Genomic DNA, 113,087 nt, shown 5'->3' with positions numbered 1-113,087 from the left:
AATTTAGCACCATACTACCGCCATGAATTGCTTTGCCCCCTGATGCTCCATCGAGATCTCGATGTGAGAACCTGGAGCTCCTCTTCACTCCCAGGTTGAGGCTCCTCTCTATGGGGGATCGGGCTGTGGCCGACGTAGCCCCTCGACTCTGGAACGCTTTGCCAAAAGACATCAGGGGATTTGGCCTCAATTGAGATTTTTATGACTCCACTTAAACGTTACTATTAAAGAAGGCTTTCATCTAATTTTATTTTCATGCTCTTTCCCTCCTTTTATTATTTTTAGAAACTGTATTTGCGAGGTGTTTATGCTTATTCCATGTGAAGTGTTTGTCCCACACGATCCCTGGGACGAGAGTAATCAAGAAGGGTGGAGCAAAGACTGCACGCTCTGATTGGTTAGGGCATGGGGAGCCAAGGCGATTGGCCGGAACGTTCAAAAGGGAAAAGAGCTGGCAGGTTGGATGAGCATCAGTTGGCATGGTTAGGCCAGGTTCGGGTAAGATTGGTGGAGGAGTGCGACGAGGGGCATAGCCAGGAAGAGGTTAAAAGAGGGAGCAGAAGGCGGAGTTTGGGGGGTTGCGGGAGAGAGTGAGAACAAAGGTGTGGACCCGTGAAAGGGCCAGTCTTCTTTCACATGCAAGAAGAGCACTAAATAAGTAAAATGTATTATTCTATTATTTGAAACATTCAAAGCATTGATGCACCTTGTTCCTTTCTTCTTTTATTGCTCATTATTTTTTTCATACCCCCACCTTCACCCGCCCCCATTCCCTGACTTGATTAGAGAATGGACCGTTTGTACCCGAACATTAACTGTGTGTACCCAAACAAGTTCCAGTTAGGGAATGAAGCCAAACCAGAGGGGCGCAATTTCCAAACCTGCCAACCGTACTGGCATATAGCGTGCCCTTCGTTGTGACTGTTCAAACGTGTTTAATAAAATATATATTGATTGACTGCAGAGCTGGAACAAATAAACGTCTATATTTAATGAATTCCAAGGGTTAAATCTGATCACAGTCTGGAGGGATTATTGCCTCATCTTTTGGCACCAAAGGATTTTGGAGAACGACTCCAAAGAGGTCCCTCAACACGATGGGGATCTCTTCATCGGAAAGCTCACGGACGGCTTTACTCTTCCTGCGGACTCGATGGTCCCGCGCCGGAGTGACGGTGGTGCTGGTGAGATGTCGGCCCATGTAGGTGACCCAACCTTGAGGTGTGTGAAGGGCGCACAGAGATTTACATACAAACACAGAGCACAGAGAGGTCTGGTGGTACTGGCACATGTCTGAGAAATCCAGAAATTCCCGTGGCTTTGCTTCGAACTTGTAAAGCACTCTCCAGCCCTGATGGTCCTCCATATCAGATGGCTGATTATCCACCTGTGGTCGACATGAAAATGGAATAAAACTCGTTATTAATTTAAAACGGGACAAGTTATGTAAACCAATGAACTATTATAAATGAAAAATTTCAAGCAGTTTTTTGCATCTATAAAGTACTGAATTGTCATCTCCCAAAAATAAAAACACTTGAGTTGCCCAATAACTTGCATTCAGAGATAGCTGTGTAAAATGAGGTACTCACTCTTGGTGATGGGGAAATATGGGTGGAACAAATTGCGTTCATATATGGTAAATTTATTGCGCACCATATGTAGCCAACCGTGCTAATCGGAGGTGAAGTTAAGAACCTTTAATCCAGAAAACGTGACGGAGTTTCAATATTACTGTTCAATAATTTATTTTGGTAATCCATTTCTGGCCAGTTTAAGTATGGAGGCGTTGGGGTCATGGGGAGGTTCTGTGGCTCCAGAGTACGAGAGTCCGATTTAAAATGCAGTCAGCCCTGTGCTGCTCTCCATTGCAAAATGAGTGGGAAGATTGATTGATTGCTTTACAAAGGATATCTGGCAAAAAGGAGTAAGTATTCAGTTGTAAAAACACAATTCTCCAAAATGAACGTAAAATTTTACTTAATCTGCAAATAGGTTTATCTCTATATTCTTTGGGTCTTTTGGTAAAGTCACGTAGATAGAAAAAAAATATAAAAAAGTGAAAATAAAGTGAATAAAAAATAATAAAAATATAACGACGTTTCAATCGCAACACAAGCAATCGTCATCAGGAGAAAAAAGAGGGGGAAAGCTGCTGAGGCAGGCTGTTTTAAAGATTTTAAATGGGTGTAGCCCAAGGGTCATAAACGAAGTGGGCGGGGCTAGTGATGTTAAAGTGAGACATTTGTATGCCAATGTAAGATAGGAGAGCAACCTCCACGACGACGAAGCTGCGGAGGTGGCCATTGTATTGTCAGAGATTAGCATGATGTATGATCGCAGAGCCGCCGCCAAATCGAGGCCACGAGCAACGGCGCCTGTGTTAGTGTGAACCTGTTAATGTAAAATCAGAGAGTCGAAAATAACTGCTAACATCGGAAGGTAGGATGGAAACATTACAGACAGTTATGACTTAAAGTGGTTCATAACGTCCTTCAAATGATTGCTCAGTTTGTACCCATCCTCTCGGTTGAAATTGTCTGTGTCTATATATCTGGATGGCTTCGGCAACAAATCTTTGTTGACAGCCAGTGGGTTTGCAGAGTGCCTTCATCTTGGAGAAATAAATTTCGCGTGAGCCCACCGCATTAAAACAATGATCAGCCATGGCTGAGGTATTGGTCCTACCGTGTTTCAGATCTGCCTTATGTTAATTAAGACCACGAACAAGATCATTAATAGCAGTGTATACTTGTGACACGTTATCCGCGTTTTTTTCCCTATTTTTGAAATCTACTTTGTATTCTGGGTTCTTTCATGACAGTAAAACATATATATAAACAGCATTGGATACCACTTGTGATGCCTTCAACCAGTCGTAGATAAAATATGGCTCATGATATCAACAACATGCAGTGGACAAAGCAGTACAGAGTACAGTACAGAGTACTCTATTGTGAATACTGTTACACAAGCACGTGACGTTTTAACGTTGTATTTGACGAGACAAGATGCACACAACTTCACACGCCTGTGGCGATATGTTCATGCTCTCGTGTTCGAATTTGTCACAAGGCCTGTTCTCGTGAACGCCCGGATAGAGGGGACTTTCGTTCACATCTGCCAGTGGTTCGTTGTATCGACGTGATGCTGTAATTTCAGTGCATTAAAAGCCATTTTTTTTATAAATGAAAATGAAGAAAAACATAAAAATAATTATAAAATGGTTAAAGATTTTTAACATTAATAATATCAGGCATAAGGTGTGGGGGAGCTATGTACATTCTGCTGAGGAAACAGCAGATGTCGGAGTGATTTTTCAGCAATGAAGGCATACACATGTGTCTATTAACGGTGTTAACAATTCATCTTGTATCACTGACATTGAAACTTATTTACTGGGCACGGGTTGTACATCTGTTTGGAGTTGATATTGATAAAGGTGACAATTCAATGTGGAGCTGGCACTGGTGTTTAGGGCTGCGCTGGCGTACGAGTCGGTCCATCCCGTCACTGCCGGCCTCCTCCATTGTGGCCTCCTCCAGGTTCCACCAGCCGGCAGGGTGGTCGCTGCGCAGCCGGTACGTCCCCGACTCCTGCTCGCTCTCCCGCCCACTCTCCATCTCCAGAGGCTCCCGCATGCCGTTCCCAAAGCCAACATCCACCACGAACCTCTCGAGCTGTCGCTCCCCCGACGGAAGAGCCGATGGACGCTTCTCCTGGCCATCCGTTGCACCCAGTGTCACGAGGATAATTAGGTGATCAAACGGTGGGCCATACCTGTTCACATTGCACAATAGTAGATCAGTATAGAAATTGCCAAAGGTATTCAGAATTAAAACACGATTACAGTTACGTAGGAATTAATTCAAATTGTAGGCAATCACGAGAAGAATTAACAAAAACAATGCCTCACCAAACGAAGTTTAATGACATCAGCTTTGTCGCTGTTCTACAATTGAACCTTATGGCGGGACCCCGGGGTTCCGAATAAACGGAAGTCAAAATCGTAATTCATTTATTTATTTTGGCAACTCCATCCCACCACGCACATAAATGCCACGACCCACCTGGCACGGACCATTCTGTTGTCATGTCGTCCAAGCGCAGTGAGGACGAATGGGCAGAAAAGCTGAACAAGCGAATGCACTCCATGCTCGGGAATGGGCAGGGTCATAACCCTTATCCAAAGCTGCTCAAACTGCCTAAACGGTATGCATAATACAGTGAATCTGCTCTCTTATTTTCATTATTATTTGTGACCTACCAATGTCTGCAGCCAGGAGTAATCGATGACAATCCTATTACCTGCAGATATTTAACAGATGAGATGCGTTGCACTGGTAATTCCTCCTGTTTGATAATACTTCGCTTGTCCGTATGCATCTGTGCAGATAGGTTTTTTTGTGGTTAAGCCATAGTCCCCACATACCGCTCGTATCAATGCGGATAAGAGGAGTGGCGACCCACTACTCTGTAGAGTAACATTTGTATAAACGCTTGGTACAATATGAACAGCGCATTGAAAACGCGTACTATTTGATGTACTGTTTACAAAGTGTGTTCACAAATACACACTGAGAAACACGATGATTGACAGAGGGGTGTACAATTTTTTAATATAGTGTATTTAAATAGAGGTACTGCAGGTAAGTAGTTTTCAGTTTTAAAGGAATAGTTTAACAAGACAACACTTGCCACCATCCTCCAAACCGATTGGTGAAAAAGAGCAAAGTAAATGTTTACATATAATATGTTTACATTATATATAATATATATGTTTACATTATGGGACCCCGGGGTCTGGCCATAAGGTTCAATTACCAATAAAGTGGTAACTGTTTTCAAGATTAATTACCGATTCCGCAAGTCATGAATTGTTAATCGATACCCGAGGAATCATCAAACTGCACGCCTTGAGCGACTGGTTGGTCGGCGGCAGCCCGAGTCACCGCGTGAGTCATTTGCCCTCGAGCCTCAGTTAACAGGTAAGAGGTGTGCCCTGCAGTGTCCTGCTCACGCCGCGACTACTTGGAAGGGTCTCCACGAGAGGGCGCTACAGAGGCTATATGAACATTTGTACGGATTGACGGCACACGGATGCGCGGTAAAAAAAGACTAAAACAACATTTTCGCAATAATTATTTATTTTACGCGATTTGCAACCCTGGTCAGAAAATCTTGCGAGGTACGTGAAAGTCAGTTCTCGTCGAATGTCAGCTCAAATTTTGATATGACACCGTTTTATGTCACGCTGCACCGGTGTACCGACTATACGTTGATTTCATCATTTTGCTACCCGAGGCATTTTAAATGTGTTGCTCAGCATTCATAAATATATAGTTACCTCACGAACTAGATTTTTTGTTACACAAATTTTAGCAAGAAACGGGAGCATAAAATCATAAAAAAGGTTGATTAGAAATGAGGCTCTTGGGGAGAGAGATTACCATGACAGGTATGACAGATAGCATCTCAAAGTTAGTGGAGAGCGTTAATGCAGATCTAAAATACCCAGGAATTTAACATGAACAGGAAATTCCAGACGTTACACCTGAAGAAGAAAACACTGCCCTTCAGAGTATAAACAAAAGGGAAAGGTCCTGAACGAGGTGGTATAACTGGGAACATCATCAAAGAAATGAGACCAATTATTAGAATAAAATTAGTGAGCAAATGTTTACTCACAGGTGACGTACCTCAATCATGGAATTATGATGTAATCATTGCTCGATAGACACAAGAGTGATATTACTTAAATAATTACAGATCCATTATTATATCTACACACATTGTTTGCTGGGAACAGAATAATGGACAGTGTCCACTGGCAATTTATCGTGGCTAGGAGGCAGGCCCCTATTGTTCCCATGACATTCCCTAGCAGTGAGATAGAAAGAGAGCCTAGTGGCAGGGTCCTCACCTGTGAGTGAAGGGGCTCAGCACACGAGCTGAACACAGGGTCACCTGGAATCCCAACTGCCGCAGCAGCCAGGAGAAGAGGCCGTTGTTCTCGTAGCAGAAGCCTCCTCGTCGTTTCTTCACAAGCTGTCGGGCAAGCAACGGCCTTGTCACACTACCCGTGTACTTCCACATCTTTATTGACATTTACCTATATCAACGTTTTAACACCTGAAATGGAAAGCAACTTATAAAGAGGGATCCATGGAATACATATCAAGATATGACTGCAATGTGCCGCATATGAATTTTGCAGAACCACGTTAACACGGAATTTTTTGTGTAAAATTCAACGGCCGAGACAAATGAGAAACGCATTTGTCCCGGAGTTTTTTTTGTAACGTATGGCGGAGTTTTCACCTTAGCCACTGTCCTCATGTTGGAAACCACACAAGGCGGCAGGAAGGGAGCTCGGGGCTACGGGTCAGGTCACGATCTCCCCGATTGCCGTTCGTGATGCGGTTAACGTCCAGCGCACGCGACGTGCCGTCGTCACCTTGCGGTAGATCTTCTCCAGGTCCAAGGTTATGGGCTCCCCACAGTGGATGCTGAGGCTCTCGAACGGCACGGACAGCACGTGGGCACGGTGGAGGGCGCGGAGCGAGGCCGCGCTGGGGGCTGTGCTGCCCACGAAGCGGATCCGCTCCAGGTAAGCGCCAACATCCATGACCGCCCGGAGCAACGCGACCGCTCACATATAGAACTGAAACGTTCGACAACACTACTGTATTATCACCACCAGACCATGTGTTTAAATTGTAGCAGCCCATGGATTACAAATCCCTAATATTCAGTGTAATGTGGACCTGGATAGGCCCGGACTGGCCTCAGAGCAGTCCGTAGGACAAAGTGCTTGGTGGGCCGGTCCATTCCGACGGCCGGTGGGCTGAGCTGTGTGGGAAAATTTCAAATGTGATGTGAAATATTTTTTATCTCCAATGTGTACGCATGCTTAATTGTTTATTTACGCTCTCCGTTGGCATTAAGTCCCCATATTTGGGAGCCCCAAAGATTCTTCCTCACCCCCCCCCCCCCCATTTGTTTTTTGGACCCAGCCCAAATAGGCCAATGAGGATCGCACGGCAAAATCACGTTAACGCTGCACCTCACATGGTAGATCTAGCTACTTGTATACAGTTCGTCACACAACCCATTAAAAAAATGAAATGAAAAAGTAATTGCCCATTTCTCGAATTTGGGCCGGTATGTTTATAAAATAATGTCTGTGCCGATGTTTAGTCCCAGTCTGCCACTGGACCTGGATATCGATATTACAAGTTTCATTTAAAACAAGAGACAAATTGTCAAAGCAAGTATTTAAAAAAAAGAGCAAAACAATGACAGCACACAGCGTGTAACGCGGAAGAGGGGGCGATTTGCGTGTTTAGCGTGGGGCGTTTGCGCCGAGTCAGGCAGCGGATTCATCATTTGCAGAATGTGGCGATGCCGCTCGGTCGCTTGGCTTGCTTAGTGGACACAATCTTCAGTGACATGCGTCGCCGTCCATCTGACACCGTGGCTACAGTATCTGGTCATCGCATAAGCCCCACCGGTGCAGGCTCCGCTGCACAGAGGAGGCCTTGGCTGGTGAGCTGGGCCCAATCAGGCGCCTAAGATCAAACCCAGGCGGGCGGATCGTCGGCTCATCCACAAGGAATCGGTTCGTGGACGTGCCGATGATGAGAGCCGCTCGTCCAGGCGTGGCGCGTGGAGCCACGGAGGTGGCGGGTCCCGTGGTGGCAGGCGGGCAGCAGGCCCGGCTAAAGAGAGCGACGCACAGCGGTGGATTTGGGTGGGCACGGCTCTTCTCTGGTGGGGTGCCAGTCCCAGCCTCCCACCGGGTGTGTGGAGGGGCGACGTTTCTCGGAACTGGCAGCCAATGGAGGGGGAGTCGGTCCAAGCGCTCATGAATTGATGATGATGACAATGCGCATTGTCGAACCTAGCCGCGCGTCAACAAGCTCGGTGCGCGTCGTACGGACAGGCGCGCGGGCGTCCGCCACCGGTGGTGGGGGAGTACGAGATCGCAGGTGCTGCCGCCCGCACATGGGCGGTGGGAACAACCTCGGTACCGTCGGCCTGTGTTGTACCACAGATTCACAGCAGCGGATCGAATCCGGAACGTTGGGCATCCAAGCAAAAGCTCGAGACGCGTCCCGAGGTTGGAGGAGGGTGAGAGCCTCCACTTCCCTCGTCACACACAGGGGCACCGCCACCTCGGGTTCTTCCCCAGGCGAAATTGTTCACCACACACACTTTCCACCACCCACTACGTAAGAAACACTTTACATTGTATAGTCGTGGCAGGACAAGGAGTCACGAGGTTCAGTGAGGCTTTCCTGGGCAAACAAGTGTAATAACAATAATCATCAATAAGCAACCTCAAACACAGGGCTCGGGTGTAACGGTTGGAGCCATTTTCTGTTATCGCGGGCACGAGAGTCGGCAACACGTTTGCAGAAATGACCTTTACCACCCAACGGCTATGGGTTGGCCTGTTTGACGGTGCCAAACAGTAAGTCATAGAGACACGCGAGCTGTTAGTAAGCCATAGACACACACGAGCTGTTAGTAAGCCATAGAAACACACGAGCTGTTAGTAAGCCATAGAAACACACGAGCTGTTAGTAAGCCATAAAAACACACGAGCTGTTAGTAAGCCATAGAAACACGCGAGCTGTTAGTAAGCCATAGAAACACGCGAGCTGTTAGTAAGCCATAGAAACACACGAGTTGTTAGTAAGCCATAGAGACACACGAGCCGTTAGTAAGCCATAGAGAGACGCGTGCTGTTAGTAAGCCACAGAGACACACGAGCTGTTAGTAAGCCATAGAGACACACGAGCTGTCAGTAAGCTATAGATAAACGAGCTGTTAGTAAGCCATAGAGACACACGAGCTGTTAGTAAGCCATAGATACACACGAGCTGTTAGTAAGCCATAGAGACACACGGGCTGTCAGTAAGCTATAGAGGCACACTCGCTGTTAGTAAGCCATAGAAACACACGGGCTGTTAGTAAGCCACAGACACACCGGCTGTTAGTAAGCCGTAGAAACACACGAGCTGTTAGTAAGCCATAGAGACACACGAGCTGTTAGTAAGCCATAGAGACACACGAGCTATTACTAAGCCATAGACACACCGGCTGTTAGTAAGCCATAGAGACGCACGAGCTGTTAGTAAGCCAAATAAACACACGAGCTGTTACTAAGCCATATACACACCGGCTGTTAGTAAGGCATAGACACACGAGCTGTTAGTAAGCCATAGAAACACACGAGCTGTTAGTAAGCCATAGAGACACACGAGCTGTTAGTCAGCCATAGAGACACACGAGCTGTTAGTAAGCCATAGAGACACACGGGCTGTTAGTAAGCCATAGAGACACACGAGCTGTTAGTAAAGCCATAGAGACGCACGAGCTGTTAGTAAGCCATAGAGACACACGAGCTGTTAGTAAGCCATAGAAACAGCCCTTCTAAGGTCATCAAAATTGTCACAATTGACTTCGTATTGCAGTAAGCAAACGCATCGAGGGATTGATTGCTGAACACTCTCTCAGCAGGATGCTGAGTGTCCAGTCTCACCGATGTCCCTGCGGCCACTCGCTCACCTCCCTGTCACGCCACTGCCGTGGTTTCTGTTCCCGTGAACTTCACCCAGGCTAAGGGCTCAATCTAGAAAAGGTGTCGTCCCATTCATAGTTGCACAACCACACTTCAAGTCACAAGGACACTCACCCACCCACTCGGTCACTCAGTCATTCACCCACTCAGCGACTGAGATGACTGACAGATGCATCACCTATGAACCCTACTCTGCCAACTCGCCTCCGTTTTAGCCGCTCGGCGCTCCGCTCGTTGTTGTGAGCGTCGCTCCTCTGGCCTCCACTGTTGCTGGAGGGCGACTGCCTCCAACTGTCCAGTAGCAGCAGCGTCCTTCACGAGCCTAAACCATCAAAGATAAAGATCTCCCGTGTAGCCTTAACAGACTGTAGGGGCAAGTGCTGTTAGCGAGCACCTACGAAGACCGGAACGGCACACGAGGGGGTGGGTGTCCAGCACCACGCCCGGCCGCCTTTGTCTCCCTAGAGGCGATGTTTACACACCGCACCAGGTACTCATTTGAGGCTCAATCGACCCAGGGAAGATCCAGGACCGGTTCAGATATTCGTCACTGGTGTTGATCTTGAGCAGCAATCGAACACCGCTCCCCCGTTCACCCACCCACACACTCACTCCCTCACTGCTCGATCCGCTTCTTCCCTCGCACTGTTTGTTGCTGGCCGCGAGCGCGTGAGCCCGTGGCCGTGCTGAAGGTGCAGGCGACCTTCACCTGCGGCTGAACCTGCGGCGCCTGGGACCCCTCCCACGATCGCCGCATCGATGGCGGCGGTCACTGCCAGAGCGCCGACGCGGCCACCCCCCTCACCCCCACCCCCCTCACCCCCACCCCCCTCCCCACCCCCCTCCTCAGTGGCACTCGCCAGGTTCGCCACTGGAGGCGCTCGCGGGCAACGCCCCCCGCGTCCCCGTCCCGGGCCCGTCCCCGGCCCGTCCCGGGCCCGTCCCCGTCCCGGGCCCGTCCCTGTCCCGGGCTCGGGATGGCTACACCAGTGGTGAGCGGGTGGGTGAGTGAGTTGATGGCTACACCAGTGGTGAGCGGATGGGTGGGTGAGTTGATGGCTACACCAGTGGTGAGCGGGTGGGTGAGTGAGTTGATGGCTACACCAGTGGTGAGCGGGTGGTTGGGTGAGTTGATGCCTACACCAGTGGTGAGCGGGTGGGTGAGTGAGTTGATGGCTACACCAGTGGTGAGCGGGTGGGTGAGTGAGTTGATGGCTACACCAGTGGTGAGCGGGTAGGTGAGTGAGTTGATGGCTACACCAGTGGTGAGCGAGTGGGTGGGTGAGTTGATGCCTACACCAGTGGTGAGCGGGTGGGTGGGTGAGTTGATGCTTACACCTGTGGTGAGCGGGTGGGTGAGTGAGTTGATGGCTACACCAGTGGTGAGCGGTGGGTGAGTGAGTTGTTGGCTACACCAGTGGTGAGCGGGTAGGTGAGTGAGTTGATGGCTACACCTGTGGTGAGCGGGTGGGTGAGTGAGATGATGGCTACACCAGTGGTGTCTTTGGAGTGGAAAGTCAAAGCCTGGAGGTTTGCAATGTTTTGGGTCTCGAATGAGGAGGCGTTCATTATTTTGAAGGTCCGTGTTGTTCCACGCTGACCAAACACATTTGAAGACGAACTCACCCTTTACCCCACCGCACGCGACCTGCCGATCGACCTTGGTGAACCCGTTCATGATGCTGGGTGGTCTGGAATCCAACCGGCGACTTGTGGATCGCAGGCTGCCTTCGTTTCTCAGTTAACTGGACGGATGTATTTCATGCACTGGATAGTGCTTTAATTACGGGAAACCGGTAAGCGGGCTGTCCCGGTCTGTTGAAGCGGTCACCGGTACAGTTCAGTAATACAATAAGACCAACCACCTGATATCTCCCCCAGCAGCCCTGGCCTCTCTCAACCCCGTGCCAGGCGCAGTGCCTCTGAGCGCTGTCGCGTTCACGCCGCATCTTCGGGGTCCATGAGACACAATGGTAATGATGACGTTGGCTCGGGTGTCATCTGTATAGAGTAATACCTCGATATACGAAGGAGATGCGTTCCTGGAGCTTCGTTTGTATATGGAAACTTCATTCGTTCGTTTCTCAATGTGTATGTCCTGGTGAGGATCGCAGAGGCAGCGTGTTGAGTAGGGCGGTCCAGAACTCCCTTTCCCTGGCGACGGACTCTAGCACTACTACACTATACACTACTATACTCTTTGGTTTTATTCGGTAAAGTCACGTAGGTAAAAAATAAAACAACAAAAATCACGACGTTTCGGCCACAACACAAGTGGCCTTCATCAGGTGAAGGGACCGGACTGTCCAGAGGACAGCGTTGGAGTGAACACAGCCAAGCCCAGATCGCGTCTTTTAAGCTGTGTGGGAGGAAACAAAGCGCCTTGACAAAGGAATTAGCATAAAAATGAGGGGGGACATGTTGGATCGGCGAGGGGGGGGGGGAGTTTACATAATGTTGGTGTGAAGGGAAAATAAGCAGCTATGAAAGTTTGGGATACCACTACTTGAAAAAATATACTGTACCATTGAAAATTAGTTTAATGTTTGGTTTGATTTAGAACATCTTTCCAGTGGTTGCTTAATTTGAAACCATCGTCTCGGTTGAAATTGTGTCTGTGTTTGATAAATCTGAATTGCCTCGTGGACAAATCTCTGATAAAAACCGGTGGGTTTTCAGAGAACCTTGGTATCGGAGAAAACTATATCGTGATCACCCACAGTGTTGTAACAGTGATCAGCTACGGCAGAAGAATTCGTTCTGCCATGTTTCAAATCCGATTTGTGCTCGCGAATTCGGTCAGAGATACGTCGTTTCATCTCCCCGATATAGCAGTCACCACAGGTGCAGCTCAATTTGTAAACCCCGGGGTACTGTAAGTCAGGAATGACATCTTTTACGGATGGGATCAGGTCACGGATTTTGTGTACTGTATTGAACCGGACCAGGATCTTGTTTTTGTTTAGAATTTTGGAGATCTTTTTAGTAACGCCTGCTATATATGGTAGTGTGATGGTTTTGATCGGAGTATCAAGTGGTTGTTTCTGTATGGAGGGAGAAACAGCTTGGCGGATGGTATGGTCAGAGTATCCGTTCCTCTTGAGCGCCAGATGCACATGTTTTAATTCACTGGCTAGGTGGTGTTGGTCCAAAATGCAATGAGCCCTGTGGTATAACGTTTTGATGAGAGAATTCTTTTGAGTTGGGTGGTGGTGGGAATTAGGTTTCAAGTAGGAATCCGTGTGGGTGGGTTTCCTGTAGACAGAATGTCCCAATGAGCCATCAGGTCTCCTCTCAAACAGAACATCCAAGAATGGCAGCTTGCCATCTTTCTCCACTTCTCCACTTGTTATATGTAGAACTAGACGTTAACAAAATCGTCATTAATCAGAGTAGCATCCCGATTTCGGACAATCTGAAAACAGTACTGGCTAGAGGGCTAAATTTTGCTGTCACCCCAAAACATATACCAGTAGATGATATCATCTCTCAGGTCGATGTAGCCCTCAAAGGCGTAGGACACATCCAAGCAGACGTTGCGAGAGCTGAAATGCCACTATTCTTAAGAATGCTAAGAAACCCATTAGCAATATCAGAAAAAATGAACGCTCTGAACTTGCGAATTTAAAAAAACAGAAATGATAGTCATCCTCTCAGCCGACAATGGCAACGCTACTGTAATTATGGATAAAGATTCATACAACAACAAAATCCAGAACCTGCTCAACGATGAAAGTTACTCAAAAAAAATGACCCTACTAATAGCCTAACGATAAAACCAACAAGATCATCACAAGTTCGACCTCCCTAATCGAACCAACTAAACGTCCCTCCCTAAAACCTTCTGCTGCAAGACCCCCTAGATTATATGGTCTTCCCAAGATTCATGAAGGCACCCCACTACGACCCATCGTATCCACAATCAACTCCCCTACCTACAGGCTAGCCCGTTTTCTGTCAAATACCTTGCTGCCTTTCACTGGCAAGACCACCTCAGCAGTGCTTAACTCAGCCCAATTGGTCTCTATGGTCAAAGACGTTGTACTGTCCCCTGACGATATCCTTGTCAGCTTCGATGTGGTCTCTCTGTTCACCAAGGTCCCAGTACCTGATACCATTGAAATAATTGAAAATTTGGTCCAACATGGACTAGACCCCGATACACCTGTGCTGGTTAGGCACTGCCTCACCAATACCTACTTTACTTGGAATGGCACCTTCTACAAACAAAATGAGGGTACCCCCTTGTCACCAGTGATAGCTAATGTTTTCATGGAGAAATTTGAATCAGACGCCATCCAGACTTCCACCCTCAGACCTTCCCTGTGGAAGAGATATGTAGACGACACTTTCGTCATTTGGCCACATGGCCTCCCAGCTTTGAACCTTTTCCTAGACCACATCAATTCCAGACACCCCGCCATCAAATTCACCATGGAAGTGGAGAAAGATGGCAAGCTGCCATTCTTGGATGTTCTGTTTGAGAGGAGACCTGATGGCTCATTGGGACATTCTGTCTACAGGAAACCCACCCACACGGATTCCTACTTGAAACCTGATTCCCACCACCACCCAACTCAAAAGAATTATCTCATCAAAACGCTATACCACAGGGCTCATTGCATTTCGGACCAACACCACCTGGCCAGTGAATTAAAACATGTACATCTGGCCCTCAAGAGGAACGGATACTCTGACCGTACCATCCGCAAAGCTGTTTCTCCCTCCATGCAGAAACAACCACTTGATACTCCGATCAAAACCATCACACTACCATATATAGCAGGCGTTACTAAAAAGATCTCCAAAATTCTAAACAAACACAAGATCCTGGTCCGGTTCAATACAGTACACAAAATCCGTGACCTGATCCCATCCATAAAGGATGTCATTCCTGACTTACAGTACCCCGGGGTTAACAAATTGAGCTGCACCTGTGGTGACTGCTATATCGGGGAGACGAAACAACATCTCTCTGACTGAATTCGCGAGCACAAATCGGATTTGAAACACGGCAGAACGAATTCTGCCATAGCTGATCACTGTTACAACGCTGTGGGTGATCACGACATAGTTTTCTCCGATACCAAGGTTCTCTGCAAACCTACCGGTTTTTATCAGATATTTGTCCACGAGGCAATTCAGATTTACAAACACAGACACAATTTTAACCGAGAGGATGGTTTCAAATTAAGCAATCACTGGAAAGATGTTCTAAATCAAACCAAACATTAAACTAATTTTCAATGGTACAGTATATTTTTTCAAGTAGTGGTATCCCAAGCTTTCATAGCTGCGTATTTTCCCTTCACACCAACATTATGTAAACACCTCCCCCCTCGCCGGTCCAACATGTCCCCCCTACGTACATCATGCTCATTTTTATGCTAATTCCTTTGTCAAGGCGCTGTTTCCTCCCACACAGCTGAAAGGACGCGACCTGGGCTTGGCTGTGTCCACTCCAACGCTGTCCTCTGGACAGTCCGGTTCCTTCACCTGATGAAGGCCACTTGTGTTGTGGCCGAAACGTTTTATTTTTTACCTCCGTGACTTTACCGAATAAAACCAAAGAGTATGGATCCTTGCAGTCACGAAAGCTTCAAATCTAGAATTATACACTACTACACTATACACAGACTCTAGCTCTTCCAGGGGAATTCCCGGGCATTCCCAGGCCAGCCGAGCGACATCGTCCCACCGCCCCCCCCCCCCCCCCGGGGTCTTCGCCCGGAGGGACGCGGCGCTGCCGTGGCCGCTGCCGCTGCCGTGGCCGCTGCCCGGTCGAGTTCCAGGGGGAGTCTACCGGGGGGCATCCTCACCAGGTGCCCGAACCACCTCAACTTCCTAACTTACAATTAAAATAGTAAACAAAGACAATCTATATTGAAAACAATATATGTTATACGGTATAGAATAAAGAAACCCGACCAATCTAATAAACAGTGTATATTACTGTGAGATACTCCACACTCGCAAGTGTTGTCTCCGATGCAGTCGTCAGGTTGCATTGCCAACCAAACGGCATGGCTCCGTCGCGTCGTGCGTTGTTGTGTCCTCATTGCCCGAGACGAAAGTAAACAAGAAACCAAATAAAATATAATAGGTTTTACGTTTTCTGGCAAAAAAAACAAGTGTTAAGATTTTGATTTAAAGCTTTCGTGACTGCAGGGATTCATATTCTTGGTTCTTCCGAAAGAACCAAGAATATGTGTTATGATGTTAAAATACCAAACAGAAACCTTTTGCAAGGAATCATGTCTGCATTGACCACACGTGGTGGTGAACATGCACACAGTACTTGTGGTTAGCATGCAAACACATGCCGTGGTCACCTGCGATGCATCGTCTTTGAAACGGATCGGTCCACACCAGACAGCTTTCTTGTCTTAAAAGGCGTCCTCTGGACTCATACTTTATTATTTAGATCGTACTGTAGACGGGCAGTTTTATTGATTAATTTCAGTGTATTTGTTAATTTAATTATCATTGTTTTTACAATTAATATGATGGTAATGAATGCTTCGTTAAACTGAAACTCTGTATATTGAGGTATATCGCTGTCCATCTGAAACAATCAGCACCCACGGTGGGAGCATGGTGCCATCACGGCACCACGCTCCCACTGCACGAGTACCTTTGTAGTGTTGTATAATGACGAATAAACTTCGTATGAGGCACACTGTTTATTGTCTTTCTCCTCTGACATGGTCCCTAACACACAAATGGGTATATGGTCCCCTCACCCGACACCCTAAGAAGGTACAGCCTCCGGACTTAGCGGGACCTACACACAGGTCTCTTTGCTAACCGAAGGAGGTACAGCCTCCTGTCTTGGCCGGACTTACTCTGGAGTCTACCGCTATCCTAGAGTCCTCTGGCTGGGACCTAGGGGAGGCTATCTGACCCACCGCTGGCCCGGTGGGTCTTGACCACTGGATACGCCGAGCCTTAGCCCTCAGAAGGGCTGGAAGGCTGGGTCCAGGGTCCTGGCTATCTTCAGCCCAGGCTTCGGTCTTCGTGTGGGGAGAGAACTCCACGCGATCTCCGCGCTCACCCTTCTTATACCCGTTTGTGGCCAGGTCTAACCAATCCCACACTCCCACGTGGAACTGTCTGATTGGTTCTTACCAAACTGTGACTACGGTCCACTTCACCTCGTCTAACCCCAACCGTTATTCACACAGAGAGGTAACGCTGCACTGCCCCTTTGATACCTAGTGACAATGCAGGTTACTGAACAGTGAGTAGCTATCACCTCTACACCTTGAACATCGCTGCCTTTGTTTTATCACCAACTCTGGTCAGAAAACGACCTCTTCAACGTACAAATAAGCAATAATATTCAACTGTTTGGGCAAAATGTATATGCTTACAGTGGACCTTATCATCATCAGCCAGGGTCAATCTACTGCTGGATGAAGGCCTCCCCAAGCAACAGCCACCTCATTGTGCTAATTTAATCGCTTCATGTGCTTGGACTTCCCCTCTCGGACGGATTCGCTCTCCTCCCGAAGCAAACCTCCATTCGTGCGAGCTAGGAGTGTACACAACGTGGCGCTTCTCGTCCAAGGGGTCAGCAAACCACACTAACAAGGCATATATATTTTTAGACTTCGATAGCAAGCGCAACATTTCAAGAACCACAATGCTCGTGGTGAATACGAGACGGTGGTGGTCCTCCTTCAGACACGACGTCACCAAGCAGTTCCTTAAAGAGCCGCACGCGGCTCCAGAGACACAGAATGACGACCGCTCCTGGTCCAGTCCATAGCGCTGCTCCATTTCACGACGCCTTGCGCTGGAACTGGCAGCACATGCATCGTGAGCATTCAGGATTGCGAGGTTGCAATGGTTAAAAGGCTCTTGCTGAGAGAGCTGCAGCTGGGCGAGGTTGAAGTGATCTTTATTTTAAGTAGAATTGCAGCAAAGCACGACAGCGGTACAGAACAGCCCGAGCTACGCGAGGAAGGGAGCTCCGGCCGGGCGAGTGTTGAACTTCGTCTTCATTCCGTCTTCCACACCGCAGCGTGTCACACAACAGGGAATCGCTCCGTCCAGGTGCAACAAACCCCCTTCTGTCCCCCCATGCATCATCTTCCCCATCCTTTGCCTAATTCTCCAGGAATCTCCACCAATCCCAGTAATTTCCCCCTGTAACGTTCTTCCAACCGACCCCCTCATTTCCAGACAGTTTTCCCTGACGACCAATCCGATTGTGAATGTTCCCCACCTTCAAATCCGATTTGTTCCCCCTATGTCAGCTTCTGTCCCTCTGTGATAGATCCTCGTCACTGAGAGCCGAGCACGCTATTCGAACCAACGATGAGTCGGTGAGTGATGATTTATTTCCGAAGAGGGGTTGCCTCTCGGGAAGCCGATGTTGTCACTGAACCACTGTCATTGCATCGACAAATCACTGCCCGTGACTGGAGCAAATTCATCAGCCTACCGTAGATCTGACAGCCACGTGTGCATGAGTGTTGCGTGTTCGCCAAATTAGGAAGACGAATGACGGAATCACTCCACGTTGGTTCCTCCCCGCGTGAATCCCACTGTGGATCCCCATGCTGACAGTACCACTGCCTGTTGTGTTAACAGCAGATGGGGTGGTGACGAGCTGAGTGAACCCCCTCGCTGGTGCTGGAGACTGAACGGTGGGCCCCACCGTCTCCCGGCGTTCTCACCGCTTGCACCTAAACTCCACGTGCGCTGCAGCCGGCCCCGCAGCCCACCCCGTGCCCCTAGCACACGCCGTGCTATTTTTACAATTTTAAATATAAATTGTCTTTTTTTACAATATGCACTGTAGTTTAATAAGTGTTTATAGTATGAGATGGTAATTTACGAAGGTTGGGAACGTATCCTCATAGGACTTATATTATAAGTTAAACTAAACTTTTACCAGGTAAGGCCCACTCAGCTATATAGCTCTTTTCAGAAGCGATCTGGCCACAACCGATAGCTCAATTAAATGGCTTATGTGTGGAAATTTATACCAGCAAATGACTCTAAATGCATCTTTAAAACCGGAGGATCCTGAGAAAAATCCACGTGACCACGGGGAGAACATGCAAACTTCAAATACACAGCAGGCATCAGGGTGGGGATCGAACCGACCACCTCCTGCATACCAGGCGAGATAGTTAACATCGCGCTACCGTGGCACCCCAACAACCAGCCCCACCACTCCGTATATAGACCATGCTGGTCTCGCCATGCTCCATAGAACGTGTGCTTATGGATGCCTTGGTGGGTGCTCACTTATAGTGTCTTTGTGTGTTTGCGCGCGTGCGCGCGTGCATGCATGAATGATGCACAGTAACACCAGGTGCACGTTGGCCTTCCCGTGTTACAATTCTAAAACATTAAAACTGATCGCACTCTTCAGGTACAATGGCACGATCTTTTGGCACCAATGTATTTTTGAGAACGACTCCAAAGACGTCCCTCAACACGATGGGGATCTCTTCATCGGAAAGCTCACGGACGGCTTTGCTCTTCCTGCAGACTCGATGGTCCCGCGCCGGCTTGACGGTGGTGCTGGTGAGACGTTGGCCCATGTAGGTGACCCGACCTTGAGGCGTGTGAAGGGTGCACAGAGATTTAGACGCAGGCATGGAGCTCGGTGACGTCTGGTTGTACTGGCACATATCTGAGAATTCCAGAAATCCACGTGCGGTTGTTGTGAACTTGTAAAGCACCGTCCAACGTTCGTCTTCCTCCACACGAGGTGGCTGTAGTTCTACCTGCAATTAACAAACACAACGAGGGTTATCTTTAAACAAGAGAAACCATGTAAGCATCTACACTCTGAACATTGATCGACTGCGCCGTCTTGAAATTCTGCCTTTGTCGTGCGTGTCAGCTGCATGTTGCCCTCTGCGGCTGGATCCACGTCGAGTCGGCGATTGCACAGCCGGTCGCTCACCCGGAGATGGATTTCTGCCTCATGGCATTGGTGCCATCAGCGAGTTAAGAGCCGAGTTCCGATCGCATGCACAGGTTTGCGAATTCTGCTTGGTTACGATCCCGAACACACCATTTCATTATCATTGTAAAGAGGTGGTCGGTACAAAAATACAACTCAGCTGTTAAATTAAATTGGGGAGAGGAGGCCAATCATGCATTTGGAAGAGTTATTGAAAAAGAGAAATGTGATATATCAATGACAAAACAGTAAAAAAAACCCATTACACATGATAAAACTAAAATGGCCAGCTGTTGAAAAAATAAATCTTTTTTGACTACCAGCACCACAATTACCAGAAAATACGACACACACTTACAAATCCAGGAACCGTGTTGTACAATAACTCGCTGAGATGTATGTACGTTGAACTTCTTTCACACCGTACGTAGCTAACCGTGCTAATCGGAGGTGCGGGATATGGACAAAGCAGAGCGATACGTCACTACCCGAATGCTAACTCCTGAATGGGACACGCCGCTACAGGGAACAATACCTGGGGTATTACGCTGGCGACGGAATGGCAACCGAAGGAGGGGGAGCGCGATGAGATCAGTTCGTGTGCTGGAGTACGGTAGCTGTGGCAGCACAGCACCTTGAGGGATTGCGATGGTCAGTGGAGTCATTGTATAGATGTGCTGGGAATATTGCAGGCGCGAGTCACTGTGTTGATGTGCAGCGAGCGTACATCTTTCAATTGGATCCCATCACCGCCGGCCTCCTCCACCGAGGCCTCCTCCAGGCTCCACCAGCCGGCAGGGCAGTCGTTGCGCAGCCGGTACGTCCCAGACTCCTGCACGCTCTCCCGTCCACTCTCCATCTCCAAAGGCTCCCGCATGCCGTTCCCAAAGCCAACATCCACCACGAACCTCTCGAGCTGTCGCTCCCCTGAAGGAAGCGCCGATGGACATTTCTGGCCGTCCGTTGCACCCAGTGTCACGAGGATCATGAGATGTTGAAAAGGAGGCCCGTACCTGCACGTGAGGCCACATTCAGGATCTGGACACTGTCGTGGCCACGGCCGTGAATACTTCCACCGCTACTGCCCCTTCACCTTGCTACTGACGCGACGTTCCGCCCCCCGCCAGGGCTCTCGCAGTCTCCCACCATCAGGACTTGATGTTAACATTACACTATCATTAATAACATCAACTTAATTTGATTTTAATTCATTTTGCTCTGATTAACCATCGTACACTAATTTCTTTATAACTGCTTTTTGTTTTAAAACTAAAGCTAAACTATTTTTTATTTTACCAGATAAAGCCCATTCAGCTATTTAGCTCTTATTCAGAAGCGACCTGGCCACTAACAAAGTGGCTTATCACGTGGAAATTTATAGTCGCAGTCCAATCCACTAAACGCATGTTTCTAAATGTAGAGAGAAAAACTGGAGGACCCGGAGAAAAATCCACGCAATCAAGGCGAGAGAGTAAGAGATGCAGACTCCAAATATACAGGCGTCAGGATTAGGATCGAACCCACGATCTCCTGTGTACCAGGCGAGGGGTTTGTTGTACTTCCCCCACACCTAGGATTAGCACGGTTGGCTACGTATGGTACATTAAACAGTTTAGCGCAATAGGCGAGGCATTTCATTCAAACAAAAGGAAATGACTGCGTCTGTTGGCACAAAGGACATCATGCTTGGACTGCTCTGAGATTCTCAGAGTTGTAAGAGAGGCGTTATCCCAGAGCAAAGCTACAGCATAACAACCACAACGTGTAGCCCTTTGTCAATCCACTGCTGGATGAAGATCTCCACGCCGAGCATACGTCCCCACGCTGGTCAGTGCAGGATTTTTTCAAGTGAGGCACCCAGGATCAGTTGAGTATCACTCGCCACTGATGTTAACCATGGCCAGGAGTTGAACTCGGGTGGCAGGGTTCATAGTGCGCTCACCCCTGCACCACTGCTCCCTCTGCACGTCACGTCGATGTTTAGAACGGGAGGCGTGCAGGGCAACAATGAGCAATGTGGGGCCCAAACCGCCGATTGACTTAATAACGTCACGAGGCTTGCCACCTCAAATTATAACCCAAGCAGTGAGGTAACATGTAGCAAAGTCGCCACCCATGTCGTGGTTCATAATTTATTTTTGGGTTGGATCACCGCAGAAGTAAAATGTGTGTCGTAAACCCTCCTCCACCCGGCATAGCCATACATGAAGTTGTCACCTGCACAACGTGCCATCGAATTACTGCCTCAGCAGCAGCAGTACCACCACCAGAGTTGGAGAGCGATCTCACGTTTAAGATTCGGCTACAGACGACTCGCTGGTAGTCACAACCAGCATTACACAACCAGCATCACACCAGCATCACACAACCAGTATCACACCAGCATCACACAACCAGCATCACACAACCAGCATCACACAACCAGCATCATATAACCAGCATCACACAACCAGCATCACACAACTAGCATCACACAACCAGCATCACACAACCAGCATCACACAACCAGCATCACACAACCAGCATCACACAGCCAGCATCACACAACCAGCATCACACAGCCAGCATCACACAACCAGCATCACACAACCAGCATCACACCAGTATTATACAACCAGTATTATACAACCAGCATCACACAACCACATCACACAACCAGCATCACACAACCAGCATCACACAACCAGCATCACACCAGTATTACACAACCAGTATTATACAACCAGCATCACACAACCAGCATCACACCAGCATCACACAACCAGCATCACACAACCAGCATTACACCAGTATTATACAACCAGCATCACACAACCAGCATCACACCAGTTTTATACAACCAGCATCACACAACCAGCATCACACCAGTATTATACAACCAGTATTATACAACCAGCATCACACAACCAGCATCACACAACCAGCATCACACAACCAGCATCACACAACCAGCATCACACAACCAGCATCACACAACCAGCATCACACAACCAGCATCACACAACCAGCATCACACAACCAGTATCACACAACCAGCATCACACAACCAGCATCATACAACCAGCATTACACAACCAGCATCATAAAACCAGCATCACACAACCAGCATCACACAACCAGCATAACACCAGTATTATACAACCAGCATCACATAATCAGAATGATACATCCAGTATTACACAAACAGTATCATACAACCAATATGAGGCAAACTGTAGTTGTAGTGAGCGTGCAACGTACACTTGGTCCCAATCTGACGAAGAACACTGAACGATCGTAACTTCCAGTGAAGCAGCCTCCCTGATCGAACGAGCAGTCGGTAGTGCTTGTACGTCCATTGCTGGCCCTATGTCCAATTGTGGAAATTACGCATTCCCTTGGCAGAGGGTCAGTGTTTGCAGAATCAATCATGTTGTGTATGGCATGGAGAGAGGGAGAGAGACCCGCGTCAAGGTAGCCATCAAGGTAGGCGTTACCTGTGAGTGAAGGGGCTCAGCACACGAGCTGAACACAGGGTCACCTGGAATCCCAACTGCCGCAGCAGCCAGGAGAAGAGGCCGTTGTTCTCGTAGCAGAAGCCTCCTCGTCGTTCCTTCACAATCTGTGGGGCAAGCAACGGCCTTGTCACGCGGCCCGTGAGCCAGTGGTCAGTTGCAACAACAACAAAAGATCCGCCTAAGGTTTATAACGCCTTAGATGACAAATAAGATCAATGTGATATTTGTCAATATTTACCAACGTGTCCAGTGTAATTTGTATACAGAATAGAGATAAACTAGTTGTGCGGATGAAATGCATGCAAGTGTCGGTGTAGATAAACAGTAGATTTCGAGTTGCCCCACTACTGTGAGATTAATGAATAGGTTTTGATTTACTGTGTATTCTTGAACTCAAAAAGGCTGTAAAGTGGGCAGAAGTAGTCACGGTCAGGAACATTCTTGGGATTTTATGACAGTCTAAGGGAACACTGCAATATTCGTGGGGTTTTATATACGGCACGACATTATTATGGGCAAGGAACTGTCGTGCTCGAGTAATATCATAGCAACAATACCCATGTTATCTGAATAACCACCGATTCCTGACAAATAATTTTCCGCTCGAACATTTTTTACATTTTGCTTGAATCCAAATCATTAAGTCCTCAAATTAGCACATTACTGCAAACACATTTCTTTAAATTGAAAACAAAATTTTTTAAACCACTTTTTCTGTTTAGTTTGTTTTCCTTCCCCCACACCTCCGATTAACGTGGTCGGCTGCATATACAGTATGGTGCGAAATAAGTTCAACATACATACGTACATTCCTGAAAACACACTGAGAGCCATACAGATGCTGCAGTGTAAATCCATCGGATTGCTAACTTTTGCGTGAAACCCACATCACCGGAAACTCTCGCGCTGTGTCGGTCTCAGTGCCGTCGTCACCTTGTGGTAGATCTTCTCCAGGTCCAAGGTTATGGACTCCCCACAGTGGATGCTGAGTGTCTCGAACGGCACGGACAGCACGTGGGCACGGTGGAGGGCGCGGAGCGAGGCCGCGCTAGGGACTGTGCTGCCCACGAAGCAGATCCGCTCCAGGTAAGCGCCCACATCCATGATCGGTCTGCAGTAGGGCGGCTGCACGTCTGCCGGCGTACAAGAAATGAATGCGCATGCAAAGAAATCATCGTCGCCCGCGACCTTTGGAGAAGTTACTTCCGATTCACGCAGCAGCTTCTCCGCTCACCATGTGGCTCGCAGCTTCCCGAGGCTGTGTGGGAGGATGTGAATCTTGGGGAATTCAACCCCTGTGGAATGCCAGTGTTCTCAAAATCTCCCAAAGATCAGAGACACTCGGAGGCTATTCACCACGCAACCGCTGCCATCAAAATGTCATCTCAACATCTGAGCAGGTCCAATGTAAGGCCGATGTCACTGTCACGGCTTCCGTCTGAGCGCCACCGTGAGTTCGTGAGACGACTCCACGTGGCCTACATCGACATCAAGGTCTCCCTCGACTCCATCGACCACAACGCCACGTGGACATTTATAAGTAGCCAAATACTCTAAACGCGTGATGTCGATCCGAAATGTAGAGGGAAAAACCGGTGGACCCGGAGAAAAATCCACGTGACCACGTGGAGATCATGCAAACTTCAAATATACAGCAGGCGTCAGGGTCGGGATCGAATCCTCGACCTCCTGCATACCAGGTGAGGGAGTTGACATCTCGCCACCGCTGCGCCCTGGACCGCATCTTAAGAGACAAGTGAAAAACCCCGTGCCCGTGCTGCTGTAGGGGAGCGAGTCGTGGACGCCGCAGTCTCGGGGTCTGGTTGTACGACTTTGTCACGAAGTAATCTCACGGCACAAGTACTCACAAAGACATCCGCGACACCATGGCAGGTAGACTCCACTCTGTCTTTGGGGAATGTGTCCGGAGACCGGCAAGCGACGCGCTCGCCAAGCAGCCCTCATGCTGAGCGTCGCCGCACGAGCCGGCGTCAAACCCCGCCCTGGGCTGCTGGGAGCGCCCTCGGCTGGAGGAGCTGGAGCACGAAGCCGTCCAGACAACTCTGGCGGCCGGTGCCAACTAACTAGACTATTTATTTCGATTTAAAGCTTTCGTGACTGCAAGGATTCATCTTCTTTGGTTCTTTCGGTAAAGTCACGTAGAATGAGAATAAAATAATAAATTGATAAAATAAAATAACACAATAAAATTCTCACGACGTTTCGGCCACAACACAAGCGGCCTTCATCAGGTGAAGGGACGAGACTGTCTGGAGCTCCAGCGCTGTCCTCCAGACAGTCTCGTCCCTTCACCTGATGAAGGCCACTTGTGTTGTGGCCGAAACGTCGTGAGAATTTTATTGTGTTATTTTATTTTATCAATTTATTACTTTATTCTCATTCTACGTGACTTTACCGAAAGAACCAAAGAAGATAGACTATTTTACCAAGTAAGGTCCACTGAGCTATACATATTTTGTTCAGAAGGGACCTGGGCCACAAATGATAGCTCTGAAAGTGGCCCCGAAGCTTGCCATAACGTAAGGGAACTTGGTGAATTACAGCCAACGTCAGTTGACCGTGGACAATAAGACCCAAGCGGAAACATAAGATATAAAAAAGATTGCTTAAAATAAACTTTTAATTTGTAATGATAGAATATAGCAGTCATCAGTATGACATAAGTATACCAAGTTTGCTGTCGATACGGCATTGGGAAGTGGCTTAAAATTGAGTTAAAAGATTTGAGGATTCAACAGACAGCGAATTAAATAATAAAAGCGTGTAAAAAAAAGTTTAGTGTAGATTAACAGGATGAGCGAGGTAGTGGGGAATGCTGACATCACGATCTACGTGTTGACAAGCGTTGTGAGAGTTAACGAAGGAAAATGCAGCGAGCGCCGTACCTGGTTCCTCGGCGACTGTCGCAGCGCTGATCCCACAGTGGCTCCCAGCTCACACTCAGCCGTGAGACGGCGCTGATCCAACAGTGGCTCCCAGCTCACACTCAGCTGTGAGACGGCCCTCAGTGGAGCTCGTCAAGTGGGACAGGAGACGAGCCAAGGGAGGAGCATCAACAGCCAATGACGCGCATTGTTATCGCCCCCAACCATGCACCGCGAAGTGCCACGGGTAGCGGCCCCAATGGGTGGCCCGGCACGGCAGGGCGGCGGCACCGCATGCGAAGAGCGTCGCCTCGTACACCGCGACACACGTGGCTGCACGGGCCGGCCCCTTGAGCCACCGACCACATTACGTATCATGCTGTCAATGAAGTTTCGTCGTTAAAAAAATATATACGCATCCAGCATACGCTAAAGGCTGCCCTCATGACAAGACACGGCGTGGTTTTTGTCTGTGTGCCAGTGCTGCTCGTTTTGTGCCGAGGAGCAGCATGGTAGTCTTTCATCAGCCGACTGTTCCGTACCGAGCACAGGCGAAACCAGTTGGGCTGGATTCACGTCAGCTGCTTCATGTCCTTTGAAGATAATTATACGTGCATGCTCATTTTATCCATTAAGACTTTTTCACATTACATTTAATTTGCATCTACTATGAAAACAAACCATGCTGTAGAGAGCGTCGTGGTTGCTCTTTCAAACGCTGTTCCACCATCACAGGGATGCTGGGTAAATTTTTACGACTGAAACATCCAAATACCCAACGTTTAAGAAACCCAAATTCTTCTGATACCAGAACCAGGCTGCCACTAGGGGCAAATGCGTTTTCGGGTGAAATTACATTTCATAAGATGCATTAATGTACACAGTACATATGGACAATAAGAATACTATACTCTTTGGTTCTTTCGGTAAAATCACGTAGGTATAAAATAAAATCACGACGTTTCGGGCGCAACACAAGCGTCCGTCATCAGGTGGGAAAGCCATGGTCTGTTGCTGAGGCAGACTGTTGTAAAAGGTTTGAAATGGGTGTAGCCAAAGGGTCATAAAGAAGTGGCCGGGGCTAGTGATGTTAATGTGAAACACGGTAGGACCAATACCTCTGCCATTGCCGATCATTGTTTTAACGCTGTGGGCTCACACGAAATAGTTTTTTTCCAAGACGGAGGTACTCTGCAAACCTACCGGGCTACCTTCAGAGATTTGTTCATGAAGCCATCCAGATATATAAACACAGACACAACTTCAACCGAGAAAATGGGTACAAACTGAGCAATCATTGGAAGGACGTGATTAACCAGGTAAAGTCTTAACTGACTGTGATGTTTCCATCCTACCTGCCTATGTCAGCTGTTATTTCCAACTCTGTCTCTCTCTCTATGCCTCTCTCTTAGATCTGTCATGCCCACTTGTCGTTTGCATTGCACTCTCATGCTCACATGTCCTTTGGATTGCACTCTCATACTCACAGGCCCTTTGGATTGCACCCGTTGGGTTGCACTCCCTCGCCGCGGAGGCCGCTCCTCCTCCTTTTCTACAGTTACATGCTAGTTTCTCACATTAACATCATGCTAATTTCTCACATTAACATAGCCACTTCCGTGCCCTCGTTGAGGAGGACGCTCTCCTATCTTACAGTTACATGCTAATTTCTCACATTAACATCACTAGCCCCGGCCACTTCTTTATGACCCTTGGGCTACACCCATTTCAAACCTTTTAAAAGTCTGCCTCAGCAGCAGACCATGCTTTCCCATCTGGTGACGGACGCTTGTGTTGCGCCCAAAACGTTGCAAGTTATTTCATTTTATACCTACGTGACTTTACCGAAAGAACCAAAGAGTATGGATTCCTGCAGTCACGAAAGCTTCAAATTAATAAGAATACTATCTATATATATAAAAGGGAAATTTGTAAATATATGTCTGTTCGAAATGTTTGGCATACTTCCCAACATGCAACAAACTTGAAACTGGGCATGTGGGTAGCTTCCAGACTATACAATGCAAAATGTATAAAAATAAGACTTTTGTATTTTTTTCGGGGGGGGGGGGGGGGGCGCAATAATGGATATATTTTGCACACAAGTGAGCGATTACATCACGTCTCTGTCATGTCACCCACATGCGGAACCGGTACGAAGTGTGCCTGCTGACATCACGCATCTCCCCCACCAACCCTCCAGGTAGGCCGTGTATCTCGCACAAATGCGAGGCTGCGGGGGGGGGGGGGGGGGGATAATGGATATAATATACTAGGCTATAAACTTTCAATTTGCCATGTGGCCAACACAACACCAACCGGTGAGAACACCACGCCAACACAACACCAACCAGTGAGAACACCACACCAACACAACCAGTAAGAACACCACGCCAACACAACACCAACCGGTGAGAACACCACACCAACACAACCAGTAAGAACACCACGCCAACACAACACCAACCGGTGAGAACATCACGCCAACACAACACCAACCGGTGAGAACACCACACCAACACAACACCAACCAGTAAGAACACCACGCTTAACAACACCAACTAGTGAGAACACCACAACAACACAACACCACACCAACACAACACCAAGCAGTGAGAACACCACGCCAACACAACACCAACCGGTGAGAACACCACGCCAACACAACACCAACCGGTGAGAACACCACGCCAACACAACACCAACCGGTGAGAACACCACGCCAACACAACACCAACCAGTAAGAACACCACGTCAACACAACACCAACCAGTAAGAACACCACGTTAACACAACACCACGCCAACACAACACGAAACAGTGAGAACACCACGCCAACACAACACCAACCGGTGAGAACACCACACCAACACAACCAGTAAGAACACCACGCCAACACAACACCAACCAGTGAGAACACCATGCCAACACAACACGAAACAGTGAGAACACCACGCCAACACAACACCAACCGGTGAGAACACCACGACAACACAACACCAACCGGTAAGAACACCACGCCAACACAACCGGTGAGAACACCACGCCAACACAACAGCAAGCAGTAAGAACACCACGCCAACACAACACCAACCGGTGAGAACACCACGCCAACACAACCGGTGAGAACACCACGCCAACACAACAGCAAGCAGTAAGAACACCACGCCAACACAACACCAACCGGTGAGAACACCAGGACAACACAACACCAACCGGTGAGAACACCACGACAACACAACACCAACCGGTAAGAACACCACGCCAACACAACCGGTGAGAACACCACGCCAACACAACAGCAAGCAGTAAGAACACCACGCCAACACAACACCAACCAGTGAGAACACCACGCCAACACAACACCAACCGGTGAGAACACCACGCCAACACAACACCAACCAGTTATAACACCACGCCAACACAACACCAACCGGTGAGAACACCACGCCAACACAACACCAACCGGTGAGAACACCACGCCAACACAACACCAACCGGTAAGAACACCACGCCAACACAACACCAACCAGTAAGAACACCACGCTAATGCAACATCAACCAGTAAGAACACCACGCCAACACAACACCAACCGGTAAGAACACCACGCCAACACAACACCAACCGGTAAGAACACCACGCCAACACAACACCAACCGGTAAGAACACCAAGCCAACACAGCACCAACCAGTGAGAACACCACGCCAACACAGCACCAACCGGTAAGAACACCATATTAACACAATAAGAACCAGTGAGAACACCACGCCAACCAGTAAGAACACCACGCCAACACAACCGGTAAAAACACCACACCAACACAATACCAACCAGTGAGAACACCAAGACAACACAACACCAACCGGTGAGAACACCACGCCAACCAGTAAGAACACCACGCCAACACAACCGGTAAAAACACCACACCAACACAATACCAACCAGTGAGAACACCATGCCAACACAACACAACCAGTAAGAACACCACGCCAACACAACACCAACCGGTAAGAACACCACGCCAACACATCAACCGGTAAGAACACCACGCCAACACACACCAATCAGAACACCAGAGAGAAATTAACGTGTAGTAGACCTTCACAACCAATGATTCATAATGTTTGGGTCTGATCGTGCAAGCTCTTCAATTTGCACTGGATGTATCATAGAGGACACATCATTGTGACATCTGCTTAAAATTCAATCTCACATCAACTGATGCGAGAATAAATCGACATTGGGCTCTGTTCATCCATAAAATCCTTATTGGCAAATGTGCGCTATACTTAGCTAATTAATTTACCCCATTGTCAAACCCAAGAAACCTAAGACGTCCGTCTAATTGCCTTTAGCTATCCCTAGAATAAGAATTGGAAGAGGCGACAAAGCCTTTGCTCTTGCAGCACCAACGTTTTGGAACAACCTTGTTTCCTATTCTCTGGGTCTTTCGGTAAAGTCACGTAGATAGATTCAAAGAAAATAACAAAAAACTACGACGTTTCGATCGCAACACAAGCGTGCGTCATCAGGGAAAAAAAACGACCGCTTGTGTTGCGATCGAAACGTCGTAGTTTTTTGTTATTTTCATTGAACCTATCTACATGAAATCCTGCAGTCACGAAAGCTTTAAGTCAAGATTTAACCTTGTTTCCTCACTTAACATCATAAATATTCCTTCAAAAATATCCTGAGTTGTAACTTTGATCCTTACCCATGTATCGATAGGTAAGGATTTAATGTGCATTTAAATTGAGGGTGTGTTGTCCAAGTGTGCCTTGGGGCTGTTGTTTTACTGCCCTGCCCAAACTTGGATGTAGTGTTGAAAAATCGTCAGGAATGTACAGAATGTACTTGTATAATATGTACTTATACAGTATCTAATTAAATATTTTACTTATTTTTAGTGACCGGCTCGCCTTTTCTTTACTTTTCTCTATCACGTTTGTGTATTGTGTTTGTTGTAGTAACTTGCAGACCTGCCCCTACTGGACATCTGTGAAAGAGCTTCATAGCTCACCGGATTCTGATTATGAAGTGAAATGTGTCGTACAGCCTCCTCCACCCGACCACAGCAGGTGAATAACGTCGTCATGCACACAAACGTGCCAATTTCTGACTGCCTCCGCAGCACCACAAGTAAAACTGGACATCGGTGAAAAAGAGCTAAATATGATTCCGACAGCTCATCGGATTTCCTTCAACCTAAACAAGATTCTGAATGTTGGAGAACAATCCACAAGTATGGCAACTACCCGATTATGCTGGTTGTAACTACTAGCAAAATGCCCGCACTCAATTGTTCAGCGTTGTGTGGATCGCCCTCCAACAACTACGCCGGTGGTGCTGCTGCAGTAAGAAATTGGCAAGTTTGTTCACGTGACTTTATTAACTACCTGTACTGGGTGGAGGAGGGTTTACGCCAAACATTTTACTCACGAGAGCTGACTCAAATATAAATGTAGAACCTGAGACAGAATGAATTAGACCAAGGGTCCATACTCTTTGGTTCTTTTGGTAATGCCACGTAGGTAGAAAAAATAATAGATCACGACGTTTCAATCGCAACACAAGCAATCGTCTTCAGGTGAAAAAGAGGGGGAAATCTGCTGAGGCAGGCTGTTTATAAAGGTTTAGAGATGGGCGGGGCAGCTCATGTTAAATGTAAGCTCGGCGAGGGCCGAGCTCAGCTAGGGCTTGGAAATTTGAGAGTCGGCTAATAATATTGTCAGGTAGGAAGGGAACATCAAAGCAGTTAAAACTTTACCTAGTTGATCACGTCCTTCCAATGATTGCTTAATTTGTATCCATCTTCTCGGTTGAAGTTATGTCTGTGTTTATAAATCTGGATGGCTTCATGGACAAATCTTTGATGGTAGCCCGAAGGTTTGCAGAGTACCTTGGTCTCGGAAAAGACAATATCGTGCGAGCCCACCGCGTTCAAACAGTGATCAGCCACGGCAAGTCACGGGAGAGGTATTGGTTCTGCCGTGTTTCAAATCTGCCTTGTGTTCGCGAACACGGTCCGAGACATGTCGTTTCGTTTCCCCAACGTAACTGCTGCTGCAGACACAACTTAGTTTGTAGACACCAGGATATTGCATGTCAGGAATCACATATTTCACAGATGGGATCAAATCACGGATTTTGTGTACTGTGTTGAATCGAACCTGGATGTTGTGTTTGTTAAAAATTTTGGAAATCTTTTTGGCAACCCCTGCTATGTATGGCAAGGTGATGGTTTGATTGGGTCCTCAGATGGTTTTCTCCAGCAGAGGTTCCCCTCCTAGGAGGCAGCAAACAACAACAAAAAAGCATGGCTCCTGCCAGCCCGGCACAGCAGGCAGATCAAGCCAGCTGCTGCTGAGGAAAAAAAACGGGTTATTGTTGTGAGCATTAAATAAATTATAACAATTAAATTCTCGACTGTTGGAAGACAGGAAGGAGTTTGGCAAACGCTGCCATGGTTACCATGGGGGATGATGTGTGATGCTGCGCAGTGGGAAGCTTTGTGCAGACAATGACATCGAAGCCCACTGACCCACACACACACACAAACACTTTCCAAGTATATCATGTATTCACTATCACACACCCATGACAGTGATTGAATTCGATGTTTTATTATAATGCCATATTTACACTTTTACCAAAGACTGAAGAGAGGGGTTCAGAAATGCAATACCTTAAGGTCAAGACATTTAAACGAATGTAAAAAGCAACCTACAGATAAAATAAGTTCAAAACACTTTTTATTATGATGCGAGATGCATGCATTAGTAATACAGAGTAAAACAATGTGTCAACGGTGGCACGCCCTACTTCACCAACACATCCACCCACAGGGCTCGCAGCCCGGCTTAAGGCAAAGATGCCAGTGGAGATTCACAAAAAGCTAAATATTACCGCAGACATTTTCCACAAAAAAAAATCAACGCTAAACTAAATGAAATACCAACTAACATGTATTAATTCAATCTACGACAATTAATCTTGTATAAAAGCTAGTTACAAAACGTAAACGGCAACCAGCTATTGTTACTTTACCTTGGCTAGTGCATGTGCCATTTAAAACGGCATTGTTAATGTCTGTGTAGACATCTTCATGCGAATCAGTCTTATTAGATACGAATAAATCAAAACAAATTTTGTACAAATATTCAAACCCATAACACGGAAAATCATTTGAAAGAATCAAAGATCTTTAAACCATGCAGTGCTTGGAGCGAGAAGTGAAAGTGTGGATGCTGCTGTGCTTTCCAGGGGACAGCAAGAGAGAGAGGGGGGGCAACGTGTGGGCTGGGAGCGGCACAACAATAGGAACACGCAACGAACCGGCACTACGGACGGAGTGAGGCATTCAAAAGCGTATCCTTCTGTTCTTTTGGTGTGACAAATTGTGTACGTGTTGAAACTTTAGAAGTTGTTCTTTGCGCGATCATGAGGCATGACCATATTATTCGACAATACAAATTAAATTTCACGTGAAAAAAAGAAAAGATCTCAAGTCAACCGGTAACTCAGCTTTTCCCCATCTTGGAGATGAGTTCATCACAGATCTTGGTCAATTCTTCAATCTCCTTGGTCTGCAAAAAAAACACAAGTTAGACAAAATTATACTTAATCACCTTCCTTTCAGATGCATAAACAAAAGCAAACATCTGATTGTTACAACAGTTGTCGAGGCACGCACATGTGCAAGACAAGATCAGCAAACTCACAATATGTTTAAACGAAAGAAAATGACAAATGCAGATGCGAGAGAGAAACCAAAACAACGCAATTTAAACAGACAGAAGAAGCACGCAGACAAATGCACGCACATAGAAAACACAGAGGCATGGAGACTTGATAAGCACACATGTGAAGAGATGGAGGCAAATGGAAAGTGATACGGGGTCGTATGGTAATTACAACGGCTGGCTTGATACCTTCTGCTCCAGAGAGCGCTCCAAGGAGTCCACCTTCATCTGCTCCTTGCGCAGAGAGGCCTGCAGCGCCGCGGTCTCCGCCTTGGCTTTGTTCCGCACCTGACTGATCTCCTCATTAGCCCTGTTACCACCACACGCACAGGACAATGTCTCACCCTACTATCGACCAACACAAGGGGGCATACATTTAACCCGTGAAATCTATTTAAAACTAAACTATGTTTTATTTTACCAATTAAGGCTCGCAGAGCTGTATAGCTCTTTTTCAGAAGCGACCTGGCCACAACGTAGTGGTTTATCACGTGGTAATAAATAGCAGCCAAATAATCAAAACGTATGTTTCTAAAAACTGGCGGACCCGGAGAAAAATCCATGCCACCACGGGGAGAGAAACACGCAAACTCTGAATATAAAGCAGGCATCAGGGTTGGGGTATAACCCACAAATTCCTGTATACCAGGTGAGGAAGTTAACATCTCCCAACCTTTAGCAAACTAGTAAAAAATGTTTTTATCAATCATTAGAGATGATGATGATGATGGTTACGTCTCCACAAGCAATGTATAGATTTGAGTTATAAGCAGAGAATGATCCGGAGTGGTTCGCGTTAGAGTTCAGGTCACAAATAATCACTGGATTTGCAATCATTTGACTAAAATATGGGGAACAAAATTATTAAAAGGGCATTGCATATTTTTTTAATAAACGAGAATGAGAATAAGGTGTATTGTGTAAGTGAAGTAATTGCTCCGATGTCTGATTGTAAATGCAGCAACGAGAGGCATGCGAGAATGAGAATGGATCAATGTGGACTGCAGAAGTTACAGGAGGCAGCTTTGTTGACGGAAGACACCGCACTTAGAGTATATGGCAAGGAACACGTTCAGTGATTTTCCTTTTCACGAAACATTCGTTTTTGCTGACCGATTTGATCTGTACAATTGTCGTGAGCAGGCACGAGTTTTGGTTGTGTGATCATTCTGCCTAGCTTGGAATGCTGAGCACTTGAGAGAAAGCATTGCAGCAACTCCAATGGTGGCATATGGCCGAGCTAGGTGTGTCATCAAAACAAACTATCACACATTTCCGTACATACTGCAGACACATTTACATACAGATACATGCACATACAACAACTGCCATTTGCCACCCAGTGGCGGTAATGTAACCACAACGCTTGTGCCAGGCTAGAAGAGCCACGCCCTGTTGTATACACATATATACATACTAGCGGAAAGTACCCGGCATTGCCCGGGCGAAAAAGACACACACCCACATCGACTTACACACACACACATATCGATGTACACACACACAGCGACTTACACACACACAAACACGTAATTTTCTATCTACGTGAGTTTAGCGAAAGAAGAAAATAGTATTATATATATTCTTAGTTTTTTCGGTAAAGTCACGTTGAAGAGAAACAACAAAATAACAAAATATATATAAAACAATAAAAAATTCTCACGACGTTTCGACCATAACTCAAACGGTCATCATCAGGTGTGTCGGTTTGCATAAATTTATTTTGAAAACGGCATATTTATTTATATATATAAAAAAATAACGTTTGCGTCACGCGCAACGATTGGCAGTTTGCCCAGGACTAGTCCATCTATTTTTTGAAAAGAGGAGGGGGGAGACGAAATTTGTTTTTATGTATGCTGTCTGAAAGCCACTGTAAGCGTGAACAATCAATCAAGAACTGAAATGATTTATCAAATCTTTCCAATGATTGCTAAGATAGAATCCATCTTCTCGGTTGAAATTGTCTCTGTGCTTGTATATGTGGATAGCCTCATGAACGAATCTCTCATGGAAGCCAGATGGCTTACAAAGAACCTCCGTCTTGGAAAAGTCAATGGCATGTGAGCCTACTGAATTAGAACAATGATCTGCTACGGCCGAGGTGTTGGTCCTACCGTGTTTAAGGTCTGCTTTATGTTCACGAATGCGGTCCGAGATATGGCGTTTGGTTTCTCCAATGTAACTACTACCACAGAGGCAACTTAGTTTGTAGACACCAGGGTATTGTATGTCCGGAATCACATCTTTTTACAGACGGAACCAGATCACGGATTTTATGTAATGTGTTGAAACGGACCTGGATCTTGTGTTTATTCAAGATTTTGGAGATCTTTTTTGTGATCCCAGCAATGTAGGGTAAAGTGATGGTTTTGAAAGGCTCCTCAAGAGGGTTCTTCTTCATGGTTTGAGTGATAGCTTTGCGGATTGTATAGTCGGAGTAACCATTAGCCCTAAGAGCTTGGTGTACGTGCTTGAGTTCACTGCTTATGTCTTCCTGGTCGGATATGCATTGGGCTCTATGATACAGAGTCTTGATGAGAGAATTCTTCTGTGATGGATGGTGGTGGGAATCCGGTTTCAGATAAGCATCCGCATGGGTAGCTTTCCTGTAGACAGAGTGGCTCATTGAACCATCAGGTCTCTTTTTAATTAGAACATCCAAAAAAGGTATCTTGCCATCTATTTCGACTTCCATGGTAAATCTGATGGCTGGGTGTATGGAATTGATGTGGTCGAAGAATTGGTCTAGAGCAGGCCGGCCATGTGGCCCAGATGACAAAAGTGTCATCCACGTACCTCTTCCATAAGGTTGGGCGCAGAGTGGCAGTCTGGATGGCGTCAGTCTCAAATTTCTCCATGAAAATGTTAGCTATAACTGGAGAAAGGGGGGAGCCCATTGGGGTGCCCTCAGTTTGTTTGTAGAAAGTTCCATTCCAAGTGAAGTATGTATTGGTTAAACAGTGTCTCACCAGGGGGGGTACCTCAGTGTTTAGTCCTTGATGAACCAAGTCTTCAATGATTGCAATGGTGTCAGGTACAGGAACCTTGGTGAATAAGGAAACTACATCAAAACTGACAAGCAGGTCGTCTGGGGACAGGGAAATACCCTTGATTGTTGATACCAGGTGAGTAGAATTTTGTACCGCAGAGGTGGTTTTTCCAGTGAAAGGACGCAGGATTTCAGACAAAAAACGAGCTAGTTTGTAGGTGGGGGAGCTGATAGTAGAGACTATGGGACGAAGAGGTGTATCAACTTTATGTATTTTTGGTAAGCCGTATAATCTTGGTGGCCTGGCAGCAGAAGGTTTCAACGAAAACTGTTTAGATTGATCAATTAATGCGGTTGAATCAGAAATTATTTTGTTGGTTTGTGTGACGAGGCTGTTGGTGGGATCTCTTTTTATTTTTGTATAACTACCATCGTCGAGTAATTCTTTAATTTTGTTGTTGTATTCTATTTTATCCATGATGACAGTAGCATTGCCTTTGACAGCTGAGAGAACTACAATATCATTCCTCTTTTTTAATTTATATAATTCAAAACGCTCATCTTTGCTGAGGTTGCTAGCTGGCATCTTAGCGTTTTTGAGGGTTGCAGCGATTTCAGATCTTGCTACGTCTGCAGCGATGTGACCCAGGCCCCTGAGAGCAACGTCTACTTGGGCAATTATATCATTAACTGGTATGTGTTTAGGTGTGACTGCAAAGTTTAGACCTTTAGCTAAAACGGATTTCAGACCATCGGAAATAGAACTGTTACTGCGATTAATTACGACTTTATTAACGTCTAACTTTTTGGTGTGTGGGTCCGGTCTTTTGTTGAAGAGGAGGTTAAATTTGGAAATCAGGTTTTCCTTACATTTGGTCGACATAGTAGCAGCTGAAGAGGCAGTCATATTGTCTACATGTTCCCAATCCGATGTGGACATAATTGCCGTCAATGATAAGTGTGATTTGTAGAGTGTCTTGTCTAACTGATCTAGTTCTGTGCGTATAAGTCTGATTTTTTCTGAGATAAGAGCTAAGCTAGTTTTGAAAAGAATTCGTTTCGCATTAGAAGAAGTTACAGTAGCAGAGGTGAGTGTAAATGCGATTGGTATTACCCCAGAGTCGCGGCATCTCTTCAGGAAGGTGAGAGACTCGATCAGCTGAGCTTTCTTATCCCGGAGTTTGTTGAAGGATCTTAAAGTTATGTGAAAACCCTCCCCGTAGAGGCGATTAAATTTTGATTTAAAGCTTTCGTGACTGCAGTAATTCATATTCTTAGTTTTTTTCGGTAAAGTCACGTTGAAGAGAAACAACAAAATAACAAAATATATATAAAACAATAAAAAATTCTCACGACGTTTCGACCATAACTCAAACGGTCATCATCAGGTGTGTCGGTTTGCATAAATTTATTTTGAAAACGGCATATTTATTTATATATATATAAAAAAATAACGTTTGCGTCACGCGCAACGATTGGCAGTTTGCCCAGGACTAGTCCATCTATTTTTTGAAAAGAGGAGGGGGGAGACGAAATTTGTTTTTATGTATGCTGTCTGAAAGCCACTGTAAGCGTGAACAATCAATCAAGAACTGAAATGATTTATCAAATCTTTCCAATGATTGCTAAGATAGAATCCATCTTCTCGGTTGAAATTGTCTCTGTGCTTGTATATGTGGATAGCCTCATGAACGAATCTCTCATGGAAGCCAGATGGCTTACAAAGAACCTCCGTCTTGGAAAAGTCAATGGCATGTAAGCCATCTGGCTTCCATGAGAGATTCGTTCATGAGGCTATCCACATATACAAGCACAGAGACAATTTCAACCGAGAAGATGGATTCTATCTTAGCAATCATTGGAAAGATTTGATAAATCATTTCAGTTCTTGATTGATTGTTCACGCTTACAGTGGCTTTCAGACAGCATACATAAAAACAAATTTCGTCTCCCCCCTCCTCTTTTCAAAAAATAGATGGACTAGTCCTGGGCAAACTGCCAATCGTTGCGCGTGACGCAAACGTTATTTTTTTATATATATATAAATAAATATGCCGTTTTCAAAATAAATTTATGCAAACCGACACACCTGATGATGACCGTTTGAGTTATGGTCGAAACGTCGTGAGAATTTTTTATTGTTTTATATATATTTTGTTATTTTGTTGTTTCTCTTCAACGTGACTTTACCGAAAAAACTAAGAATATGAATTACTGCAGTCACGAAAGCTTTAAATCAAAATTTAATCGCCTCTACGGGGAGGGTTTTCACATAACTTTAAGATCCTTCAACAAACTCCGGGATAAGAAAGCTCAGCTGATCGAGTCTCTCACCTTCCTGAAGAGATGCCGCGACTCTGGGGTAATACCAATCGCATTTACACTCACCTCTGCTACTGTAACTTCTTCTAATGCGAAACGAATTCTTTTCAAAACTAGCTTAGCTCTTATCTCAGAAAAAATCAGACTTATACGCACAGAACTAGATCAGTTAGACAAGACACTCTACAAATCACACTTATCATTGACGGCAATTATGTCCACATCGGATTGGGAACATGTAGACAATATGACTGCCTCTTCAGCTGCTACTATGTCGACCAAATGTAAGGAAAACCTGATTTCCAAATTTAACCTCCTCTTCAACAAAAGACCGGACCCACACACCAAAAAGTTAGACGTTAATAAAGTCGTAATTAATCGCAGTAACAGTTCTATTTCCGATGGTCTGAAATCCGTTTTAGCTAAAGGTCTAAACTTTGCAGTCACACCTAAACACATACCAGTTAATGATATAATTGCCCAAGTAGACGTTGCTCTCAGGGGCCTGGGTCACATCGCTGCAGACGTAGCAAGATCTGAAATCGCTGCAACCCTCAAAAACGCTAAGATGCCAGCTAGCAACCTCAGCAAAGATGAGCGTTTTGAATTATATAAATTAAAAAAGAGGAATGATATTGTAGTTCTCTCAGCTGACAAAGGCAATGCTACTGTCATCATGGATAAAATAGAATACAACAACAAAATTAAAGAATTACTCGACGATGGTAGTTATACAAAAATAAAAAGAGATCCCACCAACAGCCTCGTCACACAAACCAACAAAATAATTTCTGATTCAACCGCATTAATTGATCAATCTAAACAGTTTTCGTTGAAACCTTCTGCTGCCAGGCCACCAAGATTATACGGCTTACCAAAAATACATAAAGTTGATACACCTCTTCGTCCCATAGTCTCTACTATCAGCTCCCCCACCTACAAACTAGCTCGTTTTTTGTCTGAAATCCTGCGTCCTTTCACTGGAAAAACCACCTCTGCGGTACAAAATTCTACTCACCTGGTATCAACAATCAAGGGTATTTCCCTGTCCCCAGACGACCTGCTTGTCAGTTTTGATGTAGTTTCCTTATTCACCAAGGTTCCTGTACCTGACACCATTGCAATCATTGAAGACTTGGTTCATCAAGGACTAAACACTGAGGTACCCCCCCTGGTGAGACACTGTTTAACCAATACATACTTCACTTGGAATGGAACTTTCTACAAACAAACTGAGGGCACCCCAATGGGCTCCCCCCTTTCTCCAGTTATAGCTAACATTTTCATGGAGAAATTTGAGACTGACGCCATCCAGACTGCCACTCTGCGCCCAACCTTATGGAAGAGGTACGTGGATGACACTTTTGTCATCTGGCCACATGGCCGGCCTGCTCTAGACCAATTCTTCGACCACATCAATTCCATACACCCAGCCATCAGATTTACCATGGAAGTCGAAATAGATGGCAAGATACCTTTTTTGGATGTCCTAATTAAAAAGAGACCTGATGGTTCAATGAGCCACTCTGTCTACAGGAAAGCTACCCATACGGATGCTTATCTGAAACCGGATTCCCACCACCATCCATCACAGAAGAATTCTCTCATCAAGACTCTGTATCATAGAGCCCAATGCATATCCGACCAGGAACACATAAGCAGTGAACTCAAGCACGTACACCAAGCTCTTAGGGCTAATGGTTACTCCGACTATACAATCCGCAAAGCTATCACTCAAACCATGAAGAAGAACCCTCTTGAGGAGCCTTTCAAAACCATCACTTTACCCTACATTGCTGGGATCACAAAAAAGATCTCCAAAATCTTGAATAAACACAAGATCCAGGTCCGTTTCAACACATTACATAAAATCCGTGATCTGGTTCCGTCTGTAAAAAGATGTGATTCCGGACATACAATACCCTGGTGTCTACAAACTAAGTTGCCTCTGTGGTAGTAGTTACATTGGAGAAACCAAACGCCATATCTCGGACCGCATTCGTGAACATAAAGCAGACCTTAAACACGGTAGGACCAACACCTCGGCCGTAGCAGATCATTGTTCTAATTCAGTAGGCTCACATGCCATTGACTTTTCCAAGACGGAGGTTCTTTGTAAGCCATCTGGCTTCCATGAGAGATTCGTTCATGAGGCTATCCACATATACAAGCACAGAGACAATTTCAACCGAGAAGATGGATTCTATCTTAGCAATCATTGGAAAGATTTGATAAATCATTTCAGTTCTTGATTGATTGTTCACGCTTACAGTGGCTTTCAGACAGCATACATAAAAACAAATTTCGTCTCCCCCCTCCTCTTTTCAAAAAATAGATGGACTAGTCCTGGGCAAACTGCCAATCATTGCGCGTGACGCAAACGTGATTTTTTTTATATATATAAATAAATATGCCGTTTTCAAAATAAATTTATGCAAACCGACACACCTGATGATGACCGTTTGAGTTATGGTCGAAACGTCGTGAGAATTTTTTATTGTTTTATATATATTTTGTTGTTTCTCTTCAACGTGACTTTACCGAAAAAACTAAGAATATGAATTACTGCAGTCACGAAAGCTTTAAATCAAAGAAAATAGTACTTGCTTAACAGTGCCGTGGTGAGGCCTAGTCCCGTGCACAGCCCCCGGCCTCACCTAGATTGCCCAGCTGGCCGAGGTGGCACCTTGGTAGGCTGGGGCTGGGCCGCCACCCCCCTCCCCCCCCAACCATCCCCCCGCCCGCTCTACAGTAACAGTACGTAAGCTCTATAATATTAGTATCTACCAACCCTATAATAGTACTCTTTGGTTCTTTCGGTAAAGTCACGTAGAAAGATAAAATAATAAATTAAATAATAGCATATGACGTTTCAATTGCAATACAAGTAATCATCATCAGGTACAAATGAAAGAGAAAACAAACCTAGTAAACTTATAAATATAATGCAATATAACAGATAGTCGGCTAACATAACAGTCAACACCCTACCTGGTTGATTACGTTCTTCCAAAGATTGCTAAATTTAAGAGAGAGATAAAACACAGAACCGAAGACACATAGACAGACACATAAGCAGAGAGAAATAACACAGACACACACAGAGAGAGACACACACATAGGCACACAGAGAAACAACGCCTCTGTGTCGAGGCCTTAAATAGAGAGGGGGGCAGAGAGGGGGGGGGTAGAGAAACTAGCATGTCAATGAGCGACCTGGCAAAACTGCAGGAAGCAAGAACAACAAAATGAGGAGAGACAGAGAGAGAGAAAACACACTAAATCAAACAAACTTAGTAAAATTTGGAAATGTAATGCAATGCTACACAGAGAGTCGGTCAACACACAACGCATGGCCTGCTTGATTATGTTCTTCCAAAGATTGCTAAATTATAAGTTAAGTGTGAAATTTGAGAGAGACGACACAGACACGGAGACACAAAGACAGACGATAGCCAGTACATACTGCGTGTCTTTGTTTTGTCTCTCTCTCAAATTGAGCAATCTTTGGAAGAATGTAATCAACCAGGTAGTGTTGACTGTTATGTTAGCCGACTATCTGTGTTGTATTGCATTATATTTCTAAGTTTACTAGGTTTGTTTTCTCTTTCATTTGTACCTGACGATGATTGCTTGTGTTGCAATCGAAACTTCGTATGCTATTATTTAATTTATTTTCTTTCTACGTGACTTTACCGAAAGAACCAAAAAGTTAACCCCACAGTTCGCGAGCCAAATCCCTCGCAAGTGTCAGCCACACGCAGACACGGTCGGACAAACAAAAAATGCCTTTTATAGGTGAGACTAGTGGGAAGTACCCGGCGTTGCCCGGGGGACAAATATATTTCAAAACTTCTCTTAAAAACATAACATATACATACACAAGTACTAAGCTATTGTGAAAGCCCAGCATTCCGTTTGTCTGTCCATTTGTCCATCAACAAAATTATGAGAGGCTTTAAGTCCTGAATCCAAAAGTAATAGAAAGTGGCGGGTAAATAGTTGATCTAAAAGGTTTCCGAAAATTGTCGACCTATCTCTGCCCCCCCCAAAAAATATTTTTACCCCCCCCGTAGGCATATATACCTACACACCCTACATATAATAGAGTGAGTAGTATCTAGTGACTCTATAGTAGTATCTGGCTCTACAGTAGTGTCTATTGACTATAGTAGTATCTACTGAATTTGTAGTCGTATCTATTGACTCTATAGTAGTGTAGTGACTGTGAATGTCACTGTGTGGTGCCGGCCTTGCGAGGCCACGGCGGATAATGCGTTGTCATTATGTGCATTCCAGTTACTGGGCGTAGCCTAGCGGGGCTTGGGTGAGCGCTGGTTAGCGCAGAGGCTCCACGTACAGCGTGTGGTGCAGGCTCCCGGTGAGGGAGCGAGAGGGAGTGTCAGCCAGACAGGGTGTTACGTTCGGGCATGATACGCTGGTTGACCTGCCGACACGTGACCGGATGATATTGGAAGGGGGCCACCGGTGGATGGGGGCCACCGGTGGACGCTGGGTGGTCACGTGGTATAGAGGAACTCTCAAAGCCTTCGGGAAAAAGCTCGAGAGAAGGTGGGCGGGGCGAGAGGCGGAGACAGCCCCAGTCCGGGCCGATATAACGGGGGCCCCGTGTGGGGCTCGGGGTTCTTGATTGTTGGTGAGTGAAGATTCACGTCGGGTTGAAGAAGCCTCTAGTCACGCGGTCCGGGACCCAGCTCGTGGTCCGGACCGGGATAGCGGGACCATATCGAGTTCTGCCATAGTGTGGTTAGATGGGCGTTCAACACCCGAGTGTAGGTTACGTTATGTTGTGTTGAGTTGATGTAATAAATAGTGTTTCTCCAAAGACAACGTCTGCAACTCAATTGGACTCACTACAGTAGTATCCACTCAATATAGTAGAATCTTTCATAATAAAGGTTTTTGGGTGAGATTGCATTGTTTATAAATGTGTCGTCACCCTCCACCACCCGACACGGCCAAACAATAAAAAAATGTGTCACGTTTACAAAGCACAAATAGTTCACTACTTTAGCCCACCGGTGTGTTAAAGAGTGAATCAACACCATTTAAAATTTGAGTACGACGTTTCGCTGGCAATTACATCCAGCATCATCGGGCAATTCGCCAGAATGGTAAAGCTCTCATTTTCTCCCGGTCTTAAATAGAGCAGCAGGGTGACGTCTACTGACTGTACTATTATCTACCGACTCTACGATACTATCTACCGACTCTACGATACTATCTACCGACTCTACGGTACCATCTACTATAGTCGGTGTATACTACGATAGTCGGTAGTACCATCTACCGACTCTACGGTACCATCTACCGACTACGGTACCATCTACCGACTCTACGATACCATCTACCGACTCTACGGTACTATCTACCGACTCTCCGGTAGTAACTACCGACTATCGTAGTATACACCGACTATAGTAGTAACTACTAACTCTACAGTAGTATCTACTGACTGTAGTAGTATCTACTGACAGTAGTAGTATCTACTAACTATACAGTATCTACTGACTCTATAATAGTATATATCGACTCTATAGCAGTAGCTACTAACTCTACAGTAGTATATATTGACTATAGTAAAATCTACTAACTCGAAAGTAGTATCTACCAAATCGATAGTAGTATCTACTATCACTACATTAGTATGTACAGTGAGGGAAAAAAGTATTTGATCCCCTGCTGATTTTATACGTTTGCCCACTGACAAAGAAATTATCAGTCTATAATTTTAATGGTAGGTTTATTTGAACAGTGAGAGACAGAATCACAACAAAAAAATCCAGAAAAAAGCATGTCAAAAATGTTATAAATTGATTTGCAAAACATGACTTAGTACTTGGTGGCAAAACCCTTGTTGGCAATCAGAGGTCAGACGTTTCTTGCAGTTGGCCACCAGGTTTGCACACATCTCAGGAGGGATTTTGTCCCACTCCTCTTTGCAGATCTTCTCCAAGTCATTAAGGTTTCGAGGCTGACGTTTGGCAACTCGAACCTTCAGCTCCCTCCACAGATTTTATATGAGATTAAGGTCTGGAGACTGGCTAGGCAACTCCAGGACCTTAATGTGCTTCTTCTTGAGCCACTCCTTTGTTGCCTTGGCCGTGTGTTTTGGGTCATTGTCATGCTGGAATACCAATCCACGACCCATTTTCAATGCCCTGGCTGAGGGAAGGAGGTTCTCACCCAAGATTTGACGGTACATGGCCCCGTCCATCGTCCCTTTGATGCGGTGAAGTTGTTCTGTCCCCTTAGCAGAAAAACACCACAATAGCATGTTTCCACCTCCATGTTTGAAGGTGGGGATGGTGTTCTTGGGGTCATAGGCAGCATTCCTCCTCCTCCAAACACGGCAAGTTGAGTTGATGCCAAAGAGCTCCATTTTGGCCTCATCTGACCACAACACTTTCACCCAGTTGTCCTCTGAATCATTCAGATGTTCATTGGCAAACTTCAGACGGGCATGTATATGTGCTTTCTTGAGCAGGGGGACCTTGCGGGCGCTGCAGGATTTCAGTCCTTCACGGCGTAGTGTGTTACCAATTGTTTTCTTGGTGACTATGGTCCCAGCTGCCTTGAGATCATTGACAAGATCCTCCCGTGTAGTTTCTGGGCTAATTCCTCACCGTTCTCATGATCATTGCAACTCCACGAGGTGAGATCTTGCATGGAGCCCCAGGCCGAGGGAGATTGACAGTTCTTTTGTGTTTCTTCCATTTGTGACTAATCGCACCAACTGTTGTCACCTTCTCACCAAGCTGCTTGGCAATGGTCTTATAGCCCATTCCAGCATTGTGTAGGTCTACAATCTTGTCCCTGACATCCTTGGAGAGCTCTTTGGTCTTGGTCATGGTGAAGAGTTTGGAATCTGATTGATCGATTGCTTGTGGACAGGTGTCTTTTATACAGGTAACAAGCTGATATTAGGACCACTCCCTTTAAGAGTGTGCTCCTAATCTCAGCTCGTTACCTGTATAAAAGAAACCTGGGAGCCAGAAATCTTTCTGATTGAGAGGGGGTCAAATACGTATTTCCCTCATTAAAATGCAAACCAATTCATAATATTTTTGACATGCGTTTTTCTGGATTTTTGTGTTGTTATTCTGATCATTTCTTTGTCAGTGGGCAAACGTACAAAATCAGCAGGGGATCAAATACTTTTTTCCCCTCACTGTACTGGCTGTAGTAGTAGCTATACTAACTCTATAGCAATATGCACTGGCTGTAGTAGTAGCTATACTAACTGTATAGCAGTATGCACTGGCTGTAGTAGTAACTATACAACTCTATAGCAGTGTGTACTGGCTGTAGTAGTAGCTATACTAACGCTATAGCAGTATGCACTGACTGCAGTAGTAGCTATACAACTCTATAGCAGTGTGTACTGGGTGTAGTAGTAGCTATACAAACTCTATAGCAGTGTTTACTGGCTGTAGTAGAAGCTATATTAACTCTATTATAGTAATATTTGGTTCTTTCGGTAAAGTGACATAGATAGAAAAATAATAAAAATAAAGTAAAAAAACATTAATGTAGACTGTAGCCTGGTTTTTAATCGGAGTGTACTGGCAGTCTATAATGTAGACTCTAACCTGATTATTAAGTTTTGTGAGTGTACTGGCAGTCTATAATGTAGACTGTATCAATGGTTATTAAGAACCGAGAACAAGTCTACATTATAGACTGCCAGTACTTACCGAGGTTAAGAACCATTGCCCCACGGTTCGCGAGCCAAATCCTTCGCAAGTTTCGTCCACAGACAGACAAAAAAATAACATTTATAGGAAAGATAACATACACACATGTCCATATACCAAAATACACAAATATATACCTATATATTAAAACATGTAGTATATACCTAAAAAACACCCATATCTATTATATAATACACACTATCACTCAAATGGCGATCAAGAAACATCCATGGTATTCATTTTTTCCTTGTCTCCATCGAACATCCATTGCTTCCCGGCCCACTGTCATCTGGTGAGGAAATGTAAGTTTATGATACTGGACACGAGAGAGACGTTGTGCTAGAAATCGCTCACTTGTCCAGTTTCTCCTCTGCATGGGCTTTGAGGGCTTGGTAGCGCTGGTCTTCCTTTTTCACGCGCGTCAGGGCATCCTGCGCACACTTCTTCAGTACCTCCTCATTCTAGCAAACGACGCCAGGCGCACACGGACGCCACATGGGAAGTCACGGTATAACAATGAAACATTATACGGTAAGTCCTCGCTCAACGCATTTTTGCAGCAAGGCGGTTCTTTAATTAGGGAGCACTTTTCGCACAACGCCGAACAAGCAACGTTGTCGTGTGGTTTCTGAGCGGTGGACGACATACTACTTTCTCGAGTTGCGCGGCTGAGTGAAATGATAAATTATGCGGAATATAGTACACGGCGTCGTACCCTAATCTCAGTCATGTCCCGCCATGAGATGACTGCGGGCCGATTTACATTGCACGTGTGATCAGTAGAGTAATTCCTCGCTTAACGTGGCACTTTCAGGAACGGATCTACCATGCTAAACGATGGATTAATGTACATGATCTGCGAAACCAGGCACTATTCTATACTTGCATATGGCAATATGTTCAGGAGCTCAATGCCGATGTCGAGGTCTGATGCTGGCCATGACGAGAGGGCTTGAGTAGAGTTTTTTGTCGTTTTGCTGTTCCACCTCCTTTGAAGGAGGGCAGGCGACAATCATTTACTGTATGTTCCATAGTTTGGGTTGCATGGTCACGATGGTGGCTCGTGTCTTTAATTATCCATTCAAGAAGTAATGTGCACATCGGCCTGTTAATGTTCCGATGTGTTTGATGGATACGCCACCAGTGTATATGAGGAATGTCAAAGCCAGGAGGAACTAGGCACTGCGGTGTACTTTGTGGTTTTAAAAACGGTCACTTATTTTGTTTCAAACAAGCTGCTGCCCGTGTTTACCTTTGGTGCGGTGAGGACCCGGATCACATTCACGCTGCAATAGGTTACTCGCTAAACAATAGACTGCGTCACAAAAGTGTCCTATAAAATCTCCGACATGAAACGACACAACTAACGACAAGCTGTTCACTTGTGCACAGGCACCACCGTCCCTTGATGACACAATATATCCGCCATCTAGCGACAAGGCAGGAGCTTTTACAACATGAGTGACGTCTCCAGCCCCAATCCCTTACTGGAGGAGACTCTGCAAAAACGGGTCTAAAGATTCAGTGAAACTCTCCTGAGTAACATGTAAATGATCACTAGCAAATGAGTAAACAAATACTTAATTGCAGTTGTGGATTTGTTGCGTTTCTGCTGCAAAACACAACGCACGACCATGTGTGCAGCATCCTTGGGAAATAATGCAGCTAAAGTTTCATCTTAAAAGTGCTGATTGATGCTGGGAGTGACACCCCAAGTAACGTGAACACGTGTTCCATGCGTGAGCCACGTGCAGGAATACACCACACGTTTAGTTGAGCGTTTAAACACGCGGATTATAAAGCCTTTACCTTCTGATAACCCTCCAACACCTCCTTCATCTTTTCGTATCGGCGGAAGAGTTCTGAAAAGGACTTCTCCATGGAGCTGGAGTCGGCCAAATACTGTTCCTTCTCAGCCATCTCCTGCTGAATTTTCCTCTCCATCATGGCCTTTTCCATCTGGCTTTCCTCTACGCAGCAGCCACAAACGGATATGGAATTGCTTTGACAGTTTTAAAACAGTTATGACATTGATCGAAAGTAATTAGTCATACATCCAAGCTGCAGGACAGCTTGGAAACTTGGCTATTATCGTTACAAATTTTCCCCATCTCTGCTGTCCAGTGATTTGGGGCATAGTGGACACATCAGTGCAGTAAGGAAATGTACTGCACTAATATACCCATCTTCCTCATTGGCTGCACATGAAGGGGAACACTGTGATAGTAACCCCATTGTAATCCACACACAGCCACCACTGTACACTGTCACACACAGACAAGTCCTGTAACAGCAGTTTCAAGGGGAATTCTTCCTCATCACTATGGCTTGGAATTCACCGCCCTCCTTGCAATACTCCTAACAGTTGCTATCACCGCTTGTGGGACTACATAGACCATTTAGCAACAGATTAAAGACTGAAAATTGCATTGGTTCAGCTGCAGAAACCAAGTTGCTAGAGTGGAAAGGAACCCCAGTGAATGTGTACAGGCGACGGTGGGGCTGACAAACGAGGGCAACACTGGACTGCAAGTGGGTGCTGTCTTCTCACAGAGCTCGTAAAGTGACAAGAAAGACGTGTCAACCACACACAGAGATCAGTGGCCAGGACCACCTAAACCACTCTCTCTATTAAAAATAGTGGCCCAATAAAAGTAGTTAAAAAATTATTGAAATAGTTTAATAATTATTAAACTATTTTTATTTTACGAGGTCAGCCCCACTTAGCTACATAACCCTTTTTCATAAGCGACCTGGCCACAAATGAGAGCTCAACGAAGTGGCTTATCACGTGTAAATTTATAGCAGCTAAATACTCTAAATGCATGTTTCTAAATGTGGAGGTAAAAACCAGTTGACCAAACAAAAATCCACGTCACCATGGGAAGAGACATGCAAACTCCAAATATCAGGGTCTGGATCGAACCCACGACCTCCTGTATACCAGGCGAGGTAGTTCACATCTCGTCACCGCGAGATGCGTGTCAGAAAATAACAAGTTAATTACTCAAACTTATTATTATGTCACCATTGCATCTACGACCCGTCTCCTAGCGATCGAGAGCTTAGTTTAAGGGAGACGACCGTCACTTTGTGGGTGCGTCGCCCCGTCTCGATGCGCAAACTCCTGCAATAAAATTGCGCACTTCACAGTTGAAGGTCAACGTTCCAAGCGGACTGCGACTCTCTAAGGAATGGCGCCATACCCGTGATCCATGGATCAAACATATCTCTCAAGACACTGGTATGGCAGCTAAAGCAGGTTACGCGAATGCTATCACAGGAGGTCACACGTTTGGCACAATGGTCCTTCGCTGACTATGCACGATGCATGAAATTACCCAAAAGAACCTATAGGACTGGGCAGTTATGTTTGGGGTCTGTGACCAGGTTAAGGAGATCACTAGGTGAGGTGCACAAAGAGCTTACCAATCATTTGGGCAATGGTCTTCTCGTATTCTGCCACAATTTTCCTGCACAAAAAACAAGTTGGTTACAAGTTGAGGAAAAAATAATAAAAGAACACGATGTTTCGGTCGCGACACAAGCATCCGTCATCAGGTGAGAAAGAATTACCTGCTGTTGTGTTTTTATATAGGCACGGGAGAGGGGGAAGGGGGGGGTTGTAAAGTCGTGGCTGCACGAGTTCACGGGGGGGAGAGAGGTGATGGGTTTGTGGTCGCCCTTGCAAAAGAGGCAATGCCGTTACTTTCCGCTGCACACGCATACGTGGTGTCACGTGTTGAACCAATGTCACATCACCATCTCATCATTGTTCGTACAGCAAAAGCTGTCATCCGGCATTCATGGGGAATGGAGGGTGCCGGTTAATCAAATCATATATTTCCGGTTATCTGAGAGTTATACTTATGGTTCACCAAATTTTTTAAACACATTCAACTTTTTGAGAAGGAAATTAACCCTACATTTTAAATGATATAAAACTATATTTTCTTTTACAGAGATACTCACCAGTCAGTTGTAGCGCATTCTACCTTGATTGCAGAGAAGCAGTGGGGCCGTTTAAGAGTACAGTATACAATACTGTATGTACAGACTGCCGCTAGCGCCACCACTCGGTAGCGTTCTGAAACTTCCGTAAACAATAGATCTATGAGAAGAGCACGGCAAGATGTCGGATGGCTGTCGGAATCTTTCTGGATATGTGAAGAAAGATTAGTAATGCCGTCTATGACAGATGCCGGTTAATAGAGCATTCCGGGTGGTAAAATGCTGGATGGCAGAGCTTTTGCTGGACTATTACACGGGCTTTGCCGACACATTAATTTACACCCTACCTCATTTCTGTGACCTCCCGTTTGTCGTCATCGCACGTCCTCTTCCATTCTGCGATCTCACAGTCTTTCGTCAAAATCTGCATTGAGGAGAGTCCAGCTGTAAGTACCGTATTTTCCCGCATATAACCCGCAGACGCATATACCCCGCAAAAATAGCGTTTTGTGTAAAACAAATTTCAGATAGCCCGCACCTCCATATACACCGCATGCATTCATATCTTTAACGTCGTTACCGCAGCTTAATTCCATCATATTAATACGACGTTTACATTTGTAATACATTCCACTATCAATTGTTAACATTAAAATCATAACGTGCACAAAGAAAACAAACTAACCGGAAACGAGTGAACCTAAAACAGTAAATAAGTAACAAAAGTAAATATCCAATAAATAAGTAACACATAACTGGTAGATAAGTACAGTTTTAGCACTGGTAGATTGCGCACTGCGCAGACAATCGCGGTACTACGGTAACGCCGTTGCCCCGCCCCCCAACCTCTCTCTCCCCCAGCTCTCCCGTCGCCACCGCAGACCTTGCTCTGCAACCACCCCCCAACCCCCCACCTCTCTCTCTCCCAGCTCTCCTGTCGCCAGTAAACAAAGTGCGCCCATTGTCGTTTGATTGTACAAACAATTCGAATAATTTAAAACGTGATAACATGTGCAATTTTAGTGTGAGTGGTTTATTCAGCAGTGCTTTAGTCAAAGGTAAGTGTTGCATAGTAAATAATCCTACCATGAAAAAATTAAACGAGTTATGACATGTCACACGTGTAAAATACTTTGGGATAGCCCGCACCTCCATATACCCCGCAGGGTCTTGTTTTGTTTGTAAAAAGTGGTATACCCCACGGGTTATATGCAGGAAAATACGGCAAGTGCGCTCGTGACGTATACAGGGGAGATGGAGTGTTAAGAGCTGTAGTGGGAATGAATCTAATGGGGCAGTCTAGCCATAGCGAGGAAAAAAAAATACCTTGTCTTCCATGAGAAGTAATGGACTGTGACATTTCTTTAAAAAAGTATGAAAGAAGGGATGAACTGTGGTATGAGTTTAGTAGAAATATATTTCATATAAAGTGCATAATCTAATGAACTATAATAAAACGTGACTGGATAATGACAACCAATGAACAGACAATGCGTGTATGATCAATAAAGGCACGCTTCTGGTATAGTGTGCACCGTGTCACCCAGCGTTCCGAGGGTGCTCACCTCTTCGCGGGCCCGCTGCAAAGCGCCGTCCAGGTCCGTCTGCGTGTACCGCAGCAGGCTCACGATAGCATTCTGATCGAGCATGCTCACCGGTGGGGTGTACACCGGGCCCTTGTGGGCAGGGACTTCAGGGACTGGCGGAATGTCCACCTGCAACCAGAACAGGGGCAGTGTATGATGACCTCAAGTTTCGCGTCTACAAATCCGGCGAAAACGGCCATGGCTGACGCCGAGTTTGATGCCCTTTGGAAGCAAGTGACAAACACGCAAGCGAAGAGAACACGCAGGAAAACGTTTTGCAAACTCTCATAGAGCGACACTTGTACCACTCACCATACCAATAAGCACACCGAGTGTTAGTGTTAGTTCAGTTGCACGTGAATTTTCAAACAGCAAAAACAAGTGCTGCACTGCATGGAGGGCAGCCGCCATACCAATTGGGTAGCAAAAAGACTTCATCTTTCACATGCATTGCGCAGATATGTTAACGTGTCAGTAAAGTAACATCTAAATCTCGACTGAATATCATGAAGTGCACACAAAAACGTAAATGTCCATTCTGGCAACAACAGAATGAAGCAAGACATGTGTGTTCTTCTGTAAATGCGTTAACTGCTAGGTCAGCCTTTAAAAAGAAAGCCTACAATCATCACCCACTCCTAGGGACTCCCTAGTACAGCGACGCGTGACCAGATACTTTTTTACCAGGCTAAAACCCGACACCTGAAATTGCACGAAATTCGTCTCGTTCCAGACAAGCAGTGACCTTCAAACTTTACCAGGTAACAGCTGCCATTTGCACAAATTAAGAGCCGAATGGAAGCCGCATTTAAAAGGATATGTGGAATGTTGAGATGGGAAAGATAATTTTTACGTAATTTTTTGCAGAGAAATTGTCTGTTTAGAGTTTTTTTTCAGGATGGCACATGATTCTTTAGAAGCTGTGGGCAATGATGAGTCATTGACTCGGGTAAAGCCAAGTAAACATGGAACATTAATGTTGCTATGTTACAATGAGACAAAGATCTGATAACATATTTTATTCCTCCTTTAATCATCTTTTCCGAACACTGTGTCTTGAAAGTTATAGTCTCCAATAATGTGCAAGATCAACCTCATGAGAAGTAAATACAACATTCACATCAGCGCCAGTGCTAAGAGCATGAGTAAAACGTGTTCTTTCACAAGGAAATCCTGTAATTATACTTATTGTTGCATGTAAAAAAGTGGCAATATCGTGTATACCACACATTCATTGTGATAATGCCATGCTCTCCTACAAATTCCTCCCAATCAACTCCACCCTTTCCTTAATTGTCTGGGAGCTGAATATATTTGAGTGAATTAATTGATCAACCTTTGCCCATCACAGATACTGCCGCACATTTTCACCAAGAGATAACGGATCCTGCACGTGTCTTGTGTAAAGTGAGCGAGTGAATTACGAGTGCCACTTAAAATGCCATCGGAGTTATTTCAATTCAAGCAGGGATTCACGTCCGAGTTAAAACGCTCATTATTTCGACTATTAAAGTCAGACTTGCCTGCAGGCACAATCTGCGGCTGGCAAACTGTACCTGCCACTCTAGGGGGATGTTTGGGGAGAGGGTCCGTTGATGGCTGTCTAAATGAAAGGCCTCCAGCTGCACCGCAGCCAGCTGTAACTTCTCCTGCACTCCCCAGTCCACCCAATAAATAGCAACAGCGTAGTGGACCAAGCCATCGACAGAGTGGGATGGGGCACGAGAGCAGGGCAACAGAGTATGAGCCAAAAGCGCATAACGGAAGAGCAAAGAGGCAGAAAGGGAGAAAGGATCATGGACTGGTAATCAGAATCAAGCATCAGGGCCCAAAGACACACGAAGAGCAAACGAAATGAGTTGGGTGAGCTACTCAGCATCTCTTTACTGAGTAGCTCATTTGCTTTGAGAAGAACATTTATCATGTGACAAATGCAAAACCGAACATAAAACAACAGAACAGTGACCTCTACCAATAAATCAGGTTCGAATGCTGTTGTACATTCACATGTTGCAGAAGAGAAACACTTCAATCCCATCCCTGGATGTCAAAAAACACATTCAAGATAATTGGTGAAAGATGGAAACGATACAAAGTGCCATGTTAGGTCGTTGTGACTCAATGGGAGTCCTTAAAAACATTCACAAAGGCAAACATCACTGTTATTTGCGGTTGGGAGAAGTTGTAAAAAAATTCACACGAGTGATTCAATAACACATCTACCAGTGGTGGGTTTTATAGACCACAACACGTTTCCCAGTCAAAGAACCCTCAAATGATTCCGGTTTGCTTGCTGAAGAAATGTACAGCTGAGACACACGGGAGGCGATCCCAAAACGGAGGGCGGTCCCCGTCAAGGCTGGCCCTCTAGTTCCAGGATTTATGGAAACCATGCTCCCCGGGCATGGCGAGGCATGTAGAATAAAGCACTGCCAAGTCCTATAGAGAGCAGAACATCTTGCCACGGTGGCAAGAAGTTAACTACCTCGTTTCGTATGTAGGAGGTCGTGGCTATGATCCCGACCCTGATGCCTGTATATTTGAAGTTTGCATGTCTCTCTCTCTCTCCCCGTGGATTTTTATCTGGGTCCTCCGGTTTTTCCCTCCAAATTTAAAAAGATGCAATTAAGAGTATGTGGTTGCTATACATTTCCATGTGAAAAGCCACTTCGTTGAGCTATCATTTGTGGGCAGGTCGTTTCTGAAAAAAAGCTACTTAGCTCAGTGGGCCTTACCTGATAAGATCACAAGCACTGCTGGTTCTGATCCATCTGTTTTCAGCTGAACAGGATATGGTCTTTTTCAGCGCAAGTGTTGAGAATATCACTCATGTATGTTTGCTATGACAGTCATTTGTTACTGGTGAACATTTTAATTAAAATGTCACATGCTAAATCAGAAGATATGATAAGCCAAGATGATTATTATTACTACTACTACTAAAATTATTTAACCAGGAAAGCATCAAGTACTTAGTTGGCAGGAGGCGGTGATGGTCCTGTTTATGTCACCGTGGTTTCACTGTTTGCTTGTACAGAATCATACCTGAAGCCTCAGTGCAAAGGCGGCTGGGTTTTTCTCTGCAATTTCTGGAAGCAACTCCTCCGTAGTTGCACTTTCCCAGGTAGATATGTTCTGCACGCGCACGTACGCAAAAAACACGATTATTTTTTGATAGACATAAAAAAAGACCATTACGTTAAAAACGTTAAAGTATTCTGACCGATGTTGCGAGAGAAGCGAGCGTGCGAGCGTGCCCCACCACCAGCGTGTCCGTCTTGAGCGGGGAGACGGCGAGGAGCTCCGCCACGCCCTTGCGCTTGGCCAGCTCGGCCTCCAGGGCGGCCGCCACCCCCCCCGCGTGCTGGGCCAGCGCCGCCGACGGTTCCCTGTGAACGCGGCCAACGGGAACCCCGACACACCGGTGAGGAGCGGGCGGCGGGGGGAAGCCACTACGACCGGATTGCGAGCTCGGAAAGCAACGTGACGAGGACATTGTGTGGAATGGTGGGGAACGGGGAGAACGACGCCGACACCTCCTCCTCCTGTGGGTAACGTTAGTCTGGGTGCGCGAACGTGCGGCGCGCTCCATCACACGCGGGACTTCAGGCGCCAGAGAACACATGCAGGGGACTTCACAGCGCTAAAATAAAATCTCTCCGTGGTTTTGCTAGACGATGACATTTTTAAATTTGCTAATCTCATTATCATCATTTTCTTGGGGATCTGCATGTAACACGGAAAACAGTGGATCTTGTGGGCCCTCACATTGTTGTAATTTGAAGATACCAGGACAAATAGGTGTTCCAATGCATACTGAGAAGATACATAAGAATATGAATAGAAAAACATGTTCTTCAAACACAATTATTAGAACCCCAATAACGTGCACTTGGCTGCATGCACAGCGCAACACCACGGAGCGTTTGACAAAGACTCACAAAGCTTCCGGTCGCTGGCAGATGCTCTTCACTGGGCTGTCTCGGAGCAAGGGGTCGAACTTCAGGTAGAGAGATTGCTTCCTTAGAGCAGATTCCTGAAACTGAAACAATGTATACAAAACACTGCTCAGTTATGCTTGCAATGACATGTGAGAGCAATGTATCGATATTAATTGATCATTCAGCAAATTCTAAAATGGAGATAAAACAAGCATGGTAGAATTAAAAGGTATCAAAAAAGTTCCAGTGTGCTGCGTGGAATGCACATACAAGAGCAGTACCAGTGACAAACATTAGATGTATATTCTTGGTTCTTCGGTAAAGTCACATTGAAGGGAAACAATAAAATAATAAAATATATATAAAACAATAACATTCTCACGACGTTTCGACTGCAACACAAACAGTCATCACCTGATGATGACTGATTGGATCAAGTATATACAAATATATAAATCGCCAGCAAAACATTTTACAGCTATAATGTAGTGGTCAGTGACTTTCAAACTTACAGATGATGTGGATCCAAATTTTTCAAGATAGTCTATAGGCTGGTCAAACCCTGGAACTGAAAAAAAACATTTACATAAAAAAATTAATCGAATGCATTTACACATAGCAGAAAGATAAGGCAAGAAAGTCAATGTTAGGAGGGCATGAAAGAGCTCATTGTTACAATCATAGCAATCATAAATCAAAGACAAATGTTGGTTTATGAGATGAAGCTTGAAACTTGTGGACTTTAGAGAAAAATGCACAATGCTTAGACTTGTATTATGAATTCCATTTGATTTCTTAAGATCAAGTGTGAGAGCGCTGGCATTCACCCTTATCGTTTAAGCATGACAATAATATTACCGTGGGAATTTCAGAAAGTAACGCTCGCATATTGAGCTTTTGACATATAATGTGTACATCAACAGATGGGTGTCTCAATCCAGCATATGGCTTTCTTGCTCCAAGTTAATATTCTACCCCAGGAGACCAGGGATAATTTTACTTACAGCATGTTAATATTACCATCCACGGTTAACACAAATCCGTTGCTTCTAACACAAATAATTGTATTGCTTTGATTAGCTTGTTGTTGGGGATGCGTAACTCATCCCATGCTAAAGTGAAACAGGGCTATACAACAAACTACACTACCAGGTAAAGCCCACTGAGCTCTTTTTCAGAAGCGACTTGGCAATCACAAATGATCACTCAACGAAGTGGCTTATTACATGGAATTTTATGGCAGCCAAAGTCTAAACGCCTGTTTCTAAATGTGGAGGAAAAAACCGGAAGACACGGAATAAAATCCACTCGAGCACGGGGGGAGAGAGACATGCAAATTCAAAATATACAGCAGGCATTAGGGTTGGGATCAAACCCACGAGCTCCTGTATACCAGGCGAGGTAGTTAATATCTCATCACCGTGGCAACCATGAAGCTGTTAATGTCCGAGAGGCTGACCTTCTGCAGCCGACCGGAACTCGTCATCACCGATCAACGCCTCGAGGTCTGCGGCCTCGGAGAATGCCGGCTCCGGGAGAGGCTGCGAGCCCTGCGCCATCTTGTGACTGGCCGCAGCCGCCGAGGAAGCGAGCTTCTCCTCGTCGGTGGCACGGCCCGACACGTGGATGTCCACCGGGACGTCATCCAGGGGAAGGTCATCCTGTGGAAAAATGGCACAGTTATACCCGTAAGGGTACAATGAATGACCATGCAAGCGGCACGAAGCATCACGCACAATTATTATAGTTGATTATTATTATTGCCACGCTATTTCACCCAGGAAAGCCTTACCGAGTCTCAAGACTCGTTTTCAGGAGGGTCCTGCCAAGATTTCGGAGTAGGGGGGCGATGTTGCTGCTCTGTGTGATCCCAACGGAGTAATTTTTCAGCATTGGGATGTTTGGCCAATGCCAGTTACACTGTATGTTTTATTTTTACTATGGGAGGAAACCCACGCAGAGCAGGGGGAGAGAGAACACAGAATCTGGATAAAAGGTCCATAAGTCATGAATCGAACCCAGGCTGCTCTTGCTGCGAGGCAGAAGTGTTACCGCTGTGCCCCCCTGCCACCAAATTAACTGGAGCTGAGAAGAGATGACCCCAAGTACAATAGGTGTACAACATGGCGCAGGCAGTGATGTCATATAAGGGGGGTAGTGCTTACTTGAGGAATTTCTTCAGGAGAGTTTTTTGGAGATTTCTTCACCTTAAAGGTACCCCTGAAAGGGTAATAATATTCATAATTAATGACGAATTCAACTGTTTTCAATGCACATCTTAAAATTTTCTACAACCCACGCAAATAATGTTCCAGCCTGAAGCATGGCGTTGACTGTGCACGCCTCACGTTAAACACAGACCGGGCCTGTAAATGCTGCTCCGGTAAAGCGCATCATGAACTATTACGAACGAGCTGTGGCACACATGGTGCAGCCTGTTCACTCGTGAAAAGCGCCATTCGCCACTTATCCCATGATCTACAACATTACTCATCAAGAGAGCTTCCGACTATAACATGGCAACATCAGTATGTTGCCAGCGATCGACGGCAACTGGATGGCTGCAATGCTGCTTTTCTCGTATCTCCTATTCCTAAGATTATTTTCCATTAAAACGTCTCTTGGCTGTCCTTTTCAGCCAATGAAACCCATTACTGCAGCAAATCGGACCAATGTATCCTACAATCAGGTGGCTAAAAATAAGCACTTGTATCTGTTCATGTAAACTAGTTACATAACTTAAATCCCAGGTTTAAATTGGCCCAATTTGTCCTGTTCAGATGAAATATAATTATGCCTGTTCTCAGGAATTGAGGTGGCAGCTGAGACCATGAACCCTGATCATTTACTAACCCCTTTAACATAGAGACGCCTGAACCAAGCGTCAAGAATATCCCAGGAGAGTGCTTAATTTTTGGGCAATTTTGGAAATGACGATGTTTTGGCTGTAGGGCATCACTGAATAAGATTCAAATATAAAACATGGGCATAATGCTCAGGAATATATGGACTGCCATTTCATGAGTATCAAAGAGCCAAGCAGGTTGGGAGTTGACAGAAATACTGACCTCTGCACAATCCATCAACCCCACCTGAATAGTTGTCAATTGCAGAAATGAGCCATCGTGGCCACCTTAAAATAGAAAGGGCAGCAGCAGCAGCCAGTACTGCCGCTGCTTGAAAGCACCAATGAAGGTGGCTGACTACGAACGTGCTCTGTGCCTGGTGCTGCTAAGCAAGGGTGCACCAACTCAGGTGATGTGGCTGACACAGTGTGACCGTGTGTCAATGACACACAGGGCTTGTAAACACACAACACATCGGAAGGGGGGAAATTAATCCTCTTCCTACAGTTAAAAAAAATCATCCCGATTGTGTTGTCGATATTATCTCATGAGGCATTATCGATTCGGGTTTCTTGCAGAGCAGTGCAACCCTTTATTGTAAGCGAAAGGCCCATGGAAGAAGATATCAGAGAGCTATCTATTAGATCCCTTCAAGTGACCTCCGGTCTACATGGTAGGAAGCAGCATCTTCTCAACCGCCATGTAATAAGAGGGTTAGTGTTTGTTTTATGACAGTCTAACATATTATTAATTCTTAAGAGCTCAAATTTGCCCGCAATGAAGTGCACAATGAAATGTTTTTTTGGTGCAGTCACTGATGACCAGGCTGAGGCATCCAACCCACGACACACTGAGTCAAGGCACCCAGCCACCTCCTTCGTTACATTTAGCCATAAGGAAATGGAGAAACAGTAAAAAATTATCAGATGTGTGTTTTGTAATGTATGAGTAAGCTACACAATGCCTTTGGGATAGTCAGGTCAAAGTTTGCATCAGATTACACAGCACCAGGAAGATCAAGCCCAACGTAATCGTCTGGGTATATTTGAGCCCACATTAGAATGACATTGGACTGTGGGTGGAGGGTTAGGGTAGGGAAGCAGCATCCTAGGACCATCTAGAGCTGGAAACCCCGTGGGAGTATCGGCTTCATTTGGGAGGAGACGTGGTCATAGACCACGCACACCGCCACTGTCCCCGCCACGTACGAGGGTCGCTCACAAAGTAATGCCCCATTTTATTTTTTTATCTCAGCCAAAATGTAGAGGAAAAGTGAAACCTAGCCACAAAATTGGCAGATGGTATTGGCTACATGCCCATTACTTTTACATATAATCCCCTTCCACCGTCAATGGTTTTACGTCATCAAGAAAAGGCGGCGTGTATTAATTGCCAGCGAAAGTCCTGTCCTGCCTCTCAAAGCCACTTTATCACCTCACTAACCTCGTCGTCTGTAAATGTGTACTCGCTTTACCTAGCAGTGCTTCTTCTGTTCACAGTCTCGTCTCCGTCGACGGTTTTTAGCCTTTTGTGAACGTTGCCCCACTGACTCGTTCTCTGCAGTCTAAAACTCAATTCCAGCTCTTTGTTTGCGATGCACATGGCTGCTCAATGGCGTTTTGACCACTAATTGTTGAGGGTCTATTGGTAGGCATATTTTGAAACTGTGAAAAGTGGAAAAGTAAAATCTTACAGCTCACTGAAAGTTTGATCATCTTCTAGTGGGAATATTTTTTCTTTATGTGGGGCATTACTTTCTGAGCGATCCTCATATTAACGTCAGCTCAATTTTTATTATTTTAAAAAGACAGCAAGGCCATGAGCAGGGTGGGCTAGGAAGCACTGATTTATGGTGGCAAAACATTGTAGCATCATGGATGTTACCAAATGCAAGAATATATTTTATAGCGACACTTATGCAGCTTCACCAGAGAGAAAACCCATGTGTGCGAGGGGGAAACAAAGCACACGTGTAGCGAAACAAACACAGTACTTACAACATAGAACACAAATACTTCAAGCCCTCTAATGTGCCGCTGCATTAATACAAAAAAGAAAGACAAGAGTTTAGACAAGACAGAGGACATTAAGTCAATCACAGGAATTGGAATGTCGAGGTTTGAACTTTCAGAGCAAATCACACAGGTGCATGCTATACTTTAATTTAATCAAAATGTAAGGTAGCATTCACTAATTTATCACTTATTTGCCGTACGTTTAAGTACAAGCAGGCATTGGAACCCTCGGTGCATTGCGTACCTGAGGCTGTTACGAGTACTTAATCGGGGGTTTTGTATCACGTGTGCAGTCACAGCTGGTGCATCTGCCAGTCATCTCAGTCAACCCATGGCACCTGGGTCTGTCCCGTGACCTCCGGTCAGCGAGTGTTCGACACTTCACATGGCCTCTAAGTGCACCTGGCCTGGCACAGGCGCCGTGGTGACGTCACTGCCACTTAGTAGCGAATGGCGGCTATTGTTGTTGAAGTCAATGCCCACGAGCCAAGCCCGGTCCCTAACGCAAGAGGAAGCTCCGCAGCAGCGAAGACCTCAGTCGAGTGGGGTGGTGGTGGCTTTCTCCACGGAGCACGTCAACGTGCGCACGTGCGCGCTTAACAAGTAAACAACAACGTGGACCGAGCACCCTCTGCAGCTTTCACCCTCTGACCAAAAACGACCACAATGAGTTACTGGGGCCGAGTTTCAGGTTTCGCGATGTTGATCAGGTTAAGGTTAATAAGGGCGCCATGGTGGCGAGATGTTAATTACCTCACCTGGTATACAGGAGATTGTGGGTTCGATCCCAACCCTGACGCCTGCTGTATTTGAAGTTTGCATGTTCTCCCTGCGGTCGCGTGGATTATTATCCAGGTCCTCCGGGTTTTCCCCTCCACATTTAGAATCAACGTGCTTTTAGAGTATCTGGCTGCTATAAATTTCCACGTGATAAGCCACTTTGCTGAGTTGTCATTTGTGGCCAGGTCACTTCTGAACAAAAAGCTTTCGAGCTCATTGGGCCTTACCGGGTAAATAAAAATAATTAATAGTTTTTTTTAAGTTTAAAAAAGTCGTATATTGCTATCATCTTACTTTTTTTTCTTTCAAAAAGAGCTCTTCTCATAAGGGTTGTACAGCTCTCCGTTTATGGCCACAAGCAGGAGAGAGAAATTACACAGGGGGACAAATTCCTGCTTAAAGACGTTGTGATTGTGGGATGTAATGGTGAAGAGACATTTGTTTTTGCACTTTGGACGCATTGGCTGAGACAATAATTGAGTAAACCGGTATTGTAGTCAAGGACATTGGTCTATGAAAGTTTGATCTTGTGAGTCAATTCCAATGTATATCCGCAAAAGGATCAATATCCGTTGACCACAAATGAATAAAAACGTCAACGCATAACACCACATTTACTAAATACAGCCTTCTACGACCTCAATATCAAAATTTCCTAACACTGTGATGACACAAATGACTGCATGTCATCGCATGTTGCCAAGATAATCAAGTTTAAAATAATGTATTCTTAATAAACGCTCACAATATATGCACGTAGGAATGGATAAAATATATAATTATTTCGTTTTTTGGAACCCTCCCCTCAAAGCCCCTCGCATTCCCCATCTCAGTACCTAACTTCCCAAATCTGCAATGCCCCAGCTGAGGTCTTCACGGTCAACAACCATCAACCGAACACACAAACCCCCCCCAGCGATCCATTGTAACTCCTGCATGTAAATTTTTATTTTTATTTCACCAGCTAAGTCCCACTGAGCTATGTAGCTCTTTGTCAGAAGCGACCTGGCCACACATTATAGCTCAACGAAGTGGCTTATCGTGTGGAATTTTTTTGCACCCAATTACTATAAACGCATGTTTCTAAATATGGCGGGAAAAACCGGAGGACCCAGACAAAAATCCACGAGACCAAATTTCAAATATACAGCAGACGTCAGGGTCAGGATGAAACCCACGACCTCCTGCATACCAGGCGATGTAGTTAACATCTCGCCACCGTGGCACCATGTTCTGCTGCCCCTCCCACATCTCCTGTTCCAGTGAATGCACTCCAACAACGTGGATGGCATTGAAAAAAAGAGGGGAACCAAAAAGACAACTCTGCCCAAACTACGGTGCCTCTCCTAACCACACAAGCTTTGGTTGCACCATAAAAGTTGAAAACCATTTTGACACCGCACTAATGACACAACTGGAGGGGGGGGGGGAATGAGATGGAGGCAGGGTGTACAGTGTGGCGAGTTTATGCAATGACCCACCTGGTAATCAGTTTGTAAAGCTGAAATGTAAACGTCTTATTTTACTCTCAGTTCATGCACATTCCTGATTTATTGGTGTGTTTACATTTTTTGCCAGATTAGTGATTTCAGAATTGTTACAATGTGACATAATTACTATTCATATTGTTTGGGTCTTTCGGTAAAACCATGTATATAGGTGCAAAGAAAATAACAAAATAAAAAAACTACGACATAATTCCTGTGTATGATGTAGTGAGAATAATTCACAGAAAAAAACATGTCTTGAAATCATCTAGTCCACAAGTTCTTAAATTGTTTGGCCTATGAGCAACTTAAAGAGTCATATCAAAATCTCAATAGCAATAAAATTCCCAGTGATTAATCATTGACTGGAAAACATAATTGTGGGCAAGACATTGGACAGCCCGACACTCAGCAGGAGGATGTGGTATTTAAATTGCACCACAAGCAGCTCTTGGAAAACAAATCGAGTCCCTAAACAACCCCCAAGCTACCCTCTCCCTCCTTCTGCATTCCTCCCACCTCCAGCGACCCCCTTCCTCTGCACCGCCCCTCCCCAGCTAACCTCTCCCTCTGCACCCCCACAGCTACCCTCTCCCTCTGCAACCCACCTCCCAGCTACCCTCTTCCCCTAGCCAAACTATTGACCTGAAAATTGTACATGTTTCACTATTAGTACTATTGTAATATATATTTAAATAGGAACATGTGTGTTGACCTGTCATTCTGATATTTAAATAGTATTAAACATTTAATTACATATCATTTGTGGCCAGATCGCTTCTGAAAAGAGCTATATAGCTCAGTGGGACCTTACCTGGTAAAATAAAAAGTTTGGTTTTAGTTTAAAAGATTTACATTATTTTATATTGATAATTGTACTGTTATATTCTTTGTTCTTTCGGTAAAGTCACGTAGAAGGGAAACAATAAAAATATAAAACAATACAATTCTCACGACGTTTCGACTGCAACACAAGCAATCACCATCAGGTGTGAAAACCACAGCAAGAAAATTTGAAAAAAGTGGCGGTTATTTTTTAACGTTAGCACCACGGAGAGCGATTTGACAGTTTGTTCAGATGGACGAGTCCATATATGTTCGGAAAAGAGGAGGGGAGAGACGAAAATAATGGATGCGGTCTGAAAGCCACCGTAAGCGTGAACAATCAATTAAGACCCGAAATGGTTTATCAAATCCTTCCAATGATTGCTAAGCCAGAATCCATCTTCTCGGTTGAAATTGTCACTGTATTTGTATATATGGATAGCCTCTTGAACGAATCTCTCATGGTAGCCAGATGGCTTGCAAAAAACCTCTGTCTTGGAGAAGTCAATGTCATGTGAGCCTACTGAATAATAACAGTGATCTGCCACGGCCGAGGTGTTGGTCCTACCGTGTTTAAGGTCTGCTTTGTGTTCACGAATGCGGTCCGAGACATGGCGTTTGGTTTCTCCAATGTAACTACTACCACAGAGGCAACTAAGTTTGTAGATGCCAGGGTACTGTATGTCCGGAATCACATCTTTTACAGACGGAACCAGATCACGGATTTTATGTAATGTGTTGAAACGGACCTGGATCTTGTGTTTATTCAAGATTTTGGAGATCTTTTTGTGATCCCCGCAATGTAGGGTAAAGTCATGGTTTTGAGAGGGTCCTTCTTCATGGTTTGAGTGATAGCTTTGCGGATTGTATAGTCGGAGTAACCATTAGCCTTAAGAGCTTGGTGTACGTGCTTGAGTTCACTGGCTATGTGTTCCTGATCGGATATGCATTGGGCTCTATGGTGCAGAGTCTTGATGAGGGAATTCTTCTGGGATGGATGGTGGTGGAAATCCGGTTTCAGGTAAGCATCCATATGGGTAGCTTTCCTGTAGACAGTGGCTCATTGAACCATCAGGTCTCTTTTTTATTAGGACATCCAAAAAAGGTAGCTTGCCATCTTTTTCGACTTCAATGGTAAATCTGATGGCTGGGTGTATGGAATTGATGTGGTCGAAGAATTGGTCTAGAGCAGGCCGGCCATGTGGCCAGATGACAAAGTGTCATCCACGTACCTCTTCCATAAGGTTGGGCGTAGAGTGGCAGTCTGGATGGCGTCAGTCTCAAATTTATCCATGAAAATGTTGGCTACAACCGGAGATAGGGGGGAGCCCATTGGGGTGCCCTTTGTTTGTAGAAAGTTCCATTCCAAGTGAAGTATGTATTGGTTAAGCAGTGTCTCACCAGGGGGGGTACCTCAGTGTTTAGTCCTTGATGAACCAAGTCTTCAATGATTGCAATGGTGTCAGGTACAGGAACTTTGGTGAATAAGGAAACTACATCAAAACTGACAAGCAGGTCGTCTGGGGACAGGGAAATACCCTTGATTGTCGATACCAGGTGAGTAGAATTTTGTACCGCAGAGGTGGTTTTTCCAGTGAAAAAAATATAACTGCCACTTTTTTCAAATTTTCTTGCTGTGGTTTTCACACCTGATGATGATTGCTTGTGTTGCAGTCAAAACGTCGTGAGAATTTTGTTTTATATTTTTACTATTTTATTGTTTCCCTTCTACGTGACTTTACCGAAAGAACCAAGAATATGAATCCCTGCAGTAACGAAAGCTTTAAATAAAAAAATGTACTGTTATATAACGTGGCATGCTTGGTTGCTAGCTTTCGACAATATAAATCATCAGATACACAAGTTTTTTCTTTGAAAATGCATTCGCTTTTGAAAAAACCGTACCCATTACAGGCATGTAGATTAATGGAATGAATTAAAAATGACAAATTATATAAGTGAGACCTCAAATTCCATTTCAGGCATGGTTGAGGTAGCCTGGCCACCTGTGCAAGGTCTGTCACGCAAAGCCCATTGAGAGAGGCTGCACCACTGGGAGAGGCTGCACCACTGGGGGAGGCTGCACCACTGGGGGAGGCTGCACGACAGGGGGAGGCTGCACCACTGGGGGAGGCTGCACCATTACGGTGAGATGTCAACACTGAGGTTGTTGTCCTCTATGTGGCTGATGGTCCCTGCTGTAGGAATGTGAAATTTCCCACCACTGACTGCGGACAATCAACAGGGATGAGCACTGCCAAATGTTCATTTGAACATGGAGGACACTCTGACCTAACACATTAGGCACAAAGATAAACACACGAGTCATGACTGTCCTGCCTGGTACACGTAGAAAAACACATCTTTGGAGGTACAAGAGGAATTAATTAATGGATGCAAAAATGGACACAAATGAATGGAACTATTTCTTTCAATAGCTCTGTTAAACACTATAAACTGTAGGCACATGTCGTCCATGAGCCTAGACCAGATATCTCATTTATCAGTCAAATGTGATGTGGCATAACTTCAATGGTTACAATTGCTTGATGTGGCCATCAACATTTAATAACGTGATTACCATTTCAAATGAGTGGGTTATCAAATAACCCACAATTAGCAGCCACATAACTAAATGGGGACTACTAAAGACGTGCCACTTCAGGCGGTGCCAAATTCGGCTCTGGAATGGAGTACAGCAATGATTACCTATGACTAGCAGTGGGATGGATGTGTTCCTTATTCTATGATCAAGACTATGGCATGTCTGCACTCCTTCTGCTGTACCACACTCCTATTATCACTTCCAGCTTAGTCCAACCTTTCCCTTGGCCTTCAAATGCAAAATCGGATTGGTTTTAAATAATTCTCAATTGTCAAAATTGCTTGTATGCAATTAGCCGAGTCCTCTACAATTAGCGCACATCCAGTCGACTGCACTTACATTTATAGATACTGATAATCCAAGATTTAAGAATGCATTACAATTAGTCTTCACATATTAATATATCTCTTTTCACATTTTCGCATTTCAGTCCAACATTTGTGAATTCACGATGTAAGCAAACTGTTACATCCCTTTATTTCTGTCCAAGGTGTCTGTGTAACGTAAGGCTATGTTGCACGACAACAGTTCTCTATACGTACGTTTTTACTGGCTGCTTCTTCTTTTTCAGCGGAGACTTCCCAGGTGCAACAGGGGCGGTGGAGTCTTCGGCTTCCACAGAGGTCCCCATATCAGGTGGGATCTCAAAGCCAGCGGGTTTAGGTGGGGAACAACACATCTTCGTGGAGGATTTGAACGGGTTCTCACTTTCAATGTTGTCCGCATCGAAAGTGTAGGAAGCACGAGGCAGCTTGGGCGAATTCTGCATCTTTGGCCCTCCACCAAACGGATTAAAGTTGGGGTCATCGAGTTTGGAGAAGTCCAATTCGTAGGAACTTTTAGACAATAGAATTTCCTCAACATCTGCAGCTACTGCAGCCTCGGCAACAGGTGGAACATTGTGCACCACAGCTGGTTTCTTGAGCGTGGTCTTTTTCTTAGGCAACACCTTTGTTCCTGGTTTTCTACCCAACCTTTTAGGTGGCGTGTGCTTCTTTTCAGGGTCATTTGCGTTCTCTTTGTTGTCTGAGAAGTCAAACTCAAGTTTAACAGCCCCTTTCTCTGGCTGAGAGGTAACTACCTGTGCTTCTGGTTCAGCAAAGGCTGCAGCGGAAGCTTGCTTGCGGTCAAAAGGAGGAGAATTCTGTAATTTGGATCCTCCAATTTGAAATGGGTTGACAGAATCATCGTAGCTGTAGGGATCGAACGTGTAAGAAGCTTGTGGAAGCTGTGGAGACTGCGGTAGGTTGGTTTCTGCAGAGACAGCACCAACGATGTCTGCATCAAAATGTTGTCCTCCAGCACTTGAAGGACTATCAATGTGAACTGCAGCTGGCTGATGCAGTAAGTGGTCCAAAACAAACGCAGTGCTCTTTTCCTCCAAGGGAATTGCAGGAATAGTTAACTCTGATGTGATCATGTTGTTCTCATGTACAGAACCAAAATCTTCTGCACTAGAGGAACTACACAAAGGATTTGCAACTGAAGAATATTCCACATTTGGGAAATTGCCATTCAATGGCAACTCCCCTGGTCCATTTTCAGCAGTGTCTGTATGAGTTTTCAGTGCAACCTCCTGTTTTGCAGAAGCATCAATTATGGCTGTTTTATCAGCTTGCGTTTTTGTCTTCTTTGCCCGAGGACTTGCCTTCAGTACCAGTGCATGAGGTTGTTGCACAAAAGTATCAACATCTGGGGTGGGGTTTTTCTCTCCGGTCAAAGAAGGCTCCAGCAGTCGGTTCAGTGCTTGGCCACACTCCCTTTCCACCTGGGATACCCCCTCAAAAAGGACATTGCTGCAAAGGTTTTCAAAGTCAAGGGCGTAGGCTCCTTTACTGGCAATGGGTTCGTTCTCATCAAAGAGTTTTGGGCTGGTAGGAGCTGCCAGGGAGTCTTCAAGGGGAATGGCAACGTCCGCTTCGACAGGCGCTCCGCACGGGGCGTCCACAGCAGTCTCCTGTGGAGCCTCCTGGGGGAGCTGCGCACTCGCAGATGCTTCTAACGAGGTCGCAAAACACTCGGGAAACAAATCTGCAAAAAGGGGATAAAGTTTATAATGAATTAACACCTTTTGTAAACGTTTTAAAGACACCAATTGATGTAAAGCTCATTTTGGACATTTTTTTAAAATAAATCAGATAAGTGCATTCATTCAACAATCAACTTTGTGCAACAAAAATGTTTGCTTATGAAAAAACAACTGCACTGAAATACATCGCATTGGCATTCTATTAAACGAAGGAACACAAAAGACAGCCATTTAAAAAGAGGCTTAAGCAGTGCTAAAGTTCAAGAAGGCAGCCAGATCTTTGACGGACGCAGCTACCAAAAATAAGATGCAATATGCTATACATGGAAATTATATTAATATTGAGGATAAATGATGCTCAATTATACGTCACATCAAAATTGTCGCACGATTCATGGCTGGTCATGATGATGAATTAGCGGGTGAGTGGTGGCCTGCGAGTAAAGACACTTAATGTCTCCTGCTCTGCCCACCAGGAAGACACCTTGCACGCTCATCAATATTAATGATCCCACTGGCAGAGTTGAGGAATGATACTATCTCGTGTACCCAGGACAAGACAAAGATTCCCCTTATAGCCTTGACAGAATTTTGGGGCAAGTGCTTTTAGCGAGAGGGTGGGTGGCGAGCACCATGCTTAGCTGCATTTGTCTTCTAGGCGACGAAGTTTACACACCGCACAAAGTACTAATTTGAGGGTGAGTCGACCTAGGGGAGGCCCGAACTGGTTCAGATAATCCTTACTGGTGTTGACCTTGAGCAGGAAAAGAACTCAGGTCGCCGGGTTCGCAGTGGCCCTAACCGTTGCGCTCCCAGTCCCCACGCTTCACTACCCAGGGCTTGCCTCGATTCACAAACTCGGGTGAGCTCTGAGTGTCGGACTCAGGAGGTAGTTCTTGTTGTTAGCAACATGTAGATAATTGCCGAAAGGTAAACAATGGGAAGGTAACCGGATGCCTAGATGTGTTTTAATCCTGTAAAGCCAGTATGGGCCAATCCAATCTCAAGCAGGATTGGTCCGTACAGATCATCACCACTATCAAATGAGAAATATAAACGGGCGGTAATCGGATACGTCTGCTCTATTCAGCCAAAACTCTCACTGTACCTGCACTTAACATGTCACATTCAACGATGTCAGAGTATGCATCTTCATATATTTTAGAGCCACCACCCAATGGAAGAATAATAATGATTGTTGTCCAATATGCCAAGTGTGTATATATATTAAATGCAGTCAGACAGCATACGAAGTGAAACGCAGCAAGGACCAATGAAGTGAGTTTCAGCAAAAGCTCCTCTCCACTACGCTGTAGAGAAGCTGACGGGCGCCACGGTCGTGCCCGCTCCGTGGTTGAAGTTCGTATCAATGGCCACCGAACACGACCCCCACACTGCCAGTGAACCCCCCCGCTCCGCACACACACCACCTCTGCTTCAACAGCCTCCAGCACAGCTTCTCCCACCCCCTGCTGTGTACGCTCGCTCTCTTTTTACTTTCTCTATGGTGTCAGAAATATTGTCTTATTTGTACCGTGTGTATCATTTAATGTGTAGGGCCTGCCTCATGCATACCGCCTCGTTTGTATTGGCTGTTATTTTCACTGTCCATTTGTGCCGTCTTTCTCATTTGTGTCATTCCTATTACGTCCGTCTTGTTTGCTGCCATATTTTCACATGTTTCTGTCGTTTATATTGTACCTAAATCTCGGATACATGGCCTGCTCATGGAATGCTTAAACAAGCTGGGGGTCGAACTTGTATCTGAACTCATGGCATAGTGGTTGGTTTATGGTGAAACATGGGCCAGTCGATAACCCTCTCCCAATGTTTGTGCTACCATTCGCTTATTGGAGGCTCCAAAACAAATCAGGCAATACCTCCGTGACCGCATTTCTTTGCAGTCCTCATCACGCTGCCTTAGAAGCTCCTCGAAACTTCTCATTAATGTACCTGTTGTGAGATCCGGCTATGGTGAGGAGTCATTTAGTTGCCACTGTTCACTTTTGGAACGAGCTCACTGGGTGGTTTCAGCTGGAATCTCTTCCTTCCCTGGCCTTTTAAAAGTATTCCTTTAGCTATCCCTTTTCTTGCGCAAGTGGTTCGTGAACCCCATGCCAGTTGGCGTTATATTTCTGTGTTACCTACTGCCAGTGCTGCTTGAGTGGTGCACGACTTAAATGTTGTTTTTCTCGAATGCGTTTGCTACTCAATGTTGTGATTTATTCACTGCTTTAACTTGACTTATTCTCACCAAGGTCTTCTGTGGGTCATTATTGTAAATCAGCTTAGGCCTAAATGATTCTTAGCCACGTAAAAAAAACCTAATAATATCAACCTGTCTTTGGTTTTGCTATACTTACCCAAACCAGCCACACTGTTGTAGGTACAATTGTCACTCGGTTGTCATGGATCACTCCAAGGTTCCGCTACCCTGATGTTACCATCATTGGCCTACTGGAGGCTCAACTGCTTTTGGGAATTGTATTACAAAAGGGGTCTGTCCTCACCCTTGATAAGGCCCCACTTTCAAATTATATTCCACCTACCCATAACGCTGCCACAAAGAATGAAGGATTGCAGAGGCACAAATGATCAAACCAACCTCATGCCACCTAAAGTACTTAATTGACTAATGGCCAAGCAAATATCCCCCATTTCTCAATCTCGCACTCCTTCGAATTTCATCTTACCAGTGGGGTTTCCCAAGTTGAGTTGTGCAGACTCAGCCTCAACGTCGAGTGCGTCCTGCTGAAAATGTGCGGCGTGGACTGGTGTTGTTTGTTCTGGGGTTTCGAATGCACCTTCCGAATCAGAGCTCCTGCAAAAAACGTAAGAGATCAACAGCCTTCTTTAATTCAGGAATGTAGCCCAGCCTGTAGCAAAATGCTTAGGGGAAGCTGGCACTTATGAGGACATGATATAAAAGCAACCAAAAGCACGTCCTCGTTATTGATTCCTAGGCAGAGAAAGCACGTATCCTCCACTTTATTATACATAGATGTGGGCCATAATTAAGTTGATGGGCTTTGTATTATGAGTATTGCCAACTGTAGTGGCTCTGTAGTGGCTCTGTAGTAAGGATGACCAGAAGATTGAATACGAAATGTGAGAGCACATGGGCAGGTCACGCCGCTGAAAGGGATGATATATCCAGTGGATAAGACTTAATGATAGACTAACAGCCGAGGAAGAAAACACGTCTGGGAGAATGTTGATTAGTGTTACCAAAATCTTCCAGAAACTAAAGGGGGGGGGGGAAGTGTTGGTGGCACAGGGGCCAGTGGTCTTAGACTGGGAGGTCTGAATACCATAGGGTTTAAAACCAGTGCTAAACAATGCCTTCATAGCAGGGTCAACTTTATGCGAATGAACAGCAAGTATTACGAATGAGATATTCCTTGAATAACAAACAAATAATGATCCCTTAGTCCACAAAACAGTATAGAGTCATATAATGATTATCAAGACTAAATGTTCGTACTGTATTGATTATTCTATTAGATGTACAGCCATGCATAATTAGTGTGATATACTATATGGTAGCAGGGCATTGTCTACAACCTCATCACAGTTCCCCTCGGTTAGGAAACGCAATCTAATCTTAAAGTGCAGTATCAATGACAATTTGTGCACATTTCTATTGTTGCTTATCACATATTTATTTCAGTTTGTTATTGTAAATCCAAACAAAATTTTAGAGTCAAAGCATCGACCAATAGAGGACATTTTCTGAAAATATCCCTCCTGGGAAAATCAGAAATACCAAAAAAACCGAATAAAATCACACAAACTATGCCGGCACATCAAATGTAATTACTCTTTTGGTATTACCCAAGGCAACCTGCCAAATTGGAAGCGACAACTTCTTCAACAAGCGGCAAACGCATCATACCACTGGGGCCACGCCGTGTAACGTCCGCACATCCAAAGGTCACGTGCAGACTTCGCAACATCACATGGCAACCCTATCCACTGCTGGACGAGTCCTCCCCAAGTCATCGTCATCCCTCACGGCAACACGATGCAACAATTCACTCAGCTCCTACGTGGGAACTTATCTCACCATTCCATCTCCTTCACGGACACTCTCTTAAGCATCTCGTCCTCTTTGGCTTCCACTCTTTCATCAGTCTCAAGACCAACAGCCACGATCCCTTTCCAACAACAGCAAGTCCTGCCCAAACCCACGTCACTGACGTTTGTTCTCCGAGCCGTGTGGTCCTTTTTCTCTGTCCGTGCAATGCCAATCACGCACCTATCCACGATTAATTTAGAACCAAAGAGTTTTCACTCTTCAGTTATTGTTCAAATTTTCTTCGTCAGTATCTATATTTCAGATCCATCCTGTAAATGTGACCACTGATTGGTATATATCATCTACAGCTCTCTCATCTCTAGTCCTTGTTTATCGCTCTTTCATCTCACTAATCTGCATCTCTTTACGTCCCAGCGGGCCACTCCAAGAGGCTCCGTGGTCTGCCTCTGGGCTGTGTGCCACCAGTTGAAGAACACAGCTGTACTGTATGCAGTGGTTGGCTGTTCGTAGCCAGACACACGGAGATACAGGAAGAAAACAAAGCAGATCTAATCTATAAAACAAGCTCTTGGCTTAGGCGTGATAAGTACTAGAATGTGGCTTTTATTATATTAACTGGAAATATTTCAGTCAGTCAAGCGATCATTCAAATTATAACCAAATAAAAAAAGCACAAACACCGCTTTCACTGCAGAAAATGTTACATTTGAATCTTTTTTTGTCAATGTTCCAACTAAAAACATTAAAATCGAATTTATACTTACACTCACTAATCAAATTAAAATCAAGATGGTTCGCTCTTTCAATTGTTACAGTAAGCCTTCCCATGAAACATTGAGACGATGTTCCACCTGAACACAATGCAAGCACACAGACGGAGGTGACACAAATGAAGGCAACAATCCATCTCGACAGCATCTCCGGGCAGCATGCTCTACCTGTGACCCCCACAACCTTCACCGAGTCACAAACGCAAAACACTGTGGACATTTTTTTTGGTAAATAGTCTGTCAGCCCAACAGCACAAAATCTACACTTCTGACAAAACGTCTCCTTGGTTTTACAAGGCCCACACACAATCGGGGCATGTGCATCTGCAGACAAGCGGGCCTACGCACACGATGCACGCAGCACTTACAGTGGCTCGGCCGTCTCCTGCACGCCTACCCCGGGGGGCTGCTGCGACTGCACGCTGCCCATCGCTGCCGCTGGGGCAGCGGTGCGCACGGCGGCACGACGCCCGGCCCCGCCGAGCAACAGGCCCAGCACGGGCGGTTTGTGTCGTCAACGCTGCCACAGCAGCCTTGCTTCAGAGCGCTTCTTCATTGACATGCAGATGTAAACAAGTCGCCTTTTGCTTGCAACAAAAACCTCCAGGCCATCAATTATACCCACAACTGACTGGGAGGACACGCCATTTAAAACGAAGCAGCCCAGAAACCCAAGACTCGGTATTTTTTGCCGCAGCTACATTGTAAACGCTACGGCGCTGCTCGCATGTGAGCAGTCCCACCCCACTGGTAGGCGCTCAGCAAGGGCTCGTTGCAGTGTCTGCGCAGTTCCATTACATCATTCTCTCTTCAAGGGTGGAGCCCAGTTTTTGCCTCTGCAAATAACAGCAGCTCACTACATCTCTTTATTCCAGAACAGCAACTGCATTACGCTTACGTGGCAGAATAGGGAGGATTCATAAAAACATCAAAGAAAACCAAATCACAATAAAGCAGTTAAAAGCTAACATGTGACTGAGGAGGAATCCTTAATTAATTCTCCTTCCCTACCATCTCACTGAGCTGGTACATTCCTTTCATTCCATTGGCTTCTCCCTGCTGCTTGTGGAATGAGCCTGACAGAGGACATCATTGGGGTTGCCATGGAATTTCATTACCCTGCTGAGCTAAATAAACCAAGCACGTGGGTAAAAGCCTTAACAAAGCTTTAAAATATACCAAAAATATACCCTGCTCACTTCTCGTACATTTAATGTATACAGTGAGTTTGAGTTGCGTATGCAACATGTACCTTCGTGAGCAGAATATTAACATTTTTGAAGACCAAAAATAATATGCAAAATGAATCAACAAAAAACGAATCAGACGTAGTGGAGCTTCCCATTTTAGACGGAGGACACTGATTGCAAATCCTGACGCTACCTGACATAACAAGGGCCATCAGAGCCCTTCACAGATGACATCCGGTATGCGTATTTTCAAGCGGGACAGCCCTCGCCAAATTTTCGACACAATTACCTTATATGAATAATAGACGGCTCTCAGTGGCCCTATAAAAACAACAGGCCTGGCTGATATTTAATGAAAATTTGAATATTTTATGTGGAAGACGTTTTAAAACTGCTTTGTTCAGCATTCTTCATGATATCCGCAGGAAAGATGATTGGATCCTACCCAGTCCTAAAAATGTAGTAATTTCACACAGCTGTAATGCAATAACATGTTACCACTCACCATTTCTGATAAACACTTAACATTGTCTCATAAATTTAAAGATTATAATGCTAAAATTCATCATCACGATCCATGGGCAGATATCCCGTAGGTGTCCACTGCACATTTCGTCATTTGTTTCCACTTTCCTCTGTCTTGTGCCAAAATGCTCAAATAGTGGCCACATCTTTCTGGCACTAATCTCTTGTCGTCATCAAAACATTCGCTGTTAGGTCGTCCTCTGAACAACAACACTTTAAAATTTCCTGTTGTTGTTCATCCTACATGTGTCCAAATAGTGCCACTGCCTGCATCATCAGGTTGTCTTCTTCGAAGTGTAACCTTTTTTTAAATTATATGTTGGTCACTCGTTGGGTCCAGCTTAGATGGAGTATCCTTCTGTAGCAATACATTTCGAGTGCCAAGATATCATCTTTATCAGTCTTTTTTAATGTACAAGTCTCAGAGGCATACAAAGCTGATACAATTACCTTCAATATATCCAAAATTATAATATTTTAAACTGTAGTTATCAATCATGCAGTTATGATGTCCCAGTCTCAGAAAACGAAATGAAAACTAAATGTGTGACACCAAAAGTCTATAATGCTGAAAAACACGTGTGCCCCGAGTCACTCGGCTGGATGTGAGAATCTCTGCGTAGCGCCACTTGGGCAAGCAGAGGGCAGCAGTCTTCAACAAGACAGCAAAAGTGGACTTGGGCGGCTGTGTTCTATGCGTACGTTTGTCAGGATAATTGACTATGATGAACATTTTAGTAACCTCCCAAGTAACAATTATAAATAGCCTACTGTTTAAATGCCACATCATATTTCCACTCACCGATTGCCAGATGCAAGTGTTGTGGAAATTAGATCACGAAAACAGCTTGGGGCGGACACATCATCGACTTAATTCGAAGTTGTACGCTTGCAGAATGAAGACATTGAACGTTCCCAGGAACGCAATGAATTACTGTATGAAAAATAAGAATAGGTTTTACCCTTTCTGGCAATAAAATAGGTGTTAAGATGTTCAAACAGCAAATGGATACCTTCTGCAAGGAATACTGGCAAAAAGGTTCCATAGATACAAGGGCTCACTGTGGGGACCCAGAAGAAAGCAGGACAGCTGTGGGAACAACTAAGCAGCCCTATCTATTAGCGAGTTACGCAGAAATTTAACACCTCCATTGTATAATGATGCCTCTTTCATTATTCCATTTAGACAAGGCGACATAGGCGATATGAATGTACACAAAACTAATACCCTCTTGTAGACTATTCACGAAGAGCATAGGGACCAAATAATTAAACATGTAGAGGACAACCAAACGACATCAGCAAGTAGGATATGGAAAATGTTTTAGTCCTATCTTTGATTACCCATATAAGATCTACCAGATCCTATAACAGACAATACGATACCAATTGCCAAAGCAAACCACGCTTTATAATTGGTGGTAAATGATGCAGTCATCCAAGTTCTTAGAATCCAAGGCCCTTCATAAAAATATAAGATATCAAAACCATTTTTCTGTATTGTTCAGCATTCTTCATAACCCTACCCAGCCCTAAAATTTAGCCATTTCACCTACATATAAATGTAAACCGATAGTCAAGACATGCAATTAATATACTAATTGGTTCTTCCGGTAAAGTCACGTATGTAGAAATAAAGTTAAAATAAATCACGTTTCGAACGCAACACAAGCGCTCGTCCTCAGGTGAAAATGGCGTAAACCACACAGCGAGGGAACACACAGAGGGACATCACACACAGAGGGACATCACACGAAGGCAAATACAGCAAGATGGGAGACGCGAACCATGTATTTCAAAAGACTGCTAAATCTTGTGTTCATCTTCTAGGTTGAACACACCAATGTAAACAGAGGATAAGGACTCGTGAACAGACACGAGCTACAAGGTAACAGAGATACATACACAGAGAAGACACAGGGAAAGGTGTTTTGGGCAGTACAGAGGGACACAACGAGCAACACCACACCAAGAGACACACACACACACATGGAGAGGCACACACAGAAAGACGCCCGGAGGGATAACGTACGGGACTTATATAGGCTGTAGAGGTGGGGGAAGGGAAGGGTAACCGTGCATGGACATGCAAATACCAATGCAGTCAACAAATCGGACGAAAACACATGGGAAAACGAAAACGGAGAAAGCACATGGGAAACAAACGAAAACGTGGACACCAACCACGGAAAACGAAAACGAAGCAAAATTACAAGTAGAGATACATACTGTGTATGCAATTAATGGTAACTGAAAGAAATTACGTAAGAACTCAGTCATGAAGGTTGCAATAGAGCGCTCAAGATAAACATGGGTCGCACACATGAGCTGTTCGATAAATAGAATCGCCGAATGGCTACGCGACGGCACTCAGACTGGGTGTGTGCATGACGCACAAACCGGTTCCCCTTACAGCGAACAGAGTGAGTAGGAGCGAGGGGGGGCAGGAGATTAAGACAGTGGAAGGGGCTGGTGTGGATCAATGGATGTCGACTCACACCAACCGTAGGGCAGGGCCACATGTACTAGGAGGATGTGTATGTACATGTATGTAGAACTTCTTTCGCACCGTACGTAGCCAACCGTGCAAATCGGATGTGTGGTAAAGTGGTGAGTGCTCGTGTGAACAGCGTGTGTGAATGGCGAGTGCATTAGTACGTGGTGAGCATGAGTGGCATTAACAAAAGTGCCCGTGTATGTCATGATGTTTAGCGATTAATGTCAGTGGCGAGTTACAGCGCGAGTGAAAAGTGTTAACGGTGCGTGTTGGTGCAAATGGTGAGTATTAGGTGCGAGTTAAGAAATCAAAACAAAACGCGACAAAATGTTATTGGCACCTGCTACACTTAATAATGGTAACATATGTAGAGTAAACCCTATTTGAAACCACTCAAATAACCCAGAATTCAGGGTAAGTTGGAAGAGCTACAGCACACGGAGCGCAGTGCAAGCATTGCACTCGCCTACTTCCACGAGACTGAAACCTCGGGAATGGTACAGAGTGTGTTATGCCAAAATGGGCTGTCCGTGGTACCAAGCTGGAATGGATCAAGCGAACTTCGCAAACGTTCAAAACTTGTGAAGACAACCCAGAAGTTAAAAAAACATATTGCAGGAGTTCATTATTAATTGCTGTAGAAATAAGATACTTGTCGGGAGAAAATTAACACCATTCAATATAAAAATGGTACTTAATTGAATAAAAAATATGAATGTTGAAAATAAATTACCCCATTAATAGCACTGAAAATACCTTTCAAATGAAAAGAAAGATTGTGAGGGATTCTCCAGGCCGGTCTGCAGCTGCTCTGGAGCCTCGTCACCTGCCGTGGTGGTGGTGGTGCACGGCTCACTCTCCAGGCTGAGCCACCCACACACAGACACACGGTTTAACACACACACATATGGTGTAACACAGTACAACACACACAGCGTAACATGGTGTTACATACACATGGTGTCACTGTGTAAAACACACACGGTGTAACACGAAGGAAACACGACATCGCTAAGCAACACTGAGTAACCATATTTATGAAAATGTTTCAATGCTGTGTGCAGGCCAGCTACAAAATGCAGTTCTGTACTACACCTAGATGCCCGGTTCATCAAATCATCTGGCTTGGTGGAAAACTACTTAATGAATGCCTCATTACTCCGCTGGCTAGAAACCCCATTATTCTGCCAGCCCAGTACTGGTCAGGTCCTGCTGCAGCTCTTGGCTCAGAATCCCCAGCAATGCCCGGGCTATAGCCCCTCCCTCATGCCCCAGGAGCCCAGGAGCCCCGGGGCCCCAAGAGTCAACTTTTGAACTCATCCCCACCAACTCTCCACGTCCCGGGGCTGGGAGTGAGATTTTTTTATATATAAAGTTAACTTTTTCACAGAGTTTTTGACAATTAATTGAAAATAGTTTAAATCGGAAACAGACGGCTTGCAATGACAAACATGTCTGGAAAGGCGAAGGAAGCAAGCGGTGGCACGGAGCACAAGTCTTGCTTCTACTTCACACGGGCGTCTCATTTCGTGCCGAAGCATCAATCTCTTTACTCTACAGCCACACTATGTCGCTCCCAAAGCAAATTGGGCTAAAGTTGTGCCACTGGCATTTAACTGTTGATAAATGCACCGGCTGATGTTAGCCAACAAATTTCCCATATCAAGCACCGAGCTTGCAGCAGCCTTTGCACGTGCCTACGGGGGGCTGGAGAGGTTCTACAATTGCTTTTAACGTGAGAAGACCTCAACGGAGATCACAAGCAATTCTGTGAAACAGAGGCGCCTAGTTATCGTGTGCCACTTAAAGACCATCACCAGCCGCGAGCGGCGCACCACAGACTACAGCACGGACATGAAGCGGTCGCTCGCACTCTGCACTCACAATTCACGTTAACGGGAGGACAATCATAAGTTAGATTACACCTCGGAAGTACAAAACAGTCCGTTGTCCTCCAGCTATATGCGGACCAGACGTGGTGGCGCATTGCCTGTAATCCAGCAACTATTGAAGCAGTATGGGTGGATCAAGAAGAGACGTAGACTGAATGAGATAGGCCAATGAGATGGTTGCAGTGGAAGCACAGCAAGTAGGTTTACAACATCTGCGTGGAATTTCAGTGGATTGTTACAAGCCCTGAAGTACAAGGTTTGTTTGTTTTGTCAGTCTACTTTACTCCCATGTGCACAGTATTATGACATCGCTAAAGGTCCCAAAGGAGGATCTTCCTCAGTGACGCACAATCACTCAATAAATGTAAACCGAGGAACAAACTATTATTTAATTTGCTTATGAGGTTAGAGCGGGTTTCTGAAGCCAAACATTAGAGTGCACCTCAGGGAAGTCGAAAGGCCCTCAGAGGACACGACCCACTGCTAGGTTATAAGCCCCTAGAGGGAAGATCGGTTGTATATTGGGGCAGTGACATGGCTGCGTGGTAACGCCTTTGTTGTCGAGGTTCATGGTTCAAATCCTAATGCCACCCTGGTTAAAACTGTGGGTGTATTCATAAATACGGGCTGTCTGCTTCACACCGAGCACTACAGATCCCGTGATGTTATGCAAACAATAGGCTATGTAAGCCGACACAACGCTCTAAATTTGAAAAAAATCACCATAAAATTACTACATTTGGAGAATACACAGCAACATCGCCCCAAAGAAATGCTTGATTTACATTTACTTTATTTAGCAATGATTGAAAATGATGTTTTTCAAAGACATTTTAAACAAGTATACTTTGTACAGCATGTTTGTATTTTTTTTCCTCCCTTAATTTGAAAATTTCAAAGATAATTTGGACAGCATGGCCATCAGCATGGCAAGGAAGGCTTGCGCTGGGTGCACTATGATGTTGCTGGCACAACTCAAGCTTACACTGTTAGTGTGAAGGAACCTTTATTATTATTATTACCTCAGAGGGACCACCACACTGTGGATGCTGGAAATGGTTAAGGAAGACATCGGACTTTGGTGTTCTGGGGCTCTGTCAGAGCACGATGGCATTTCTTCACTGATATCTGCAATCCGATGTTGTGGATCTGCGAGCGAGTCGGTGCCCAAGGGGTGCAGCAGCACGTTCTCTTCACTGGCGCTGCTCTCGGGGTGCAGCAGCACGCTCTCTTCACTCGCGCTGCTCTCGGGGTGCAGCAGCACGCTCTCGGGGTGCAGCAGCACGCTCTCTTCACTCGCGCTGCTCAAGGGGTGCAGCAGCACGCTCTCTTCACTCGCACTGTTCTCGGGGTGCAGCAGCACGCTCTCGGGGTGCAGCAGCACGCTCTCTTCACTCGCGCTGCTCTCGGGGTGCAGCAGCACGCTCTCTTCACTCGCGCTGCTCTCGGGGTGCAGCAGCGCGCTCTCTTCACTCGCACTGCTCTCGGGGTGCGGCAGCACGCTCTCTTCACTCGCGCTGCTCAAGGGGTGCAGCAGCACGCTCTCGGGGTGCAGCAGCACGTTCTCGGGGTGCAGCAGCACGCTCTCTTCACTCGCGCTGCTCTCGGGGTGCAGCAGCACGCTCTCTTCACTCGCGTTGCTCAAGGGGTGCAGCAGCACGCTCTCGGGGTGCAGCAGCACGCTCTCGGGGTGCAGCAGCACGCTCTCTTCACTCGCACTGCTCTCGGGGTGCGGCAGCACGCTCTCTTCACTCGCGCTGCTCAAGGGGTGCAGCAGCACGCTCTCGGGGTGCAGCAGCACGCTCTCGGGGTGCAGCAGCACGCTCTCTTCACTCGCACTGCTCTCGGGGTGCAGCAGCACACTCTCTTCACTCGCGCTGCTCAATGGGTGCAGCAGCACGCTCTCGGGGTGCAGCAGCATGCTCTCTTCACTCGCACTGCTTGAGGTTTCAATTCGCTCTTCTTGCTGCTGTGTTTCAATTGTGCCATTCTCATTTGCCTTGTAAATCTCCTTTCCATTTGCTTTTTCCTCAATCAAGTAATCGACGTCATGAAGCAAATTATTTGCATCACCATGGTGTCTGGTTTCAACCAAAGAACTAAGATCATCTTGAAAAAGGGTGCAGGTTGTTCCAATAGCAACCACATCTCCGTGAGATGCAGGGTCGTCCTGAACGGCATCAGAGAGCCAGACTTCTTCATTTACGATGGGGGTTCCATGACGAAGTTCACTCGAGTCTCCTGTTTCCACATGCGGGGTAATGCACTCTTCCCCATGGTCGTTCAAATTCGATGACAGAGGGACAATCGTTGTTTGCCAGGGCAAGTCAGAGTTGAACTTTAATTCAGCTTGTAAGTCAAGTTGGTTACCCGAATCCTTCACTTCTGTTATAACTTTATTTGTTTCAGGATGACAAGCTGCATCTCTGTCCAACTCTCCAGCCGGTTCAATTTCTGCATTATCTGCAACTTCACTATCAATGCCACTTTGAGGTTGACCGACAAAATCATTAATACGGCAGTTTCCTTCAAGCGGAGCGTCGTCTATGTTTTCGGCACACGTGTCGGAGCGATCTGCATGGAGAATACTGAGATGCTCAATGTCATCTTGAGGATCGCGAGTAATGTCATTCTCAAGGCTACAATCTTGTTCAATTGTGTTGTAAGCCGATTTATCAGAAAGATCTGAATGTGCGGCATTGTAACTCTCATTTGTGTCCTCATCATGTGCATCGGTGGGAAATGTACAAAACAACTCGGTGTTAGAATCCTCATCAGGTGATAATTTATCCGTGTTCTCCTGGCAGTCGCCCAAGCCAAGATTGAAAATAAATTCAGCACAGGTGCCAGATCCCACATCGTGGCTCTCTTGGTCATCGGTCCCTACTGTAGTAAGCGTAGGGTCTGCACAACTTATACATGGAGTGTTAAGATGTTCTACAGTCACCGATTCTGATGTACTGTTTTCAATACGTTGTTCATGTGATGTGGTAATAGCTAGTGAATATGTTTCATTTCCTTCCACATCATTTGCTTCCAAAGTATCACTCCCGTCTCCAAAGCAGAGATTTTCAACTATTTCTCCTTTGCTAGGAGGAAAATTACTATTTTGTATTTTCAAGTGACAATCGGAAGCCAATACTTCTTGAGATTCGAGCTCAGAAACGCCAATGTTATTAGAGGTTATGCACTCCATATTGAGAGGTTCTTTTAGTGCAGTGGAAATGTGAAGAAGTGGATCGCTGCTAATGGTGTCACCATCAGCAACGACACTGTAGAGATAAAGACACAAGTTTTAGTGGATGTGAAGGTATGAGGACACATTTCAAGACATATAGAAGAAAGCAATGTTAACCAACAGAAAGACAAGCAATCTAATGCAAGAACATAACAAGCAACACAAGGAGATTCTCGACATACAGGATTCCTACAGCAGTGGTTCCCAACCTTTTTCAATTATGTACTCTTTGAAGTCCCCATTGGAATCTTAGTCTCCACTGCAGTGAGGGCTGTTGTAACCCTGTAAACAGCACTCCAGATAAGCTGCTCAACAGGAAGTTTATGCATTCAAATATTACATTTGATGCACAGTAAAACACATAGCAGTTTTATTGTAGAGCTTGAGTTGACAAGAGAAAATCGTGGATGCCTGTACTTTAATAAAACAACCCTGTACACATCATATTCAGTTATGAATCCCCTTAAGTTTAATGGTAGAATCTATTGAACAAAGGTTGGGAAGCACTAATCTAGCAAGGCAAGCAGTCGAGATAGAAATGACATTGGAAAACTTGGGTTATGTGAAAGTTGTTACATGAACAGAAGACAATCAATAAAGGAAAAAACATAAATGTGGTATTGCTGTACAAAATCTATTTTAGGTCTAACATATAAAACAGTTTTTCTAAATTTAACTGCCATTCCTGGAACAACTAAGTCATTTACCTAAATTCTATAACAGTACTGCACAGAAATTGAAAACCTCCACTCCAAAATAATGTTTACAGAAATACTTCCTCCACTTTTAATCACACTTAGAAATAGCCACGGTTAGTGAATGGTTTCATCTGATTCACCATCACCGTGAAGGGAAGATGGTGTTTTTGGTGTCCTTGTGGCAGGGCCATGCCCAGCCACAGAAAGCCACTTGCTAGCGCTTGACAAGGCCCTACATTTATTTAAGGGCCAGTTAACGGCCATACACTTTGCCCTACAAAAGGCCTTTGGTCAGGATGGTGTGCGAGGCCAAGAATAGCTGGACATTCTCAGACAATTGCAAGCAGACTTTGTAGATTTAACAGGTACACATAGGCTCAGGATGCAAATCTGCTTTTTTCTGAGACCCACTGCATAACTTGAATGTTAAATGTTGCCCACTGTCACAATGTTGTTAAAACTGATTACAGCTATTCATTTATAATTTATTCACCTGACGAGTTCCAATGCATTTTCCTTATGAAAGGTAATAACAGAAATTTGGCATAAAATACAAATCAATTATGAAAAATAACATTGCCTGCGAATTCCTAGATGTTAAATAATCTTCATTGTAAGGGAATGGTGCCGACGACAAGACTAAGGATGCATTGTCAATGTGTGAGCTCAGACGGGGCAGAATATTTTCATGGGTGATTTCAAATTCATTTACAGATATAAACAAAATATTCCCATATAACGAAGTGTATGAGATGGGATTTCCAACCTCCTTGCGAGAGCAATGAAGACGCCAGATAGGGATGATTGTTTGAGCATTACAAAGCATGGTAAAGGTATTGATGATGACGCTGGAATGGACACAGCTGGCTGCAAGGGTGACACCCTGCTGCTCCTCGCTAGGCGGGGTGGAGACTGCTCAGCGATCAGCCAGCACTCTTCTTGTGATTGTACTTAAGTATTTCTGGGACTGTGGGTAATTATATAGTTCATATTCTTGGTTCTTTCGGTAGTCACATAGATAGAATATAAAATGAAATTTTAAAAACTAATAAATAAATAATATGGTTCTCATTTTTATTATATAGTTCTTACAGGAGTGGCAGGGACAGCAGGGAAAGGATCATCTGCAGTCCTATTCAATTAATTTTTAAAAGTACAATTGTGCACTAAACCACAATTTCAACATCGTGTTACTATATTTGGTTAATAAAACCGGTATATCGAGGATGTTTTCTTTTTCTTTTATTATCACACTTGCTTACCCAGGAAAGCCTCGCAACTGTTTTTTCAGGAGGGCCGTGCCAAGAGTTTGCAGTCGAAGGGATGATTGCTATGCCTAATCCAAACTGAGAAACTTGCTGGTAGTTTTTCAAATGTGAACCATGACGCCAGCACATAATGGCCTATTTTTGTGAATTACATCATGGGATCTTTAATGCCAACTGTGAAGCAGACGGCACGTATTTTAACGGTTATAACAGCCTTAGTATCAACTAGGGCAGCTGGTCGATTTGAACTGTGAACCTAAATGAATATTTATTTTTTATACCAGGTTAGGCCCACTCAACTGTATAGCTCTTTTTCAGAAGCGGCCTGGGCACAAATGAAAGCTCAACGAAGTGGCTAATGTGGAAATTTATAGCAGCCAAATAATCTAAATGCATGTTTCTAAATGGAAGGGGAAAACCGGAGGACCCAAAGAAAAATCCATGCAAGTGGGAAGAGAAAGACATGCAAACTCCAAATATACAGGTGTCACAGGGTCGGGACCGAACTCACGACCTCCTGCATACCAAACGAGGTTGTTAACATCTCGCTACCTCCACAACAAGCGGAAAACGTGCTACTGCCGAGGCAACGTCATCGCCCCACGAGCATCACCAAGAGAGAGATCTTACCCGGCTCCTGTGCTTTGCACTGCAGCAAGGTCTCCCCCTGCCCCCAGCAGCAGCGGCGCAGGGCTGGACTCTACGAGTTGTAGTGGGGACGAAGGGGTCTCCTCTTCGCGCGGTGCAACGAGAAGGCCTCCTCCCCACACGCCTACCGCTGGAGACAGCGGCTTCTTGGTGACAGGGTCGCGTCGAGGTGTCTGAAACGTGACCTGCGTTGGGATAAACGCGCACTCAGTGCAGCCGCCCACGTGTGCACAATTTCATTTAGGTGTATCGTGTGCACATGTTGTAAAATGTAAACAGTGTCATAACCACGAGAACCATGTACACCAGAGGAACCATTCAATAAAGTAACTCAAATTTCTTTAAACTTGTGTCACAAGGAAGGCCTAGATCACCCGCTATGTAGCAACAATTACTATTTTATATAGTTTTGGCAAACTTATGGGGTACATTTAACACGTTTTTTGCTATTCTTCTGCCAAACAATTAAATTAGGTATCCCGCCAGACCTTAAATCAAACCCAAAGAGGAGTCTTAAGAGATGTAGTAATGAGAGAAGTGGTGAGACATATCTTAACGATAAGAAAATACAGTAAAACTTTGACAGCCAGACTCCGTAAGGAAAAAATGTTTCCATTTAAAGGGAACATCAGGCATATCACAATTAATCAATGAATAATTATACACGTTACATTTTATTTATAAGTAATACACACCTCACACATTTCACTGACATGTGATAAGTTAATAAATAAATACCACATTTTAAAAACTATTTTAAGTTTTACTGTTTAATAACCCCCTCTAAAATTATGTGCACCGTACAGTTAAAGAGTCTGAGAGTCGTGTACGAGTGCAATGTTCACCTAACGTCATACAACGGATATCAGACGAGCAATCGTGGAGCACTTTACAACTGATCGTACACTTGCGCGCCAATCAAATATGCTGTATTAAATGGTCACGGATGGCAATTGCCTGCACAAGATTAGCATCGCGCTTTTCCACCGTGCTCTAAAGTGCACAGCCTGTATACCCCGCAAACAGTGCTATGATCAGAGGGTTTTTGAGGGGGTTTACATTTTTTATTTACTTTTCGGTAGCCTTTCCGGCATACCATGAATCCCAGTTAATCCGAATTGGACCCCGTGAGGTTTTACTGTATAAACTAAAGAAACTTATTAAGTGAGATGAGAGATATTGACAAAGCACAGATGTAGTGAGATGGAAGTAGGTGTAGATAGGATAGACACAGAAGTGAGATGTGAAAAATAAACTAGCTTTATTTTAATATTCTTGGTTCTTTTGGTAAAGTCACATAGAAGGGAAACAATAAAATTATAAAAATATAAAAAATATATAAAACCCACTCAGCGACTTGGCCACAAATGATAGCTCAACGAAGTGGCTTATAGGAATAGGTTTTACCCTTTTAACTGGCACAAAAACTGACACCTTTATTCAAGGCATCATGTTTGCAATGACCACAACACAAGCAGTCAAAATGCAAACAAAAAGACAACTCTGATAATAATATGCACTGTCCTTTTATCAGAGTTGTCTTTTTTGTTTGCATTTTGACTGCTTGTGTTGTGGTCATTGCAAACATGATGCCTTGAATAAAGGTGTCAGTTTTTGTGCCAGTTAAAAGGGTAAAACCTATTCCTATATCTTGTTTCTGGCAAAGGAGGTCGCATAATGAAGTGGCTTATCATGTGGAAATTTATAGCAGCCAAATACTCTTAACGCATGTTTCTAAAAGTGGAGGGAAAAACTGGAGGACCCGGAGAAGAATCCACACGACTACGGGGAGAACATATAAACTCCAAATCAGGGTTGGGATAGAACCCACGTATAACAGGCGAGGTAGTCAATCTCGCCACCATGGCGAGCTGAGACAGTGGTACTGAGATAAGAGCACATGAAAATGAGAGAAATGTGAGATAGATAGACAGGCAGACGTGTAATTAGATGACAGAAGAGAAATGTAGATGTGACAGTGATGAGATGTAGACTTAAGGCAAATGTTGTAAATTAACAACGTGGACAAGGCAGATGCAGTAAGATGAGAGGAAAGATAAAGATGACAGGGATGTTGAGATGAAAAGTACACAAGAGAGATATAGTGGCTTGAGCAGAGGCAATAGAGGTGGTGGGACAAGAGGTGTAGACAAGTGACAGATGCAGAGATGTAAAAGACACGCTTGGATAGAAGACACCGAGAAAGGGTGAATATGTATTCAGGATTGATAAAAAATAGGAAGCATTCAAACAATCTATGAGATGATCGACAATCCAATGAGATACTAGAAAACAGAAGGTGCATTCAGATGAGCTATAAGAGACATGTGGGAGACACTTTTTGACATTGCTGAGCACGGGTCCAAAGGGCTACGATACAAAGTGTCCAGCGACGGAAGAAACTAAGGAAAATAAAGCAGATTTGAATAAACTCTCTCATTGAATTCAGCAAGGTTATGTGGGACTTGCGCGGTGCAACGAGTTACAGCGTTGTGCAGTTCGTCGAGCCCTGTAATCATGTGTGTGAGCACAGTGCGGATGAGGAAACAGTCTAAATTGTCAGAATGAGTTGACTGATTAACACGCAGGCTTTCGCGACCAATATCATTTTTGTTGGGTTAGATCGCATAAATATAAATGTGTTGTTAAACCGGCCACCGCCCGACACAGAAAATTAGAAAGGTTTGTCACGTAAACAGAACATGCCAATCCGTTACGAGTACAGCACACCGGTGTGTTGGAGAGCAAATACGCAACAGTTACAATCCGAGTACGACGTTTCACCAGTAATTACAAACTACGATCATCAGGCAGACAGCCAAATCTGGCTAGCACCCCAAAACAAACCTGTATTATGGATGAGTTGACTGACATTTGCAGAGGAATAAAGATACGAAGTTCCAAAGGAACAAAGGCCGTGCTAGTCAGTGGTAAAACAAGAGTGATAAGGAAGCGACAGGCAGCCATTCAATAATTACCTGTGAAGATTAAAGTGTGTTCACACTTTAACTGTGAAACCGTTTTTTTGTGTTTAGTTAATTGTCCTTCCCCTGGACCTCCAATTAGCACAGTTGGCTATGTAAGGTGCCAAAGAAGTTTAACATACATACATACAACCTGCAACTCGGCAAATATATACTAGGGTTGCCGTGATATAGCAATACATCTACGGGCCAATGTTTTGCCGGTATCATAAAATAGTCCGAGGTTATATTGTACGATAAAATTCGCACAATAATCGTATTGTCCATTTTGCTCAATATCGCAATTTCATAAAAATTTTAGAAAAATATGATTCAAAGAATAATTAACATTAAAGTTAAGAAAAAATATACTACTCATTAAATGACCTTATTATAACACAACTGACAGATTTTATTATATTATGCCTGACGGCACATGTTTTGTAAGCATCAAAGATTGCAGTTACCACGATTAGAATACTTATGGCAGGCTTCAATTAAGTGAACAGTGAACTGCCAGGGAGTGACGATTTGGCAATTTTTATTTGTATGAAGTAGAACAAAGCACAAAAACAAGATGATAAAGACATAAAATACCAATGACAAAGTAAACTGAGATCGTGAATCATCACACATTGCGAAATTTAATATCGTATAACCTGATATTGCGGCAACCCTAAAATAAGCACACTGACAAGAAGCGAATAAGAAAGTGTTCCAAATAAGTAAATGATAGAGGTTACAAAATGTATTTCTGCTTCCAAAGTGGACACCCCTATCAAGCACCTACATGTGAATTCTCCAGTGGTGCAACCACACAAGCAAGTGTTGGTAACAAACATTATTCAGCCAAGTAGCCTGCACAAACACTGTCAAATTGTATGCATCGGTAACTTTTTTGATGATATTAAGAAGATGTGGAATAAGATTTCATGCATTAATGTGCAATGCAAGACTAAGCTGGCGTGCAGGCATTAGGAAACCTCAACAACAGCAGCAGCGCACAACCGCTGACAATCGCGCTTGTTAAGAACACCGCCACGCAGCAGCCGTGAGCAGGGTGCTCGTCCTACCTCACTTTGCGGACTACTTTCTTCATTGCCCATTTTTTTCTTTGTGAGAAAAAGTTTTGGGTGGGGAAAAAAATAGAACACAGTTTATCATTTAATAAAAGCAAAACTTTCATTTGGTCTCCGTACTAATTCAAGATCTATCAGTGACAGGCAAATTATAAAACCATTGATGTGTTTCATACGGAATGTTCTTACAGGAAAGGAACTTAGAAGGTGCAACTATTAATCAATTAACAAAACTCTTTGATCACGCAAAAGTATATATTTTTTTATAATTCATTTATTTTAATGTATCTATTCATGCTGAAACAAGGCAGCCATCCCGACTGGATCAGGATACTTCACAAAATTTCACCTTTGACTTGGTAAGTATAAGATACTTCCAATGACACTAAAGACTCCCAACTAACCAAACAAAATACACAACAGGGTGATGTCATTAATTATATAATACAAGATGCCATGTCTATGTGTACACAAGACATCACAAATATTAATTGGCTTGTAGACGGTTACCTGTTGCCCTGCCGATGCGGTCACACCACCACCCCTCTGATCGTAAACCCGTGGAAGCAACTGACACGTGTGTGACCGTGGAAGTAACTGACACGCGTGTGACTGTTGAAGCAACTGACACGTGTGTGACCGTGGAAGTAACTGACACACGTGTGACCCTTCATCTAATTGCACGTTATGAAGACCGTCCTTTCTGAGGCCTCAGAACATCAAAGAGGGAACAAACAATTCACTACCGCGAAAAGATTTCGCATTATTCTAACCTTCGGCAGGACAATACTTAACTATTTAAACAAAATCAACTCAAATGATATAATACGCATGTAAATAAATTATTTAGTATCACCTCCAATAATATCCCAAAACGGCAATCTGCACTTCTGCGTATATTTGTTGACAGCCTAATTAGCTACCCTACAAAACTGGAAGTATCAAGAAACTGCTGTACTGTCAATTTGGACCAAAATATTATTGAGCACCTCAGCTACTCCATGTGAAACCAAATTGAAACATACTTTGGCACCTGAGCACCCTTTGCAATATCATCTTTAAATAGCCGAGACTGGCCCAAAATTGAACGGATCCCATCACGAAGCGTGTGACAATACCTAAACAACACATGTACAACAAGAAACCATCCTTTTGGAAACGTAAATACAATACTTTAAATCTATTGCTGAAAAATACTTCATAGGATTGTTGCGCGTGCATCACTGCTAGACTGGGGTGGCAGTGTGGTGCAGTGGCATCATGTATAGCTGGAGAACTCCCTCCAGACCGATTCTGACATTTCAATGAGGTGACAAGTGAAAGCGTATATCCCAGTTATGTGAATTCGGTTGAAATTGTCAATAAATTGGACGTTTGACCCAATAATTTGGCCAAATTGGCTTACAAACCCGAGTGTTATTTATCTACTCTACCATTTACAATAACGTGGCTCATGATGCGAAAACATTTCAAAATTATATAACAGATATGTTTGTGCTGTTTGGGAGGGGTACGCACAGGGGTAGTGTGAGGGTGATGAGATACCCACCTGGACCAAGTAATTTATTACGGTCGATTATCAATGGGTCCCTAACCTTGTATGATAAAAAGGAAAAAAGTATCACCTTATTGGGTTTGGACGGAAATAAATTGTCCTTTTGAGATGCCTTCAGAATGGACGGTTTTAAAAGACAAGCTCCAGCAACGGTCTTCTCCAAAGTGGCAGATGAAGTTGCTTCGATTTCATCCAAATCTCCCCAATCAATGAGGTTTTCCACGAATGAAGAACTCATCCTGGAAAAAAATAACGATACACACATTAAAAAAACCATAAAATGACAAATAATCAACACACACCCCTCGCCAACTCAACATCAGAACTCTTATCCAGTGACGCTGCAAGCCAGGTCTCAAACACGCTGTTTTTATTACACACTATCTGGTCCCTGAAAACAGTGAAGCGTTAGTCAGAGCTACTAACCTTTAACGATCCTGACCAGTGCGAGTGTGCTGCGTGTATGAGGCCACTTAAGGTAAACAAAGATTTATATTATTGCACACGGTAGTAATGTACTCACCACCGATGCAATGCAGCTGTGTTGATCCCTTTGACAAGACCACAGGGGTGTCATTGTATACCATTTAAGCTTTTGAGAAAACTAAACTCATGATACAGTTTAGTAAACTTAACATTAACACTCACTGTACATCACAACACCTCACAGCACACTTTGGTCGTCACACTCATGACGTTGGCTGCGCGCTGTGGGTGCGCGCCAGAGGAGTGCCGGTCTAGGAGTGCCGGCCTGGCGGCTGTTTGGAATTGTCTAAATGTGGGCTGGATTTTTGGCTCACTGAATATTTTTTTTAATTTTTCCAGACACGGTCTGGCTCAGTCAAAAAATTCCAGATACTTGAATTCCAGATAGCTGGAAGTTTACTGTATGTAGCAATGTATGTAGAGTGCAACCAAATTTATACCTACATTTGAAGGTAATAAAACACTTACAATACTTAACATTTTTACGGTTCGAAGGTTAAAGATGAACATTCAAAGGCTTTACATATAATTTACATTCTCTTTTAGAGGTCTGGCATGCAAGGGCAAAGTTTACTTTAAAGATCACCTTTTTTATTGCATGGGCGGCCCTCAAAATTGTTTAAATCACAGGGTGGACAGGTGGCTCAAGGGTTAGAGCACTGAACCTGGCACTGCTGAGATCCTAGGTTTGATTCAGGGCAAACGTCCGTGGTTAAACCGTGTTCTCAGGTGCAAAGTTGACATTTTTGGCATCGTCACCAATGACTGCACAAATTTTGACACCACATTAAATGGTCTTACACATTTCAGTTTGATTGACATGAAGACCATTGTGCAAAGCATAACAAAGTGATCCCCTAAAGAGGATCAAGGGTTCCATGGAAGCGACTTCAGCAGTAGTTTTTCGAGAGCATCTTTCAGTCTCTGACACAAGGTGGTTGCGTTACCAGCTACCCGTATGTTGGTCTTCCCCTGCACCTCTGATTAGCACGGTTGGCTGTGTATGGTGCAAAAAGTAGTTCAACATACATACATGGAAATGTATGTGTCAAGTGAAATGATACAAAACCACAACCGGAATGTAATTTTTATTTAAGAGAAAACAAAGTTGTTAAAACTGATAAAATCATAAGGAGAAAGTACCCAAAACACAGACGAAAACATATCCCAGGCATGACACCACATTACACAACAAACTACAACGGCGAGGCTTGACAAGACTATCAAAGGTTTTTACCTTTACATCGTGCAAAAATATAATTGACATGAATCAGTATGACTGATCTAGTCTGCATAAAGTTTACAGACACAAGACTCCTCTACCCAAGAAAGTAACTTTACAATGTTCTGCTTTTTCTTCTTTGGTGGATGCTCACAGCTGTCCACACTGGACAGGAAAACACTGCACGGGAAGAGTGCTGCTATTCTCTCACAAGCCAAACCCCTCGAGGTCAGGTTCACCTCGTGGCGGATAACTTCGGGCGCACACTTCCCCTGCATTCGCCTATCGTCACCCATAGCTCTACTCACACACAGGGCTTCGGGTTAACACTCTCTCCACAAACGATACCATTTAAACATTCCAACATTTTTAACACTTACATATTACCTAAGCAGTGTATTAAAGGCCAAACATGTTTTTATCATCTAAAGATCATTACAATAGCGTCAATATTCATATTACCTACTTTAATAAAATAAACAATTCGCAAATCAAATATTTAACTTTACATGGTTTAAAATTCTTCACATTGCGAAAGTTCATGTTACACTCTCAAGGATTATATTGTGTATGAAAAGTACCAGTTGAATGTCACTGTATTATACTATGAATTGTAACAGATGGCACAATGTACGTTTTTAATACGGAAACTGACATTTCCACAAACTGAGTTTATAGCACCTACCACGATGAGCGACGTTCCAGCCACTGTGGTAACCGCAAAGAAGAAACCACCACCCACTTGATCAGGCGTATACAATGTGGTAGAAGTCGCTAGGTACTGCAGCAGTAAGCAAGTAGTGGTTGGTGCCGCGCTAAGTCGTCCAAGAGCCACGGAGAGCACTCACAAGCTGCGGGGGAGACCACGCGGGCGCACGACGCAGTGGGTCCCGCCGCCTGCAACACGCCCTGCCACCTCACCCCAGCAGCCTCCCCTCTCTCTCTCTCTGTTTACTCCTCCCACCACGCGGGGGGGGGGGTGGGGGGTGACGAGCCACATGTGGTAGCGAAACGCTCCCAAACTCGACACCCTCAGAAGACACACACACTCTCTCTTGCCAAACCCGAAGTCACGTGGAATTACCTCACTCCTCTGGGCATCCAGGAGGGACTGAGTCACGAGGTGCCCGGCAGCATGGAAAATTAAAGGGCAAGCATTTGTTTATTTATTTTCTGTCACTGCCGGTTACTCAGGTTTAAAAGTACCTTTTATGGTCAATCATGTACGAGGGAATGTAGTGTGAGCCCTGGAGGGGCATTAACTCCCTCGGGAATCCTCGTCCCATTGACTGCCCCCGACTAGAGTAGTAAGGTAGCACGTTGACCATTCCAGACAGAATTGTTTGGCCACTCCCTAAAATTAGACCACTTCCTCCAGCTGCCACCCCCTCCCCCACCACCACCCCACACGCATTATCATCCACAAGACTGCCACTCAAATTGGCCGAGAGGTTACAATGTGTCCGTATCGTTTTTGAGAATCCCAAGGCTGGACATAATACAATTCATAACCTTAATAACAGGTTTATCTGGTCATTCATGAGAACAAAATGTCTACACCATAGATATCACGGACGACCAAAATGTGAGTATTATAATATAGCTCCTTTAGAAGTCATGAACTCGGATCACAATTGCAATGTTATTTGTGAATACAGTGAGGGAAAAAAAGTATTTGATCTCCTGCTGATTTAGTACGTTTGCCCACTGACAAACAAATGATCAGTCTATAATTTTAATGGTAGTGTAGTGGAGTAGAAGATACACATGGGTAAATTGGCCATATACAGTACATACAAACAGTGTGGGTCACATAAGGTCGGGCAGGTGGTGAAGTCACGGGTGGAGTAAGCAAGCCAAAGTAATTAAGGGAGTCAAGGCACGAGGGCTGTGATTGGTCGAGAGGCTGTTAGCGTTAAGTGGCGGTGTCACGAAGTCTGGGCCGTTGGACAGGTGCGAGCTGGCGAGAAAATGCCAGCGAGGCACGTGGCAATTAATTAAGGCTGATTTGAAAGGGGATAAAACGCTAGGTGATTTGGACGGCGGGGGAGTTTGTTGGCGAGAAGTGGAGACAGCAGCGGGTAGAGAGAGAGATGCGAAGAGGGGAGCCGGCAAGTGTTAGTGAGGAATAGATTGAGAGCCGAACCCAGAGGACAATAAATAGCGATAGCGAGGGTTAGCGTTATCAGAGTGGAAGTTACGGTATAGGTAGGTACAGGGAGAGTTAGCGATAGATAAGTCACTGTGTGTGAAGAGATAGATAAGTCACTGTGTGTGAAGAGATAGACAAGTCACTGTGTGAGAAGAGGTAGACGAGTCACTGTGTGTGAAGAGATAGACAAGTCACTGTGTGTGGGGGACAAGTCACTGCATGTGAAGAGAGACGAGTCACTGTGTGTGAGGAGATAGAGATAGAACCACTGTGTGTGCGGGGAGTGAAGAAGAGACTGTGTGGGGAGACAAGGAGTATGAGCGGACGGTGCTGAGGGGAATTCGAGTGTTCGAGTTGGCGGAGCGCGGAGAGGAGAAATTATAGTGTGTGTGGAACGATGGAAATAAAAGTGACGGTGGAGGAAAGGCGATTGTCGTCCGAGTGAATCCAAGGCACTACAATAGGTTTATTTGAACAGTGAGAGACAGAATAACAACAAAAATCCAGAAAAATTCATGTCAAAAATGTTATCAATTGATTTGCATTTTAATGAGGGAAATAAGTATTTGACCCCTCTGCAAAACATGACTTAGTACTTGGTGGCAAAACCCTTGTTGGCAATCACAGAAGTCAGACATTTCTTGTAGTTGGCCACCAGGTTTGCACACATCTCAGGAGGGATTTTGTCCCACTCCTCTTTGCAGATCTTCTCCAAGTCATTAAGGTTTCGAGGCTGACGTTTGGCAACTCGAACCTTCAGCTCCCTCCACATATTTTCTATGGGATTAAGGTCTGGAGACTGGCTATGCCACTCCAGGACCTTAATGTGCTTCTTCTTGAGCCACTCATTTGTTGCCTTGGCCGTGTGTTTTGGGTCATTGTCATGCTGGAATACCCATCCATACCCCATTTTCAATGCCCTGGCTGAGGGAAGGAGGGTCTCACTCAAGATTTGACGGTACATGGCCCCGTCCATCGTCCCTTTGATGCGGTGAAGTTGTCCTGTCCCCTTAGCAGAAAAACACCCCCAAGGCATAATGTTTCCACCTCCATGTTTTACGGTGGGGATGGTGTTCTTGGGGTCATAGGCAGCATTCCTCCTCCTCCAAACATGGCGAGTTGAGTTGATGCCAAAGAGCTCCATTTTGGTTTCATCTGACCACAACACTTTCAACCAGTTGCCCTCTAAATCATTCAGATGTTCATTGGCAAACTTCAGACGGGCATGTATATGTGCTTTCTTGAGCAGGGGGACCTTGCGGGCGCTGCAGGATTTCAGTCCTTCACGGCGTAGTGTGTTACCATTTTCTTGGTGACTATGGTTCCTGCTGGCTTGAGATTATTGACAAGATCCTCCCGTGTAGTTCTGGGCTGATTCCTCACCGTTCTCATGATCATTGCAACTCCACGAGGTGAGATCTTGCATGGAGCCCCAGGCCGAGGGAGATTGACAGTTCTTTTGTGTTTCTTCCATTTGCGAATAATCGCACCAACTGTTGTCACCTTCTCACCAAGCTGCTTGGCAATGGTCTTGTAGCCCATTCCAGCCTTGTGTAGGTCTACAATCTTGTCCCTGACATCCTTGGAGAGCTCTTTGGTCTTGGCCATGGTGGAGAGTTTGGAATCTGATTGATTGATTGCTTCTGTGGACAGGTGTCTTTTATACAGGTAACAAGCTGAGATCTGGAGCACTCCCTTTAAGAGTGTGCTCCTAATCTCAGCTCGTTACCTGTATAAAAGACACCTGGGAGCCAGAAATCTTTCTGATTGAGAGGGGGTCAAATATTTATTTCCCTCATTAAAATGAAATCAATTTATAACATTTTGACATGCGTTTTTCTGGATTTTCTTGTTGTTATTCTGTCTCTCACTGTTCAAATAAACCCACCATTAAAATTATAGACTGATAATTTCTTTGTCAGTGGGCAAACGTACAAAATCAGCAGGGGATCAAATACTCTTTTCCCTCACTGTATATATCCATATATTTGCACCAGATGTTATTGACTTATTTGAGAATACATATCCATCCATTATATACACCAGATCACCATACCGAGAACGAAATAAATAGACAAAACACCATTTAAAGAAATCACTTAAACAATTTTGGGGATAGAACAAATTACTTAAAACACTAGAAAGAGTGAGTAAAGATCACGATACAGATTGTTTATCCCAGCACACAGCACTGTATGTTGCACATAACGTGCTGTTCAGCTCTAAATTGAGCATCAGGGATACACTTACTGTAGTGGATGCCAGTGAAATATTAATAGAAGTGGGGAGCAGGTCAGTAAAACCAGATATGTTACGGCACTTTCAACTCTCCCCTATTCTGTATTCATGCATGACGACACAAATTTATATTTTGGTTTAAATTGTGAACCAAAGTTAACAGTACACCAGCGTATCTGCCAAATAAAACCACTTAACAGCCACACAGTGAGGAGTTGTACCAGCATCAACATTCTTGCAGCTGGTTGGAAAACACCTCCAAACTACCAACTAGCTAGCTTATTGTGATTTTTTGTATTAATTAAAGGTATAATTGAATGAAAATGGTTAACTTATCAGCATCCTTCTTGGCATATTACTATCTTTCACTATATTGCAATGTTGTCATTTCATAGTCTTATGCATATGGTTATCTCTGTGCAATCCAGAACACTTAACAGGTGGGCAAACAAGAGTTCAATTAGTCAAGACAGAAGCATGGGCACTGCTGTGTCCAGCTCCAGAAAGTTAATGATACTACAGTGGCATGCAAAATAATCTCAGTTGACATTTCTAAATCCAGCCAGGGCTGTCCTGGCTGACCAGCCACTGCATATTCCCAGGGCCCAAGGACCATCCACCTTCAAGTGACATCTCAAGGCTCTCACCTGTTGAGACTCGCATGTTCTACCACCTCAACGTCTTTCCTCCTTCCAGGACTTGAGACCTACTACTATAGGAGCCCAATTTCTACTTCCATAAACTTTGTATTCGCAAAGCTTGCCCCATAAGATCCCAGTGTTCTGGCCTCTATGTCTAAGACCTCAAACAGCTGCACAACTCCTGCCTGACCAAGAAACCGCATCGTCTGCACACTCCAAGTGCCACACATTCATATCAGCTGCAATGATTCCTGGGTTTTTTTACGTTGCTAAACCCATTAATGATATTTGTGAATACACAGTCAAGGCCTATGTACAAAATATTAATGAACATTTATTTTATATAAGATACAATCCCATTGCACGACGCAACAAACACACGGGAAGACCGGAATACACCTTCTATGAAGCTATTCAGTGACATTTGCACGTTTTCCGAAAATTGGATTCGAGAAGCAAAGGCCTACACGTAAATGGAGAAAATATTAACAACCTCATATTTTGCTAAATGTTATATCTGATATTGTACAACCAATGGCAGGGAATGACAGAAAATTACCATGAAGGAGATTGCAGAGCTGGAAATATATGTTTATAATAAAACTAGCGGGAAGTACCTGGCGTTGCCCGGGGGAAAAGATATTTCAAAACTTATTTTAAAAACATAACAGAAACATTCACAAATACCAAGCTATTGTGAAAGCCCGGCGTGCCGTTTGCCCATTTGTCCGTCAACAAAATTATAAGAGGCTTGCAGAAGTCCAAAAAAATTATAGAAAGGGTTTCTGAAAATTGTCGATCCAACCCCCCCCTCGAAAAATATTTTTACCCCCGCGTAGGCATATATACCTACACACCCTACACACAATCGAGCGAGTAGTATATAGTGACTCTATAGTCGTATCTGACTCTAAAGTAGTATCTGGTTCTACAGTAGTATCTACCGACTCTATAGTAGTATCTGCTGACTCTATAGCAGTATATACTGACTCTTTCGTCGTTACTACTGACTCTGCAGCAGTATATACTGACTGTAGTGGAATCTACTGACTGTAGTATTAGCTAATGACTATAGTGGTATCTACCGACTCTATAATAGTATCTATTGACTCAATAGGAGTATCTATTGACTATAGTAGTAACGACTAACTCCATAGTTGTATCTGCTGACTCGATAGTAGTATCTGCAGACTCTATAGCAGTATGTGCAAACTCTATAGCAGTATCTACTGACTATAGCAGTATATACTGACTCTATAGTCGTATCTACCGACTCTAAAGTAGTAACTACTGACTGTAGTATTTACCAACCGTAGTATCTACTGACTCTATACTAGTATCTTCCACCTCTATAGTAGTATCAACCGACTCTATAGTAGTATATACTGCCTCTAAGGTAGTATCTACTGAATCTAAAGTCGTATCTTTTGACGTTAAAGAAGTATCAACTGACTATAGTAGTAACTATTAACTCAATAGTAGTATCTGCTGACTATAGCAGTATCTACTGACTCTGCAGCAGTATATACTTACTATAGTGGTATCCACAGACTGTGGTATTATATACCGACTCTATAGTAGTATCAACCAACTCTATAGTAGTATATACTGCCTCTAAGGTAGTATCTACTGAATCTATAGTATCAACTGACTATAGTAGTGACTATTAACTCAATAGTAGCATCTGCTGACTATAGTAGTATCTGTTGACTCTATAGTCGTATCTACTGACTCTGCAGCAGTATATACTTACTGTAGTGGTATCCACAGACTGTAGTATTATATACCGACTCTATAGTAGTATCTACCGACTGTATAGTAGTAATTACTGACCCTACAGTAGTAACTACTGAATCTATAGTAGTATCTATTCACTCTTTAGTAGTATCTACTGATTATAGTCGTAACTACTAACTTTATAGCAGTATCTGCTGACTCTATAGCAGTATCTGCTTAATCAATAGCAGTATCTGCTTAAATCTTGACTTAAAAGCTTTCATATTCTTAGCTCTTTCGGTAAAGTCACGTTGAAGGGAAACAATAAAATAATAAAATATATAAAGCAATAAAAATAGATATTTATATATTTTATTATTTTATTGTTTCCCTTCAACGTGACTTTACCGAAAGAGCTAAGAATATGAATTACTGCAGTCACGAAAGCTTTAAATCAAAATTTAAAAGCTTTCGTGACTGCACCGATCTTACATTTTACATTGACATGCTAATCTCTCATAATACAATGGCCACCTCCACAGCTGCGCAATCGTGGAGGTACATCACCCTTCTTACATTTACATGCAAATTCCACCTCTAGCTCCGCCCACTTACCCTTGGGCTGAGCCCATCTCAAGCCGATATAACTTCGTGTTTCAGCAGCTCTCCCGCTGTATTTTCTCCTGCCTCGGTAGCTCTCTCGCAATATTTTTTCACCTGATGACGATTGCTTGTGTTGCGATCGAAACGTCATGATCATTTTAGAATTTTTCTATCTACGTGGCTTTACCGAAAGACCCAAAGAATAGTATCTGCTTACTCTATAGCAGTATTTACTGACTCTACAGTAGCATCTCCCAACTTTACAGTAGTATCTACCAATTCTACAGTAGTATCTACCGACTCTATAGTCGTATATACCACTCTATAATAGTATCTATCGACTCTATAGCAGTTAACTCCTAACTTTACAGAGTGCTGTGGTGAGGTTAATTTAACTACTTTAAAGTTGACGGATGGCAAATACAAATAGCGCTGGCTCACCCCGGGGCTTATCGCGTGGTATCTGGGTACTTTTTTGAAACATAAACCCCACGAGTTGTGAGTTGAAAGCGTCGCAAGTTGCGTCCACAGACAGACGGACAGATACAAAATTACTTATATAAGTAAGATCAATTTCGCTGAAGCAAATTAGATACATTTTATGTTGGGTCACATCCTGAATACTGGGCCCAACATGTACCGTATAAACTATACTATTTTTTACTTTACCAGGCAAGGCCAACTGAGCAATACAGCTCTTTTTCAGAAGCGACCCGACTGCAAATGATAGTTCAAGTGGCTTATTACGTGAAAATGTATTGCAGCCAAATACTCTAAACGGATGTTTCTAAATGTGGAGGGAAAAACCAGAGGACCCGGAAGAAAATCCACGCGACCATGGGGAGAACATGCAAACTCCAAATATACAGCAGGCGTCAGGGACAAAACCACGACCTCCTGTATACTACGCACAGTAGTTAACATTTCGCTACAGCGGCACCCCAGGACAATCACATGCCAAGGGTAATCGTTGAAGGTGGACCAGCGTCAAAATGGTGGCATAAACAGGACGACAGCAGGTTGGAGTGCTTTTGTAAAACTAAACTTGGTCACGAAAAGTAACGTACAAATGTGACGAAATTATAATTTTAATAAGTGTATTTTTTAAATAGTGATTTGTTTACCTTTGCTATACTTTGTACTCTTATCGTGTTTTGTATAGTTTCTTGTTGTAACGTTCCGACCCGCCTCTACTGGACATCTGTGAAAAAGAGCTTGGTATCTAATTGGATTCTTCCAGTATGAAAATATTCTGAAATGTTAACTGTCATTGCAAATGAATACGAAACATGGGCATTGGAAAAGAAATTGGAGCAGGACAGAGATATGAGTTAATGGTCAAATAACACATACACACGTTAGAGATGCACTGTTAAGACAGTGGCTTTACAGGTCGCCGAGGTCAAGGCATTGAACTGCACCGTGGAGATCCTGGGTTAGAATCGAGGCAGCCGCCTGTGATTACACCGCGTTCTCAAGTGGAGTGACAGCTGATGGTATCAACCCGGTCGTCGCCAATAGATGCATAGACTTAGTTGTGGGTTTGCACTTACTTCGGTTAAATTCCAGTGGGGAAATGCTGCCGCCTACTGTGGGATGATGGCTAATGCTCAACAGTAACGGTGCCACAGCAGCCAAAGTAACAGGCATAAAGTACGTCAAGCTGGGAGATGGAGCGATGACATAGGCTCGCATGTTGTTGTTGAATGGATTGTCACATCGCGAGACCGTAGGATATGGCTACGGTTTGGGAAAGCCTTCAACCAGCAGTGGATTGATCATGGCCGAGTATCTCAAAAATGCGACGGCCACGTTTGGCTCCTTCACATTACGATGGACTAACACCGACAGCGATGGTAAAACATGTACCACTTTGTTGGGAAATAGTACCGATTTTATTTTACCAGGGATAGCCCATTGAGCTGTATAGATCGTTCAAAGAAGTGGCTTAACAACATGTGGACATTTATCGCAGCCAAATACTCTAAACACATGTTTTAAATGTGAAGGGAAAAACTGGAGGACCTGGAGAAAAATACACGCGACCACGGGAGAGAGACATACAAACTCCAAATATACAGCAGGCATCGAACCCATGACCTCCTGCATACCAAGCGATGTAATTAACATCTCGCCACCGCGGCGCCTCAACACTGGTAACGCAATTGAAGGGCTTGCCCCCGTCACAGGAATGTGGATTTTACACCACTAAGAGGGCACTGGAAATAAATCAGCAACGCCTAAATGACCATTTGAACAACAACAATAAGCCGACATCATTGTAATGGAGCGAGCCATTGCGCTGTAGTCTCCGCGAATTCGGTGACCATCGGTGAGAGCAGCACCTCCGTGTGTATTCCGTCGTGTTTATGAGTGGAGAAATGGTGTGACTAGTGTATAGTTAATGAGCCGTTCGTGTAGTGAATGTGTGCAGCGATGAGGGTAGAGTCAGTGTGGTCGGAGTGTAGTTGGCGTGTGGGGAGCGGTGGCGCAGCAGTTACCGCTCCGCGCTGTGGCGACCCAAATTAGAATCCCGCTCACGCGGTCCCAACATCAATTGACGGATATCTGAACCAGTCCTGCCCCCCCTCTACATCGACTCAGCCTCAAATGAGTTGACCTGGTGCGATGTGTAAATATCGCAACTAGATACAAAGGCGGCTGGGCGTGGTGGTGGCTACAAACGGCCTCGCGTGCCGTGCCGGCCTTCATAGGTGCTCGCTAACAGCGCGTGCCCCAACAGTCTGGTAAGGTTACACGGGGATCTTTGTCTTTGAGTGTCATTGAGTAGAGCAAGTGTGGTGGTGAGTGTAGTAAGTGTGGAGTAAGTGTGGAGTGTATAGTCAGCGTGGTGAGTAGAGCGTGGTAGTCAGTTTAGTGAGTGTGGCGAGTCTAGCGTGGTAGTCAGTTTAGTGAATGTAGTGGTGAGAGGTGAGTGTGGTGGTGAGTAGAGCGCGGTAGTCAGTTTAGTGAGTGTGGTGGTGAGAGGTGAGGGTGGTGGTGAGAGGTGAGTGTGGTGGTGAGTCGAGCGTGGTAGTCAGTTTAGTGAATGTAGTGGTGAGAGGTGAGTGTAGTGGTGAGGGGTGAGTGTGGTGGTGAGAGGTGAGTGTGGTGGTGAGAGGTGAGTGTGGTGGTGAGAGGTGAGTGTGGTGGTGAGAGGTGAGTGTAGTGGTGAGGGGTGAGTGTAGTGGTGAGGTGAGTGTAGTAGTGAGGGGTGAGTGTAGTGGTGAGGGGTGAGTGTTGTGGTGAGAAGTGAGTGTAGTGGTGAGAGGTGAGTGTGGTGGTGAGTGTAGTGGTGAGAGGTGAGTGTAGTGGTGAGAGGTGAGTGTAGTGGTGAGAGGTGAGTGTGGTGGTGAGTGTAGTGGTGAGTCGAGCGCGGTTGTAGTTACCTTGCTGTTGGTGTCGCCTCGCGGATTCAAACCTCAACGGCTCTGCGTTCAAAAGCGCGCGCCCACGCTCTGCGCATGCGCGGACTTGCGCGCGAGATGACGTCGCGCGCATCGGTTCATGGCGATGACGTCGTAGCGCGGGCAGCGCGATGACGTCGTAGAGCGGGCAGCGCGAAGATGTAGCGCGGGCAGCGCGATGACGTCGTAGCGCGGGCAGCGCGATGACGTCGTTGACGCGAAACTTTTGAAATTTTAATCTGAATCAGGCCTCGTCTTGTGGTGTAAAGTGCAGCTTCGAACTTTTATTGCCCTGGTCTTTTTGTGCCACGAAGAAAGGCCATTGCCTGAAACATCTTCCATTACCATACCTGTCAACCTCTTTATCATCAGTGCCGAGCTTATTACAGACCAATGATACTTGTGCCCCACTGCCATTCAGCAGCAACATCACTAAACAATGTGTGACACAGGCGCTGTGTTTGTGTGGCGTGCACCTAGCCTGGCACAAGCGCCGTGGTGACGCCACCGCCGCTTAGTGGCGAATGGCGGTTGTTGTGATTTGTGTGTGCAGCGCGCATCGCCACTGGCGGCCACTCCACATTGCTGTGCCGGGGCCTCTCTATCCTTAGTAATACCACACAAAACGGTACGAGCTTTATCGACCGCAGGCACGATGAGCAGCTGAGTTTCGTTCAGGCTCCCACAGAGCTGCCAACCCAGTTGCTGTACTGCGACCATTCCCTAGCAAGCCACGAGATGGAGACCTCGACTGAGAGCGGCGTGGGAGGGAGTCACGAGAGGGAGGCTGTGGTCCACCAACCCCCCCTCGTCGTGGCTGCCTCCGCAGTGCTGGGATGCACCCTACGTGTATCCAGCCGTGCTCATCAGAGGTGCGGTTTAGGTGCAGCAGGAGAGCCACCACCGCTCAGCTCCCCGATAGCTCAGCTCCCCGATAGCCGCGTTCCTCCTACCGCTGCTGCCACCACCACCATCCTCACCGGGACTCACAGCCGCGTTCTTCCCCGCAGGCAAACCCCGGCCTGAGGCTCACCCGCCCGGTCTCATCAAACTAAACCAGATAAGGCCCCACTGAGCGTTGTAGCTCTTTTTCAGAAGCGACCTGGCCACAAATGATAGCTCGATGCGAGTGGTTTACCACCTGGTGATTTTGGCGGCCAATTACTCTAAACGCGTGATGTTGATTCGTGGAAGGAAAAAACCGGAGGACCCGGAGCAAAATCTACACAACCACGAGGAGAACACGCAAACTCCAAATATACAGCAGGCATCAGGGTCGGGATCGAACCCACTAGCTCCTGCATACCAGGTGATGGAGTTAACATCTCCTAGCAGTGCCAAAGCCGTCGTCGTAAACACGTGCAGCCATCCAGGCGCGTCTCTCGCGAGGTGGCAGAGCGAGAGGCGGCGGGCAGGGGACGGTGGGGAGAGGGAACCGCGAGCCCTGGAGGATGCCCGTGGTCATTTTGGTCGCAGTCGAGAACCTGTGGACTTGAGTCGAGTCTAGGTGCCTGCGGATTTCCTTTCAACATTCGCTGGCTCTCTTCGAGTTAAAGGGGCGCGACGATGGCGAGATGTGAACTCCAGGTCGTGGGTTTGATCCCGACCCTGACGCCTGCTGTATATTTGGAGTTTGTGTGCGTTTCTCTTTCTCTCTCTCTCCATGGTGGTGGCGTGGATTTTTCTCCGGGTCCTCTGGATTTTCCCTCTACATTTAAAATCAACATGCGTTTAGACTATTTGGCTGCAATAAATATCCACGTGATAAGTCACTTAGTTAAGCTATCATTTGTGGCCAGGTCGCTTCTGAAAAATAGATGTATAGCTTAGTGGGCCTTACCTGGTAAAATAAGATAAAAGTTTATAGTTAAAGCAGGCCACATTCTTTGTCTACTGGGCTACTAAATGTTGGTGTGAAAGCAGAATGCTCAAATGGAGATTTACAAATTCGGAAACTGCGGTCACCACCCAGAACAGACTCACGGATCATGAAACGACTCAGTGCCCGATTCACAAATACCAAGGAGGAGGCATCGTCACAACAGCGATGATTCACCACTCCGCTACTCCTGCTGGAACTATCTGATTAACTACCTCAATATAGAACGAGAGCCACACGGAGAAAAAGATTAGCAGGGGCACAAAATCTTCTCTCGCCCAATAGATTCAAGACAGCCAATCAAGGAACCCCGTAAATATATAAATATTACTTAAAAACGAAAAGATGACATGTGCAAGGTACTGGTGTGTTGAGGTTTGTTGCTAAAGATTGTTCGGTCAAATGCTTAGACAAAGACCGGAACCCTTTTAAACGATCGTGCCGTTGCAGCGCTCCTTTGCGTGATGCGACACGAAGCCAGCCGTCCCAGCCGTCGCCGTGAAGCTCGTGGTGTTAGAGCAGTGGTTCTTAACCTGGGTTCGATCGAACCCCAGGGGTTCGGTGAGTCGATCTCAGGGGTTCGGCAGAGCCCCCGCCACGGAGGTCCGGACACACTTGAATTATTGTGTAAATTTGTGATGACACACACGGCCCGCTTGGCCATCACTGGCTGCAGATGATCATGCTACACTGCTTGGCCAATCAGCGCTGCGGGGAATTTAGTGCGTACTCAGTAGTCAACGTGTGACTGTTGTTGTCGTACGTCGTGTGATTTCTTTAATATTTTATCCATACTAACTATGTCGGGCAAAAGAAGAAAGTGGTCGGACGAATATGTACAACATGGATTCTCATGTATCACGGAACGTGATGGGAGTGAGCGTCCTATCTGCATGATTTGCAACGCCAAGTTGAGCAACTCTAGTCTTGCACCGGCAAAACTAAAGGAACACTTCTTGAAGCTGCATGGAGACGGGGAATACAAGAACACAACACTTGCTGAATTCAGGGTGAAGAGAGCCAGATTCGATGAAAGGGCCACTCTGCCTGCTCTTGGATTTGTACCTGTTAACAAACCGATCCTGACAGCATCGTACGAAGTTGCTTACCTGATCGCAAAGCAGGGCAAGCCACACACCATTGGTGAACCACTTGTGAAACCAGCTGCATTAAAGATGGCGAATCTGATACTCGGAACAGCGGCCGAAGGTAAATTATCCCAAATTCCCCTTTCAAATGACACCGTCAGTGACAGAATAGAAGACATGAGTAAAGACATCTTGGCTCAAGTAGTCGCGGATCTGATTTCAAGCCCGGCAAAATTCAGCCTTCAACTCGACGAAACCACAGACGTTTCTGATCTAAGCCAGCTTGCTGTTTTTGTACGCTATGTGAAAGACGACATGATAAAAGAAGAGTTTTTATTTTGTAAGCCTCTTACAACAACAACGAAGGCAGCCGATGTGAAGAAGCTTGTGGATGACTTCTTCAGAGACAACAATCTTTCATGGGATATGGTTTCTGCAGTTTGTACGGACGGAGCTCCAGTCATGCTGGGAAGAAAGTCTGGTTTTGGTGCGCTAGTAAAGGCCGATGCACCACACATCATTGTGACGCATTGTATTCTGCACAGGCATGCGTTGGCAACAAAAACCTTACCTCCAAAAATGGCAGAAGTATTAAAAACTGTGGTGGAATGTGTGAACTATGTGCGAAAAAGTGCTCTGAGGCACCGCATCTTCAGTGAGATGTGTAAAGAAATGGGCTCTGAATTTGAGGTACTTCTGCTCCATTCTAATATTCGGTGGTTATCCCGGGGACAGGTGCTGAATCGTGTTTTTGCCATGCGTGTGGAATTAGCCCTGTTTTTGCAAGAGTACCAACACTGCCATGCAGATTGCTTCAAAAATCCTGAGTTCATTCTCATTTTAGCGTACATGGCTGATATATTCGCAGCTCTCAATCATCTCAATCAGCAGATGCAGGGTGGTGGAGTCAATATCATGGAAGCGGAAGAACACCTGAAGGCTTTTCAAAAAAAGCTACCGTTATGGAAACGACGAACAGAGAACAATAACTTCGCAAACTTCCCGCTTCTGGACGACTGTGCAAGTAAGATCGAAGATGTGTCTGGAATCGGAGATATTTCTGTATCCACGGAACTGAAGCAAACAATTGCCACGCACTTAGATGAGCTTGCAAAGTCTCTCGACGGATATTTCCCTACAAGAGAGTCATATCCAGCATGGGTGAGACAGCCGTTCACGTTTGCTGTTGAAACAGCAGATGTCAATGATGAATTCCTCGATGAAATCATTGAAATTCAGCAGAGCCAGGTTCAACAGCAACTCTTCAGAACAACAACGCTCTCAACGTTTTGGTGTCGACAAATGAACAAGTATCCAGTTATTGCTAAGAAAGCCCTGGATTTTTTTTATACCATTTGTTACAACATATCTTTGTGAGCAATCCTTTTCGAGGATGCTGGACATAAAAACGAAGAAAAGGAACAGACTTTGCTGTGAAAATGACATGAGAGTGGCACTTGCCAAGGTGAAGCCACGCATATCTGAACTGATCTCTCAAAGGCAACAGCAGAAGTAACATTGATTTCCAGGTATGTAATTTGTTGTGAGTTTATGCATTGTGTTGGTTTTATTCTTTGAACAAGGTAATGTTCATGCACGGCTCATTTTGTGTACCAGTAAAAAACATATCTATGTCTTGAATTTGAAAAAAATCACATTTTATTTTTCACTAAAGAGGGGTTCGGTGAATGCGCATATGAAACTGGTGGGGTTCGGTACCTCCAACAAGGTTAAGAACCACTGTGTTAGAGGCACTGATGTGGCGGTGTGTCGCGTGGTTGGCATAGCACCGCTGGTGAGCTGTGTCGCAGCCACTGCACGCGTTGGTAGAGAGTGAGAAGTCTGCGTCGCACGAGGAGACGACGCGAGAGCGCAAGGAGACGACACAAACATCAGGTCGGCTATGGGAGCCTCCAACGTGGCCACCCACCGGGTCTGGGGGGCATCTCAAGTGAGGGTCATCACTCGTGCGATGATTGGGGCGCCGCGGTGGCTAGGAGATGTTAACTACCTCCCCTGGTATGCAGGAGGCCGTGGGTTCGATTCCGGCTCTGACGCCTGCTGTTAATTTGGAATTTGCATGTCTTTCTCTCCTCGTGGTCACGTGGATTTGTCTCCGGGTCCTCCGGTTTTCCCTCCACATTTCTAACACTGTAACAAAAAAGTTTTTTTTCCTGGGTAGTTATTTCCTAATTGCGTTTGCCTCAAAAGTACAGAAAATGTCTATTATTCACCACAAACTTTTATTTTATGATCAGGACAGTGATATTTTGAAATGTACTTATTTTCAATGAGAAAACGTGTGCATTTGTGTCATTCCTTCACGTAAAGTCCTGGTCTCAAAAGCAAAATTTGTGGGGAATAATAGCTATTTCTATACTTTTAGGCATAAGCAATAAAAATAACACAGTACCCAAGAACAAAAATTGTGTTACATCGTGTAATCCATGTATGTTCGCAGTATTTGTCTATACATTTCCACATAAGCCACTTCCTTGCGGCCAGGTGGCTTCTGGAAAATATCTATATAGCCCAGTGAGCCTTACCTGGTAAAATAAAAATAGTTTAGTTTTAGTCTGTCCCCCTCCCTCCCAGCCTCCCTGCCCCAGTGCTGACAGAGCAGGTTTACCTTGAACATCAGCTTTATTCACAGTGTGAATGCGAACACGAGACGATTGTATCATCCAGGACCAACTCCCCTAAAGTGTATGGAGAGGATCTCACATCGCGTTGTAAACCATGAGACGTGGTGTACATACGAGTTGAGGATTATAGGTTCAGTACAGCAGGGGAAAAAACAACATTTAAGAGTACGCAATTATTGACGTAATATTACATTTTAAGTAATTAACGCCTAACAAAAGGAAGCGACATGTGGTAAGTTAATAACGGATAGCAAAGCTTTGCATCATCCTCCAGTGCCATGTAGTGTACGAACTGGCAACGTTTTCTTCAAATTGCAATGGCACGCGGCAGGACACGGGGACCGGGACAGAGGCTGTGAGAGCCCCGCTGTTGGCCTGGGAAGCCCTTTCCACTTCGAGGCGTTGTAAAAGTCGCGGCTGCAATCTTGTGGTGTACAGCTGAGATGTGTAGAGAAACATCTTCCAGATTAAAGGTGTAGGCATTGTTCCGATTTGGCACGTTGCGCTGGGACGTCCTTGTGTATTTGTGGTGGGGTGTGTGCTGTGCACCGGCTCGCTCGGAATGAACACCCCCGTCGGTCTCGCCGGGCACTGATGGCTGTGCACGTGGCAGCCTGTAAGCTAGCGCTGTGGAGGAGGCGAGGGTTTGTGGATCACCTCGTAGATGTGATGAAACTCTCCTCCCGTGGGCGTCGATGAGGTGCCATACCCTGGCTAGCCAGGAGACGGCAGTACAGCAAGTGGACTAATGGCCATCTGTTTCCATCTATACGGGGATAGAGTGTTGCCCCATCACGTGTGTGTGTTTTCTCCGGGTGCTCCCCCTTCCTCCCAATTGGATAAGTAACTGATTAATTGGCTCAAAACGTCTCGAAATGAAACCCCAATATAGCAGGACCATCCTACGACTCAACGTAGCTTTCCTGGGTATACAAATCATTAACAAATTGCTATAAATGTTCACGCGTGGCCGTCATCACATCTGCATCAAAGGACTGACCAGCGCCCAAGAGCATTCGGAGATGCCGTCTGCCCGGGGAATAATCTTGCGCTATGATGAGCCTATTTAGCTATGGCTAAATATGAATGGGAGACACTTGATTGGTATTGCCTGTGTATTTTAGAATCCCTTGGAGCGATTTGCGAAATGAAGACGACCCAGTGTATACCAGCAGCGGCTCAAAGACGCTGTTCAGCACACTGAGGCACAGGGTGATGTCTCTCAGGAGCGCGATGCTGTTGAGAGAGAAGGCGTTCGTCTTACTCTCAATGAAGCCGATGACGTGCGTGCAGTTGTACGGCGTGAGACAGACGATGTAAATGATTAAGCTGACGACGGTCATCTTGGCAGCTCGGATTTTTTTGTTTCGACTCGTCGTGAGTTGCCGATGTCCGTTGAGAATGAGAATTTTGAGAACATTTCCGTACGAAAACAACGTTATGACCAGCGAGGTGTAATATAGTGAAAAAAACATGTACAGTCTGTACGGGATCAGGAACTCCACATCCTTCTCCGTAAATTGTTCGTAGCATCTGATGGACGGAGCGCTGCCACTGCTGCTGTTGCTGCTGCTGCTGGTGGTGACGTTGGCATAGCTGAGCACGGTGACGGTGCTGACGGGGATGATGCTGGAAATGCTGATGAGCCAGATGAGGAGGCAGAGAAGCCACGCTGCTCTGGGCTCGCGCCACTGGGAGGCCACGAGGGGATGTACGATGGCCATGTATCGGTCCAGGCTGATGGCAGCCAAGAACATCGGTGTCGTATAGGCGTTTGTGAAGAAGACGATGATGTACATGCGGCACAGGAGGTCCTGCAGGGTCCAGTTGTTCATGCGGAAATGATAAACGATTTTCATTGGCAAACAAAGTAGGAAGGAGACGTCCGCGGCAGCGAGGTTGAGCATGTAGATGGACATGGAGTTCTTCTTACTCGTGCAAAGCACCCATATGGCGAGCGCGTTCAGCGGGAGGGCTATGATCACCACGATGGTGTAAATGATCGGGATAACGAGGAATTGAATCGTCTCACTTCCGCCCATTCTTCTGATATATCATCAACATCAACAACAATCTCTGTTGGAACAACGACACGGTCCGGGCGCAATGGCGCGAGTGCGCCGCACACCGAGGAGCCGCTCTCACTCACGCGGGGCTCGCGTTCACTCCGCCTTGCTCAGCCGCAGGAGCCCCGTGCCGGGGACGCGGTCCCATCCCCCGCGTGGAGCGAGCAACGCGTGAGATGATGGCGCTGTCGGCATGGGGACACCTGGGGTCACACGCGCAAGGGGATGATCGCGCGGTGCAGGCATGAAGAAGGACATTCTGGAGTCTACACCTCGGCTTGCCCGACCAATATTCACGATTCCATAATTCGTTTCTTATGGCTGTCATGTATATATGTATGTTGAACTTCTTTCGAACCGTACACAACTAACCGTTCTAATCGTAACCTTCTTCCACCCGGCAGAGTCAGTCAAATCAAGTCATCAATTTGGATATTTGCCCACGTGGCAACTCAGACTTAGCCGAGTGGAGGCCCAGGCGAGTGGGCCTATTGCCACTGGCATCGAGGTTGGCCAAAAACCATTGCACACGCTCTGATTGCTAATTTGGCTTTGCAAAGCAAATCTTTTACCAGTTTTGAAACACAGCAGAACGAATTCTTCTGCCGTAGCTGATCATTGTTACAACGCTGTGGGTGATCACGATATAATTTTCTCCGATACCAAGGTCCTTTGCAAACCGACAGATTATCATCAGAGATTTGTCCACGAGGCAATTCAGATTTACAAACACAGACACAATTTCAACCGAGAAGATGTTTTCAAATTAAGCAACCATTGGAAAGATGTTCTAAATCGAACCAAACATTAAACTAATTTCAATGGTACAGTATATTTATTCTAGTAGTGGCACTCCAAACTTTCAGGGTGGTGTATTATCATCTTGTGCTAATTCCAAGCATTGTTAGTGGCGTGTTTTATGCTGATTTTCTTTTCAAGGCGTTTGCCGTTTACCCCCCTCACAGCTTAAAAGGAGGCGACCAGCGCTTAGCTTGCTTCACTCCAACGCTGTCCACTGGACAGGTTGGTCCCTTCACCTGATGAAGGCCGCTTGTGTTGTGGCCGAAACGTCGTAATTTTTGTTATTTTATTTTTTACCTACGTGACTTTACCGAATAGAACCAAAGAGTATGGATCCTTGCAGTCATGAAAGCTTCAAATCTAGAATTGAGTTTTGGAAACGCATAATACGTCTGCACTAGATGCCTTTAACCGAAGTGATTTCCCTACCCATTTTCAGATCTAGTCTCGGCATAAAGACAAACCCGAATGTTTTTATTCAGCAAACCAACGCACTCACCGTCGCAAGTCGCCCGCTCTCTCCCACTTTGTCCTCCCACCTGGTTGGAGAATATTTTGCTGTCTGGCTCGTGTCCACTATTTATATACGAATTCGGCGTAAGACCAACACACATTGTTTTGTGATATTATATTTCCTGTTGTGGTATTATATTTCATTACTCTAAATAGGTAGAGAAGAGGCACCTGCTCGCAATGGGGCGAAGCGATTGTTGTGGTCGTGACTGGTTCCACGGCACGTTCAGACCGGCTGTGGTGTTTAGCCACCAGCGCACTGCGCAGCATCGGGGTCACACGCGGCAGCGGCGGCGGTCCCCACAGCCCGAGGACACATTCATTGACTTGCCGAAAGCTGAACTGTACTAGTTTGTTGCTCTCAACATGAAGTGTGGCTGGTCCAATGAAGTAAAACAAAGCAAATTGTCGTCGAGGTGCATTTTTTATGATATCTGTTTGTGGAATCATTCTACATGAATATGAAATAGTGTTGTTTTTAAACACGCATGCCCACTGAAAGAGAGGGGTCATCTCAGTGCGTCCCGA

At 45.1% G+C, this 113,087-nt stretch overlaps 4 protein-coding genes across 9 annotated transcripts; all 4 read right to left on the bottom strand.

Annotated features, from left to right (window-relative positions):
* Positions 1–976: 976 nt before the first annotated feature.
* LOC116941173 (arylamine N-acetyltransferase 2-like) lies at positions 977–10,393 on the bottom strand. Of its 2 annotated transcripts, none has more exons than XM_032951906.2 (5): positions 10,299–10,393; positions 6,458–6,664; positions 5,924–6,048; positions 3,495–3,780; positions 977–1,387 (listed from the first exon to the last, which is right to left on the bottom strand). In XM_032951906.2, exons 2-5 carry the CDS (start codon positions 6,626–6,628, stop codon positions 1,007–1,009), a joined length of 963 nt encoding a protein of 320 aa, XP_032807797.1. In that variant the 5' UTR covers positions 6,629–6,664; positions 10,299–10,393; the 3' UTR covers positions 977–1,006. The 2 variants fall into 2 exon arrangements, with proteins under 2 accessions (XP_032807797.1, XP_032807798.1); XM_032951907.2 differs by lacking the exon at positions 10,299–10,393 and adding an exon at positions 9,794–10,177.
* Positions 10,394–16,257: 5,864 nt separating this feature from the next.
* On the bottom strand, positions 16,258–28,139 carry LOC116941174 (arylamine N-acetyltransferase 2-like). Its single transcript, XM_032951908.2, has 5 exons — positions 25,921–28,139; positions 23,948–24,147; positions 22,994–23,118; positions 20,245–20,530; positions 16,258–19,335 (listed from the first exon to the last, which is right to left on the bottom strand). The coding sequence occupies exons 2-5, from the start codon at positions 24,116–24,118 to the stop codon at positions 18,955–18,957; spliced, it is 963 nt and encodes a 320-aa protein (XP_032807799.1). The 5' UTR covers positions 24,119–24,147; positions 25,921–28,139; the 3' UTR covers positions 16,258–18,954.
* A 4,360-nt stretch (positions 28,140–32,499) lies between these two features.
* On the bottom strand, positions 32,500–103,685 carry LOC116941175 (uncharacterized). 5 transcript variants are annotated; one of them, XM_076066408.1, is made up of 23 exons: positions 103,550–103,685; positions 91,173–91,341; positions 89,542–89,580; positions 85,488–85,690; positions 80,676–82,925; positions 78,518–78,625; positions 71,434–71,561; positions 67,254–68,742; positions 60,997–61,035; positions 58,319–58,373; positions 57,613–57,814; positions 56,666–56,721; positions 56,154–56,254; positions 55,475–55,601; positions 55,258–55,347; positions 53,769–53,861; positions 52,192–52,341; positions 50,974–51,050; positions 50,105–50,148; positions 48,485–48,645; positions 47,030–47,136; positions 33,833–33,953; positions 32,500–33,487 (listed from the first exon to the last, which is right to left on the bottom strand). In XM_076066408.1, the coding sequence occupies exons 2-23, from the start codon at positions 91,338–91,340 to the stop codon at positions 33,422–33,424; spliced, it is 5,874 nt and encodes a 1,957-aa protein (XP_075922523.1). In that variant the 5' UTR covers position 91,341; positions 103,550–103,685; the 3' UTR covers positions 32,500–33,421. The 5 variants fall into 5 exon arrangements, with proteins under 5 accessions (XP_075922523.1, XP_075922524.1, XP_075922525.1 ...); XM_076066409.1 differs by lacking the exon at positions 103,550–103,685 and adding an exon at positions 93,496–93,652; XM_076066410.1 differs by lacking the exon at positions 89,542–89,580.
* A 5,335-nt stretch (positions 103,686–109,020) lies between these two features.
* LOC116941450 (lysophosphatidic acid receptor 6-like) lies at positions 109,021–111,405 on the bottom strand. The gene has a single exon (XM_076066448.1). It carries the CDS (start codon positions 111,219–111,221, stop codon positions 110,256–110,258), a length of 966 nt encoding a protein of 321 aa, XP_075922563.1. The 5' UTR covers positions 111,222–111,405; the 3' UTR covers positions 109,021–110,255.
* Between the last annotated feature and the right edge of the window lie 1,682 nt (positions 111,406–113,087).

This window comes from Petromyzon marinus, chromosome 11, assembly GCF_048934315.1.
Source record: "Petromyzon marinus isolate PM22_M1 ecotype Great Lakes invasive population chromosome 11, UKy_Petmar_22M1.pri1.0, whole genome shotgun sequence".
Lineage (NCBI taxonomy): Eukaryota > Metazoa > Chordata > Hyperoartia > Petromyzontiformes > Petromyzontidae > Petromyzon > Petromyzon marinus.
Note: the sequence above shows the minus strand (reverse complement) of the source record. Positions and strands in the feature narration are given on the sequence as shown.

Excerpts from the sequence above, each read along its gene's own strand:
- LOC116941173 (XM_032951906.2), bottom strand. The coding sequence starts at position 6,628 with ATGGATGTTGGCGCTTACCTGGAGCGGATCCGCTTCGTGGGCAGCACA. Across the intron at positions 3,781-5,923 it reads CTGAGCCCCTTCACTCACAG|GTATGGCCCACCGTTTGATC; the intron begins GTGAGGACCCTG and ends CAATGTGAACAG. Across the intron at positions 1,388-3,494 it reads GTGACGGGATGGACCGACTC|GTGGATAATCAGCCATCTGA; the intron begins GTACGCCAGCGC and ends TGTCGACCACAG.
- LOC116941174 (XM_032951908.2), bottom strand. The coding sequence starts at position 24,118 with ATGGATGTGGGCGCTTACCTGGAGCGGATCTGCTTCGTGGGCAGCACA. Across the intron at positions 20,531-22,993 it reads CTGAGCCCCTTCACTCACAG|GTACGGGCCTCCTTTTCAAC; the intron begins GTAACGCCTACC and ends CCTCACGTGCAG. Across the intron at positions 19,336-20,244 it reads ATGGGATCCAATTGAAAGAT|GTAGAACTACAGCCACCTCG; the intron begins GTACGCTCGCTG and ends TGTTAATTGCAG.
- LOC116941175 (XM_076066407.1), bottom strand. The coding sequence starts at position 91,379 with ATGGTTTTTTTAATGTGTGTATCGTTATTTTTTTCCAGGATGAGTTCT. Across the intron at positions 85,691-89,541 it reads AAAGTAGTCCGCAAAGTGAG|GTCACGTTTCAGACACCTCG; the intron begins GTAGGACGAGCA and ends ATCCCAACGCAG. Across the intron at positions 68,743-71,433 it reads CAACTTGGGAAACCCCACTG|ATTTGTTTCCCGAGTGTTTT; the intron begins GTAAGATGAAAT and ends CCCTTTTTGCAG.
- LOC116941450 (XM_076066448.1), bottom strand. The coding sequence starts at position 111,221 with ATGGGCGGAAGTGAGACGATTCAATTCCTCGTTATCCCGATCATTTAC.